Here is a 144179-nt window from a genome sequence, read left to right on the forward strand (position 1 = left end):
TAAGAAAGTTTATTGTCTTGTCTTGTGGTAGTAAGAATTTCAGCAGTCTATCTAAAAGGAACAGATCCAGCAATTACAAAACTCACTAAGTAAATGAGGCTGCACTTACATTGCAGAATGCTTACCATCAGTTCTGATAACGCAAGTGGCAAAAAAAAAAAGCTTGATGGGGCTGAAAAGTGTGGTTTTAAAAGTATGTTTGCAAAGCTATCATAAAAAATAGGCAAGGAAATGTATTTTATTAGCTGACCTCAAAAATATTTGTGTAACTCTGTTTGCATCACTGTATATGTCTACATATTTCTGGTTTTTTCAGAATGATCTCAAGGTCATTCAGAGCTCCTGGGAACTTAAGCTATATTTTTCTAGTAAGTTATTTCAGTCTTCCAAGTCCAATTTAAGTATAAACACAGTTTCCATGCACAGCAGGTTTACAGTATCTCTGTTTGCTTATGTTAAAAGTTACCGGCTACCCAGGTCGGTTCAGCCAGTGAGATTGCCCTCTTCAATAAACATTCTGACACCACTCTCAGGTTTTGAGTGTGTGTGTGTTTTGGGGAACGTGTTACCCTGTGTGATGGATTGCTTATTCCATTCCTAGGCTGAGGTGGGAAGCTTTTGGGGTTGTGATGTGTCACAGACCTGATCTCGTTAATGTACCTGGAGCAGTTGAGCACAGTGTCACAGGAAAATGCATTTTGGGATGCTCTGGTGCTGCAGTTGCAATGGAAAGCTGTGAATTCCTTTGCTGGAAAATCTTTGTGAGTATGCCAGCTGAATTGAGGATTTAACAGGCTGAGATTGAGGAGTTGCCTTAATGTTCCTGTTTTACAGGTGAAATCTGAGCAAGAAAAATAAATAGGAAAAATATGTTCTGATAGAGGGACTAATCATTCAGCACCTGGACCTGAATTTCATTACAGTTCTTTATTAAGGCTTAGATACCCTCTGCAGCAAGTGGTTTTGCATTTGCTAGTCCAGGAACAATCCCAAGAAGGAAATTTCTCTCAGCTACCATTTATTCAAAGGGATAATAACAAAGGGGAACAACTTGCTTTTGTATGGGTAAGACACAGTCCTGCTTTCCTGTTCCCTTTCACTGCTTTTCTGCCAGACAGGCACAGTGACACCAGCCTGGCTAAAGGTGCACTGGGTTCACAGCAAGGATTAGGAGATGATACAATGCAGAGAGGCTGCTCAGCCCCTCAGCTCAGGGGCCAGGAGAGCTCCTTTCCCACCTGGCTTCCAAAGGACGTGGCGAGTTTGCTCAATAGACTGCCCCAACTACTTTGTTGTGTGTTCCTTGACATCCCTGTGTGTTTGATCCTTTTTAAAGCAGAAATACTAGCAGTGGTATGTGTCCAGAAACTTGGGAAAACAGACATCCATAATTCCAAAGTGTTTAAGGACTGTGTTCATGTCTATTACCCTCAATGAGATATTTTCAATACTTAGTTTAACTGCTTGCAGAGTCTTTTGGGTTTGATTAGCATTATTCTAGTATCATTTACATTTCTACAGTCCTGTCCCTGGTACATAACTTCCCAAACTTCTTACACCCTGGATTACTTTTGGCTGTCACAGTTTCTTAGCAGGGCACTGTCCAAATTAATCATTGCACTTGTAATCAAAACAGCTTCCTCTGATGTCCTTCCACAAACCAAGTGCCTTATGCCATCACATCTTCCTTGCCAAGTATGACTATTAACTTGACTTCCAGAAAACCAAGAATGTGTCAGAATGACAGGTTGCCTTTCACTACATTAAAAACATTCCTTTTTCTCCCTTTTCTGGATTGTTTTCTTTTTATTAAAAAAAACTCACAATAAACCAGAAAACCCAGATACAAAGTTGTGAATACTGTCATGGGTAGTTTGCTTACGGGTTCTTCAGCCTCCTGGAGCTGCTGGTCTCCTGCTGTAAAATACTAAAATGTAGATGTTTGTCCCTAGGCTGTAATAGCTGAGAATGGTTTGTGTAAAAGTGTGATAAGCAGCCCAATGAAGAAAAGCAGAAAGTGTGAATAAAAATGTGTGTCTTTCCTGGAAAGGAGAGTATATCAGCTGGCAGAGAGGAAAAGAAGAGAAGTGTCCTGTCTGGTGTAAAGAGTCTTAAGGGAAGATTCACTGGCATTTCTTACAAAAAGTGAAATGTCAACATTAGTGTTAAAAAGGAATTCTTTCTGCAGAGTAAACTTCTTTGTTTAACAGACTTCTCTTTCCTTCAAAGCAGTGTTTGCTCTGGGTTACTTCGTGAGTAACTTTTATTACCAGCAAAGTACCAAAACTTTTTTTTTTTTTGGCTGCTCTTTTAAAAAATCCCCTTGAGCTTGGAGTTTCTGCCGGCAGAGTCCTTCCCTTCCCCTTGCAGCCCCGCGGTCCTTGGGCAGGCACTCTGCAGAGAGTCAGGTTGCATCCTCATTAGCAGTTTGTTTTATGGCTGTTTGCTTTGGGACACAAGCGGGAACGTTTCCGTCTGCTCGCCGTGGCCCCCGGAGCCAAGCACACCTCTCACCTCAGCCCAGGCTTACAGAGAGTGGACAGCCAGGAATATCCCTTGCAGTACTTCCCTCTTCCCACTGGAGCCTAGCAAGGTGCCTGAGCTGTTGGCTTCACTCATGCAGAGTCAGGCAGCACATTTTCCATAGTGATTTTTGTGTGTGTACGTGTCTGCGTGCACTTTTAATCTCTGTCAATCCCTGTCAGGCTCACTTTGTTCTTTGACATGCTATGGCTCATGAGCAAAAAATCATCAGGTCCTGAGCCTTTCATCTGCAGGGGACTCCTTAATATATTGCAGAGTATCATTACTTTTGATATTTGTGAGTACAGCTGTTACTAAGATACTACAAGTATGAAAGCCTCAACAACTAGAGGTGTGCTGACTTTCAGTTCTCAAATTCCATTTTTAAAAAATATTTCTAACCCTCATGGTTGCAGGGAAAAATGGGAAATGTAAGTGATGGAAATGTAAATGATGGAAATGTAAGTGATGGAAATGTAAATGATGGAAATGTAAGTGATGGAAATGTAAGTGATGGAAATGTAAATGATGGCAAACTTAATGCAGAGTAAACTTCTTTGTTTAACAGACTTCTCTTCAAAGCAGTGTTTGCTCTGGGTTACTTCATGAGTAACTTTTATTACCAGCAAAGTACCAAAACATTTTTTTTTTTTAAATGAGCTATTAAGTGGAGGTGATGCCACATGTTTGCTGGAAGGGCTTTGCTGTTGGGGTGACAAATAACCCGGATCCCCAGCTCTGGGCAGAAGAATGCCAGCCGGGGCTGCTGAAGCCAAGAGGCACTGGATCCAGCTGTGTGCCCACATCAGCCCCATCCAGCTGTGATGCCATCCAAGCCATTTTCTTCTGCCTAGAAACTGTTCCCAGAACTTCTTCCTCTGCCTCAGCTCCCTGGGCCACATGCAGTTTTTGCTAAGGTCACATAGGGGTACTAGGAGAGTTGAACACCTTTGCTGTACTGGCTTAGTGAGAAGGATGGATGAAAGTGTCCCAAATGAAGTCTGTTTTGTAAATTCATGTTGGGAATCCTTATGGTTGACAGCATGAAATTGTATCCTCTTCATGTGGGCCATCCTTGCATGGCCACAGAGATGTTAGTTTTGAGTGCCTTTCTGGGGATCAGATGCATGTTCTTTCTGTAATGAAGTGGCTGCTGTGAAGTTTGCCTTCTAAAGCTTACCCCTTAGGCTCCTGGGGAAAAGCAAGCCTGAAGCTGCCAATATCTAACTTTTAATTATTATTCAGTTCTGGGGCATAACCACCTGGTTACATTCATGAAAGTCAGGAATTGTGCTTATGCAATTCTTTTGGCATTGTAAATAGAGCCCTAGAGAAATTTGTTTTGATTTTAGTCGTAACTTTCCTGAGAGACAACTTTTTGTTTTAATAAATTATTTACATTTCAATTACAAAATACAAAATTAGAGATGCATGCTGCAGTACAAAATATTATGTTCCAACAATTTTGTTCACCATCAATTGGTTCAGTGCTGCTTTAATGCATGAATAGCCTCAGTCTGAAGAACTTGGAGCAATTATTCCTGAATTTGGTTTGTAAGGACTAACAGCATGATCAAGACAGGCATGGTGTGTGGTATTGCTGATGCGCACCACAGCGAGTTAGAGGAGTATGTCAGTTTGTTTCCCTTAGATGTTTTGATTAGCTCCACCTTGTTTTCAGAAAAAGTGTATCTCTTTTAATAAGAACAACCATGTTGGTCTTTACTTTGCAAAGTCAAGAACTGTCTCCTGGCTGTAGTAGGAAACTCACCTGGGTCTAGTTAGAATAGTGTCATTCTCCAGAAGAAGCTAAAATTTATCCATCTGCCTTGTGAAATGAAGGTCTGATAAGTTGCTTTTTTTGTTTTCTGCCTTTCATCAGTAAAAGCCGTGAACTAAATATGGCAAAAAAAAAAAATTAAACATATTCAGTATAAATATAGATATGGATATCATGACATGTAAAATTGGTCTCTAAAAATAGTGAAGGAAAAAAGCTCTGCAACATAAATGTGTAACTAATATGTCAAATAGGTCTTAAGTTATTCACAATATAATATGACAAGTTGCAATATGGTATAAAGTAGAGGAGGGGAGGTGAGAACATGGGAAGCAAATTCTCATTCTTAGCTTTTCAGCTGGGGAAAGAACAAACATGCAGTCTGTGAAAAAAAAGAAACAATATGCATGCAAAATTTAGATACTTTTATATTATTAATTACTATCCAACAAATGTTGCCTACAGCTAACAGAGTGAAAATGATTAGAGAGAGTGCTTTGATTTTTCAATAAACTTCTCTCTAAGGAGGGAATAAAGAAAATGATAACACCGTGTTGTTTGTGTTATATAACTATGTACAACCAATATCTGGATCTCATTATGCTGGGAACTGTTCAAATGCAGGTAGAAAAATGGTGTCTTTCACAAAAAAAGCAGCAAAATAATTTGCACAAAAGAACAAACAAAATGAATGTACGGTAATAAGGAACAGCTGAAGGAGAGCAAAAGATCATGAAGGATCTTCTTTTGTTTGCCACATATGTATGCAATAGAGCTGGAAGGAGAAAAGTATTTTGATTTGAACATCAGGGAACCTTGATGTTCCAACAGTTTGAAATTGCCTGTAAAGAAGGACTGGAGCTGGAGCTGTTGGATACTGGAGTGCTGGCCATGGCTGTAGCCATGAGCTGATATCTCTGGGCTCCCCAGTCACCACAGCACTGTGCTGTCCCTGGTGCTCTGCCCTGGGCTGGGGGCATTACAAGCCCAAGGGTCCTTAATCTTCAGGCAATTTGTCTAGCAAGATTTCTTGAAAAACTGTGGGAGCTGGAAGCCCTGGTCCTCAGGAGACTACCAGCTGGGCTGCTCACAAGCTGGGGCTGGCATGGCTCCAGTGGAAGCTTGCGTGTTTTTCAAAGGAATTTAATTGAATACTTGTCTGGATGAAATGTTTCTGTTTGGTAAATTGAGACATTCCAAAATAAAAATATAGTCAGAGAGGCTTTTTTCACCAGATGTAGGGAGCAGGTACATGTTTTCTAAATCAACATATTTAAATATAAATATATGTATATGTGTTTTCTGTGATAGAAAGGGAGAGAGACACAGCTGACCATTTTTCTGCCTCCTCTTCACTAGACATATTATATAATTTTCCTGTTTATTTCTATTGCACCAGTGATTAGGAACCCAGAGCTTTATTGTGATCATTGGTATCGAATCACAGAACAAAAAAGCCTAAATGCTCTCGTGAGATTCTTGTGGTTGGAAGTGAGTTGGAGAAGAGCTGAGAGGAAGGACAGGGTAAGCACTCCACAACTTAGTTCAAGGAGTTGTAACTTTTCTTCAAAAAACATGTGGTTGAAGGACAGCACAGACCATGGTTCTGGGAGTGCAGTGGCAGTGTGGGATGCGGGCTGGAGATACAGAGCAGCAGGATTTCATTATCAGAGACTTGATGTCAGGAAGCAATACAAGGGTTGGACTGAGTCAGTTGAAATGATTTAGCAAGTAATCTGCAGGTAGTTGAGCTGATTTTTTGTTGAGGGCTCGCTGGAATGTTAGAATATGAGTCTTTAAAAGATTGGATCTGGAAGAGATTGGATCTCCATAAAAGTCAAAGTTCTGAAAAACAAAATCCTAGGCATTTTATACTGGACTCTCAAAACTGTTGGCACTGACCTTTCCTAACTTGGGAAAGTGCCTGACTTTGAAACCTTGACTTCTTTTTTTTTTTTTAATAAATGTTTTGCATATTTTTCAATTCTTTAGTTGTAGTCCAGAAAAAAAAAAATTAACCACAAAAACCAACCCATCCTCCTCTTTCCTATTTGTGATCTATCTTGCTGGAATTATTATTTTGCTCTGTGTTCTTGGAGGCTGCAGAGAAGTTTTCCAGAGCATTTCAATTGGAGATGTGGGCATTAGTATGCCCACAGTAAAACTGAGCCCGAGGATATCCAGCCCTAATCTCTGTCGATCTCCTGGAGCAGCCTGTTTTCATTTTACTTTTGCAGTGCTCCCTCTCTTAATGCCTCTTCCTTGCCTGCAGCCACTTCATTAGAAAGGCTGTGGAGCAGGAGAGGCGGATGTGTTTAATGCTGACAGGTGTCAAAACCAAAGGAAAGGCAAAGGAAAACTCTTTGTTTGGCTCCCTGCTCCTGTGTGAGGAGTTTGCAGCTCAGCTGAACACTCTGAGCAAGGCATGGGGTGTTGGGGTATGAAGTTGGCTTGTGCTGGGCAGGGGATATCAGTGCTTTTAAGCTGGTGGGGATCTATTCACTGCATTGCCTTTTTGCTGAGATTAGATTTGAGATTCTAACCTGTAGGAAGAAATTGCCCTCCTCCACCAAGATCAGGAATTAGATATTGTTTTAACCACAGTGCTCTCCAAGAACGACTACAGTTTTCTGCTTGTATTTTAAAGATATACAGTCCATGTATGCTAATATATATGCATGAGAAATTGTGAGGACTTAGAGGCAGTCTTTGGCAGAGACAATAGAACAGGCTCACAAACAGGTGGTTTTCATCACTGGGTGCATAATGCTGTGAGTATGCTTTAGCCCCTTGCCTGATGCCCTGATGCTGCAGAGGAGGCAGTTCTCTCTGGGTGTAAATTGGGATGCATTTGCTGCAGAGGGTATCAAAGTGCTTCCTTCACTGAGGCATCCTGCCTGGTACATGTACAAAGACCTCTAGGCAAGCAGGTAAACAAACAGCACATAATCTGTCATGGCTAAGGACAGCATTGCTGCTCTGTGTACACAAGGAAGGAAAATATGTTTAGAATGAATGTGGATATTCTGTTCTTCATTCATGTGTGACTGAATTCTAATCTCTTTTAGTGTGCTGTAAATCCAAAATAACATACTGAAGTCAGTGCAGTTCCTGGGGATTTTTGCTACTGTAAATGAGAACAGAATAAAGAATTTTTTTCTCCTTCTCTCTTGTAATGGTGAGAAGAAAAGCTGAATTGTCAGCCTGGCTATGCTTCTTTGCTTTGCTGACTTTGTCATAAAATGGACATCATTTAAACATTCTTTATTTTTTTATATTTGGAATATAGCAGAAGAAGAACCTTGATGGTTTTTTATTTTACAGAAATATAAACATTAAAGTTATTTTTCTTTTACACGTGACTTAGAAAGCATAATTTACATGAAAGGACCCTATTATATACTCTGTCCTGTATTTGTTTATCTAATTGAATAGAAGAGCATTTACTGCAGTTTCAAAGTTAAGCCAATAAACATTTGTCTTTGTATTGCAGCAGTGATGTTTGACAATTGGGTTGGGTAACACCCGTTTTAACTTGGGTTTATTTTATAGTATTGACGAAGCAAAACTCCAAGTACATTTTCACCCCCTTGCTTGCACTGTTGCCATAAGGTAGATATTTGGCAAAAGATCCTGAAAGCTTTTCTTACAAGCTGCCTGTGTTATTTACATCATCCTTATTCCCTTCACCATATAGATCATCTCACAACTTTACATTTTATTTCACATATTCCTGGATGTCCTGGATGCCTGGTGTGTGAAACAAGATGTAGAGATACGAGCAGAGGGATTTTAAATGGACCTACCTTTATATATTTACAGTTAAAATCAAGAGGAAAGCAGCAAAAACAAAACTGAACCTATTTCTCTTATGTGCCATGCTCACACCAAAACATCTGTCCATCCACTCTACCTGCTTCAAATCCAGGAACACCATGGTTATAGGGGTGTTAAATGCTTATTTTCACTGTCAGTTAGAAGATGCCGTTGGGGTACTTAGACATAAAAATACCTAAAGACTGCTGTATTGTTTTATTTTTGCTCCATAAATGGCATTCTGGATTGTGCTGCCTGTATCAAATAGCCCCTAGAACATCCCTCCTAATCAGTTCCTTTTGGGAGCAGGATGGTCGGGCTCGTTCTGAAGCCGTGCCAGTGCCAGCAGTGCATGGGGACTACAGATGAGAGCTTTGTTACAGAAGCATGAGATCAATTCACCATTCCAGGCCATGTAGTAAATGCATTCCTGACTGGATGTTACATCGTTTTTATGTTCCTGGGACAGCATTGTACTGTGTCTCCTCACTGAAAGAGCCATGTTCATTAGATACAGGAAGCCCTGCTAATCATCCATAACGCAACATTAACAGCTGCTGGTAGATCTTTGTGTGCCCACTGATCAGGGGAGAGCTCGCAGGAGATTTGGTGCTTCTTTGCTGTGATTGTTTTCCTCAGCATGCTTCAGAATCTGAAGTTCTGTGGAGAGGAAAAAAAAATTAAAAAAAAAAAAGGGCAGTTAATCCTTAAGGTTGTACGGAAAACTTTTAAAACATGCACCAGATGGAAATCAATGCAGTAGTGTCTGCAGGCAGACACATGCACTGAGAAGCAATCTGAAGACTGGCACTATTTGGATTAAAGGCAGAAGAGCTGCAAAGCAATCACACAACTTAGATATCATCAATACAGTACAGGGGCTCTGCAATTCTGCACTGGGCCCTGTCTTGTTTCACATGGTTGATAGCTTTGTTTTTGCCAGTGGCTCAAGATAAACCCAATTTTCTCTCCCGTTGATTTGTGCTCCCTGTCTTTTGTATAGACAACTTCCATTACTTCCTTTAGCAGTGTACACAGATAGCTGACTCAGAAATGGAGCTGACCGGAAAAAAATGTATTTCCAGTCTATGGACAATAAATTTTTATTTCTCCACTTGTTTTCTGCCATTTTCTCACAACAAGAAAAAAAATAAAAAGAGAGAAAAGAGCATAACTGATAAATGGTGAGATGTTTGTTTTGAACTGTTTTGATCACCTTTATGCTGGAGCTGATTAGCCTAGTGGCTGTTTTGTGTATAGTGAAGTCTTCAGGAATCTCTGCAGGGTGCCAACAGTTATTCCTTAGCCCCAGCTTGGGATCTCTGACACCTCTTTGTGGGTGAGATATAGCAGGATTTCTACAGATTATTCTCCAGAACAATCCATTGTTCATGCAGGAGTCCTGCGTGTCTGGCTCCCATCCAGTTTATGGGACAGGCTCTCTGCTGACAGTGTTGCTGATATTGGTAGAAAAAATATTAATCCAACATCCTCCTGGTAATACTAAAATAAATTATAAAATAAATTCCAAAGTGGTTTACAGTGTCTGGAAGGAAAATTACATAGCAAATCCCATCTTGTACCCTGGAAGCCAAGTGGTTCCTCAATGTCAGCAGCAAACAGGGCATGTGGCTTCAGAGAGCTGGATATTCCATGTGACACAGAGGGGATATGGGCCAAAAGCACATGGAAGCCCCTTCATTCCTGATCCTTCCAACACAGGAAAATGCCCATAAACCATAAGAACCTGCTCAGGAGTGAAAGCTCTGCCAAATGAATAGTTCAGAGCTGGTAGCAGCTGCTGGCTGAGACAGGAAGACAGCTGGTGTCTGTGGATAGTGCCCATGGGGAGAACTGCCCTAGGAGGTGGCAAAGGTAAAGCAGAGCAATAATCAAAGAAATGCCCATCCTCTGGGTGGAGGTGTTTGCATGCAGCACCTTGCTGCACACCTAAGTGCCTGGCAGCTCGAGGTTGTTGATACTCTGCAAGACCATACATGGTACCATTTGCTTTAATAGTAGCAATTAGTGGGCCAGTAGAATAAACAATGATTTTATGAAAATGAGGACTGATCCATTCATGGATGGATCTGGGACAAAGATTGAATCCCATGCTTGTCATCAGTCAGTGCTTCCCTCAAGGTGTTCATTGTTCAGCCGGATTTCACTGCAAGATCCATAGAACAGACCATGCATTTTTGTATTTTTTGCTGCATTGCACAGAACCCTGGGGCTCCAAAGCAGCTCTTTGGTGTCAGTAATGCCTGCTGTATGCCCTAGTGCAGGCAGGCAGAAGAGCAGGGCCCAGAATCTGTTCACAAAATTAAAAAAACCAAAAAACCAATATCATGGAGTGCCTCGGTTTTGCCCAATTCACCCTTGCAGGGACATGCTCTATGGCATTGCAATAGCCAGAATTTGCAGTAAGAAGCTGCAGTAAGGCAAGTTTAAGTGAAAATTAAGAAGTGTGTTTCCAACAATGGGCATCACTCACCAAGGGAGCACAAGCTCCAAGAGAAACCAGCTCATGGCTGATAATTACTAAATTACCAAAAAATGGTATTTTTTGGTAATTTATAGACAAGCTGATAGATTGCACCAAGTTTCATCTGTTACAGACTGTGAGCAAAGCAAGTAGGGATTTATCTGGGGAGAAGTGCCTGGCAGAAAACACATTGGTTCCAGTCCTCCACCACCTCCTGCGTCCTCTTTCTTGGTGTCCCACCTGTGTCCCCAGCAGGGAGCCTCAGGGGGTCAAACTGCAGCGTGGCACCTTTTGTACCTGCAGCTCAGTGACAACAGAGCTGCTCCCTTGGTATTCAAGGTGATGAAGGTGAAAGAGGACTTAGGTTTCATGTTTCTGCATCTTCACCCTTCCTTTTGTCCCTCCCTCCCTTGAATTTAGGAGTTCAGCACTGCTGGGAGAAAAGGCTGGGAGATCTGGCTTTGAAGGAGATAAATTCTAGAACAGAACAGGAGTCTTCAGGCTGCAGTTATTTCTAGCTGGTCACAGAAAATAAGTTTCTGCTGTTACTGGATGATACATGCAGGCAGGACAAGATGCTTGAAGCCTTCAAATGTTATCTGCTGTCAGCCAACACCATAAAAAATGTAGCACTTGAGTTCCAAATCCTGGGAATTGGCCATGAGGATTCACAATAATAAGCATTTCAATTTCCCTGCACTAGGAGTCTTTAATGATTTTGTGTTTTTCTCCACAAATGTGGAGGCTTGAAATGAATTATTTAGGTGAAAGATGGCTCTTTCTTATGATTATGATTTCTTGTCTTTGTCTACTTAGACAGCCAGTACTGTAGGTTAAAGAAACACATCAGATTTGCTTTGATATCCTTAAACCTGGAAACAATGGATTCATACCAGAGGATGAGACTGTTGTGAAACTGAAGTCTTGGCTTTAGCTGCAGAAGTAATTTTAACAGGCATTCACATGTGTTTAATAAAGTCAGATTTCCACCTTTCCAACTGGAGCTTTAGTCACAGCAGCATATTTTGCAGTTCCCACTCAAGCCAAGCAGTATGTGATAGTAAGGACACTGTTGTTGGAGCAGGGAAAGTGGAATCAAACAGCATGGAATCCATCTCACACTTCCCAGCCAACAAACTGAGCAGGAAAGTGTTAAATCTCCTCCAGCAATGCTGTATGGGAGCCTGCCAGTCATCTTTGCCTTTATTTGCAACTCAAGCAAAGAAGTAGATCCTCCAAATTAGGTCATCTGTTTGCTTCATTCTGAAAGTTTTTTATTAAAATTAAAAGTGTTTTCTGTTTCTTCTCCCAGAGAGAAAAGAAACATTGGCATCTAAAGTGTGGAAGACAAACACTTGGTGCTGGGCAACTTGATTAAAGTGTATTCCTTGTAATGAGCGGTGCCTCCCTTATCCTGCCATTGTGTTCAGACAAGAAAAAAAAAGGAGGGCCTGCCCTTTCCCATTGTACAGTCACATTTTCCAAGTGCAGTGAAAATGGGTTTTATAAAAAGCTCTAAAAAGTAAAAAAAAAAAAAAGAAAAAAAAAAAAAAGAAAAAAAAAAAAAAGAAAGAAAGATGAACTCTGTCTTTTAGTAAACCAGCGAAGCAACTCTTCAATGAAGGCAACCTTGTGCACCTTGTGTGTAGGAAAACTGTTGGAGTTGGTGCTCTATCTAACCTACCAGAGAAGGAAGATAACAGTGATTAAAATGGTCTAGGATAAATGTTATCTGAGCTTTGCCTAAAAGTTTGCTACTAGAATCAAAGCTGATTTTCACTTGGGAAAGGTAATAAAGGAAAGAGTGATTTGCAGCAGAAGACTGTGTTTATACTGTTATATTTTTATCACTGCCATCACCAATACCAACATCAGCATTTATCTACCAGTGTACATTAACCAGCAGTCCACTAATACATTAACAGGCATTATTAGCTGTAATAGCCCAGTTCAGTCAGATGTAGTGAGAGAATCACAGAGTCTCTGCACCATGTTTGCCTTTATCCAAAGAGAATTGCTTGTGGGCATTCACCTGTGTGCAAACTGGGCAGAAAAAATGAAAACTGTGCATTGTATGCTTACATTTTGGAAACATTAAAAAGAAGCTGCAGTCAGTAGAAATACACACCTATCCTCAAAAATAAAAACCCCAACAAAGAAAATTTGAGACTCAGGCTAAGCCATGTCCTCAACTCTGTATTGTGGCACTTCTATTTGTTTTAAAGATTCAGCATGGATTTTCCTTGGTATCTCTGTGTGCTGAGTTTTACTGTACTGGTTCCACCACCAGCAGACTCAGTAAACAAGGATGTGCCCAGGGAAAAACAGACATGGTTAAAAAGATCTGTGTTGCCAGCCAAAATCTGATGAGGTTAGTTTGGGCTTCTAGCAGCCAAAATAAAACAGTTGTGCAGGGCCAAGAATTTTGAGATAGTGAGGGCTAGAGGAATTCTAAATATGCTACAGAAGTGGAAGCAACAGGACTTGGCAAAATCCTTGGTTGAGATAGAGAAACAACATTTCTCTCTAGCCAAACAACAGGGTGGTGTTGAAAGAGAGAGTGAGATGGCAAAGCTCTTGGGCAGAGAGAGGATATCCAGGAAGGAGTGTTTGAAACTTGGGCCCAGATGGAGATTAAAGGTTAGCTCTAATGAAACACCCATTTGCTCAGATATTTGGTTCACTGTAAATATAAATTCTTGACCTAAAATTCTTCTTTAGTATGATCAAGGGATCTGAGCTGACCAAATGGTTCTGAGATCCAACAAAAACACAGCACTCTTGAAGTATATATAGATAAATATAATATATATACCTCCATCCATACTTACAAATATGTGTGTTAAATGGACATGGTTTTGACATAATAGTTGAAATAATAGAGAGAAATATTTCATACTAGAATAGTATTAAACAATTACAGTAAAGAATCTAATTTCCTTGTGCTTTAGTTCTGTATCGACACATTTGCTTTTAGGTTTTCTTCTTTTCCTTCCTAATTTTAGGGATAATTACATTCCCTGTAGCTGCTTCACTAATAGAAAGAAATTTACCTATGGAGCCTGCATCAGAGAAACTTAAGATATAAATACCTGTACCTGTTTGGCAAGAGAATTAACAAAGTGATGCTAATTGACACTGAACACCTTGAGGGGGGATATTTTTATAGTCACCAATTACACAATAATGTGTATTGATTGAGAGGCAAGGAGTGCATACATCAATTCCTCAGCACAAAAAAAAAATGCACTCAGCCAGCAGAGCATTTTTGCTGTGTGATTTTCTTTGTTTTTAGCACCAAGTCCAATATAAAAGGCAGGTACTTGCAGTTAATTAAAATTACACATTTTATCCAGGAACACATCAATAGATAGGCGTGTAAAAGGTAGAGATGTTATCTCACTCAAAGGGAACATGGGTTTGGTTCACTCTTACTCTTTGAATTTGTGTTTGTGGCTTATTACCATTGTAATCAACAAAATATAAATCTCCTTCCAAGCGCCTGCTTGAGCCTGACAGCTCCAAGGGAGCATTTTACAGCAGGACCCTTCCATCCAGACCCCTGGACTGCACAGGGTCTCTTTTAATTCTTGTTCTGGAGCTGTCAGGGCTCACAGATGCAGTGTTGTGGTTAGTCAGCAAAAACCAGCCCCGTGCTGCTGTGCTGGGCTGCAGGAGCAGGAGGGATGCACGTGCCCCACAGGGCCTGGAGCCCACCGAGGGCGGAGACGCAGCTCCTGCCAAAATATGCAAGGAATTGAAATGAAGGCTCTCCTAACCCTGTACAACATGCATTTTCAAAAAAATGCCTAGATCTCTCATCAAAGTAAAATGTAATTAGGGATATTATTGCATGCCTTCTTAATTGGAACAGCTTGTGACAGAGAAGTGTTTGGGAGAATAACAAAGTGCAGACGTTGTGTGTGCATGGCTCTGGTGGAAACTCAGCCCAGCACATCCATGTGCAGAGCAGAGGAATGGTGAGGGTCACTGGGACTGCCAAAGTGGTTCATGTGCTGAAAGGTTGGCTCAGAGTTTATGCTGTAATCACAGTAAGACTCTGTTAAGGTTCCTCTGGTCTAAGCAGGAATATGTCACTCCCCTGTGAGCAGTAGGGAGTACTTTAACAAGTCATGTGCAACTGTAAGTGCCACCTTTTCTCCAGAGTATGAAGGAATTATCAACCTTCCTTCTGCCCTGTCTGGAAGTTAATGTCCCAAATACAAAACTGGCCATGTCAACGAAAGGACAAACAACTGTGCAGCCAGTTCAGAAAACTATTCCTGTGAGACCCAGCCATGAGAGTGAGACAGCAGCAAATGGATGGGAAGAATTCCCACAGACAGGGTAGTGGAGAGAGACCAGAGATGGGATTTGGGCACAGTTAGGGAGGGGTTGACACTGGGAGGTGAAAGATGCCTTCATTCTTCTCATGTGGTTGGCTCTGCACTGCCATAGCCAGAGGAATAATACCCCAGGGGACTGCTCTCCCAGACAGTCTGGCCACGGGCCAGGTATTAATTTCTCTGGGTTCCTGTGTGGAAGCAGGGAAAGTGAAGAAAAGTGTTAGAAATGAAAATAAGATGAGAATATTAATGATGTTTGCCATGAGCTTCTTCTTAGGCAGTGTGCTGCTTGCACACCCCCAGAGTAAATGTAGAAACAAGTTTGTTATTTTCATGTGACTAATAACATAATTTTTTTGTTTAATACATTTCTTGGTGGAAGGGAAGTGTAGCTGGAAAGATTTATTTTAATGTGGTGCATTGAGAAGAGCTGTTGCCTGATATTCAATAGTTAAGTTGAAGTATCGGACACTGGAGTAATAAAAACCTACTTGCTTTGATCTTGTAGTTAAAAAATGATTAAAGTATAGAATTGCATGTGCTGACATTAGACCTCCACCCACAGAGAGATTTAAAACTGTCAGGGGAAAAAGGAAAGTTGAAAGACAGCTTAAATATAATAATTCAGAAATTGAGCTGCTTTGTTATTTCAAAGATGGTCAGAGTAAAGGGGATTTTTCATACCCTATTTGTTACACTAGATTTAAGAACCTTATCCCAGGACATTTCCTCTTGCATACAACCAAAAAGATGAAAATTGCTAAGAAGAGGTAGCATAGGAGAGACCTGCATTTCCATACTTTGTGCTGAACTGAACTCAGTGAATTTACAGCCTTGGGGATTCCCTTTTCCTCTCCTGGTACCTCCACCCTGTGCAGGGTGACCTCTGCCCTCCCTTCTGCATGCTGCAAATAGAAAAGATTGCAGAATTCAGTAATACAGTTTGCAGGGATGAAAAGCTTTCTTCTTTTAATTGTATGCATATTGTCATCTCCCAGGCACATGAAATTACCTTGTGGAATTGCAATTATGAACTTATTACTGGTTTATCTAATTGTTAAAGAATACAGAGTTGCATTTCTGGCCTCTGACATCTAAACTGCTCCAACAAAGGCACACCCTACACCCACACACAACCCTGATTTAAGTCAGTAGGAAGCCTCTGGTTTTGCATAAGCATTTTGCAGCCAGTATAGAGACTTACAAAAATGTATTGGCTGCTGCTTGCATGATTACATCTGCCCAGCAAGGTTTTTTAATTCTTTTGTAGCAACAGCTTTGCTTATGCAAAGTCAATATTTGATCTTGAAGTGTCCTTGATTATACAGATAATTTTGATTCTCTGGCAAATTACAGACCCTTAGCGTTTTGTCAAACATTCTTCAATAAAAGGACTTCTGTGATTAAAAAAAACCACGGTAGCACTCATTGCAAATGACCCTGGAGATCAGACAGAACATTAGATCACTGAGTTGGGTTTCACTAAGACTGCTTCATACCTATTAACATGATGATCCTGATCAGAAATTGCAGAGTGTCTGAGGTTAATGCTGCTGTTCTCTGAGAATAAAGACCCAGAAATCTCACCATGTCATCTCTGAGACATGAGATATGCTAGCACAAGGAGATTCCAGGACAGCTTTCTGGAATCAGCCTCATTTACACAGGGATGCAACATTTTTGCTTTTGAATTGCCTGCCATATTGGCAATGCCCTGCTGTTCTTCTGCTGTATTCTTTACCAGATGTTCATTGCTGAAGCACACACTTCAGCAAATGTGTTGGTTTTTGGGATCAGTAGGATTCTTGCAACTCAGTGGTTTGATATCAGAATTTAAATACTGTGTGTCCAGCTGCTGGGGTGGACAAGAAGTTCATTTTGTTCTTCCAACCAGCAGGGATCCAATTGCCACTTGAAGAGGTCCAGGACTCCTGCAGGACAGATTCCTGAGGCACAAGAGTTCTCTTTTCAGAAAGCCATTCTCATCCTGCATGTGGACAAGGGAACCTTCCAAGCATGTAGAATTTCCTCTATGTTGTTCGCTGAAAGGATCATTCCTTTCCTGATCATCTGCAAAGCACACTGAAATCCACAATGAGAGCTGTCTTCAGGTGAGAAAAATAGTGTTGAACTCTCAGATTCTTCTGTCTGAAGTCTGTTTCCTGTTTTGATTTTAAATTTTCATTGCTTCATGAGATGGAAGGACAACAACCTGGCATGATGAGGCAGGGTTTGCCTCTTGGAAGTGCAGGTGTGTTCTCCAGCATCTCAGTTCCTTGAGGGCATTGAGAAACTGGTTTAGGATCTTACTTATCCTTCAGTTAGTCTTAACAACCATTGGAAGTCGAATTTTAAGATCATGATGTAATAGGGGATGTAGTAGCAGTACATAGCACATGGATTAGGTATAAATGGGGAAAAATAAGAAAGTTCCACAGAAAATCATAGCAAAGAACATCTCCATGTTTGGCCAACTTCATCTGCACTGACTCTGGCTATAAGGGAATATCCACTGGGAAATGGGCTCTCTGAGGCAGAGCTGTCAAAGAGAGGTACCCAGTCAGACTTGCAGAGAACTGAACATCATGTGCCTTTGAGCTCCTCTGAAAATTGAGAGAATGAGGTGTTTACAGATCATTTCAGACAACAAAGGTTTGTCTTGGGGTTCTACTACAGCAAGGCAGAAATGGACATATTTTAAATGTTCATATCCTCCATGCAAAAAAAAAAATAACGCTTTCAAGTTAAAATAGCAAAGAACATCTTGAAGCTTATATCTGTGGAAATAAACCTTCCAAACTAATAGTAAATGACTATTTATAATTGCCTGTTGGGATGCCTGACATCAGATGGTTGTACTACTAACATGAGAACGGTATCTGACAGGTTGGGAAAAACACATGGCAGAAGATGGGAATATTGATTCGTAGGCAAAATTTGGAGGGAGGGGGAGGGAGACAACAGCCAAGAATGTGCTTTACTTTTTAAGAAAGTGACATTCCTACCACCAAAACAAAAACCTGAGAAAGAAAGCACATTCCAAAATGATATCATCACATTCCTTCTATACGGACAAACACGCGGCACTGTAGCTGCTGTTTCCTGCGTTTGTGATTTCCCTCAAAGAGTGTTTCAGTGAGAGAGGTTTTCAAATAGGAAAAGAAATTCAGTTTCAATGTCCTTAAGAGCCTCTTAGCAAAGTCAGACTGTCTCTCTGAGGCCGAGACTGGCTTAAACAACAACATCTGGGTTGGCTAATACATCAACTTGTAAATTGGTATTGGAGGTAGGAAGCAGGTTTTCCAGTCTTCAGTGACACTTTTTAGAGAGCATCCAAATATTCTGGTAGATGTTTTAGGCTGAATAATAGACCCAACATGAGATTTTAATTTGTATTGTACTGAAACAGAATCTGCAAATTGTCTTGATTTCCAGGTTTGCAAGTAGATAGGAGGCCTGTGAGGCTTGAGAGGATTTGTGTTAAATTGACTCACTGAGTGTAGCAAACCACAACAACACCTGACCAGGGATGTGGTGATTCTCCATCATCAGGAGACTGGACCAAGCCATATTTTCTTAAACCACCAGCAACCACAAATTGAGACCACAGGGTTGAGCAGAAGCTTCTGCATGAATTTCTTCACCTTGTGTTGCTCCAGAGGTCAGACTGAATGATCATGAGATCATGAGCTGTGAGTGCATGGGCTGCCACAGCCTGAGATCAGCATGGGGCTTTGCCTGTGCTGTCCCATTCAAGGTGGGGAGAAAGGGATGAGGAGATTCAGGCTCCCATAATTTACAGGCTGTCAAATGTCTTGGAGCAGCAAAGGAGGCAGAGTCTCACTGCAATTGCCTGGCAGGGGACTTGCTGTTGGTCTGCTGTCTCCTGAGTTCCACTCTGGTGTAACTCAATGGCTTCCCACAAAGTAAACCCAGATGAAGGGAGAACAAATTCATGATCAATGGAGAAGATGAAGGTCTGAGATTCCTCTGCTTTTTGGACTACAGGCTGCAAAACCATGGCTCTATGTATGTTATTGTTCAGTGTGGAATTCTGAATTCTGTTACTGTGAGCAACACAGAGTGTTATTCAGAAACCCGTGAACAACCATGAACACCTGGGGGATTTCTGTAACTGTTTTCCCATAGTCCTACCTTCAATCATTAGCATCCTAAAATCAGCATTCAGGCACAGACACTGTCCTCTTGTGTGATTTATGACAACCTAGTCCTTCCCTTTCCATTTCTGTTATCTTTGCTATACAACATGTCTCTCACTGATTTCAAATGCAGGTTTTGAAGGGCAGAGTCTGCCTTTGTAAGTGTGAAGGGGTCTTGTTCTCACTCAAGGTTGCAGTACAAACCTGCAAAATTATTATAAATATTATTATAAGAAATAATATTTCTTTTTGAAAGGAAAAACATTTACCCAATCCTTGACTGAGGTCAGTAGCTCAATCCTTATACCAAATAGGTGCATTTTGCAGAAGTGGTGCCAAATTACCATGTCTCCACAAACACCAGGGTCATTGTAAAATCTCTCTTGGTTTCAAGATTACTTTTTGGGTGATGAACATCACAGCAGAAGCCTGATGGTCCAGCAAAGAGAATTGCCATGACAAAATTGTGCCCCTCACAGCCTTTTCCAAACCATTCCCCTGCTGATTGCAGTTTCTCTCCAAATGCTATTCTGCTTTTATAGAGTGTGTGAACCTCCTCCATCCTGCTGCCCCCAGACTGGCAGCTGCTCCTTCTGTCCTTGAAGCACTGAGGGAAGCTGTGACTGGCATGTAGCTCTTCCTCCCCTCCAAGAAAATGACAAGGTTGTATGGCAGATCCATGTTTCCTTTGTTATCTTCTTGTTTGAAGAAACAGGGGTTTAGCCTGAGCAGGTCTGCAGAGGCATTCAATTAAACAAAGACTTTTATTTTAGCCTCTGTTTAATGAAGAGGAAACCAATAGACAATCTTCTCTTCCTCTGGATGAGGAAGGCATTGACAAGTGCTATATTTAGTTGTGAACTAGTGCAACCTGCAAAAGGATTTTATCCAACTTACCAGGAAATGAATCCCCCTTCATTTCTAACAACTTGAACTTCAGGGAATGTGAGCAGCTCACACTACACTGGAAACTCATGCTCCAAAATGCACTTGAGTTTTAAAACAAAACAATGAAAAATCCAAACCAAAAGTAGGTGAAAAAAGCAGCATTTTAATGCGTGCAATTCTTCTATCTCAGCCATAATTTGGGATACACTTTCTGGCACTGGAAGGCAAGGTTAATTTTTGTTCTTGTTCCTCTCAGTGCTGATAGCCATGGGGAAAGGATGGCTGAACTGGACTGGGCTGGATGAGGAGCTGTGGGCATGGCCTGGGCACTGGAGCTCCATCTCCAGGGATAAGCACTGGCCTCGGTCATGCCAGACAACAGTCCTGAGCTACAGGACTTTGATGTATTTATTGCTGCTGATGATGATTCATAAGACACTTGAGAAGACAACTAGTTCCTCATATCCCAAAACAAGTTTCCAAGTCTGGGTAGTGTAGCTGTAAGCTGAGCTAATTAAAGATAATTTCTTGTATATGACAGGAAAATGCTGATAACATCAAACCCTAATGGAGGGAGATGGGAGAATTTCCCTGAGCTACGTGATTGCTGCTGAGAAAGTAGAGCTTGGCAGATGGAGGAAGATGGAACTGATTTCCAATTTAGCCTTCTATTAATGTTTTATGAATTTAAATTTAGCATAGTAATTCACTCTTCTGTAATCTTTGCAGGTCTCCTATTTCCTTTCCATGAACTGCTAAAATGAATTCTGTAAAAATATCTGTGTATACACATATCAGAAGTCTCTCCTGTCCAAAGGAGGAACAAGAGAATCTCAGTACAAATTCCACAGCAATTGCCCTTCCTACCTTATGAGGCTCAACATCCTCATTCTGTCAAAACTTCCTCTGAGCACTGTGGCTTAGATCCAGGTTTGTCTGGGTCCAGCTTCTCGGGTATAGATGGGTAACAGTGAGCAGAGGACACGCATTGTTTTTATTCTCTTAATCTCTCTGAGCAATTAGGCTTTGGCAGAGGAAGGGTGAGAGATGCAGTGAGAGTCCTTTCCTCCCCACTCTGCGTGGGCTTGAGCTACAGGCGCTGTGATTTTATCCAGTGCATTCCTATGGCACTTGGGGAGTGCTCTGGCAGCAGGCCATCAAGGCATACTGATGGCATCCCAGGAAATCTCTTCAGAGAAATGCAGGAAAGTGAAATACATATCCACCCACCCTAGGCACTGGGGACTGTCTGAGAGATGGATGCTGATTCATTCTGCCAAAAAAAAAAGAAACCCCAGTAGATGGAATGCCCAGCATGAATTACCTTCTGCCTCTCTTTTCATTGATTATAATTTAATCATGTAGTGAGCTGGCTTGGACTCAGAAACCTGAGATTTAGGCAGATGAACTTGGACAAAAAGCACTCAGCTCCAAGATGTAAACACAAAGTTATTTCTCTCAGGGCATGTTTCATCCCCTGATTGATAAATGGGTCAGTGTCCCAGGCTGCATCCCTGGGAGCATCCCCATGGCTTCCACACTGCCAGGCCCTATACAGGCTGAGGGGCCAGTGGGTGAAGGATCAGCACATGCTGGCAAGTTAATTGGGATTTTGGTCATACTGGCATGAATCTAGAGCAGCTCTCCCAAAGCCAACAGCAGCTGCTCTCTGTCTGTGCCACTGACACTTGGAAACCAGAGAGAAAAACACTGAATTTGGGAGACTCAATTAGCAGTTCCAAAAATGATGGAATCCTATGAGGTAGTGCATCAGCTGAGAGCAAGCGGAAGGATTCCCAAAATATAAGCATGATTCTGTAGAAAATCAGTAAGAAAACCAGACTGGGGAGGGAATTTTGCCCAGCAGGGTGTCCCCAGCAGGAAGAGAATCTTTATTTGGAGAAACATGACTTTATTGTGTCGATTGTAGCACTTTTTCTTATCATGTGCTGTTGCACAAAGAGAAAAGAGGTGTCTGCAAGAATGCCTAATATGCTGATGCTGATCTAGGGGTGACTGGGTGTAAAAACACAGTTATTTCAGAGCTGGGGTAGCTGCTGCTGGCAATTTAGCACTGCATATCTCAGGGTCTGTCTGCTCCGACCGGCTTCCTGCCGCTATCCACCATTATGTATCAGCAGGAAATTACACTTTTATGAGTGATTTACCTTTAAACAAACACTACTACACAAACAATATGGTATTGAATTTGGTGGTTTGCCTTTTAAGTATTACAGTGAAAGACTGTGACAGCTGTCTAAGCTGATAACTACTAGCTAGGGTAAGAATAATGTTGACTGAGTTATTGGTCAATTGTTTAACTAAATCTAGCTGCATCTCTCTCTTTTAACTGTGTGGCATTTACAGTTTCTTTAAACAATATAGTCCCTTGAAACATGTAACCGATTCCTTGAGTGGGAACTTTATGGATAAAGAATTGTTTTGGAAGACAGATCATATTTTTAATTTAAATTTTTGTATTTCTCTGTTTCTTCCTTTATTTTCCATAGCCAATGCCTGGAGGGAGCAGTCTCCTAGAAGTGAATTTCCATGTGGCTTGCTAAATTTAGCAGATGAGTTAAAACCACAGCTTGTGGCTAAAGGTGACTAGACTGCACAGCTGGATGAATTTTGGCAGAGCTGGATTGAGACAATGTGATGAAACCACTGCACATCTCCTGCAGTGGCTTTTGTGGAAGGTTTACCCTAAGATGGGGGGGTCATTTTGCAAAGTGCTGAATGCCTGCAGCCTTCAAGAACACTCTCAAGCCATTGCAAAATAGGACACAGCATGTGTGGAGGAGGTTGACCTAACAAAATTCTTATTCCCTTTTTGAACAATCAGGGTTAACTTCAAGCCCAGTTGAGACTTCCAGACTTTGAGGCTCCACAGTTTGGACCAGATCCAAGGTCCAGTTAAGTCACCTGGAGATTTTCCACTGACTTCACTATGCTTTGGACTAGGCACTTTGAAAGGCTATTCCCGTGAATTCAAATGCCTAAAGTCAAACATGGCTTTATACAATTGAAAATCACCTGCTTTGTATGTTTTCAAAGGCAGCTCCACCACTCAGCAGTAACAATGTAGAATTGGGTTGAAAGGGTGAAAAATAGAGGTGGATGTGAAGTGACTCTTCAAAAAGTCTGTGGCAATGGTCCAGCTCTGCCACACTGAAAATGAGAAGTTTTAATGCAGACTTTTTATGGTCATTCCTGAACCTGATTTAAAGGGGAAAAAATCTTGTTGCTATTGCAGAACAAGCACTCTCCTCGTGTTTTATAGATTTGAACAATCCTCTCTGCATTCTTTGAAAAGAGAAACACTTCAATGCTTCAAGGCATTCCTTTTGTTGTATCACTTCTACTACCATTTTAAAGCCAATTTTTTGATATGAGCTCTGGTGATACTCTGGAGTTGGTCTCTACCAACAGCCCATTTTCATCAAATCACACCTGGAGTCGTTTGCCCATTGCAGGAAGGATCAGTGCTGTGCCTCAGAGACAAACTGTTCCCTGCAGCTTTGCACCTGGCAACAGCCTAGTTCCAAAGAGCCAGCTCACCCCTGAATTCATGTACAATCCACAAATAAAGGCAATCTCATGTCTTTTGTCCCACCATTAATTTTTCGAAAGTACAGCTCCCCTTTGCCTATAACTGCTTTTTGTAACAAAAATCCTGAATTTTTAAGTCGAGCTTATCTCACTGTCTCTATGGTTTTCTTCTTTCAAACAAGGTCAGTTTTGAAAATTCTTGTACATGTGTGCAAATTCTTGTACAATTATGTGGGTTCTGATGTAAGTGCCCAAAAGTTTAGAGGACTAGAGGACTAGACTCTTTGTCTTATTGCATGGATGAAAAGGAAGAAAGGAAAGGTGACAGAGGATTTATAAAGCCTCATGATCTACTTGTATAGCTTATTTTCTGCCCATGTCTAAGTTTCTAAAGGGTCTTTTCTTCATTAGAGGGCTAATTATTTTGTCTAGCGAGCCAAAGCATAGATGAATATTGGATTAACAGTGCCCACTAACTCTCCCTCAGCAGGTGGAAGGTTTGATTCTGATCTGCTTGGTGCTGGTGTAAAGGAAGAGTCATGACCTGGAACCAAATGAATATGGAAGGGCACAAAGGAGGATGAGATCAGAAGGAGTTTCTACTACTGTCTGGGCAGCTCCCTGCTGATGTAGCCATCCTGGAAAGAATAATAAACTCTTACAGTTGACTTTTCAGGTCCTCGTGTACTTTGGGGCACAAGAGCTATTGGTCACAGAGAAAATAAATTATCTATTTTCAAGCTATTTCCTCTTTTTTGTTGTTGTTTTGCTTGGTTTTGTGTCCATACCAAACTGGGAAGAACTGCAGGTGATGATGAGTATGAGGCTCTGAAATGCACAAAAATGGCAGAACAGCCTCATACACAAATAAAAAGGAGCACTTCTTTGTAATACAAGTTGTCAAAAGCACTGCCTCTTAATGCAGAACAAAAAAATAATCTTTTCAAACAGTTTAATGGCCAGGATGAATGAAAGAATCTGTGTATGCTTTACAAATGACCTGATTACTGCCAGCTCACATGCTTGCTCTGCAGTTGTAGTACATTAGAATTTGAAGTAGGATGTTGTTAGCAACTCTTTGCGTGGGGTGGAATTTGAATCAAAAGCTATAAATGACCTGTGACAGCAAAAATGAAAGTGCAATTGCTTTCTCACATGACCTGTTTCTTTTAGTGTCATTAAACTCAATCAATGATTAACCTTTGGTTTAACAGTGCTTGTCATTTCGTAGCAAATCAAGTAGAAAAAATGTTGTCTACCTGAATAATTCCCTAGAAAATGTCTCTGAGGCACATTAATAGTTTGAGAGGTGAGAGGCTGGCCTAAATTTGAAGTGCAAAATCACTGAGTGCAATTGAGGGAATGAGAAACATCTGACTATCCAAATCCTGCAGGCAAACCCAGACCATAGGAAGACCTGGTGTCTCCTTGCACCAACAGGACAGTGTTTGACTCACAAATAACACATAAGAAATAGCACTGAATGATTTCACAGAGCCTTCATCTCACTAAGATTGTTTTTTGCATAATAACTTTCTGTAGTAAATATATACAAACAGTGTGCTGTAATCCAAGATTCTCTGGATATGGTTGTGTTTTTTTGATCTTCACTGAGATCAAATGAGTTATGTTACTTTACACTGAGTTAAGTTCTAGCTGGAATGAATTTCCTTTTGGCAACCAATTAGGATGTTTAAAGAATTTACTTTTATTTCTTGATCTCAAAAGTATTTGTGGACAGTTCACATGGACAATATATTTACTGTGCCTAACTGCCTGTATAATTATGTCATTTGCATATGCTAACAAGGTACATTATAGGTATGGTGTTTTCACATGCCTTTTATCCAATTAGCTCATTGTACCCAGCAGTCTTGTGTTCTGTCCCTCTGTCACCAAATTATTAAGAGTTGTGAATTGAAAATGGTTCCATTCATATGGTGTGTCTGTGCAGACAGACCTTGCTCAGAAGAAATGTGGTTTCTGCTGTTTGCAATCCTGATTTATTCATTACACATGAGGGGAGGGTGTGCAGGGCCCCCAGATAAGCTGAGGAGCTTGATGTGGGAGATGAGAATTGATTGAGAATTTCACAATAAGTTGTGCTCTAAAAAATACAGAATTCCCAGGATGACTTCTTGTGCTCATCAAGCACCTTTCAACTGAAGGCACATGAAATAATTAACCTTTGCTTGCTTTCATTCATTTTGCTCTCAAAAGGAAAAGTTGCACACAGTGGGATCTCTTTCCTCTTTTTACCTATATCCAAGTATTCCAATGCACTTTGTGTAGCATTTTTAGTTCAGTCCCATTGAAGTGAGATTCATTCAGGTGATTCAGCCACGCTCATGTGCCTTCATGTGCAGAATCATACCCAGCAGTGTTTCTTTTAAAAGAGGATTTGCATGTAGATTTGCACCAGGGGGGATAAAAATTTTCAGTAGATTTCCTTCCAAAAATTTTGGCACAAAATATGTATGATCCTGCACAAGGATCCTGGTGAAATCATCAGCCTGTTAATAGTGTTGCAACACGATAATACTGTCATCATGGTCAGTGAAGTCAGAGCAGTGTTGGGAAAGTATAAGGGACAAGAAGGTTAAGTTTATTATCTCCAGTGCTCTTTTCTATCTTATCCTTTTTTAAATTGTGAATATTCCCAAAGAAAACTCTAGAGTCAGTTTAGGAACATCTCTTATTTTACTGTCATGTGAGTAAAACCTCATTGATTCAATGACAGCCTAATTAAACTGGAAAAATGAAAAGGAGAGCAAAAATGAAAAGGAGAAAAAACAATTTACAATCAGTATGCAGACAAGAAGGAAATGGGTTAAAAGAAGTGGGGAGAACATGGGTTTTAGTTACTCTGTTTTCTCCTTTTCCCTTCTTTCTATCCCATCCGTGCCACTCCTCGAAAAGCAGCTGGCATCTGTGGCCTGTTGTGCAGATGGGTTGAGAGGAGCACATATTCCACAATGTGTCTGGCACACTTCAAAAGTGGCTGGTGACTGATTGTGTATTTGCCAGCAGCCAGTGATTAGGGAGCCTTGCTGTAGCCATGGATGTCTGGCAGCACAGGGAGTCCAAGAGACTGAGGGCATAAGGAAACATCACATTAATGTCTCTCAAAACCCTGGCCACATATGCAGCCACTTGGTAGACGCAGCCTGCAGGGTGAGCATGTCCCTTATCCAGACTTTCAGTTTCACAGGAGTCCCAAGTTTTTGTTTTTATTCCTAGATGTATGGAATATGCCCTGGAATATGTTGTTGTGTGTGTACACCTTGTGAGAAATGATGCTTGGCCTGAACAGCTTGCAGCTTAAATAGGCAGGAGCAGCAAAGGGCTGGAGACAGAAGATTTCCCCATTCCAAGGGGAAAGAACTGAAGCACAGAAAGATAACATTGCTGGGTGACACATGGGCATTGTGACAGTGATGAGAGCTAAATTATTGCAAGCCTTTGTTGAGGGCTTTAGCTTCAAAATGATTTTTTGCCTGTATGTACAAGGCACACCTATGACTTGATGCCACTTGACTCTTTCCTCCAGCCAGGCAGGGCTCTGCTCACCTTGAGCACAGGTCAGATGCCAGGGTTCTGTGCCTCTCCTCAGTTTCCACTGTGGCCTTGCTGTCATCACCACTCTGCAGCACTGCTGGGACACAGTTCTTGCTTTTTGGAGGAGGCACAGGAGCCACTAATCCCTTTCACTGTCTCCTCCCTGCCCACCCAGCCTGGTGTAGGACCAGGAGAGAAAACAGGGCACAGGCAGGCAGATGGCAAATGACACTGAGAGGATGCTGACATGGCTGGAGCAACATTCCTGCAAAGAGCCAGCTGCTGGCAGGCAGCTTTGCCACGGACTTTGCCATGCAGGCAGGACATGGCATTGCTCAGGAACTCTCTGGAGCCTCTCCCTTGTTTTTCTGGAATGGTACCAGCACAAAGCTGCAGCAACACGCTGGTGATTGAGGCCCAGCATGAATGGTGGGGCTGGACTGGTAATTTTGCTGCATGCCAAGAGGGACTCTGCCAGAAAATTCACCGCCAGCAGCATACTTGCACCACATTCAGCTTTACAGACACCTTTCCAAAACAAATATATCTGCTCAGGATGAAATTCAGCTCTTTGTGAAGTGGCGTCAGGCTCGGCTGATTGGGGGTGTTTATGGAAAGTCACCAGCTCTCCAGTGGTGAGTTCTGCAGCATCAAACCCAGTCTCTGCATTCCTCATTGCAAAATTAAGAGCCCTCTTCCAACCTACACTCAGGACTCAAACTTGTGATGATCTTCAGGAGAGGCCAAGGCAGGATATCTTCCTCCTTTTCCTCCATCATTGGGTGATCTTTCTTATTATGGCTTCTGCGCTTCCAGTGCTGTGCCCCTGGTGAGCTGGTCTGGTCATTGGCCACTAACCCACCTCCAGCCTCAGTTTCCCATCAGATAATCCCAGTGGCACCTCCTTCCCAACCATTTGGCTGTGATGGACCACCCATGGGCTCTAGCAGGACCTCAGCCAGCATCCAGTCAATCCAGTCACTGAAAACCAAAACAAAAAAAACCAAACCAGAAAAAACCCTTTATTCTGACTCTCACAGCTCTTCTGCATTGATGTTCTTCCAGATGGTCCAGAAACTGAAGGAGGACTGGGACACCACTGACAAATATGGTGGCTCCAGAACTGTCCAGGTGGCAAGGAATGGCTCTCTGCCTCTGCCCTGGGCACAGACAAGGACACTGCGGTGGCTGCACCTGAGCAAGACTCAGGACCAACCTCTTTTGCCAAAGGCTGGATGAACAGAATACTTGCATGAACAGAAATAAAACAGGTGACAGAGAATTGGGAGGATCAGGATTGGAGATCAGTGTTGACCACTTTTCTCTGCAGTGGGAACACCTGTGCATCAGACATGGAACCTCAGTCTTTGGTCAGTCTTTATACATTATTCATGGTTATAAATTGCTATTGTATACCCTGATATGGTAACTTGTTGGCTGACACTGCCATGCCCAGTGATTTTCTCAGGTATAATGGCTACCACCAGCCTGAGCCCTAGCGCAGAAGCCTAGGAAAACCTGGATATTCATCAGGTGCTTTTAGGAGAGAAAGCTTCCCACAGACAAAGCTTGAGTTAGTGTATGAGGAAAGAAGAGGAAATGCAAAGCTGGCACAGCCTCAGCTCGGAAAAACTGACAGTCAGACAGCAGTCCCCAGGGAAAATATCCTAATTTGGGAGAGCAGGAGGAATGGCTGTGGCTTGTTTGGTGCAGGGTTGGGAATGCAGCCAGGCCAGTGCCAGGGCTATGGTGGGAGCAGCTGGGGAAGGACAGGCACTGCAGGGCAGGGGCTCCACGTGGACATGGGATGTGGCCTGTGGGGCTTGGCATCCTGGAGGAGCCTCTCTGGCTGATCCAAGCAGTAACACAGAGGGAAGCAGTGTGGGGGCTTTGCCTCACACTTGCTTTCTCCCTTGCAGGGGTAAACTATTCAACCCTCTGCACTCCAGCCCCTGCGGGGACTTGCCACCCAGCTCGAGAGCAGGCGCATTCATAAACCAACAATATCTGCGTCTGCATCTAGATCTAATCTGAGCTGCTCAGGGAGATTTGCTGCTTCCCACCCCCAGAAGCATCTTGTCAGTAGTTCTGGAGCTCAGTTCTCCACCTGCAGTTTGAACATCCCATAGAGTGGTGTTAATTTAGAGCCCATTCCTCCACTGTTCTGTGGATCAGTTTTAGGGAAGCCTGGGTGATGTCCATCCCTTCAGGAAAGTGTGTCCATCCCTTCAGGAAAGTGATGCCTTTCCTGCTTCAGTGGTTAGATTCTGGCTTGCTGGATAGACAAGCCCTCACTGGATTTTGTCACCTGAGGGGCAGCACTTACCTGCTTCACTTCCATTTATTTGGCATCAGTGTTTCCTCCTGAGGTTGCTGTCAAGGTTTTTGTCATGGTCTCACAGTCTGATCTCTGTGGAATCCTCCAGAAAGATCTTGATGGCACACAGGGCCAAGCAGAGTCTCTGCTTCCCCAAGTTGCCTTCCTGCCACCTCCCTTCCTCTGCTTCATCTGAGCTGCAGCTTCACACAGCAGTGTTTAGTACCTTCAAATTCATTATTTAGCTACATTTTGGGCAAAACACTCTAAATATTAATGCAAACAAGGCCTGTTTCTTTTAACTGTTTCCCTCTGCTTGCTGATAGAAACAAGAGGAGAGCTAATCCCTGGGGACAGCCTGCCCATCTGGAGTATTCAGGCTTTTAGGGGCTGCTTTTCATCTTCTTCCCTGGCACTTGCTTCTTGCAGGGCTGGGCTGCACATTCACAGGTATATGACATTACTGCTAATACTGCAACAAGCTGGCATTCATCAAGCATCTGGGATGAAAGCTGTCTTTAAAAAGGCAGGTAGGGGTCTGTGCCATGGGAAAAATGACCAGGTTTTCTAATCACTCATATGGAGTTATCTGGACACATGGCTACCTTTCATCACTTAGGCTGACGCCAAAAAAAAGGGATTATAAAGCCAACATGCCTGTTGAAATGTCTGTGTGTACTAGCTGTCATGGACTTGTTTTGGGTCAAAATAACACGTGTACTTGATTTCTTTGTTTTTAATTTTTCCTTTTTTTTTTTTTACTGTCCTAATTTTCTTGTAAGAATGTGAATAAGAAGACAAAATTTATCCACAGAAAATATAAGTAATAGTGCCATTAACCAGCATTATTTTTTGAAAGCCATGCATAACCCAAAGCATTATGTAATGGTAGAAGTAAATACAAATATCCAATTAATTTTTCTCTTAAAAACAAAACACTTCAGTACATGGGTTTGAGCAAGCTGGTCTAGTGGGAGGTGTCCCTGCCCATGGCAGGGTGACTGGAATGAGATGATTCTTAAGGTCCTTTCCAACCCAAGACCATTCTCTGATTCCATGAGCTACAGCTTCCTTGTCACCAGTGTCTGTACACAAACATAAAACCAGGAGAGCAGCTGTATCAGGTCACATCAAGGTCTATCTTGCCTGGCATCCAGCTTTGGACTGAAATCATAAATAGATGTCTTAGGAAGAGGAAGGAAGCAGAAAACCTGTAAGAAACATTCCCCTTCCAGCATCAGCTGTTCTCAGGTCAGGGACTCCCTGAGCAAGGTGTGGTTTGTCTGTTCTGTAACCTCAGTGCATTTCTCTGCTGTGAACTTGTCCAGTCACTGGTTGAACCCTTATAAACTTTTATCATCCACAACATCCTTTGGCAAGCAATTCCACAGATCTACTATCTACTGCATGCAAAACTACCACTTCTTGTTTGGAAGAAGTTCATGCCCAACAAAAAACAACTGACAGTCCATCCCTATCCAACTTTTCTGTGATAATGTTAAGCAGCCATGCAAATTAACAGCAATGGCATTATTCAGACTTGGCTTTACATCATCCATGAAGTTATGCTGACATATTGCAGACTAGCAAATGCTCATCTTCTGCAGAACCTGCTTGGAAAGGGCACAAACCCCCTGATAGCTAATAAAAGAATGCATTCAAAAGATTCTCTGGCCTATACAAATAACTGAACAATTTGAACAATCTGTGGGGCTTGATTTTCCATTGCATGGCAGTAATGGTGTAATACTTGGAGAAACTGTGTATAAAGCTCTCTGGGTTGGAAAGGAAGTAATTTCCATTAAAATCCCATGAAGAAAAAGAGGTGCAGCACTGGACAATGTGGTGCTCAAAAATATGCTGCAAGAGACAGAAAAAAAAGAATATATTAATTTTAAAAATGTCATTGTTCAAAGGTATAACGTTAATCCTTCCAGGTTTTCCTGATGGCAGTGAGTGATAGAGCTCTGCTTTGCTCCCCAGTGAGTCAGTGGTGTGCACCACCCCAGGACATTAATGGCTTTTCATTTATCATTGTGCAGCATTTTGTCCCCATTCTTGTGTGTTTTCCTCTGCTTCTGCCATTTGTGTCATTCCAATGAGGCAATTTTAACTGGGATGCCAGTAAGCAGCATCAAAGCAGTGAGGCCCTCTGAGGAGGGAGCCAGCAGCTCCAGTGTCTCCAAGGAGAGATCTGCAAAGAATGGCAAGGAGGATGCCAAACCAGAGAGTGACTCCAAGCCAGAGCTGGTAGAGTCACTGTGGCAAGGGAGGAACAAGAAAGGGAGGAGAAGAGGAGGGAGCTTGCCACCTTTCCCTGCAGGACTCATGCAAAGTACTGATAATGTGTGTTTTATTCATTCCTTGCCTTTGTTCTCTAACCATCTCTTGAGAGACATTTCAAAGAAAGGGAGGTGAGGAATAGACTAAAAGTCGCCTTTTAGATTGAGGAATGCAGGCTCCACCCTTGCTCCCAGCTCCATCCTTTTTGTGCTGCTGCAGCTGGGGAGTCTCCCTTGAGGCTCTAACATAAACCTGGGCTTGGTCCTAAGCCAAATGGTCCAAGGATCAGGGGAACCATTTTCTTCTCCAAGCTCAGGGCTGGCCTTTCATTACAGTGCTGGGAGGTCAAGAATCCCTTGGGAAAGGACTCCATGCCTTGCACCACGGGGGAGCTGGAAAGATGTAGGGGTGACAGTGAGCAACCAGGTGAATGTCATCCCCTTGTGTGATGCTGCTGTGCAGAATGTCCTGGACATGCCCAGGAGGAGCCACGACCTGGATTTATTTCTGTGCACAGCACCACGGGGCAGCCATGGGAACGCTCTGCCCCATTTTCAAGCCCACACTTCAAAGGAGATGTTGGCAGGTTGGAAAGGCATCAGGGAAAGGTACATGAGCAGCCTGAGATCTGGAAAGCTTTATGGTAGGAGACTGAGAACTCAGTGGAATTCTTCTGTTTGAGGGAAGGCTGAGGGGTGACTTGCTTGTGGTCTACAAGTATGAGCATGGGGAAAATACAGCAGATGTTCCAAGCAGAAAATAAACCCATAATAAAATCTAGTGGTTGGTTGTTGATGCTAGATACATCCAGAACAGAAGGCAAGTAAAAAACTGACTGTAATTAGCCACTACTTACTAGAGTAAAGTTGGATTCTCAGTTTTTCTTTTAAATCTAGAGTGGATGACTTCCTGAAATCTCTTCTGCAACATCTAAAGATGGAGAAGAGCTCATGGGAGACGATTTTGTACCAGGGTTATACAGCAGTTCAGATGACCATCATGAAGGCTCCAATGGCAAAACTGAATGTACAGCAGAGTTGATGTTGCAGGCCAAGTGCCTTTAGTCCTTACTCTGACAACCCTTGTGTGACCCTGGGTGCACTGGGAAGTCCACATGGTCCATAGTCACGGTGTGTTTATGTACCCCAGAGAGATGAATGGGAGAAATGTTTCCATACTGGGTAATCAGGATTAAATCTCACTGAGATTACAGCATTCAATGTCAGCACCTCTGAAACTGAGATAAAGAACAAGAATAAGTAAAAAAAAAATAGCCCCCTTTTATTTTCACACAATAGATCTGCTATCAACAGCATCCGACCTGCTTTCAACAGCAGCCAATCTGCTAGCAGTGATATTAAAATGTATTGCTATGTTCAGAAAATGTACCATTTTGGGGTATAGTGGGTGCCCTCACCTAAAACCAGTGTGATCTGGCCAGGTGGGAGAAGTGAGTGTTGGAAAAATGTTGTGTATGGTCACTTGAGCTCAGGGAGATCCTCTGGGCTACCTGGAGGCTTTGGCACTGTTTGGATTCCGATCTCCACAAGACTCACTTTTGTTTTTTTTAAAATACCTGATGTGTGTGGATTATCATGTGCATGCCTGGGAATAGAGAATCTCGTTTTTATGTGTTTGGCTGGAAATGTGTCCCGGGTGAGCGTTCACACTCCCATTCTGCAGTGACCTCTGCTGGCAAGGGCAGCACAGGAGGGATCTCCCTCCCTCCCTCCCTCCCACTCGGCCGCGTTCGGGGCATCTGCAAACAGGGGTTTTTTTATTAGCATCTTTATCAGGAGGTGTTCAATTACCCTCCGTGTCAGTGCGGGGCAACACGGGTAAGGTAATGGAGCTGTCATACAAAAGCAAAAAAATGCCATGGGGCCTATGAAGGTGGTAGTTAAACAGAGATAGTAAAATCTGATTAACAGCAATGATAGAGGAGTGTCAACATATGCCAGTCTCGATGATTAAAAGAGAAAGTAGCTGGAAATTAGCAATTGTTATAGGTAGCTTAAGGATATTGTTATTTTTTTCACCTTTTGAAACTTCCCTTGGGGCATGTGTCTGCCAGTGAAATCACTGAGATGTTTTTCCAGGGCGTCAGGAGCTGCTGTCATGCAGCGACTCATCAGAGATGCCCCTTGCTCTTCTGGAGGGATCTGTGCTTTTAGTGGCAGAGTCTCTGTGGCTGTAAATCACATTAGTGCAATTTACTTCATTGCTTTCTTACCCTGACAGAGAATCTGGCTTCAAATCTTTACATTACAGTTGTCCAAGAGCACCTACGAACACAGGGTTAGTTCTTGGCCCTTGGACAAGTCCCCAGGGTTCATTGTTGCAACTTGCCTTCTTATAGCTGACTTTTTTTTTTTTTTTCTATGTAACTTGTTTTTCTTTCTGTGATCACCATTTGTTTGCCACTTCAGGCCCATTGTGTTTGCACCCCTGTGATCAATAAAGCCCTATTTCCATGCAGATTGCAGAGAGGAGCAGTGTTTCTAGGTGATATTCTCAACTCAGTGCAGGTGGAAATGTTGAAGCCCCGGCTGCCTGCCTGTCCTGACCGTCACTGTCTAAATATGCAGGGCCAGTTCTGACTGTGAGCAGCAGCTCAGAGCCAGAGCACGAACAGAGCCAAGAGGGCAAAATTAGCTTACAAATTAACATGCAATGTGTAACCTGAGTTTTGGCTGTGTGCTGGTGCTCTCAGAGAGCAGCCAGGGGCTGGTGTCTGAGGAAGAGGATAACAGCAGGGCAGCACAGAGCAGATAGCCCCAGCCTGCTCTGCCAGCCACCAGGGACTGATCTGACCCAGGTGCTGGTAATCTATAAGGGGTTGATGAAAAATTACCCATTTCCCATCACCTGTGTCTATAATGCAAGAAGCTCCAGCTCTTGGGGACATCCTGGTCCAGGAGCAGGAGGCTACAAGAGTTTGTAGCCCCAAACCCCTTCAGAGGGCTTGGGGTTGCAGTGGCAAATGGAGCTGGGATGTATTCCCTCCTCTGCAGAGGAAGAGGCTCATGAATAATTGTGTTCCCTGAGGAAACTGCCCAGGGCCAGCTGCTGGAAGGCAAAGGAAAAGGAGAGGGAAGCTTTATGACTCCAGCATGGCCAGAATGGTTCTAAGCACCAGCAGACAACTAAGTTCATGTCTGCTGAAATTCTTCTCATGGTGAAACCCTTCAGGCAAACTCAGTTTTACACATCCATGGCAGAACACCCTGCCACCTCCAAAGTGCTCCATGAGAAGAAGTGGCACATCAAAGCCTGAGCACCACGATTTCTTCTGCCAGGAAGAGGTGGCACATCAAAGCCTGAGCACCACAATTTCTTCATGTTCCCCCTGTTAGACAATTCCCTGGACATCCTGGTCAGGGCCAAACCACCACACCCCCTGTACTGGGAACAGACCACCAGCCCAAGCAGCCTTGCTTCCTTCTGCCCCTCCCAGCTGACCTCCAGTATTGTATCTGGATCACTGACAGTCCTGGTTAGATAATGTGGCTCTCCAGGGCCTTGCAGAAGACTCACAGCTCATCAGGTCTCTTCCTGTGAACTCCTGGGATTTGATGAACTTTGTTGCAGCCAAGGTGCAGGGGAATCTCATAAATCTTCTCCTTCCCTTTTGTATGCTGTTTAGTGCATCTTATCACATTCGACATCTCTAGTTATAGTAATCACTTTTAAAAATGTACTTCTGCCATGTCAGTAATTAATCAAATGCCTTTGTTTCATTAGCCATAATAATACCTTTGGTTTCATGTTCTTAGGTGTTCCTCTTTATAAACCCCTCCTGACAAGTCTCTCCTCCTTAGCACCCCGTCACTCCAGATGCTTTAACATTGCTGATAAGGTGTTTAATGGGAAGACTATGAAAATTTCTTTTCTCGTATCAGACTGGGATCTAAAAGGGTTGGGATCAGCATCAGGTCTGCTTTGCAGCTGCAAATGCTGGCTCTGCCCTTTGATCCCTGTAGCTCCTGACTGACTCCAGAGAACTTCCCCTGCAGCTCCCAGCCCAGCCCCTGGCCCTGGCCCACCCCTCCTGCAAGGTCCTGTGTTGGCTTGAAAAGAATAGAATCAGTCCCTAGGGGTAAGGTAAACTCCTGGCAGTCTGTAGAGGAAAAGGTTATGAGTGAGCAGACCATGTGGATTTTGGTAGAAGTGGAAGAAAATGAAAAGGATGTCCAAACCCAGCACTGTATCTGTACTGATAAGAGAGCAACAAAGGTGAAGTCATTGCATGTGTCCCCCTCTGAGAGCTGGTGTGTGACAGGGGATGAGAGCTGGTGTGTGACAGGGGACCTCACCTGTCACAGCAAAGTGCACACTGAGTTGACTGGTGAAGCCTGGTTATTCAGTATCTCTAACTCTGAAATTTGTGCCTCTGCTGTACACTTCAGAGTCGTGCTGTACAACAAGAACTCCTCTTCTCTTCTCTTCTCTTCTCTTCTCTTCTCTTCTCTTCTCTTCTCTTCTCTTCTCTTCTCTTCTCTTCTCTTCTCCTCTTCTCTTCTCCTCTTCTCTTCCCATTCCTTTTTTTTCTCTTTTACTTTTTAAATCAAGGAAAAAAAATAATTCTGGCATACTTCTGGGAGTAAAATAATTGTATAAAGTCACTGGCAAACAATCTTTGCCCAAACACGCATGCAGAAGGTGAGTTCTCACAATTATGGTTAATGCAAAATGAAGTCAGATTATAGAGGCCTCCAGCATGATTTCTAGCATGATAATGATGAGAAGAGAAGATTAGGCTTATCACAGACAAAGCCTGTGTGCTGAGATTTTTAGTAATTCAAAAACAGCCGCCCTGTTTCAATGCACTTACACTGCTCAGCTGCTGCACGGTGTTCACAAACGCTGTAGCTTTGCAAAGTGAGGCAAAGGAGGGATTTTCTGCACTATTTTTCACCCCAAAACTGCAATAGTGCAGGCATCACCTCCATCTGCAGCACGTGGAGCAGCTCTGTGGGCTCAGCTGGGAAGCGCCGTGTGCCTTGAGGTGCACAGGTGCTGCTCATTACCTGGCTGCTCAAGCAGTTTGGTTTTTTGGTGGGTTTTTGTGTTTTGGCTTTTTGGTTTGTTTTTTTTTTTTTAAATTTTGGAGCGAGGCCTTATCTGAACCTCCTACAGCTCTGTGCATCTGCCATGGGAAGGCTGGGAAGTCTTGGAGAGCCTGGTGAGAGCCTGGAGCAAGGCTCGCCCCCTCTTTTGTTTAGTGAGGAACTCCAGAGCAAAACCCAGAGCAAAACCCAGAGCTGTTATACCCTGGTGGAACGTGAAGTCGGCAGAAACTGCCTAAGTGCTGGGCATGGCATGGATCCAAAATTCCTTACACGTCCATATTCCCATTCCATATGGCACTGGTTTGTGATGGGGACTGTCTCAGAAGAAATGAGTCTGAGTGTGGTTTCCTGCCTCCTGACGGGTCCTGCCAGAGTGCTGGTCAGGTCATGGCAGCTCTGTTTTAGCTCTTTGTCATTGCTTTTCTTTTGCAGCTCCATCAGGACCCTTGACCTCATAGTACCAAGTTTCTCAGCTCTGATCCTTGTGTCTGAAAACTTGTGTCCCTTTGCCTTGATCCCAGTGAGGGTCTGTCTTGGCTGGCAGAGAAAACCCTGTGTTCTGGATAACCCAAATTACACAAGACAGCAGGACATGAAGAAATGCAGCCTCTGAGCAGCCATCATGTGAATGAGCCCAGCTGGAAGGGAGCCAGGCTGCAGGAAGGGCAGTGCTGAGTCAGGCCGAGGGGTCACCTAGGCTGCATCCTGTCTCTGACCAGCCTGCAGCCAGTGCTCAGCAAAAGAGCACAGGAGCAGGACAAGTACTGAGATATTTCCTCCATTTCATCCTTCCAGCTTCTGGCAGTCTGGAGTTTAGGGACTTCCTGATCCAGAGCTGTGTCTTCATCTCTACAGTCTAGGGGCCTTTTCTCTCAAGAATTTTCTAATTGTATTTGGAGCCCGTTTATACCTTTGGCCTCCACGACATCCTGTGGCAATGGGTGTCACAAAGTGCTTATGTGTTGGGTGTGTTTGCTTTAAACCTGGCACTTCATCATGCAAAGTCTCCCCAGTCCTCACATGATGGGAGACACATTTTTATCCCATTCTCCAGGCCATTCCTGATTTCACACACCTCTCTCATCTGCTGTCCCAGTGGTCTCTTCACCAGCTGAGCAGTCCCAGCCCATGTGTTGCTTTTTTATTTTGAAGACTTTCCACAGCTTTGATCATCCCTGTTGATCTCCTGTGAACATTTCTGGCCCTGCTCTGTTTTTCCTGGGCACAGTGATCAGCCCTGCCTGCAGGGATACACACCATCAATGTACACAGCAGCACAGGGATGAGAACAGCTCTCTTTTTTTCTTCTTTGTTTCTTTCCTAGTAGTTCCTGATGCTCAGTTTTGCTTTCTGAGTGCTGCTAGACCCTGAATTATGTACTTACAAAGCATTATCCACACTGATTGCAGTGTCTTCCCTGAGAGGAAATAACTAATGTAAGGTCCATTACGGTACAGACATTATTAGGCTGTGGTTTTTGCCCTGTAAGAGTCAGTTTGCATTTGTTATCAAGAAACTTTTATTTGCTATTTCATCTTTTGCTAATGTTAGATCACAGTCACTGGTAGAGCAGGATTTTCTGTGACTCTCCACAACCAGCATTAGCTGTTTCACTTTTCAAAATCAGCCTTCAATTTTTAGCAACGGGGCAAGATTAGTACAGGGATAATACTTAGGGTCTCATCCTTAAGGGAAGTACTGGATAAAACCCACCAAACTCTGAGGTTTGTGCCTACAGGAAGCTCTTCACAGGACCAAAGGTGTGTTGGACATCTCAGAAGTAGAGACGACACCAACACCTCATTTCTTGAATTACAAACACCAATCCATGCCTCATCCTGCTCCAGGGATACAGGGTTGAGATGCCTGATTAGTGAGCTGGGTGTAATGCAGATGCTCTGGGGTTACTCCAGGCACTGGAATGAGTCCAGGCTGTGGGGTACAGCAATGGGCCCCAAGCTGTGCAGGTTGCAGATTGGATTCCATTTTAAGATTAGGTTTTTTGGTTGTTTTTTTTGTTGTTGTTGTTTGTTTGTTTTGGGGTGGTTTTTTTTGTGTGTGGGGTTTTTTTTTAAGTTATTTTTATTGATTAAGTTATTTTTATTGATTTTCTTTATGAAGCGTTAAATATCCCAGAATGCTTATGTTTCAAAGGCATGACTCTTGTGAGTCTGGTCTTTGACAGTGCCAAAAAATGTGTATTTGTGACCTTGAATCTCTCAGGTCATTTGTTGGTTGTCTCATTCCATGAACTGGGATCTTCTTCCCTCTGTACAATTTGACTCCGTGAATCCTAGGGGTGCTGTGGAGGAGCCATCGATCTATTGCCTTGGGAAGCAGGGAAAGAGTGGAGCTGGGGATGATTTTTGAGGCTTACATTTGATCATAGTTGGCTGTTGCAGGGTGGGAAGAAGAAGCTGGCTTTCCCTGTGACAGATGCTGGGGAGGCAGAGCCAGGATAGGTCGTTTCCGATGGGAGCTCACGGTTTGAAATAAATAAGGGGAAAGTGAGAGTGAAAGACACATTGTATAAGATGGGCAACTGGCAAGGTGCCAGCATAAATATTCATTGAGTATGTTAATTAGCAACTATTGCTGTTACTCATTAACTAATTTATTCAACAAATAGCATTCAGGCCACTCTAGAACACTGCATACTGTTACTGCTAAAAGGGGTATCAGTTTCCCTGGCTGTCACCTGGAGACATTGATACCCCCCCATCTTTGCAAGTACTTTGATGTGTGGAGATAAAAACTGCTGCAGGGCGCCAGTGGAGCACAGTGTGTCACTTATGGAGCAGGAGAAGTCCAGTCTCATTCCCAGCAACCTGCTAAGAGATTTAAGTCATTAATTCAACCTCAACTGGAGAACGGCAAGTCCATGACAAGATTTCTGTTTGGACAACAGCAATAGTGTGTAGGTAGGAGAGAGTCTGCAAAGAAATGGATGGGCTCCTCTGTGAATTGATTATTTTTTTAAAGAGAGGAATTAAAGGTGTCATAAAGAGTCAGCTTTGGTTGTTTCCACCAAATACTGTTAAGTCCTGCCTGTCAAAACTACTGCTGGCAGCAAAGAATTGCAGAAGAGGTTGATATTGCTGAGTGGCTGGATGATAAAACAGAAATGGAATTTAGTGTTGGAAAGTGCAAAGTAATGCACTGCAGAGAAAAACAATCTGAATATTACATAGGTAATGAGGGCTTCTAATATACCAATTACCAATGAGGAAAGGGAAACTGGGGTCACTGGGGACAGTACTATGAGATTATCACACCACCAGTGAGTGCTCAGTAGTGATCAGAAAGGCAAATGGGATGTTGGTAATTACAGGAAAGAGAATACAGGAAAAAAAAAAGATATTATTAAGCCATTACTCCAATCCAAGTACATTCAAATAGCCTGGTCCCCCCATCTCAAAAGCTCAGAGCAGAACTATATTACATCTGTAACTGTGACAGAATATGGTGTGGTATTTATGGAGAAATAACTTCCATGCAAAGACTGAACAAGTAGAAAGGAATCTACCTTATGGGGAAGAAAGTGATGATGAAAGGCAACATCTGAGAAAAAATGTTTTCCATCCCAAATGGCACAGAAAAGGTAAATAAAGACAGCTGTTCTTACAATAGAAGAACTGAGACACATGCAAAGAAATGATCAAGCAGCAAACTCAAATAAGAAGAAATACTGCTTCATACCACATCTAATGGGTTGGTGGAACTCCTTGCCCAGGGTGCTATGGGGGCCAAGAATATAACTGGTTCCAGAAAAGGAGCAGAAACAATCATGATGAAAAATTCCTTTAGAGTCTTCTAAAGCAGAAGTTGAGGGAGTTGTTGGTTGCCACAAGCTGTGAGGAGGCCATGCCCACAGGAGGATTTCTGCATCGTGCCCTGCTTTGGACTCTGCAAACCTGCTCAGGTCACTGTCAGAGAGAAGGTCCTGGGCTACCTGGACTCATGGGTGGCCTTGTGTAAGGGTTTATATGTCAATGCTCTGCACTGAGGACTGAGGTCCCTTTGAGCTCTCTTCCACATCATCTTCTCTAATTGGACTTTGGAGAAGAGGCAGAGGAAGAAGAATGCTGATCTATCAGTCTATCTAGCTATCTGCTAGCTACCTCTGCACCCAGATAAAACATGTCACTTAGCAATGGCTTAAGCTTCATGGTGTATTTTACATCACCTAAGACAAATGCACCTTCACAAGCATTTGAGACACCAGTGGTGTGCTGCAATACCCTGCAGACGTGGATTGCACCGCAAAACTACCACTCACTCAGATAAAGTGGTGAGCTGCTCCTTGTGGGCTGCTCCTACAGCAAGGGCTTTGCAGCAAGAGACTCAGGCAGCAGCGCTTGTAAATTCAGGTGTGGCAGTAGCAGCCCCAAGTACTGGGCTGGGCCTGTACTAGCAGAATTTTAGAGCATCCCAAGATGAATTTCATAGAATCCTAGAACCCTAGAGTGTTTTGGGTTGGGAGGGATCTTAAAGATCATCTCATTCCAAGCCCTTTGCCATGGGCAGGGATACTTTCCACAGACCAGGTTGTTCAAAACCCCATCCAGCCTGGCCTTGAACACTCCCAGGAATGGGGCATCCACAACTTCTCAGGGCATTTGCCCATTCTAACTCTGTTCTCAGGCACAGCACTTAGACCAGTCCAGGGTCCATTTCCAGTAAGTGGTTGCCATGTGAACAGCTTCAACCAGGCAGGAAAAGGCAAGGCACTGCCTTTTCCAACTGGCTGCAGTGCCCAGGAGTGCTACTGCCCATGTTTAATTTAGTGTACATGTAGCTTCCGTGCCTGGATCCAATTACAGGATTAGGTCCACAAGGACAGGAGAGATGAATTTGTGAATCAAAGCAGTGCAAATTCATTTCCTATGAAGGGGAACATTTTCATGTGAGGCCAAAGGTAGAGCAGCTCCTCAAAGAAAACCCCAGTGATTCTTATCTCAGCTGTAAGGAATGTGTGCATTTTGGAACTACACCATGAATGATAGTAGGATGCTGAGCTGGAAAGTAAAGAAGCTGGAACAGAGGTTTGAGGACTCTGAACCTCAAGAAGGAATGGCCTGGAGGAAAATCCTAACCAAAACTAAAAAAAAAAGAAAGGAAATAAAGGAGCAAATGAAAACATAGCTGACATTTATGCAGTACCTGAGACAATGACCTCCTAGTAGAACTTCTTAGAACTGGTGTATTTTAAATGAAATGTAAAGTGAAGTAGCAATTAACTAAAAAGCCAATCCAAGTCCAGCCCCTACAACAAGTTGCAATACGTAGAGAAATATGTATGAAATTCTTTGATGGGGGTTTAAAGTGTGAGATAAAAGTGCTGTTGAGAAAACAGTATTCTCTTTCTCCTATCTGGTCCATCACCACCAGTGACTGTAGGTCGGTCGTGGTAACTGCACAGCATTTGGTACTGCTGCTTTTTAGGGTGGTTGAGACTGAAGGAAAAAAATGTAGATGCACACTGTTCCCAAAGTGTTGGATGCATTTTATTAAAGCACAAGAAATATCAGTGAGCTTGACATTACTCATGCTCAAGCTGACAAAAAGCACTGCAAAAAAAGTTAATAAAAAGCTGTCCCTCTCCCTTCAGTAGCAGCTTGTGATGACACAGACTTTGTGAGGAGTGTGGAGCTGTTCTTCCTAATCTGTGCTATGCTCTGACTTTGGAGCAGGGTAAATCCACACCAAGATTTATGCACAGAACCACCACGTTCCCTGGTGTGGGAGCAATGGGATGGATCTGGCACACCAGTTCACGTGGCAAAGGAGTCCCAGTGTGATGGGGAAGAGCCAGGAGATGTAGGAGGACTCTACAGCATGGGAGTAGGAGTGGAGGGGCAGGAGCTGGGCCAGCAATGCTCAGGCTTTGCCCTAAGAGATTCTTGTGGATCCACTTCAGGAAAACTCTCCCTTGCTTTCCTATTTTAATATGCTCAGAGTGTTTTCTCACATCATACAGGCTCTTTATTTTTATTATTATTATTGCCAATATTTTCCACGTTTATTTTTAATTTGGTGCAATGGCTCATACCCAGAAGGGCTCTTTTTAATAAAATGAGGAATTTTTTCTTTTTGGATAAAGTCTTCATGGAAAAAGAAGGTTTTAAAGTAGTCCAGGGAGGGAGGGAAAAAAAAAAGGCAATTGTTTTGTTTTGAGGAAAAGCAACATGTATCTACAAATCAAAAAGATTTCTGCAGCCTACACTTAAAAACCCTGGAGAGTCCCTTGCAGGGAGGATATCACCTCAGGGAGAGTCCATCCTCTCTCCTTCCAACTCCCCCATGTGCTGGCTTTGGGTGCAAATGAAGTTTACCCTTGGGTTGGAATAGCTGCAAGCCCTGGCTCCAAACCCAGCCAACCTCTCTCCCCTCCCTTGGGAAGCTGGACAGAGCAGTGCACACAGGCTGGACACCACATGCCTCCTTCTGCTCCCCACCAGACATGGAGATGTGCTGGGGCTCCAGTCTGTTCTAGATCAGCTCTGGGAGCCTGTCTGGGGGCAGATCCCCGTGGCCCATCCAGCCTGACATCCCTCAGGAGCACCAACTGCAGGCAGTGTCTTAAGTCCAGAAGGAAAAAACTGAGCAGTGTGGGATCACAGTTACTGCTCCTCCCTTGGGAATTCAAGGCATTATTTTGGATGAACCCAGGCCAAAAAATTCCATAGCTGTGTTTGCAGCAGAGGTGAGGGAAGTGAACAGTCCTGAGGGAAATGTATTTCAAATACTGGCAAATACTGTCATTTCTAGGTGATGTCTAACTCTATTGCAAATCCTTCCTTTGTCTAGTCACTAAAATAAAGAGTATTCTTTAGGAGCTGGTTATAGAAAGCAGACCAAAAAAAAGCCGATTTTTCATTTGGAGCAAAGACAGTGCTTGTGGGTGTTTTGTCTAGTGCCATGCATAAAGATGTTTTAATGTCCCCCAAGGAACATCTCTTTAAAGCAGCCTGTCAGCTTTACACTTTAATCCATTAAGCTACAAAATACAGATAAATGAACAGAAAAATACCTATCTTTAAGCTACTGTTGCTTAATCTGCTTCAGTATTTACATATTTAGCAGCAGACAAATAATGGGCTTGCTCATTAGCAAGAATTTGTTTTGTGCCACTTTTATTTTCTTTGCAGCTTTGTTGGAACCTGATCACCCACCCAACAATGCACTGGGGGAGCTAATGTCATTTCATATGATTTAGCTGCAAGGCACATCTTGGATTTCCAAATGCTTGCATGCATTGTTCCATTCACAGTATATGTTGTCCCACTCCCTTTTGAATAAGGACAAATATTTTTACATATGCAGGTCATCAGCCAGCTCAGGCCCATTCTGTTTTGACTGGGTGCTGAAGGACTGCACTCAGAAACCAGTCACATGGATTCCCGCTCCTGCCTCATTGTCCACACTTCCCGACAATCAGTCAGTTGTCCTGCTTGGCTTTTTTTGCCTGGAGCAGCTGAGTAAAGCCACATGCTCTCTGGATAATCAAACAGCTGATCCTCGGGGCGTGCGTTGCCAATCATGACTCAGTAGATATGGAGACAGTCGCTAGCTGCCCTTATGATTTGCTCCTCGTGGCTCCTGAATAGGCAGTAGCACAAAGGGATGAGGACAGACATTCAGGTCACATGCACAACCAAAACCATGGCATGGCAAAGCTTATCTTTGTTTGTAAACCTCCAGTCAGGCCTTCATTTACTGCACCTGGATGTCACATCCTTGAATAGAGTAGCTCTGCACCTACCCATTGCACCCACAGACCCAGCTCTTCCCCATCCTCCCTTTCAAATGCTCATCTTTTGCAGAGGAAACTTGCTGGGGATCCATTGCCCAGTCTAAGGACAGAACACATGCACAGAGACCCCATTCTTCCCTTTAATGAGATGCCATCTCCATTTAACTACTTTCTGGCAGAATTTTCAAGCGTTGCAGATCTCACATTCCAATTACATCAGTCGGTATTTTGCTCCTTGGCATAGGCCACTGCCTTCAGCAGCTTGCTGCATTCACCACCAGTAGCAGTGATTACCTCCAAAACAGGGCCACAGGCCTAAATAAGCAAGTTACACGCAAGGAGCCAGATCCTTGGCCCAGCTGGGGCTGCTTTGCCCAGCTCCAGCAGCACAAAGCTGTCACCAAGCCAGCCCAAACAGCTGTTGGAGGATTCCCTTGGCGCAAAAGAATTCCTGAATGGCAAAGAGCCACTAAAGCAACTCCTACACAATCTCACTCACTGGTCCCCAGAAATCCCTGACAGCTGGGACGGCACAATGGGGCCAGAAGCACCTGTTACCATTCAGAGCGGCCCAAAGGCTGCTCTATAGGGCAATGAATGGCAAAAGGAGCACCCAGGATCTTTGGGAGCCCTTTTGGGAGAGCACAGAGACAGGCCTTCATCACCTCACTGCCACAGCCGGAGGTGCAGCGTGGGAATGTTTGTTGGAGGCACTGGCAGAGTCAGGAACTCAAGGCACTCCGTGTGTGGCTGTGCTTTCTGACCTTTGTGTGTGTGGAGATGGGGAGAGAGGGAAGAAGGGAGCCTGGAGGCCTGCAGGGGGAAGGATCCTGGAAGCAGAGCCAGGTTTCTCAGCCCTCTCAGTGTGGGCCCACTGGACCCACCTCAGGTGTCAGCCTCCTTCTGGAAATTTGTAGCCATCTATTATTAAAGCAAATATTGCAGCTTGGCACCTTCTTTAATTTGGCATTTCAGGTCATTTCATTTCAGAGTTTTCTCTCAACCAAGAATACCAGAATCTTTTCCTTCATCCTGCCTGGTCTCACAGTCAGTTCACCCTTGTTAATTCCTGCTGTCACTGGCCCCCAGGTGTCATGGTGCCCCCAGCTCATCTCTTGGACAAATATAACCCTCTTTTATTTAGTGTTTATCTGCCACAATGTTTCTCCTGATCACAGATTCGTGGAATGGTTTGAGTTGGAAGATCATCTAGTGCCAGCCCCACTGCCATGGGCAGGGATGTTGTTTACTAGATTGTTACTCACTAGATCACTGATGCTCTTAGATATTCTGTTCTACTCGAGTTTTGGGTCTGATGTCTGAACTTCTACTCAATTTTTAGGTCTGATGTCTGAACTCATCCTTTGGCACATGGGAACTGATGAGTCCCTTAGAGCTATTCCAGGAGAGGATGCTTCTTTCTGCAAATGACCATAAAATTCTGTGTTGTGTGTCCTGTGTTTCTAGAGAAGTTGTAAAGTAGAATGAAGCCTCAGATTATGCTCAGGTTCAGGGGCTAATGTTTAGGCCAATTTTTCTTTTTTTTTACCCAGGATTGTGTCTGAATTTCTAAAATCTATGTGGATGGTGAATAGCGAAAAACAAAAAAAGCAGTTGTTATTTTCATTTTATTATACACACACACACACACACACACACCAAATTCTAAATAAATAAATAAAATATATCCATCTCTGTTAATAATATTTTCCTAGTGCTTATCCTGGGATCCTGGGATTCTTTCCAGTCTTAGACAGATTTCACTCAAGTGACAGTATCAGCATCAAGATTTCATGCAGCATCTGAATGGAGCATTGTCTTTGTGCTGTGCTCTTAACATGCTCTTGCTCTTATTAATTGGGTACTTAATAAGAATTTGTGAGGAATCCACCTTTCATATACTGCCAATGTGAAAGGGATTAATATAGAAGAGATCTAACAAAGGAAACAAAGACAAGCCCTGACCCAGAGACCTCCTAATCAAGGATTTAGACAGTACACAACAGGTGAATACCCTGGTAGGATAAATGGAGACAGGAAGGAGGAATGGAAGACAAGTGCATTTGCCTAAGCTAATAATCACAGTGATCTCAAGAGTCACAGGTGGTCACTAGCTGAACCCATGACTCAACAGCCAAAAAAGTTTAGTCCAAAAGCTCACAAGATGAATGTGCTCTATGTGAGCACAGCTCAAAGCATTTAAAAGCCACTGGAAAGACTCCCATTAATGAGGCCTGAGGAGCTGAAATATTCACCTCCTGGCTTTAATCATTATTGGATGCAAAATTTGTGGATGCAATAAAGACAGTGGTTTTATGGCATGTTCTAATCCCTCAATAACTATTCTCAGCAGATACCTCTGTGTTCCTGAGGTGATAAATTACCTGTCTCTTTCCCTCTGAACCACACAGGCTAATGCTCTTCGGGACTCCACTTTTAGTAGCAGTCCCTCCTGACACCAGCAAGCCACAAGCACCAGCTACCTTTCATCTCAAGTGATATCTCTTCCTGCTCTATTAACAGATTTCAAAGCAACACTTTTCAACCTCTACCTGTTTTTGAAGATTGGAACTTTCTGACATTCAGTGGTGTCCTTAAAAACTTGCCTAACCCTTCCAAGCACAGTAGGTGGTCTAAGAAAAGCTATTCCTACTCCTGATAAATTTTGACATTCCTAGCTATTCACTGGAAAAGTGTAGATTTTTGCCTTTTCTGGAAAACTTGTTCCAAATGCAAAGCAAGCTTAACATTTTAGTTCATCAAGTCAATGATTTTCCATTGCAGCTCAGAATAATGCAGGTGAGATCAGGTAAGCATGCAATGAGTGAGAGATTAAAATTGCTCTAAGTTGATGATGAAAGACCACTCATTTAGACAAGGATACCTCACCAAGAATCTTTGTTTTGGACAGGTTATATATGCTCCCTCAATATATGCCAGAAGAGCATTTCTGCCACGGAATAAAACTCTGAGAACAAAGTCCTCAGCAGTTTTGTGCAAGACTGCACTAGATATGGCAAAAGTAACCCACAGAAACAGCCAAATTCAAAGCCAGTGGACACAGACTCCAGCTTGTCTGTGCTGCAGTAGCCACATCAGGCAGTGCATAGAGACACCCCTTCCTCAGGAAGGTTTTTACAAACAAAACCCCTTGCTTTACTGTTCTGGGATAACACATGTGCTCCTGGGCTGGGGGTGAAGGTGAAACAAGTCACACTGCCAAAAGCACAGTTCCCCTGATAGGAGCTACATTCACAGTAAGGCATTTTGCTGGTGGAGAATACTGTTCAAGCTGTACTGGCAGAGTAGAGAGATGTGGACCTGATCCGAGAGAAGCTGGCAAGTTTGCATACTGTGTATTATTCCTTTCCAACCTTCTCTTCTGAATAAAAAATGGTGTGGAGTCTAATTTCCTCTCTGAATAAAACATGAATATAGATAAGACAAAGTAAGGACCCAAAGACCACAGCAGCATACTTTCTTGTTCTCCTTACTATTCAACATCATGGCAGCTCACATATAGAGCAGCTCTAGAAACCATCTGTCATTGAGCAGTTCTTTATTCAAATGAAATCAACTGTGAAGTAATCATGGTTCTCATTTTTATTATCTCTCCTTACAGTGAACTTGATTAAAATCCAGCGCACGGTATGCAAACAGGCTGTTGTAAATTTGTACTCTGACAAAAGGGGAAAGTAAGTGATCTGCCCACATGCCTAGAACTTTGTCATTATACATGGGGACAAAAAAAGGAAGGGGCATACTGGGTTGCATAAACAAGTTTGTCCGGACACAAACTGTCCTAGCCCTATACAAAGGCCACGTCTGCTGCATGACACCATCAGAGGGGCCGAGGAGAAGCTACTTTTACTAGCACATTTAAAAGGCTGGGGCATGTTCTGAATAAACCAGATAGCCTGGCTTCAGCAGCACGTGCTTTAAAGTCTTTTGCCCAGGAGGATGCTCTGAGCTTCTGAGGAATGAACTCAAAACAGACGTGATTCTCCTTTCACTTCTGGCGGTGTAAATGGGGAGTGATTCCATTGTATGGCTGGTATGAATGAGACTGGGAAAGAGTCCCAATCAGTCAATCATTCCCTGCTTTGTCTATTCATTAAACCCCTCTTCTCCTCTGCACAGATGGCCAATGTACTATTGTACTCTAAGAACTGGCCAAGTTAAAAAAAAACAACACAAAGGAATATGCCTGACAAGTCAGCAATAAATGTTTGTTTTTCAAAAAAAATAAAAGGGGGCATATTAGCCTGTTGTACAGATAAGGCTTAACCTGTGCATGTACACATATGTGTAAGTTGATACAGATCCATATATATGTAGATATGCAGAACCTCTATAACACACTGTGAGTGCATGAGTATATATACCTCGCCCCAACGCCCACAGATTTCCCAGCACAAGGCAAAAGGTGTGATTTTTTAAAATCACAGTAGCTGCTGTTGTGTTAACAAACCTTTCTTTGTGCTTTGGAAGCAGCACGGCCAGAGAATGAGACTGCAAGAGACAGTAATTCAGTACAGCAGCCTTTTGCAGCCCTGCAAAACAGGAGCATGTCCAGGAGTGCAGCCACGAAGCTGAGGCTGTGCCCCAGCTCCTGAGACTGCCAGCTGAGGCAGCAACACTGGGCTGGGAAGGCAGAGGATGGAGGAGAAGGATGAGGGCAAGGGCAGACAGGGGATGCCATGTCATCCCTGCCAGACTCCTGGGGGATAACCAGAGAAGAGATGGTGCCATTCAGCAGACCCCAGCACATCTTTAGAATCACTGAGTCAAGATTGGACATTTAGGTCAGCTCTCCTTAGCCCTACAGTGCTAAAGTATGAAATCTTTGTACCTTCTTCTAGCAAAATCCTGTAGAATGACTACCTGGGATTAATACTGACATGGGTCTCAGCTCCCCACAGGGTCTAAGGAATTATAGGAAGGATGCCTTTCCCACATACCCTTAAAAGATACTACAAAATTAAATCCCTACTAGAATCTTAAAGCTCTGGTTAGTCACAGGGACCCACAACAAATTTGGTGGCTGTAACATTCACACAGTGCACAGTTGTACTTGCCAGCATTTTATGGGGTTTCCAACATAGCACACTGCTGAAAGGGTGATCCAAGTCATCCTGAGTGCTGTGGGCTGAGCAAATGCACCCATCACCTGCACCCAAGTGGCTTCTCATTAGCTGGCATGCAGAGATTAATCAGCAAACTTCTTGGACAGCTTGAGTCATGCCAATGGTGGCCACAAACCTGTGTGGGGATGGACTATACTGGCTGTGCAGGAGGCACTGGCTGTGCAGGAGGCACTGGCCACACTGCTTTAAAAAATCAGATGGATCTGTTTTTTTTTTTTTTTTAAGCACTGTCTGGGACACAACTTGCTTGTGATAAGAAATACCAAGGTTTGTTGCTCAAGTAAATCTCTCCCGTCGATGGTTGTGTTGAACCTTATTCAAGTCAGCTTTGGCACCACCCAGGAACAGATTCTCTGTCTGTAATGCCCTCAACTCATTTAATTTGCCATTGCCAGGACTGAGGGTGTCTGTGTCTAGGACATGAACGATCTTCCTAGCCTGAGTATTCCTTGCCTTGGCACCCAAGGACTGATAGTGACAAGCTAGGCACAAATCACATGGCAGTTGAGATGCTGCTTCTCATCCCATACCGAAGAGACCATGTTCCTAAAGATTTGGAGTCTGTGGAGGGGTTAAAAAGGTGTTCTCCATCAGCTGTTTCTTTGCAGGAAATGTGCTGAAGCTGGTGCATCACTGGAACATGTAGTAGATGTACACAGGGAACAGGGTGGTTTGTGCTGCTGACTCTGCTCTCCTCAGGCAGGACACCTGGCACTGGTTTCACTGCCTAAATTGTGAGTTGAGAGTTATAGGGAACTGTCTTCCCTCCCTACAGGGCCTTTGATACCCTGCAGACATAATTCACTGAGAATGGATTTCATAGCCTTATACTCAGAGAAATGTCAGGCCTGATAAGACAGGACAGCTTTGTGTAAACTAATGAGTTTTCAAGCCATTTTGGTCTGAAAATTGGAAGTATTCTTAGTGAAAGAATAAGCTTAGGGAGCATTGCATACATATAACAGGATGTTCAGGGTAGCCCTGGTATATGTCATTGTTTCCTGTGCAAAAAGTATGTTGCTATAGTTCTTCAGTGAAAGAAATTATGGCAATAAAGAGAAAAGAAGGGAAAATCTGAGAGAGCACAGGGCACTTCTGAGTATGCAGAGAGCAGCTGCAAGAACAAAATGCCTGTTTTGTCTGTGATAGGTAGGAACTCAAATATGCAGCACCCAAGAAATAAAGGGTTTTACCCAGGCTATAAACAGAAGATGATTACTTTGGAGCTGCACATAAACGCTGAAATTCCTTGGCAATTATTTCATACCTTTTCCTAAGGCACACTCTGCTGGTACGTAAAACTGTATCTTCCCATGTCCCACAGGGATTTATGTTTTTGTTACTCACTCGAGGTGGGACTGTGGGCAGGGTCAAGCAATCCACCTAGAGGTGAAAATGCAGGAGCAGCCCTCCCTCCAGCTTCTTCTCTGGGGGTTTCATTTGCTGCGTTTTTAATAACGAAAACCAAACCAAAACAAGAACGCAGCATCTGATGTGTTTAGAAAACACAGGGCCCCGCTGAGATGAAAGCAAACTGTGCTCCCTCATCAGGTGTATGGAAGTCTGCACCCTCCTGTATTTATCTGCTCCCTGCTAACCTCAATTCACCTTCATGGCATCCAGGGAATCTTTGCTACAGGGCTCAGGTATCAAAGCCTTCAGTTTCTGAGTGTCTCATGCTTCATCAGATTAGGGCATTGCACATCCTTCCATTGATCCGCTGGGCTTTGGATGTGGGTCCTTTGTGCCTTCTCCAACCAGCACATCCCAACTTCTCTCAGAATGCCTGCCTTATTTTGGACATAGGTAGCCCACCCCTCATATAACCTTGGATTCTTTAAAAATACCAGCACTTGGAAACAAGGCTCAAAAGGCCCCCCAGGAACCTGTTGGGATAACCTCACCCTCAGCTGATCCACACAGAATGAGAGCAGCAAAAGAGAGGTGCTGAGCTGCATAGAACAAGAGGAAAGAAAGCTTTGGGGTTCTCCTCAAACTCTAAACAAATAATTTATTCTGCTGCTGAATGGCAGGGACTTTTTCACAAATAATCTAGAGGGTAATCTAAGGGCAAAACTATGGGAGGTTTGGATCTGTCTGAACTGCAAACCTGCCCTGACTGGGTCAGACAGCCCTCTGAATTCAGGATACACACAGCTGCCACACAGCACTGGGGAGATGTCTTCATGTTGAACAACTGAGGAAATAAGACCTCTTTAACAAAACAAGATTTAAAGCCTGTCTTCTTTCATTAAGTATATATAATCTGGGTACTTTTATTACTTTTGTAAAAGAGTGACTCACAGGGCTGACATGAGGCAAGTGCATCTCTCGGGAGCTCTTTGAGGGCCATCATTGATAGCAAAGATGTTCTTAGTTCTGACTTGAAATGTCCTCTGCTGTCCCAGACAAGAGATTCTCTTCCCCAGACACCACCATTTCCAGTGAATTGAACTGCAGTTTTGTAGTCTGTGCAAACTGGAGTCTCCCAGGGAAATGAAAATTAAAAATACTTTTGAAAGTTAATTAAAAATTCAACTTGCAGAATTTCCCTTTACATTGTATTTTATTTCAAAACAAACTCAAATTTCCTTTTTTTGTCAGTCTGTACATCTCCTTAATGCAATTTTAAAGCCTAATCTCACATTCTTCATTTTCTGAAGCAATTATATGCATGGAGTCCCCATCTCTCCATAGTTTAGCACTAAAATAATTATGATTATTTACAAGATCAACCGAAGATGACCTGACATGAAAAAAAGCAGACCTGAAAAAGTCTTACATTCCCCCAACCTTATCTTTGTTTTCCCACCGTTATCAGCTGGATTAATAAAGAGATGCTATCTCACCTTCCAAACAACTGCCTTGTTTATGTCATTAGATCTTCATTACTTTAGCAACTCTCACATCTTGTCTTCACCCTTGGAAAGAGAGACATTGCTCGTGCTGCTGGCTACGGGTTCTGTGCTAAAGCATTGTCACTGCCTGGCTTCGTGTCACTCCGGCTGCACAGGGAGCTAATTTGAGCAGCTTCAGAGAGAATCACAGAACATCTTAGAGTGGCAGGGACCTCTCAGTGTCACCTGGTCACACGCCCACTCACAGCACAGCCAACTTCAAAGCCAAATGCAACTTCAAAGGCAGATCAGGTTGCTCAGGGTCATCCCTGGCTGAGACTGGAGTGCCTCCAAGGATGGAGACTCCACAACAGTCGCTCTCTGAAGCACTCGCTGCTCTCTTGATGCTGCGGGGTACCTGAGTGCATCCCTCCATGCAGCTATTCAGCACTGACCTAGTAGGAGTTTGTGTGCTGGGCAACACAGGGCTAGTCCTTGGTCCTTCAGAGGATTTGCATTCCTTCTTGTTCCTCATGAAAAAAACAGTTACCCTCAGTGCTGGAGTGACTAGTTAGGACAATGTGAATTGCTGCTACTTTCATCTTCATCTTTGTTCCTCTTGGTTTCAGAAAATATTTCCTGCCAGTTTGTCTGAGCATTTATACTATTTTGATATTCTTTTTAGCCAGGAAAAAGAAAAAAGAACCCCCCAAATTCCAATAAAACCTCAAACACTGGAGCTATAATTAAAAAAATAAAAACTTATAAACGTCAAAATGAACCTGAGGCAAAATCATAGAGCAAAAAACCCGTGTGCTTAATCCAAAATCTGTTTGCCTGCCTTTGCTTGCCTCCAATTTTACCTGATCTTCATTGACCTAAAAAAAGTTTTCAGTTATTTTGCTGCCTTGCTGCACAGTTGAATTTAGAGCATTATCTGTGGTCTTGTGTACTCAGCTTTTTGGACTCATCCACAGTGGCTTGGTTTTGGTTTGAGACATCACTGGGACATTCATAACCTCTGGACACTGTGGAATCAACAGAGTGGATGAGAAGCAGAAATAGTGGAAATGATCAGGAGACATTCTGCAGTCAGTTTTGGCCAGAAGGAGTTTAGGCATGATTTACAGGGGGAAAAGTGAGCAGGGTGTGTCCTGTTTTAGAAGACTATTAAAGCAAATCCGTATTTGTAAATGGAAGTAATCAGATACATATAAAAGAGCACAGTTTGCTCTTTCTAACATTAATGCCACTAATAGTAAAATGAAAGCATATGTGTTGTTGGTGCTTGCCAGTATTTCAGGGTATTGATTTAGGACTGTACAATATATTTCAGTGATAAGAAATCCAAAAAGTCTACATTGAGTCAGGTTAAGAAATCTTCTAACATTTCTGATAGATTGTTGATTTCACCTAAATTAATTTGTACTTTGCTGCAACAATTTATCTGCTAAAACCTTCCAGGTTTTAAGACAGCAGCCCATATTTTCAAATGAAGCACTGACATTTTCCACTGAACAACTGAACATTGTGTTAAAAGCATTTTCTTTTCCACTTTTGTCAAGCATCTCCAGCAATATATTGCCAGTTTTCTGCTGACTTTGCGAGAACCAAAGGCCATTTGAAGGGATTTGGATAAAAGTTTAATACACTTGCAATTGCTTTACTCCCTCTCAGCTGTCCTAATTCCTGTAGTCCAGATTTCTGGCCCTTCCTGATGAGTTGAATGTAACATGACTCATCTCCTTCTTGACCTACCCAGCTGTTCTTATTTCATTTCCTTTTGCTAGGTCAGAGACAATCAGATCATTTATGTCAACCTTTCCATGATGAAGGGAAAACAACATTTCAAAAGGACAACCTATGATGACCAACAACCCAATTTCATAGTCTCATTCACGTATTTGTTACCCTGGATTTTGAGTAGGACTTGGTTATTTGATGTTGATTGATAATATTTGTAGGTATTTGGATACCAGAATATCAGAGTAAACATGACATATCTTGCTGATTTGTAAGGTCAAGGAAAAATTCCTCTTTATAGCAATACACCAGAGCTCAGTGTAATACAGGGACTTTTCATCTTCCTTTGAAAGACTAATTAGCAGCCACATCTGAAAACAGGTAACTGGCCCTAGTGAGCCAAAGGTCTAGGTTTTTACTGCAGTCTCTGTATATATCACTACAGAAATATCAATATAGCTTAAGGCCAGCCATTCAGGTTTCTATCTGCCTGCAGATTCTTGTCATGTTCTCTTTTGCCAGGTCTCAGAGGAATTTGTTATGGTAGGATCAGCCTTGTCTTGGGTGAAACACCACGAAGAGAAGATAACAGGATGGGAGAGTTAAGCTGGGCAGGAAAGAAGGATTAATGAGGGGAATGGAAACAAACTGGAAAGAGATTATTTCTTTCAATAGGTTGGCCAAGGCAGGCAACATTTTTTTTCTGTTTTTCTGTGGCTCGATGTCAAAAACTCCATTATCTATGAGCAAACAGGAGAAGAAACAATTTGCAAAACATGAACACCTCATCTTTATGTGTCATAGACCTTCCTGATTTTTTTCCCCCATCTATGTTATTTTCCTCTACAATTATGAAAAAACAACCTAATGAAAGAGAAGACCAGGACAGCAAGATCAGTGTGTTGCATCCACCAGTCCTTCCTTTCAAAGTAGAAACTTCTGCTTACTTCTGGCACTCAAGAAAAACCTATAAAAAAGAAAAGACAGACCTTGCTCATATGTGAGGTCAAGTAGGAGGCCAGCTCTTGCTTGCCTTACTCTCATGAACGAGCTAGCTGAACTTGCATATTTGGTGTGAACTTAAAGTGAGTGAAGCTCTGGAATGTACTCCTGATTTGCAAAGGAAAGTCAATCCCCAAAAGGAACTTCACTTGGATCCAGGTGCCCCTCGTGTGTAAATACAGATGCAAAGTGGTGGTAAGCAAGTCTCTTCTATTGTGTAAATTAGAGTTCTAAGGTGGGGATTTAAGGGGAACTTTGTCCTGCAATGGATAAAAGTGAGGGAGCTCTTCAGTACAGAAAAGGAGCCAAGGGAAGAATGTGCAGCTAATCCAGACGAAAGACCTACAGGCAGTCTTTAAAAACATGTCAGTACAACTGCCTGGGAGGTTTCCAAATGGGTGCCACATCTTGAACATCTTTCACAGCTTTATATCTGCCTTCAGTATGGAAATGAGAGAAGGGAAATACTGATAGGAGGGCTGAGAGGAATAAGTGAGGTTATTTGAAATGCAGTTGTTGTTCTCTGGTGTTCATTCCCTCCTCCCCTTAAGCCCCCCACAACAGTTTCTCATTTTTACAGAGAGGAATCTGCCCTGCCAATTGTCTGGCCCCGAAGGGCTGGGCTGGGGACGGGTTTGCAGCCCCAGATCTCTTTTGAGACGCGAGTTCTCAGCATCAAGGTCAAAAGCAGGGGTCATGATCCCTCGCCTGCCTGTCTTTCACACTGCTCCTGGCTACATGTACTTCTTTTTAGACATGGCAGATGGTGAAATACTAAAAGTACAAAGGATTACCCAAACCTATTCAATAGCTGAACTATTTGTGTATTATTGTTATTTTGGAGCGGGGGCGGCCTCGGGACACCCTCACTGTGTCTTTCACTTTAAGCTGCCCTTAGACATGTGAGTTTGGAAGTTTAATGGGAAAAATAGTGTTCTTTGCACTGTTTCAAAAGACTGCAAAGCACTGCCCAAATGCCTTTTCTGCAAATTTTCACATAAAATCTATGACTGTTATCACAGTGGCAATATTACTGCTCATTTGAAATGAGCTGTGGCTGTCCAGATCATTGCTAATAATTTAGCAACCTGTGTTTTCTTTAGGCCAAAACTCTGAAATCTGAATGAGGCCCTAAAACTTCACTTGAGAGTAAAATTTTAGTGGAGTTCTTCACAAACTAGAATTGTTCAGAATATTCTGTGCAGCTTTGGTGTTGTGCATCATGTGTGAGCAGAGGAGATTAGAAAGTGGAAAGAGAAGGCTGCCTGCCTCGTTCTGTTAGAATGCTGATAATTTTTTTCTATATTTTAACATTTCTCAGTGATAGCCAAACATAGAATTTCTTGCTGAATTGTGACTCTGAGAACACAAGAGTTTTTTTAATCAAACCAGAAAATGCTTTTACTAATTTAATGCATTTTCTAGAAGCCTATAACAATTACTGCAGGGGACAGACTGAGCTGCTGCTGTGTTGATATCAGTTGTGATGGAGAATGGTTCTGGGACTTCTAAATCTTTCCAAACCACTCACAAGTGTCAGCATACTCTCCATTTCCTTCAGAATTGCCAAAGCTGGGATGGAATTGTGTGCATGAGGACATGGCAGGAGAAGGCCACATTCATTCTATCATTAAAAGAAAAGGAAAAGATTTGGGGAAAGGATTTGGACTAAGATTTTATGGTGTTTCAGCCATGCTGCTCATAGGCTGTCATGCCTTCAGGAGCCAAAGGACATGCTCTGGTGTCACTGTCACCAGAAAATAGAGAGCAGTGTCTCAGCAGCCACACGAGGAGAAAGCCACTGCTCACAGGTGTCTGGTGGAGGTCTCTGCCAGCATTGCTGGAGCTCAGCACACAGTTCTGTTGTCTGGCTGACAAAGACACACAGTTGGCAGCTGATGTAAAGGGAGGGAGCACTTGGAAAACCCAGAGCCAAACCTGTTTCTCACAGACATCAGGGCAGATCTGACATGGTTCCACTGCTGAGTGAAAGTTTGACAGTGTTGATAGCTCTTTGGGCCCTGTTAGCAATCACACAGAGCAAGAATGTACCTTGAGCAATATCCAGCACCTAAACACAAGCAAATCTGAGAGAATTGTGTTTCTGTTTTTCTGCCACACGAACAGAAAGCTTCTGACTAGCATGAAATGACAGTAACACCAGCAAAGTGAAAGGAAGTAATTTTGGGGGCAATGGAAGTGTCACTAGCAGTATATTGTTTTGTGGATAATTATTCCATGGTACAGACCACACAAAAGGCTCTGGGTACCTTCAGCTGTCAAATTATGTTTGCTGTTAGCAGAAAGCCACAGCAAATCTAAGACCATAATTTTGTGCTCATGTGGCATTGTGAAAGCTCTCACCTGAGCAATCAAAAATTTCCTCCTGAATACCCACAGCATTATGCAATGCAGGCAACTTTTAGCATGCAAAGCCAGGCATATTCAGCTGAATGCTGTGGTGTTCCACCTCAGGGGCATAAACAGGGCTTGTTCTGTCAATCTCAACAGAAGATACTGAACATACTCGTCCCATCCTACAACCTCTTGAGATTTTTGCCTCCATCATACAGAACATGACAGAACTGAATCCCCTTAGACCAGTGTTTTTCAAACCACAGTCTTATCCATGTGCACAGTCTAAGCTGCATTTACTGAATGCAAGTCATGTATCCACACACAATTTCTAGAACCACAATCAGGCCCAATGTATTTAAATAACCCTGGCTTTAACTTAAAGGTCAAAGGAAAAATGAGTAATGAACTAATTCTTAAACAATGCAAAATTGAGAAATGTTTCTGGTGTGCAATGTATGTGGCTGTTATCCTCCTTGTGCCACTAGAGTTCATAAATACAATGTAAAGGAAATGTCCTTTCATCTAATATTAACAATCAGAATCTGAAAAAAAGACCATTGACCTTAACATGAACAGAATTCAAATGAGTAATAATTTCCTCCAATTTTAAAAAAGCTTTCAATAAATTTATTGTTTTTAGTTTTCATAGGGCTTGGCTGGTGTGCTGGGAACACTGCTATTTGCTTATCAAGCTTCTGCCCATATATATTCCAAATTAATGAAAAGCTCTGTAGCCTGGTGCTGGCTGTGATAGGGCTGTGATCATACATGCTCTGTTAAAGGGTAGGTGGAATATTCTGTATTTTCTCATGCACTATATTTCATTGTGGATTTTTTCTGTGTGGGTGAGGGGGGAAGTGGGTTACAAAATTAGGACTTTATTTTAGTTGCAGAGTAATTGCTTCAGCCTCCTTTAGATGTTTTGAATAACTTGAGAAGTAACAATGCACAAAAGCACAGGAAGCAATATGAGAAGCAAGCCTTTACCCAGCCCAGTTAAAACACTCTGGCCACAGTTTAGAGTTGGGTACACAACATTAAGCACCAAGACTTGCACTTGGTTCCCAAGAGATGCTCCCTCCACACCCACAGGCCCCACTGCCTTGGTTCTGGCATCAGATTCTTTCGGCATGGCCGAAACACCATAAAATCTTAGCCCAAATCCTTTCCCCCCATCTTTTCCTTTTCTTTTAATGATAGGATGAATGTGGCCTTCTCTTGCCACGTCCTCATGCACACACTTCCATCCCAGGTTTGGCAATTCTGAAGGAAATGGAGAGTATGTTGACACTTGTGAGTGGTTTGGGAAGATTTAGAAGAGCACTGAACTCATAGAAAGAAGTGTTCCAGGGGGTTGGTTTCTGCCACACCTGTCTGGCACGTGCTCATGGACTGATGTGTCTGGGTCTGGCCACTGCTGCTGCCCAGGTGTCCCCTGGCAACACCTACACTCTGGACTGGTCCTACAGGTGAGCAGGAGATGCCCACATAAACAATTCCAACCTAGCTCCTGGCCTGCCTCAGGCAAAACATCAGAGCTTCCCCCATCGGGAGAGGGAAGCAGGACCTCTAATTTATCCTTTTCCTTCAAGGAAATGATTTCAAGGGCAGAAATTGTATATCCGTGGGCACAAAACAAATCTCCCTCTTGTTCTTTCCGGGCCTGTGGGCAAGTCACTGCCTATCCCAGGGACAGGGTTTTGTTCTGGTTTAACCTCACTAATTGGTGTGCTGTGGAAAGGCTCTGCATAACTGATGAATTTGGGTTATTTTAATGAAATTGCTGCATTACTGAATATTATGTTTGAGCTTGTTGCAGCCTGGAAGTACCCTTTAGATATTTCCACTCTTCCCATCCATATCATGGCAAAATGCTCTGCAGCAAGGGAAAGAGGCTCTGCTTGAATGCCAGAGATTCAGAGAGTGAATCTGGCCTGGGATCTGAAACTCTGCAGTCTGAAGAGAAAGGAATACTCAGATGGGGAAAAAAAGAAACCAGGATGTTCTCACTTTAAGAAATTGTAAAGGGGGAAACGAAACTGGGGCAGAAGAGAGAAACAGGAGGGTAAGCTTTTATAGCAAAGGAGCTGTTCCCACGGCAGAGGATCAGAGAAACTGGCTGCAAAGGATGGAGAAACTGATCCATGATCCATGGGAAAAGCCAGCAGCTGCAGTGAGGGCCATCTTGGGACACTGACCAAAACCTACAGAAGTCTCAAGAGTGGTGAACTTCAGCTTGGGGCTCCATCCTGCTCTTCTACCACTTCACCTCAATCTTCATAGCTCTTGCACTGGTGAGGATGAAGGATCACTGCTTTTAGCACACTTTGTAAAATCTGGAGCAATTTTGTCAGTAATTTTTCCTTCCCTGAAGGAATGAGTTGAAACCCACAGCACCTGCAAGGATGGAGGTAGGGAAGTGTTTGATCAAGCCCCACATCTGGGAGGCTGCCCACACAAGGGACAGGACAGCTGAACTGCACTGCCCCATTTCTAGGATGGAGTTAATTACCAAAAAAACATGGGCTAAAGGAATAGCTTGGAAATGATCAGGTCACTTGAACAGTTTGTGGAATAAATACAAATAAAAACAAAAAAACCCCTCCTAATCCAGCAGCCTCTTTCACAGGGAGCCGCGAGAGTTTTATGACTCTTGCTCGGTGTAATTGTGATGGACTCGGTGCTTTTTTTTCTGGTGATTCTGACATGCAGGGCAGCCTGAGCAAGGGCTGGGCTCCACCCGTGAGAACGCCAGGCTGAGCCCTGCTGTGTTTATTTGGGCTGTAGCGGCACCTAAAGGCAGCCGAGGGCCTGAGCCAGCCCTGTGGCAGGCACCAGCATCTGCCCGAAGATAAAATCCCTTGCCTCCAGATGAAGTAGATGAAGGATAAAATGCTGTTGTGGGGATAAGTGGTGGCTGAGCTGAGCAAGCTGGCCCCTGGAAGTGGAAATGTATGTTTATTTACTTACTTCAGTAATTAGGGATTTTCCTGCCTTGCACCTTTTGCACTCGTACTCTTTCCAAAGCTGGCCATGGGTACCAGGCTCCTTTGGTTTGTTTTGCACACTATGAACCAGATACTACTTGGGAACTGACACGGAAAATAATAATTTTCCTGTGGTGAAATGATTAATTGGGTGACCCAACCTTCCAGAGGATGCACAAGACCAGCATCTCCTCTGGGTGATTCAAAAATGCCAAAAACCCAACAGATATGCCAAAAAACAGATACTGCATAGATTGCAATGAGTTTGGAAACTGAGCTCATTTCTGACCTATGAGAAACACCCAGCTGGACAATAAAATGTTTCCCCAGCACTTTTTGTTGCTGTCGCCCGTTCTTTCCACGAGACACATGTGAGCTGGGACTAGTTCTGATCTACTCACTGCAGTTCCCCAAAGCCCAAAGAATGGCTCTGATTAGCACCAGCCAAATATCTGGGCCACAGACTTTCAGGGGAGCCTTCTTGTCTCAGAGCTATTGTTAATGCTTCCTGTTTATTGCAGTTCAGCACAAAGCCTTGCAGCCTGTCCACAGAGCAAAACAGCCAGAGGAGCTGAAACACTCTTTAGTAAAGGTCTCCTGCCAGTTTTTGAATGTTTCTCATATCAAAGACAAGAACTGAAGCCTCTGCATTGTGCCCAGTGCCAGTGTCCCCTTCTTCCAGGTATTTAAGTATTGGTTTGAGTGCTTCACAGAGGGATTTTGGAGTAACCATATCTCTCTGGACAGGCTTTTTCACCATGCAGAAGATGAGATGTGGGGACTTTAAAATTTCACTTGCTAAAGGCAGATCTAGGATAATGAGTTGGTAATTTTTCAATACATTATACAAAGAAATCCAGAGGGCCTGAGGTTTCCCAAAGGACAGAACCACAGCCAGGAGCAGAGTCAGGCACAAACCTGGAGAAGAGAAGGAACAGGTAAAGCTGGAGGAGTGAGAAGGACAGAGTGCAGGGCTCTGATGGACAGGCAGACTTAATCATACCTGAATTAGTGATGTGTCAGGCCCCACAGGGAGCACTTCCTTCCTCCCCCATGCTGCTATTAGTGAGACATTTCCAAAGGTACAAAGTGCCAGGTGTCCATGATTACTCACCAGGAACTACCATTAAAATTGCTTTTTAATGGCACCAAATGTCATTTTGGCCTGACCACAAACACAGTCTAAGACCTGGCTCCAGTTTGTGGTGAGAATTGGTCTTGTGGTGAGAATTGCTCTTGCTCATGGGCCGAAATCAAACTGAATTGGTGCTCAAGGCAGAAAATGGAGAGGAAAAAGCCATTATTGGGGCAAAACAGTGCAGTGGTGCTGGCAGCAATGGGTTTATAGGCCATGTCATGAACTGCACCACAGTTCCCCTCGGTCTCTTGGCACAGCTGATTTTTGATTTTTGATATCCTGATTTTTGAGCTGTAGGAATTGAGCAAGGTGCACAGAGATGTGAATTACCTGGCCAGGGTGTATCTCCAGCCCTAATACTGTGATGTGGACATGGGCAGAAAGTACACAGACTGAACAAAATGCAACACAAATCTCTTAGATGGGGAACTACACAAAGAAGGGGAGCAGACCCTGCCTGTTCAGTCTTCTAATCCAGAAGCTAGGCATGTCTTATGAAGATGGCAGGGAAAGTCTCTGAACAAATGAAAAGGGGCACACTACAGATGGTGTAGATGAGCTGTAGAACTTCTTGGTGTGGAGTGTTGTTGATGGCAAAGCCTTAAAAGGAGGCAAGAGGAAGCTGCACAAGGCCATGCAAGAAAAATCTGTTGAAGGTTACTGAATAGAAAAGGACTACTCCAATTTAGAATATCCCTGGAGCAGGAATGGCTGAGGGCCGCAATTACTCAGGGTATCTCATAGTTCCTTGACATGTTCCTATAGTCCTCCTTAGGCATTCACTGTTGGTTGCTGTTGGAAATGGTATGTTGGACAATATGGGTAATTAATCTAATCCAGTATGGCCATTCTTACAGTTAAGTGCAATTAAAAATGAAACTGTGCAACAAAGATCAGTGTCTCTAGTGTGATACTAAAAAGTTGTGACCTCTCTGAGCACCTCCAAACTCCAGGCAGCATCAGCAAGGACAAACTGAGGGGAGATGGAGGTAATTAATTTTGTCATTCTGATGAATTAATACTCAGGCGTGTCACAGATCTTTCTCTTAGCATTTGACTGAAAAGTACCTGGGATATATGGGAATTGTCATGTTTTGACATATTTGATTTGCTTTGGTTTTGAGCTCTATTCTTTGGACATTTTACCTACAGTGGATGCATGCAGAGGAGAGCTGGATTTGGATATGAACCCACTTTGCAAAAAGAAAGAAGCAGGACTAAAAGATCATGCCACACAGAGACACACAGACCCAAAACCTGCTGCAATGGCTTGAAACAGAGCCATCTACTGACTCACACTGATACTGCCTGTCTCTGCTCCTGGGAAGGGTCCTCAGGACCAGGCTGCATCCTGCCTGTGCTCAATGGGGATAATGATTCACTGGAGAGAGCAGGCTTTTCATAGCAAAGTGCCTGAGAGTAACACAGCCATGGGAATGGAAGCAGAGATGATTCCTTGGCCTGGAACAGCAGGCTGCCTGTCGTGGAGACCAGATAGTGTGATAGCTCTGAACTCTAGCTGAAGAGCACAGCCATGAGAATGGTGTTATTTGATGAGAGCTTGGAGCAGATGGGCAGTGTGGTTAATTAAAGGGCTAGGGATAATGTTTCCTAATTAAAAAAAAAAAAAAAAAAAAAAGTAAGTAGTTGGAAAGCATTTTGAGAAACCACAGTCTGCATGCACAGAATGTCTCAGAAGGGAAAAATTGAGATAGTGGAAATCTATAAAAGAAAATTTTTAAATTATTGGAATATTCTCACAAATGAGATAAGTGCTCTTAAAACAGATTGTGTTGGTGATTGGACAGCAAGGTTAGCAGCAATGGCAGGGGAGTGGAATAAGTAACCCGGGAGGTTTGATTATTCCTACGTGCCTAATCTCCATTAACGTGAAGAAAGCTGATCCACACAACACCACTACAGATCTGGTCTGGGGAATTTGCTATCTGAGAGATCTGAAGAGAGTATTGAAGATCTATGCAGACTCTGAAAAGGGCAAGAGAGCACATCTGATCTGGAATTTTTGCTGCTGAGCATTCACACTGCGGTGGTCCCCGGGGGTTGTGGTGCTTCAGAGGTGCTCAGGGTTGTATTATCAGCTCTCCTGCTTGTTCCTGCTGCTGCAGCTTAATTTGCTCCCCAGTCAGATAAAGGTGCAAGCAGAGGTGGGGAGAATGTTTGTTAATGGAGCTTCTTTGATGCCATATTTTTATAGGTATAACTTATGATTCAGATAACCCATATCTATCCTTTTCAAAGTGCCATATCTTAAAGCTTCATTTTCCCTCAGATACTTCTAGGCTGACTCACTCTCCCCTTCATGGGCTGGTTGCATAGCCCACTAATTGCCCAGGCCATGGTGGAAACTACCTGCTGAGGGAGTCTGGGGTGGGGAGCAGGTCAGGCATGGGTAATGCTGGGATAACAGGAGAGAAATTCATGTGAAAAGCGGAGGCTGGTGGGATGTCAGGGAAGAAATCTCTAGGTTAAATTTCCTCTTGTAGTATTCACTACTTAACCCTCACTGGTCCTGAAATAATTGTGGTTTTGGAAGCTAAACTCCAGATTGTACGTGTGACAACATTGAGGATGAAAGCAAAGCAAAGCAGACAAAAAGAAATACCAGAGATTTAGATTTTCAATGTGTAAGATGAAGATAATATCTATCCAACTATGAAAAGAGCTAAAAATTAATATTGTCCACAGACTTTTCAGTAGTAGTTAGGGTAAACTGAATTATACTGATGTAAGGCTGCCTTTGAACAAAAGCATTGCAAAGAGTGTTTAAGAGATCTTAAGACTAACAATAGATTAATAGAGTTGCTAGAAGAAGTGGAGAAGAAATTAAAGTATGAGTAATGCAAACAAATTTCTATGAAATGACCATTCCTATTGCTCCCTTTGGCAGTTAACATGGCAATTATGCTTTCTATGTGGACAGCCAAAATTCTTTTAAATTAGTATAGAAGGTATTTTATAAGCAAAATTTCATTTGATCAGAAGTTTTAGGCTGGTAAAAATAGCTTTCATGTACTGTAGGTTTGGCCTGTGGTCCTTACTGTACCAGACGTCCTTGAATCAGGAACTTGGCACAATTAGGGCAATTAGTCATGTTTGAGTAAAAGAGCAGCCCAGGTTATATAAGGCACTTAGACTGGACCATAAATAAATGAAAAAAGTTGTGGTTAAAATGAGAGTTTTGTATAAGGATCAACATGTCAGAGGTTTTAACTGGAATTTTGGCTCTGTTGACAGTGATTGGGGTTTTGCATTTCACTCGTGGCCCATGTGCCTAATTAGACTCCATCCAAGGCCTCCTATTGGCCTAAAATTTGAGAGTTAAAACTGTGCACATGGCATTATTTATGTGATCTTTTAAATTTTCATTTTAACAGGTCTTGGAAGAATAATCTGTGATAATTTCTGAACTATAATGATGGTTAATTTAAAATTTGATAAGTCTGACTTTGCCCATTGGGAAGTGCTTTATACCTTTCTAATTCATGGGAATGATATGACATTTCTCTGTCTCATTAAACCACAAATTTAATTGTACTTTGTTGAGCTCTTGGAGAAAAATTAACTTATGTACCCCAGAAGAAATCACTTCTTACTATGCCAGCTGCAGCTGCAGTAGATATCAAAGGATATAAATATCTTGCATTCTTCCTTAGTCTTTAGGGCAAACACAAAGAAATGGTGTAGCTATGGAGAAAAACTAAATTGCAAAGAGGGTAAAGAGCCTTTCCAGCAGAAACAGAAGTCAGGAGATCCCAAAAAGCTTCTGCAATGAACTCTGTCACACAAAGTGAATACACAACATATTAAAATCTGGGTTTATGTATTTTTTTGTTTTCCCTGAAATGAGAAAATAGGAAAGTAAAAGAGAAGATGTTTAGTTTTAAGCACAAAGACCAATTGGGAAAGGAGATTTTTAGTAACTCTTTATTCTCATGTGTTGTGAGTTTACCAGCTTCTACAAGTTTATAAAACTTTGTTTGGAGCAACTGGCTTCTCATCCCATAACCCAGTGCAAGAAACTTGAATGAAGTCATAGGAGATCTATCACTGCTTGACTCCTCCTGATATAAACATGAAACAAATATCAGATTCCCCAGCAGTCCTTATTTTGGCTGCTGCCCAGAAGGTGTTGTTCTTTCTGGAATTTATGAAAGATGATAGGCTGACCCATGGAGGCAAATCCTACACTCTGTAGTAAAATCATGAAGTGTACTTTGTGTGCAGAAGTGGAGATGGGTCAAGTGGTCTCCTGTAATGTGAGCATTGGCAATCTCAGCCTGGGGCAAGAATGGGAATAATGTGTCTTACAGCACTTCACGTCATTCATTTCAGCAGGGAGATCAAGTGTGCAGCCAACAGAGGCTTCTCCCTGCTCAAAATACTTATCTGCATAAACACACACCAGCTGCAGCTGTGTGAACACTGGCACCTATATTAATGCATAAAAAATCCTCATTTTACAAGGACCAGTTCAGCATATTCTTACAGCTCAAGAAGGGGGCTTACTGAATTATAGGAGTGACAGAACACTATGAAAAGCACCCATGAAGACTTCTCCCAGGCTTGAGACCCATTTAACTAAAAGAAACATGGTACTGCAAACATTAAAAAAAAAAAAAAGGTAATCCCTAAAGACTCCTGTCACTATCAGCCAAAGCAGCCTCAGTGGCAGCAACTATGAACAGTAACTGAGCATTAACTAGGGTTCTAATTCATACAGCATCCTTTGCAAGGATGAAGAAGAGAAAAACATCTCAAAACATTCTTCCCCATGGAACTGCATAATCACCTCTCTTTCTTTGCTTCTGGCTCAGTGAAAGCCACATCCAACAAGGCACACAAATATTTGTTTATCTTGAAGTGAGTAAGTGCTACAAATGAAGTGAATGGGATTACTCACATGCTGAGAGATAAATATGTGCTTTGCTGGATGAGAGCCACAGATCTCAGCAACTTGGGCTGAGCTCTAAACATGGGCTGCAGAAAGATCCCAATTCTTTGACCAGATATTGCACTACTGGATTCCTTCTGTAGTAAATGTGTCTGGCTGCCAATTTCTGCATATTTCACCTTGCAATTCACAGAATCACAGAATCACAGAATAATGAGGTTGGAAGAGACCTCTAAGATCATCGAGTCCAACCTATAATTGAAAATTTTGCTGTGTTATCTGTGGCAGGTAAGACACAACTATCTCCTAATGTGCGTAACATTACACACCCTTAGAAAAATAATAATAAAAATCCTTTTAAAGAGTATTTCTCTCTATTTTAGCCTCTTTGCCTGCTCTCTCACAGCCTTGGCAAATAAGTGACTGTCCCTGGCAGTGAGTCCTATCACAAAGAAGCCACTTCTGGCTCAGGGACTTCCTGAGCCATCACAAACAAGAGGGGGTAGGAGAGTGTCCAGGGGAGGATTTCTGTTTGCTGTCATTCAGATCAGCCAGGAGTATTGTAAAGAATGGTTGTTCTAGCTTAGGCAGAGAAACTAAACTTGAGGAAATTACCTGTGAAACATCTTCAGCTTCCTGTTTCCTGACCCATTCTGAACATAATTCAAGGTTCACACACTGTGTTCATGGCTGTCATGACCTGAAGTGTCATGAAGGAAGAGGAGAGGGAACAGACAGCAGATTTACAGGCAAAGAAGAGCTGGAAGACAGGATGGGGCTGCTGTGAAGGGATCAACAGGAATGCCTGGTAGAGTGGAGGGGATGGTTAGGTGTAAAAGGTGAGTAACAGATGGAGAAAAAGATTTAAGGTGTGTGGATCATCTGAATTTGTCTCATTTCTGGTTTTGCTGGGGTGTATAAACCCTCTTATGTGGGACTCATGTGGGTTGGTGTGTGGTTTCTTATACCTTCAACACTATGAACAAATGAGTGGAGCACTTTCCCCATGGTCTTGGCACACATGCTGGGAAGGGGTGGCCTTCACCCTCCACCCCCACCAAAGGTGGTTCTGTTTGAATGCTTTGGAGAAAGCTCTGTGACTGAAAATATCTCACTCCAACACTGGTGGCTCCAGCCAGAGGCCTGCTGGCAAATCCTTGCCTTCTTTCCAGGGCTGATGTCCCAGCAGGAGCCCAGGGCCCCCATGGGAGATGATTTGACACCATCAGTCCCCACATGCCCCAGCAGCCCTGGGGAAAGAGGAGGGTGTGCAGAGTGGGGCCTGTCAGGGTGCACTGCCATGGTGCCCCTCAGCACCCAACCAGGGCTGCATCCCCTGACAGAAATGAGGCCCTTGGAGCTAACAAAGGCACTGGAGTCATTACTGCTCCTTTGCATAAGCATGTGAAATTAAGGGCAATTATCTGTGGCACACAGCACAGGAGGCAGTGTTTAATTAATGTCTAAGGGAGGCACGTGCTGCTTCTGGAGACAAGCAGCCCTCCCTCCTGTCAGGTCACCAGGGCTCTTCTCCTGGAGACATCCAGGCCTTCCTCCCCTCAGTCACCAGGGCTGTTCATCTGGGGACATCCAGCCCTTCCTCCCCTCAGTCACCAGGGCTGTTCATCTGGGGACATCCATGCCTTCCTCCCCTCAGTCACCAGGGCTGTTCATCTGGGGACATCCAGGCCTTCCTCCCCTCAGGTCACCAGGGCTGTTCATCTGGAGACATCCAGCCCTTCCTCCCCTCAGTCACCAGGGCTGTTCATCTGGAGACATCCAGGCCTACCTCCTGTCAGGTCACTAGAGCTGTTCATCTGGGGACATCCAGGCCTTCCTCCCCTCAGGGCTGTTCTCCCTCACCTATCCGTGCAGAGATGGGCCTGGTGCCATGGGATGGTCCTGCAGAGATGGGGGTTTGGTATCAAGAATGCCAGGCTAAGGTGACACACTGAATGATCTGGGTGTCCTCTCACACTCAGGGAGTTTAGTGCTGTCAGCAGGAGGTGGCCACTTCATGGGGTCTTTGGTTTTGTGGTTTGTTTGTTTTTTTTCAAATGGCTCTTTTGACATGAGGACCAGCACTCTGTCCAAGAGCCTGTGCAGTGTTTGTCCCACAGGGCAGAGGGGCTGCAGAGGTCAGGAGAAGCAGCATCAGGGATGGTGGGCAGGCAGGAGTGGAGGCCCTGGCCATGCTCAGAGGGAGACAGAAGCTCCCAACACCACTCCTGGCCATGAGTGCAGAGCAAAAGCTGAGAAATGCTTTCCCTCCTCTCCTGCAGACTTGCTGGACAGCACTTCTGCTCTGAAGAACAGCACTGGCTCACCAGCTGCACTGAGGGCTGGGCACTCAAGGTCTCAAAAGCATCCTGCCATGGCTCCTGCCAGCTGACTGCTCACTACAGGACAGCCTTACACATCAGTCTTTTTTGCTTGGTCCTGCATGCTGTTGTGAGCTTTTTTTGCATTCCAGGCTTCCAATGAATTTTGTGAGGAGGGACATATTCATTCCCTCACTCCCCCACCTCATCCTTTCCAGGGCTGTCAGTGCTGCATGCAGCTGACAGGTCCTGGGCTCTCAGGGGTTTGATTTCCTTGCCTGACAAACCCCAGAAAGCTCTTCCTGGGATGGGCACTCCTGTCACACCAACTCAGTCACAGTGCTAAGATCTATCACATACAGGTTTGCTTTCAGAAATGTGGTACTGAGGGACAGTTCTCTTTATTCTTAATGCTTTTCTTCACCAAATGGTTGATGGATGTTTAACAGAGGAATAGCAGGGCACTTTAAAAGAAGAATATATTGTAAATATATGCAAAGGATGTTGAAAATGGATGCTTTGATAGCAGAGATTTTTAGGCTCTGGTGTAATATGACAATGTTGAGCAATTGGCAATTGGCCTGTTAATAAGCTGCTGGCAGCATTGCTGCAGATGCTGGCAGGCCCTAACATCAACCTACATTGAAAAACATTTGCAAATGCAAAACAGAGATAGCTGGTTTCAAGTTGTGTTACAGCTACACTTAGCAGCTAAAAAATGGACTTTCCATCCTCTCCTGAGGTGTGTGGTTAGGGGGAGATGTATCAGCACTGCAACCTTGGCAGCTCCTCTCAATTTGGAACAATTAACATGGAAAAAAACATGACAGAAAATCAATACTGTTGAGGATTAATGAGCCAAAGCATGTACTTGAAGTGAAAATGTTTGCAGTTTTTCTTTAACACAGAGTCCTGTGTAAGATAACAACCAAAGGGATGAGTGGCAGGAAGACACTTGTTCTGTGATGTCCCCACTATCAGAGCAAAAGGTGGCACAGTCTGGTGTGTGAGGGTCTGCTGCAAATCAGTGAGCTCAGACACTGCATGATGAAGTTGATCTTAGAGATAGGAACTGAGTTGGGCTTATTCACTGCATCCTTTCCTTTCCTTTCCTTTCCTTTCCTTTCCTTTCCTTTCCTTTCCTTTCCTTTCCTTTCCTTTCCTTTCCTTTCCTTTCCTTTCCTTTCCTTTCCTTTCCTTTCCTTTCCTTTCCTTTCCTTTCCTTTCCTTTCCTTTCCTTTCCTTTCCTTTCCTTTCCTTTCCTTTCCTTTCCTTTCCTTTCCTTTCCTTTCCTTTTCTTTCCTTTTTTCCTTCCCCCTTTTCCTTCCCCCTTTTCCTTCCCCCCTTTTCCTTCCCCCTTTTCCTTCCCCCCTTTTCCTTCCCCCTTTTCTTCCTTTCCCCCTTTTTTTCCTTTCCCCCTTTTTTTCCTTTCCCCCTTTTCCTTTTGCCTTTTCCTTTCACCTTTCCCCTTTCCTTTCCCCCTTCCTTTTCTTTTTTCCTTGCAGAAGTTGTGAGTATTTTGCCATTATTTCTCTCTGCTGATTTCATCCAGACCATGGTGCAGATTCTTCCAGCTGTTAGCAGAGGCCAGTTGGAAGAGTCCCTCTTGCGTTGTCCTTCTTGCGTTGTTCCTCTGTCCCCTCTGCGCGTCCTCCTGGCACAGCTGCACATCCAGCTGCGCTCCCAGGTGAGAGTGAGGACCTGCAGCCCTGCTCGGGTCCAAAACACAGCACACACGGATTCTTTCCTGACGAGATCGCTGCGATGCTCTGAAGGGACAGAGGATGGCACTGCAGCATCGCCTGTCCCCTCCTGCTGCATCTGCGGCGCCGCTCCTTCCCAGAGCTCTGACCCCTGACTTCAGCTTCACTTTACTGCGGGTTTTGCACCCGCTCCCTCTTGGAACAGCACTGGGAGAGGACATAAATAGATCCTGTCCGTCGCTAGCACGGGTTATGTACAGATAGAGCCGCGCTCCCGTCATTGCACCTGGCTGTGCGAGGGAAATGCTGGAGCCTCCCCTTGGAGCGCACTTTCCTCCCCCGCGATCGCTGCCTCTTTCCCAGCGCGGTTCATCTGTCTTCATCAGGGTCTGTCGCATACCACGGGGGTGACGTTTTACTGTCAGTTTGTACAACAGGCAGTGCCTCTCCTGACACCGCTTAAGACCACGTTTTCTTTTTACACAGCTACATCACATTGGCAGCATGTAATCATCCCATAATAACCTCATATGCACAGGTCTTTATCTGCTTCACTCAATTCTAGCAGATGAGTTCACAGCTTATAGAAAAGGTTTTGTCATCATCTCCTCATTGCAAGACCCTGAACACTGTGCTGTGAATTATGTACTGTGAATTTCATAGTATTTTTATTCATACTCCAGTTCCTTAAACTCACTCAGTTTTTCTCATATTACATCCCTAATTCTTTTTTCTCCATGGATGATGGCTCATACCTTTCTGTCATCAAAAGATGCCATTAATAATGCCCATAATATTTATTTCAGCTCACTAATGCAAATATTACTCATTATCACTCTGATGATCTCCACTAACAGCTGTTCTCTGATATATTTCTTACCTTAACATCAGCCACTGCCACATCCCCTTAGCCAACTCCTCCTCCACCATACCCTTTCCATAACAGTACTTAGAGTTTCTCCTGGCTTGCTCCCAAGTGAAATTAAACCCAAACAGAGGTGACTTTTCACCCTGCTTTTGAACAGGGCAATGTCAGGTGAATTGGGCACAACACAGCAAATCCAGCTTTCATGTCTGTTCGTTATCCATTTTGTTGCACAGAGCAGAACTCTGAAGGCTTTGCCAGGGAAGTGGTGGTGGAGTGATCAGCCCTTCCTTGCAGCTCCCTCCTGCTCTCCAGAGAGCCAGGGAATGCTGCAACCAGTAACTCCTGTGTGCTGGCTCCTGTGCTGCCCTTGCTGGCAGAGAAACCTCTTTGCTCTTAGAGCAGCCAGCTCACAGACAGAGCCCTAGGAGTGATCATGGAACTGTGCTCAACCAACAGCCTGCAAACCCTGCTTTGGCCACAGGGAAGGGCAAAGCAAGGTGGGGTGACTTGCTTGAGGTCACTGAGCAAAGCTGAAGCCAATGCTCCCCACAGGAAGGGTGGGAATGGCACACTTCCTTCTTCTTCACCTTCCCACTGCAACATGAGGCCACCCAAGGGCTGCTGCTGGCTGCTGCCTGGGCTGGTTGCAGCTGAGAGCAGGGCTCTGATGCACCCAGACATCCTCATGGGTTGCAGACACACACAGAAAGGGCTTGGCTTACATTTTAAACTGTTGCTGCTATTTTAGACCAGTGTGCTTGAATCAAACTGGCAGGCTCCACTGAGAGCTTTTCCAGACAGTAGGGAGCACACTTCCTTTATTTTTCAGCAGCTCAGCTGGAGTCACCCAAAAAAATCCTCTGCATTTCAAAAGAGGCTATAAATGAAATGCTTATGATGTGGCTGCACCAGCTAGACAGGGAGCTCACTATGTGAAAGAAACTTTATAGCTGCACTGCTGATGGGGACTGGCTTGTGTGGGTTTGTGGCAAACCCTGCTCCATGGCCCACGGACATGATTCTGCTCTGCTCACTCTGGGGCCACCACTTAATTAAATATTGCACAGCTTAAAATCTTTATAGGATTTCATTTTTAGAATATGTAGAAATTTCTAGCCTAATGTACTTATGATTCAAATATATGCAGTTAATTGATGTTTCCTGTGGCTTCCAGATGGTCTAAAAGGAACATTTTATATTGCCCTGATTACTAGCACAAGAAAGAGATTTTAGGAAGGAAATGGAGCACTTCAACCTGAGACAAGTATTTGCAGTACAGCAGAGAGGGAGGTCACAGAGAAAAGGAAAGGACTCTCTGGATGTTCTCCTCTGTCATCAGGATGTCATTCTTACTTTGGTCTCATTCTTGAATGATTTTCAGTATGAGGAAATACAACTAATTTTATGTGTTCTTACCTGATAGAAGAGGAAAACAATTGCTGCAATGACTGAACTGCCTACATGAAAATTATGGGCAACTTGGGCATCCATTTCTCCATGAAGAGGAGGAATGTGGTGGGTGTGGCATTGTTCCTGCTGGTGTCTCTCCCAGAGACAAGTCTGGTCCATGCATCTTGAATACAGTGTGATCAGGAGGAAGTGCAGAACCTTCCTTCTTGCTACTGTTCTCTGGAAGTACCTGCTGTATTAAAACCAAGCACTGTTGGGTTTGACACTAAGACTTCAGAGGTGCTTTAAGCTCATTCTTATGGCATACTCAGAGGTACCTCAGCCTTAACAAGACTGATCAGATTGCTGTCTATCCCTTACCTGGGCCTTCTGCTTTTAAACTGAAGTCATAACAGTTAAAGTTCACTGTTACATCGACTTAGTGATCAAATAATCACTGGCTTTTTAAGCAATGAAATGACTGAGTTTAGCTCTGAGTGAATGCAGCAGATTTGGTGCAAGCTCTGCCTGTCAGAGAAGAAGTACAGTCAACCCAGTTTGAAATAACTTCTGAAGACACAACAAAGGGAAACATTTTCATATTCTCAGAAAATTATTTGAGAATTCATTCACATGAATGAATGCTCTAGATGTTGCCCAGAGAAGCTGTGGCTGCTCCATCCCTAGGAGTGTTCAAAGCCAGGCTGGATGGGGCTTTGAGCAAAGTGGTCTCATGGAAGGTGTCCCTGCCCATGGCAGGGGGTGCAATGAGATGACCTTAAAGGCCCCTTCCGACTCAAACCATTCTATGGTTCCATTAGTCCATGTACTTCATGTCCTAGAAGTACTTGACTGCACAGCTGAGGAACAGAAATAGCTCTACCTGACCTATCTTCCCTTTTGAGCACTTCAGTTTAAAGGTTGGGGTGTTAGGCAGTGTCACTGTACACACTCTTCTAAAAGGTAAAAATGTGTTTGGGAAACAGGGTCATGAAGCATAATTCAACCCTGGGAAATGCCATCTAGATCAGAGGCTTTCTGTCTTAGCTGCCCTAAGACAGAAAAAGGCCCAGTTCTCCCCCAGCCAAACAGTTTGCTGTGATTATTTCACACTGAGCTGTGTACAATGAATCACACAGCTCCTACACTCATCTGCACCCTGGGTCACTCAGTGGGAATTCCTCTGCTGCTGCCATTCAAGGCAAGACACTATAATAAACCTTACTAATAATACTGCAACTTTGTCTGCAAGCACTGTGCAGAGTACAAGGAAGCCATTTGTCTGGAAAAGGGTGAAAAAAGTTTGGACAAGACAGTTTCCTCAGCTCTTGCTTGCCTTTGCTTGCTATCAAACCACCTTAAGCTGTTTAGTGTTTGTTTGTTCTTTTGGTTTTGTTTTTGTTGTGTGTTTTGTTTGGTTTTTATTTTTTAATATTAAGGCCTAATTATATCTTTTGGGAAACACACAAGAATATATTCAAAAGGCAAAAATAACCCATTTCTCCAAGGCATCCTCATATTGACTGGAGTATTTCTATAGGGCTTTAAACAGGGAAAAGCATACACTCTCCAAAGCTGGCAAACATGTATGTATTTCTCTGCTGATGCACACAGGGGCAGGAGAAGTTAGCATCTAAAAGCAGGAGTGTTTTTGCTGCTTTATCCATCAGGACTCTGATCACCTCCTGATATTCCAATTAGTTCTGTTATTAAGGACAGAGTAGAATTTGGGTTAGAAGGGTGCCAGGTCAGAGCAAAGGCTTGCCATCTCTCCAGATGAGTTATTAAACCTGACCTCTTTTTTTTTTTTGTATTTATTTCTTGCTTTTGCTTGGACGTCTCAGAGGACCAGGGTGAAGACCCTGGACTTGTAATGTGGCAGCAAGTCCTGCATGTCCTGTAGTCCAGCCTGGCTGAGTGGGAGCTATGAAATGACTCTCCATTAAGTGTTTCTGATTGAATTGGTCTGTAAGAGGAAGGGAACTCCTTTGCTGAAGTCTTTGCCTCAGTCCCATTTGCTCCTTGCCCTCCATTCCCCAGCTCCCTGATCTGGAAAAGAGAGGCAGAGCACAGGGTCAAGAGCTGCCCACACAGTCCCTGCCCTGCTGCCCTGCACTCCCCCATCCCTGCAGCTCCTGACAGACACAGCCTCCTTCTCCTCCAGCTCACAGCTCCAGAGAGGGGGATGCTGGCAGAGCAGCTAAAGAGGACAAGAGAGGGGGCTGTTTTCTCCAGTGATGGTCACACATTGCTCAACTTGCTGCATCAGCCCAGCTGGGCAGATCTGTGGGGAGCCAAGGGCTTTGCCCCCAAATTACTGGATCTTGCTTGGCATGGGATTTCTTTTCATAGAGATGCTCAGATTAAATTGTCTTGTGGAGCACCTTGTAGTGCTTCCCCTTTGTTTTTTACCCAGAACATCTCATGCCAGTATGAATCTGGAGCCAGTTCATTGGCTTCAAAGGAACAACAGGTTTGCCTGAGAGCAGAACCAGGCCTCACCACAGACCATGAAAAATTTGGGATGTGTGAGGTTCCTGCACATTTAAAAGTTGCATCACACAGGCTGGGCCAGATTATCTGTCCTTTCCTTCCAGCTCCAGAGGAAATAGGGAACAGCTTGATCCTTTAGGGCTGACAAACCCCCTCAGCATAAGGCTGACCACAGAGACTGAGGAGTGGGTAAAGCCAACTATTATGGTAGGCCCCAAAATAACATCTGAGAGGACATGTGGCCAGGCACTGCTGAGCACTGCCTGGGCTGGGCGGGGCTGGGCTGGGAGGGCAGCAGCTTCTTGCTTTGGCCCAGAATAGAGCAAACACTCTGGGGCTGCTTGGGAAGGAGAAATGCTTTTCTTCCTTCCCTTACCAGAGAAAGGGGCACACTGTGGGAACAGCTTTGTGTTTACAGAAAGGATCACAAAGCTCAGAGTGTCCAACAGAGATTAACCAGCCAAAAGCTGTAAAACTGGACACAACAGGGTCCCCTCCTATTGGAAAGGAAGCTGTATTGTTTTCATTGTTATAATGAAGCATTAATTTCACTAGGTACCAGCCTGTCATCCCTCCCAGCACCAAACTGGGAACTTTACTGAGCAGCTGGAAGCCACATGGCTGGCCCTGTGTGGTTTTTTTAGCAAAACACTTTAATATCTTACCTCTGGATCCTTCCTAGGCAGGTGGTATCAATGATGAGGGGTGAGTCAGCTGCACCATGCCTCATTTGCCTCCTTCAATGAATAGCACTTTCCTTCCTCTTCAGTGGGTTTTGGTTTTGTCCCTAAACTACTTGCTCCAGGAAACAGCACACCCTGTGTTTTCTTAAAGAAGCCTATCAGCCCTTCCCCTGGCTCTGCCCTGTCTTTGTACTTAGCCCTTTTTCAAGTAAGGTAACTTTGTCTGTGAGGCTGCATTTGTGCTTAGACTAATGCAATATTATTGTTATCACACTAATTTTTCTTCCTTTGTAACAGTGCAGTGTGGTGTGGTGCAGATCTCTGATCTTCTCTGCACACCCCATTTTTAAAATCAAATTAGAATGGCCTTCCCCAGCAGCACATGTACCACTGAGGTGAACTGCTTCAACAAACAATCCTGGTGCTGGGCAGCTTTTCCAGAGAAGTTCTGTCTGGCTTGAAACAGATGTGCAGTTGAACTTGGTCCAATCAAGGCAGTCACAGCCCTGTGGGTTCAGCTGCCTTCTCCTGCTTGACTTGTACAAGCAGATCCCAGCTGGAATTTGGGTCCTTGCATAACACAGCAGCAGCTGCTGCTGGTCTGCAGCACCTCATCCCACTGCTTGCCATGGAGGCTGTGTTCCCATGGCAAACCTTCTGCACAAGGTCAGGCATGGTCTCTCTGCTGGGTTGTTGGGACAGGGAAGAGCAGGGATTGTTATTGCCTTGTCTCTGGGCTCTGGAACTGGGAGCTGCTGGTACATGGTGAGACAAAGGTCTGGAGAGAAAACACAAGAATGGTTTGGGATGAAATCCATCTCTTTCTGTGAACTGGATGGGATTCTCACTCCTGTTACTGAGTATCAGCAAATGGCATTCATTTCTTCAGCAATATATGCTAATTGGAGCTTTTAAGTCATTAGCAGCTCAGTTTTATTACAGCTAGACATGGTGGGCACCGAACTGACTGTCTGACTCTGCAAGTCAGTCCCAGCCATGACAAGTCTGCATATCAAGCATTAAAACATGGCTGCAGCTGAAAGCTCTTTGGTGGTTTTACTTTTTTTCTTTTATTTTATTTTTTTTCAGTCCGTTTAAATGAGTTAGGGCTGAGGCAACAGCATTTTTATTTAGTTGTGGTTATTAGACTCTAAAGTTTTCTTTAATTAAAGCCAGATCCTGATGCTGTTACTTCTGTTGAATCCACCCAAGCTCAGAGGGGTGACACAGGGAGTTAAGAGTGACACAGCTTGAATCTGGCCTGTGGAGATTATGAATTCCTTGGATGTTGAGATTCTCATATCATTTGCCTGTGAAGTGCCGTGGAGCTGCGTAAACAATAAATAAATAAATATAATTTTTTTATCATCCCTTTTAATGTTTATTGTCTTACAGACTTGGATAAAGCAGCATTTCCCTGTGTTGTAAGAGCAGCAATGTCCTGGACTCTCAAGGAGTTACACAGGCAATATTATGCACCTGACTTAGTTAATTAACAAAGGAGAAGCCACATTGTGAATGCTGCGTTTGCTTCCCACTGGCTTCTTCCATGCTGTGCCTATCAAAAGAGAACAGCAAACATGTGTAGAGAAATGAAAGAAGCCTCTTTGATTGTGTGGACTTCCTAATAAGTGGCACTTTGCATTTTGTAGATCAAGGTCTGGAAATAACACTGGCAGTAATTATGCACATGTGGCATGTCACCTTGATGCACTGGTGTGGAATTGAAGGGGAGAACAAATTTACATAACTAATCACTGACAAACAAGATAAAGTGATTGCTATTAGCAAGTTAACTTTTCTCTACAATTACCACCCTGTGCTATGTGAGATACCCCACCTAGTTATCTCTGTGAAGAACAAGGAGGGCCTGCTGTGCTTCAGATATCAGCACACTGCCTTTTTTGTGGCAAATCATAGAATATCCTGTTAATTTACTTTTCATCCTTGGCTGTGAAACTTAGAATCATCCCCTGGGAAGAAGCAGAGAGAACAAGGCTCTTTCCCTCTGGCATATATAAATAAATTGAGATTATGTATAAATATAAGTTGCAAAACCCGTTGATGGTCTTTAAAACTGGGCTCATTCAGAACACAACATATGGGGGCCCCCATACAATAGGTTTTACATGGGGTTTGAAACTGGATTATTTAATTATTTTCAGGTTTTGAGAGGACACATTTCCATGCTTCTATTTTCAGCTACAAAGGCTGGAAACACTGTCTTTAGCTGTGAGATTTTTCAGTCAGTGACTGGGATCCCAGATGTTGAGGTGTTGGCATTAAATCCTTTGGATCTCATAATTAAAACAGGGACTCCTTGAAGGATGTGCTTCTCTTTGTCACCTATATGATTCCTGTCTCTGGCAAACACACATTTCTCTTTGCAAAGAAGGTGACATATGTTTCTGTGTCTGCATGTGGATGTGTGCAGCTCCTTAGATCATGGATAGGATTGCTGAGATGTTGTTCTGTCAACACTGACCTTCCTTTCCCCTTCCAGATGCTTCTTTGTGTCCCTGACTTTTCAGTTACACTGTGAAGGGAAATGCTTTCCACCTGCCAACCAGCCTCTCCACTTAATGCATCCTGCTTATCCCATCCTGTTGTTCCCCTCCCTGGTTTTGCATGTAGGACCCAGATGTGGACATTCAGCAGACCAAGAGCTTGGAGAAGTTTATTTTCAGGTCAGTGGCACCCTCATCTTTGGGTCACTGAATGATCAATGATGTTGTTTGTGGAGTGAATGGAGCTGGAATGAGTGCAAGGTGCTGCCCAAGTGGCTTGGCTCAATGGAGAGGTGCCTCTAATTCAGGGCTCATAAGGGTTAGAGGAGAAGTGGGTGTAAAGATATGCTAAAGATCTTCATGGAGTCTTGGAACATCATGAAGTCTTTCTGAGTCGTTTTTATTGTTCTTGTTTTTCTGGTTTTATTTTTAGCTCTGCTTAGAGAAATAGAACTTTCAGTCCCATTCTTTGAGAATAAAGAGAGTCGGGCCAAAAATATTTCATTAACTACACCATCATCTTTCTTCCTTCTATCTGGAATGGCCCTCAAAGAAAGGGAAACCAAACCAACCAATTAGCACAGACTATGCCAGATAATTGAAAAAAAAAATGGAGCAAAAGAATAAATAACAGAGATGAAGAAAAGGAACTTCTTGCTCCATAAGGAACAAAGAAAAACCAGAGGATAAGGCTAAGATAGCACATGGTAACCTTGTAGTTCCTTTTTTTCTGCTGATTTCAGAGATGGGAGAGCTCTGGAGAGTTAAGGAAAGATCATTAACTTTTGATGAGTTTTGATGATCATTGCTGTGGGAAAAGCTTTATTTGTCTGTGGTAAGAAAAGAATGACTTGGGTTTATATCAAGTTTATGTCAGGAGACATTTTGTCTTTATTGCACATGGAGGAAAAGAAATGGGGTCTACATGGAGGACATACACTGGCAGTGATTTAAGTGATTGTCTCTGGAAATCACCCCACCCCCAGACTCTTGAACGAGCCACTTCCCAAAGCAGAAAAGAAGGCAGCAAAGAGATAAGAGAATAGAAAGTCAGTGTGACATCTGTCTTGCGTGCATGCTTATGTTTCACTTGCTGATCTGTGAGTTTTTCAGGCACAAAATGACTAAATTTCAACAAGTTCAAATCATGCCTCAGATCATCCTATACAACGAGTTGTTTACCCACTCTACTACAGGCAAGTAATTTCAATATTGACAGATTGGCTAAAGCCCAAATTTGATATGCTGCTATTAGCATATTTTTACTGTTTCTGTGCTTACAAAGGAACCAGAATGTTCCCTGGCAGTCAAGGCTAATAAGTATGCAAATCATGATCTGTGCTTATAGGCACGCTCTTTTTTTGGTACTGAATCATTATGCCAATTTGGCACTCCCCTTTCTGATCAGAGATAAACAGAGCTGCAGGGATTAGGGTGACAGATAATTTCTCCCAAAAACCGTCTGGGTTTTAAAAGATGCAGAACTGTGTTTAATCCTACTCGCTCTGCACAGTGGATTTGCTTGAGGAGAAGCTACTGACTGAAGGGCCAGGACATGGGTCTCTGTGCCAGGATCTGTGAACCCATGAGGCTTTCTACTTTGTTCTGGTCACTTTGGAGTTTATATCTTCGACAGCTAAGAAGCAGCTTTATGTCTAACGATTTTAGGGTCTGAAAGGAGGTTTGCAGTAATAAGGGATCTGTATGAACCAAGAGCATGTGAAACATGATCTTAACCATGTGTAGCATGCATATATTTCTCAAGTTTGCATATTCCATATGTGTGCTCTCCATTCATCACCCTCTCACTGTGGTGATCAGACTTTCTTGGTAAATCCTACCTCCTGAGTACCCCTACAAACCACTCTTCCTTTTATTGCCAGGCTCCGTCACACGAACCTGTATGACTTGAGCATCTCCGTGTCTTCTAAGGGAAATGGCATCACCTTTCCTGTTTATTTCCAGTGCTGCTTTTTAACTGTGGGGCTCCTCCTCCCCTCCTTCAAAGCAGCACTTTGAGAGTGGACCTCTGAAAACCAGCCAGCCTTGCAGACATTGCAGCAGTGGAAGTCGCTGGAGTACATAAACAGACAAAATTATACTGAAGGTTACTAAGGAAGATCAGAAGGAAAACTTAAGTCTCTTTTCATGTCGCAGGTATTTCTTTCTCTCAGCCTCAACCAGTCCATCCTCTCTTCAGCCCTTTGTTATCTGCCTCGGGCTGCTCTCTACTTATAGTAATAGCTGCTGTTTAAGTCCCACAGTAGAACTCTTTTATCTCAACTAACACTCCTTTGAGAGCATCAGCAGAAGGGCTGCTAAGTGTCATCCCTGTTGAATCTAAATGGGAGTCTCTCCTGTGTTTGAATATCAATGTCTTTGATCTGGAGTCAGACCACGTAGCTGATGGTTTGGGAGCTTCTCAGTGTGTGCTGTTGCTGATAATTCCTTTTATAATTCTAGTCATTGTCTTCTCACTTGGAGAGCTTGAACATGCACTTTGCTTTTCTGTTGCCTATTTTTGCATAAAGAAATAAAATGGCCTTATTTCATTATTTTGATTTTTTTTCCCCTGGTATAAAATGGCTTCATTTTATTCTTTTTGGGCCAGATGCAAGCCTTTTTTGCCAGCTTTGGAAGCCCTGTGAACTCATGGTGTAAAGCAACCTGGACTGCAATACATGAAGAAAGGCAAAAATAACCAGGAAGCCCTGAAATGCCTGCACCCGTGGGGAATGCCAGCTCAGAAAATGCATCTTTAAAACCCCAAGATATGTCTCCAGCTGCAAGGTTCTTGCCTTTGCCATGCCAGGACTATGTGGGACCTTAATTGTCTGGTGTGGTTTGTTCAAGTGGTGAGGGCTTAGTCTTGGATTTAGAAGCCCTGATCTCATTTTTCTGCTGTGTGACAGATGTACTAATAATTTAATCTCTGTGGGCTCCATTTCTCTTCTTCAAAAGGGGTGAATTTTGTACTTGCTGTGAGAATAGGTAAAGAAATTAAAGCACTCAGAGATTACTTAAGGCAAAAAAAGGCACTTTATGCTGGAAAATGTTTAAGCAAAAAATTGAAACCTGGGAGAAATGGGAAATTTGAGTTGTTAGAGAAGATACAGAAGAGCTCATTGAGATAAATAAGGAAAAAAATGAAGAGTTTTTGGAAGAGCAAAATATGTAAAAGACTCCCCACTCTCCAGGGAAAAAAAAAAAAAAAGGAAGAATGGATTCCATACTTCCTGAAGATTCCTAACTTACAAAACAGAGAGCACTCATGAGGCCATTGGTTTTCCAAGTGATAATTAAAATCCTGAGGTAAGTGCCAAGGCTTCTGATGAAAAATTGTATTTGATACTTAGGGTGTTAAGCACATGGTGAGTACCTTTTTGTCAAAATGGAGCTTCTATTTCTGCCAAAGATCCACCTGTACAGAACAACACATGAGCTCCATACCCATAACAAAGTGACCCCTCTCAAGCTGAAGGCTGAATGAGAAGACCACACTCTATTGTCCTGGTTTTACATAGTGTTTGAAATGTCAGCAGCAAACATCTGAGACTCCTGTGCAGAAAACCACAGTGTAATGGAGATGCTTTCAATTTTCCTGTGGGATCTTGCAGAATCTTCCCAAGGAGAGCAGCTAATGGAGTAGGAGGCATTATTTTATGTCACACATGGAGAGGGAGCAGAGCTGATCATAAGAAGGCATTTTTTTTATAAAGATGTGCCTGCCACAGCAGTGCAGCTAAGATACTCTCATTTCATGGGGATGTGGTAAGGTCACTAAGCTTTGAACAAAACCCACCCTAGATCTTCCACTTGCCCACATTCCTGATGGAGAAAACATGAGAGCTGCATTTTTTTGTAGCCATTTTGATGTTTTAAGTTGACCACCTTCCCAAGAGAGGTGAAAGAACCAATCTCACAATCCCTCTCTTGGAAGTTCATCACTGTTATTTGTGTTACATGTTTGAAAGACATGCACTTTAGCCTTCAATACATGAATGCATGAAGATCTATGATATCCCTAGATATGTTATTTAAGCAGTTAATTAGCCTTGTGTCTTATTAGAAGAGTGACCTGGTCCAGCTTAATTTTCTAAGAACTGGCTACCAACATGATCTCCCAAAGGCTGTCTGACACTTCCCCGGGCAGATCTTTGCAAAGGATGATCAAGAAAACTTTTAACTTCAGACAGAGGTTAATTAAATATATCTTGAGGCTCTTGGATGAGTGAGATGTATTATACTGAGAGATAGTTCTAAATTTTAAGTAATCCTGAAGATCTTTTCTGCCCCTTTTAAATTTTTCAACTTTGTGAAATGTAGAAAAGAGGATGGACTTAACCGTTCCAAAAAGGTCCTTGTGAGACCCATTTGCAGAACTGAAGCTGTCTCCTTCCTCTTCTAGCATGTGCTATTGCTTATCCCTACCACAGATCTACTTAAATGGCTGCAGCATTGCACTTGGAGCCCCTTAAGTGTTTGCCACTGCTCCTAAATTGGTGCAAGGCAACCTACATATGACCTGCAGCCAGCAGAATGAGTTGGAAGGCAGGCAGAGATATCACACCAGCTTGATGGCAGTAGTTCCTATTTTCATGTTATTACCAGGTAGCACATGTTGCTTTGTAGGTGGTTGTTGTTTGTAAAGATGTTATTTTATTTTATTGGACAAACAAATGGCACAATCCTTTTCAACCCTTGTCAAGGGAAAGGTTCTTCTCCCTTGAACTGAATCTTTCTGAGAATCACCATTCACTCCATTTTTGCTTTGATCTCAACCCTCATAAGGATTTTTTTGGTTGCTCTGCACTCTTAGTCTGGACAAGACTGACATCCTCAGCATCACAAGCTTTGTTTTCAGCCATTCTAGGAACTAGGAAGGACTGGTAAGCTATCATTGCAATTCAGCTTCCATGCTGACTTTTGTCATGGCAACTTATAGTTGTGAGAAATGTAGGAACTACATTAAAGAAGGAGCTTTTTGCCCCAAAATAAAAGGTCAGCTTTTTGCAGTTTTCCCATAGGAGCATCCAGGAGTGTTCCCCACCCAAGCCTTCTGTCTGTACAGAGACTGTGCTATATTACTGTGCAAATAATTCCTCATTCAGCAAAATGTTCCTACATGCTCAACTTCACACATGTTTGAGGAAGTATTTGCTGTAGCAACAGAAAAATATTTGTTAATTGAAGAAACTGTTAGCAAAGTCAGGATAAAAGAGGACAAGATGTGTGAAAAGACAAAGCAAAATCAAGTAAAAATAAACATTGCTTTGCTTGAATGGCAGCAGGCTTCTGTGGATGATGTATAGATACTGGATTGGGCACCTGCTCCAGAGGATCCAAGTGATGAGAAGCAATAAGTAACAGATCTGAGACCTTTTGTGACAAACTCCTAAATTTACATACAGAAAATGCCTGTTAGTAGCAGCATATGGTCCCCTGAGGCTCTATTGCTCCTCACAGTTGCAGCTAGTGCTGGTTGAACAGCACTAGGCAAAGAAAGGGAAAACATTCCTTAGAAATGTCACTTCCAAGTGGCTATTGCTTTTTAGAGGTGTTTCTGTTAGTCCTACTGAAAGCATGCTTCAGAAAAGCTTTTAGAAGGCATTTTTGCAAACCAAAGAATATCTCTGTAAAAGCATGTAGTGCAAATTTAAATCTCAGCCAAGGCTGGCAACAATGCAGAAATATACACAACATATTAAAAATGCAGGGAAAATAGATCTTTTGGTAACGTTCTTCTCTAGTTTTCCGGAAAAAGGATCTTCTTCCTTGTCTGTGATATGAGCAGCTGCTATCATTTCATCTTAAGGCTTCTCAAATCCTCAGTCCTGGAACGTATTTTGTCATACATCCTTAATGACCCACAGCTTAGACAGAAATAAACAGAGCTGCCTCCAGCCCACTGGCCATGAAATCATTCTGTAGTGATTCCAATCTCTTATGGCCTTGTTAAATTGCCCAGGCCAAATAATTTGTCAGAGTTACCCAGGAATAAAATCATTTTATGCTCTTGTCAAGTGTCACCCAATTCTGATAATGACATTTAGTGATCTGTTTTTCTCCAAACCCAAATTGGAAAACAAAGCCACCATCACCTTTAAAGATGGGAAATTACTGCAGTGAATTTTACAAGGGCTAAAATTCACACGGCTCATTGGTTCAGTTTAGTGTTTCCTTTCAGTGTGCTCTGGATCCAGATGTCCAGATCAAGAATATTTCATGTATTTTGAATAGGGCTCCACTGCAGAAGTTGGACTTTACCTTTTCCTATTTACATCTGCATTTTACTGTAAAAGATTTGAGGCTGTGCCACTGCTATTTCTTTTTTTCTTTATTTCCTCCTCTTTCCCACTTGGAAAGAGTGTAAATAAATGGGAAAACAACCTACATGCCAGAGCACATTTCCTCCCTAGTTAAAGCACTGAAAATCAGCATGAGCTTTAGGCATGAGAGCAGTTGGATTTGAGGTAGAGAACCCCTGCCTTAAATGGTGTCAGTGCTTGTTGAGCAATGAAGCTGCTCTGCTGCCACTGCTCCTCCAGAAGCAGCCTCCAGTTGCTCATACCAGACCCAGCAATGATCAGGGAACACAGACCCAGATAATTTCACATCTAATATTTCATCTGGAAGCCTGTTTCCCATTAAGTGGTTAAGGGGAACCTTCAGAGATTATCTTTAAACAAGGCTCATCTAATGAAAAGGTAAAGTGGATAAAGTGAAATGTCCATGTTCCTTCCCAAGATGAAATTACAGCCTTGCCACAGTCAGTCTCCCACTGACTCTGATGAACTTGGAATAGCAGCTGGGAGTGTTCAGCCACAGGTTTCAAAATCAGGTATTTGCTTTCTCCAAAGACCTTTTGCCTGTAAAAGAGTCAATGGTAGAAGTAAAACCCAAATATCAGTGCAACCACACACATCTGCAGCACATCTGTATTACCCAGCAGCCAGGGCAGGTGCATGACAGCCTCTCTCCATATGCCACGTTCCAAAACCACTGCAATTTTCATTTACAGCTCTCTAAAAAAAGAACAAGAAGCACCCATGAGCTGAACACAAACAAGCTGAAAGCACCACTCTTTGCCTGCTGTTGTCACATGTTCCTGCCTTCACATAGTTCTGCCCTGTATTTAGGAAGTGTCTCATAACTGGTTATCTTCCATCAACTTGAAAACACTCATGAATTCAGGACTGTAAAACTCTCTTGGTGCAGTTAAGTATAATTACTTCTTTGCTGTCTTTTTCTCTTTCTTCTCCAACTAGAGAAACAAAGGAGACAAATTAATCACCAAGTTCTGCCACCTTTATTTAAGCTGAACAGCTCTTTTGTCCCTGAATAGTCATCTTGATTCCTCCTGGCTGAAAATACTGCTTAATTTGAGAAGAGGAACAGATGCAGGTGTGAAATGCTTTGTATCAAGACTTGATAAAGGAAACAGAAACAAAACCTTCTTGCCCTCAATTTGCTAGTCTGAAATTGTTAAGAGTATGTAATTCATCCAATAGGATTTTTCCACCGGGCATTGTCAGTGGTAAGATGTGTTTTAAATTATCTTTCACAAATCCACCATGCCAATCCAATGCAGAGCAAATTTGGCCTTTTTGCTGTTTTTTTTTTTTTGACAGGTTTGTATCTCCTTTCTAAACTCATGATGATGAAAATAAGTTTAATATAGCTTAAGGAAAGGAAAGAACTGGAACTGTTGAATTCTCTGTAGTTTATCACCATTTCCAAAGCAGGGGCTGGCTTTCTCCCAGTGCCATCTCCACCTTCCTAATCACTGCTGAAAATAGTGCAAAGGAAAGCCAGGCTTCTCCCTGTAGCATTGGCATAGAAGCTGATGGCAGTTTTGGTGGTTTACATGGATTTTGTTGTCCTCAAATCTGGAAGAACTTTTTAACATTTCCACAACAATTACCTAACCTACAGGTAACATTTTTCTACTAAAAGTGTACCTCTGGAAGAACTATGCCTTCCCACAGATTTCCATGGGTTACGCATTCACCTTGATCAACTTCCCTGTTCCTCCCTCAAAATGCATTACGAAAAAAAAGGGAAAAAAAAAATGTTCCCAGATAATTTGTAGGAGCGCATTATGCTTGCTCAGTGCTGCCTAACAATTAGTGTCACTTGGCATGTTACTGTCTTTTTCCTTCTAGAAGCAAATTCAATAGCTGTTTCAACAGAACGGGGGTGGTTTTGGCAGCTCTGTGACCCAGATACAAGCCTCAGTTTGAATGTATTTTCAGCCTTGCTATCTTGGCTTATCTCAAGTTGGGAATCTGAAGCTCTCTGTGAGCATCCAGCTGCAGTGGAGTCAGGCAGCTGGAGTCCTGGCTGCTTGCTTAGGGCAAAACGTTAAGGGCCAAGCTGCATTGCAAATGCCCTTGGCAGCTGCTCAAGGGAGGGAGGGGAGGAGAGGAGGCAGCAGTACTTGGTTAAACAGATCCTGGAAATGAGGAAGAAAAGAAGGCTTTGCTGCACCTGAGATGGGGAGATGTTTGTTTTTATGCAGGCAGGGTCATCTAAATAAAAGGTTTTGGGTTTGGTTTGCTTTGAGGTCCCTCTTAGCTCAGCAGAGTGCAGGGTGAACAGGCACAACACAAATCTGCAAAACCTCGAATGGATCCAGGGGGCTGTAAACAGGGGGATTCACACCATCCTGCTTTCATCACCTGTTAGTCTGGGCAACAGCAGTGTCCTGTCAGAAAGTGATTTAGAGCTGCCCTGGATGTCTGCACTCTGCTGTGTCCACAAAGGGCTCCACAGGGACACCAGCCAGCAAGTCAAGTGCCTCTAATGGGACAATGTATTCATTTTCCTGCCTCCAACTGCTGCTGCTGCTGCCAAGGATGTGCCAGCGTGCCACACAGCCAGCCTCATCCTCTCCCTGGCTCGCTCATTATACTGAATTTTATAGGCTGGAAGAAAGGTGCCTGTGCCAGCTTGTTGTCACCTAAGAAAGCTCCTGTTGTTATGGGGAGTTTCTGACAGCTTCATTTGGGCAGCTTTGTTTGTTCTCTGTGCCTTATTAGCAGCACAAATGGGTGGAAACCAGACCAGCTATCCAACCTCCAGCATATGATCTGGGATAAGCCAGTTCTGGTAACATTTCCCCTGCATTTTGTGACCACCTCAGGAGGTGGGGGTTGGCATGGCTCAGCATCACCTGCTTGCTCCTCACTGTGCTGTGGATGGGGTCCAGCAAAGCTGGGGAGGAAGCTTAGCAGGTAACAACAATGCAAACAGATTGAGGGGATGACTGTGGAGCTGGAAAACATGCCAGTTATCCAAATCCAAATGTCTGCCCCCAGACATAGCAGTCACAATAAATGGACCAAGAAAGCCCATGGAGGTTCTCAAACCAGGTGGAGCTGGGTCCAACCTGTTAAAACTTTCTTCACCTTGATTATTGCAGTGCAGAGAGGTGAGGAATTAGCCAGTTAAAAGAACTGCATATCATGCAAACCATAAACAACATTTGTGCCTAGTCATATCTCCTACCTGATGTCTTCAAATGACAGAATGAATAAATGGAGTTTCCAAAACCTTTAAGCAGAAATTTTCTGTGCTTATCTTCCTCTTGTTTAAGCAAATGGGGAGAAATAAACCAATGAAGTGTCCAGTTCTGATGCACAGAATTGTTTCATCCCAGAAATGGAGGCTGTTGTAAAGAGAAAATGGTCCAGTCAGTTTAAACAAAATACTAATTATGCATATGGTTGATACAGATAAAACCTATGCATATATATGCATACCTTTCCAGCTACAGGTTGCTATCACAAGCAACCTAAGCCTGTGACACCAACTACCATGCCCTCCCTTTTTCTGACTGTGTCAAGCACATGACTGGATTCATTCATTTAAAGTGAAGAAGGATTAAGATGCTCAAAGTGAAGCATGTCCTTCAGGGGTTTGCTGGACAAAGGCCAGAGATGTGAAATGTTCCTCCTGTCTTATCACATACATGAGACATCCACTAATAAACAAATGAAACAAGCTCTGTCATGTGCTAATGGCATTCCTCCCCCCCCAGTTTGCCAACCTACATATTATCCAGTGCAGATCTTTTTTGGATGCCAATGAGGAGAAAACTTCATTAAAGGGGTCAACATTTTGGTATTCATTTCATTTCAAAATTACAACTTTAAGAATGATTTTCCCTTGAATCTTGGTTTTGTGTGTGTCTTGGCACTTACAATGGCACCATTTGTAGAGCCCTGAGAGGAGCAGAAGTGCTGACACACAGAGCTTCACTCCAGCTATGGGAAAGTGCCATTATAATTAACTCCAGGGATTCTCTTCATTGCTGGTAAAATTATGTGTTTTCCCCACAATCTGAAAAATAACTCTGGGGTTGAATTTTTGCTCCAACCCTTACTTTTCACTTCACATGAAGTAAAAAAAAATGTTTAAAAATATATTTTTAACTGTGATCCTCTGCAAAACTTGTACAAACAGCAGTTAACAAAATAATATGTTTCTCCTAATTTATGCAAAGAATGGAAAAGCACTTGCACTAACACTACAGATGGCTGTGCCCTGTCTGTAGCAGCCATGTAAACACTTTGGTGGAGATGTGAAGCTTCTGTGGTCTTAAACACAGCTACAGCATCTACCAGCTCTAATGGTCTGAAAACAATGGCCCTGCCACTGGGAGGGAGCCTGATGGACAAACTATTCCTGTTATGTTGTTACTGTTATGTTTCTGTTATATTTTCCAGAGCACTTGAGAAATCAATGATGCATGAGCCTGGCTAATGCTGAGAAAAGCTGCTGAAAAATCTATATGGGTTTTGTGTTGAACAGCCCTCTTTTGCCAGCATGTAAGGCACATCCTGCACCACAAAATATCACTAATATTAGCTGCTACCTCTGGTTAAAAAATAATCAGCTGTGAAGATGGACAAGAGGTTGTGTCCGCATTGAGTGTGAGGGAAGGCACTGTGATCAACAAACAGGGATCTTTCCCCTGGGTCAACAAGCTTTGGATAAAACTTTCAGCTCTCAGGAGCTGCCTGTGTCCATCAGTCCCACCCCCAAAGGCTGTCCTGGTGGAGAGCACAGTGGACCAGAAAACCAGGGTTGAACAGGGTTGCAGGTAACATGAGAGCCAAAATACAGAAGTAATCCAAAACACATGGGGCTGACCAGGTTAGCCTCTGTGAAATGGCTCTTCATGATATTTATTCCTTTTAGGTGACAACTCAAATAGCTTTCTTCTGGTGCTTAAACAGAAATGTAAGAAAAAGATCCACTGAAAATAATCACCACAGTCCCAAAGAGCTGAAAAGACCCCATTATCCTGCAGTATTTGAACAAACACCTTCCCACCTCTAAAACCTTTGGTTGCATTGAGCGTCACAGCATCTTGGGTGTGTGCATGTATCTCTGGCAGGCTCAGCATCTAAGCAGTGTCCCTAGTGAGCAGATACCTTCTGCTCACTTGAACATATTTCACTGGATAGGAAAGATCAGTGTCATATAAAACATCTGCAGAGTGGGTGAGTCACTGGTGAACCTTCTTTCAGCCCCCTCCTCCTGCTGTTTGGAGCATACACTGCATATTCTGTAAATAAGGAGCCTAGTTATGCACAGAGAAGAAGGCAAAGTGGTATAAATTGTAGAAAGGTAACCCTTGAAGCTGCACTGGAATCTTTTCTCCTGTAAATAATGTGGCTTTTAACCTGAGGATGAACATCCAAGTCTTGTGCTGAAGCATGTCACAGTGAACTCCTTGCTGTGTTACCTTGGTGGACTTCTCACAGCAGAGGCAATCCAGGGTGTGCAATGGCTGGAAATGCTGAACTGAAACACTGAAGAGTTCCCCTCTGTTGAAAATTGCTCTTCAGAAAAGAGCCAAAAAATCTTGGACTAAAACAGAGACCCTGTGGTACTTTCTGCCCTGGGCCAGCTGTTTGTCTGAGTTTGTGACAACAGCCTGGGTGCATGAACTGTCCAGATCTCACGCCCTCCCAAGCCCTTTCCCCCACTGTTTATTAATCTTTTTTGTGAGAATCCTCCCAGTTACAAGCTCCAGCTCTGGCTTCCCATTAATTCCACTTAAGAACTGGACTGGTGCTTTGGACAATTAATAGCCCAGTAAGTGAAGGAGCCTTTCACCTCTGGGTTGGAAGTTCAGACCCAAGGCACAGCAATAGTCTGGGGAAGTCATTAGCAGCAGATGGCTCATCTGCAGCCAGCTGACATGTGCTGGGTACCCCCTCACTCCCCTTCTTGCTGCACAAGGCATCCAGCTCCCACACCCTCTGAGCTCCCATGGTTACAGGGATAGACTGATCCAGGCAGGGGAAAGGCTCCTCACCCCTCCCAGGGTCCATAGCACAGTGTCCCAGTGCTGGGGGTGACACCAGCTTGTTTCAGTCCTGTGCTTGAGACAAACCCTGTGAGTTCAGTGAGAATCTGCAGGCCAGACAGACTGACCAGGGCTCATGTCCAGCAGACTCTGCTCGAGGTGGATGGACAGTCAAGATATCAGCTTGCCCAGCCCACCTTGGACAAATTATTCTCACTCATATTCAGACTGAAGCCTTATTTCTTATGTAGCTTAAGTTACATTTAACCCTGGAATTATTTATTCTCAGTGACCCAAATTAATGTCTGTCTGTCTTAGCTATGTCAGGCTGAATGCAGAGAGAATTCAGTGCTGCAGGAAGTTGTTGGATTCACAGTACTGGAAAAAGAAGACCCCCTGCCCCACACACAGCTGCCTGAAGGACCATGCAGAGTGATGCACCCCCTGTGGGCCCCTAGCCAGGGTTGGGGACCCTGCTCATGCCACCCTCATGAGCCTGTTCATGTATGCCCTGTCTGCAGATGCTGCTAACAACATCTTGCCTACAATGCTGCACACATGGGGATGCAATAAAAATTCAATCATCATCTCAAAGTCCAATTCACATTCAAAATGCATTTCCATTCTGTCCTCTGCCCTCCACACAGATGACTCCAGGTGGATGCAGGAAGCTTACACCTGTATTTCATGGGGACTTGCTCCCCTCAGTACTCTGCAGACTGCAGAGATCCAAAAAAAACCGCCCAGAAAGCTCCTGGTAAATCCCACTTTTTTGTTTTTATTGGCTACTCTGTGCAGGTGGGAGGCAAACCCACATAATCCCAAGTGCCCTCTGCACCCCATGCCTGAGTCAGAGACCTTGCAGCAGAAACAATTCAGGTTTTCCTCAACTGGCAGAGCAGCTCTTTAGAGCAAAGCTGTCATCACCAGTGTCCTGAGCTGATAGTGGGGATGGTGACAAGCATGGGGAGGTTAAGATGAGGACATCCATTTCATTCTATTTCTGGTACAAGGACAATAACCACTGGTCAAAGGGGAGGGCAGGCATGGTGGCATCTCTAAATGCTGCAGCTAAATCTGACTGGGCTCATGAGTCAGATGTCCTTCTAGCATGGCATCAGACAAATATCTGAACTGCAGCCTACAAAGAGTCCTTTCTTTCTATTTTAAGAGCTGTGTGAACAGAACTAGAATACTGCAGCTATTTTCCATTATGATTTATCTCTCTTAGACACTTAGAGTCCCTTCTGACCATGCAGCAAAATCCCAGGCTTGGACAGATCCTCTTCACATGATCAGTGACTTCTGGTGAGAAATCCCATAGCAGGGAAAAGAATGAAAAGAGGACAGAATTTGGTGGTGAGGACAGAGAGGAAGGAAAAGGGAAGGTAGAGAAATAAATGCAGGAGATGATATGTCCAAACTCATCATTGTAAAGGAAAGAAGGTATCAAAGTGCAATCACAGATGTGAAAAGAAAGCCAGAGGCTATTTGAGCCATCTGAAAGCATATAGTGTGTCATACAGCTCTGTAAATGAGATTTTGGAAACAAATGACAATGTGACTTCCAAAAAAGCTCATGGTGCTCTTTAGATCAGCTGGATGTGACAAATCCAGCCTCAACAGCAGGGTGCCTCTGGCCACTAAGACAAAGAAGCTTCAGGTCAGACCCAAAAGTCTCTTTGGTGAAACCTTCCTTCTGGGGCAGTGCCTCTGCTCCCCTCAGTGTTAAATCTCTCCTGGCTCTACCAGAAATTGCCCCAGCCTGCAAGGAAGGTCTCCTCCAACCTCAGTCTTACTCCAGAACTTTTTTGATTCTGTTACAGAAAGAAGCTTTTTAACCTCAAGCCAGGCTGAAAACCAACAGGTCTTTCTTTTCCTAACCTCCAAGTTTTATGAAGTCACTTAAGAAGTTCAGAGTCTCTAATGCTGTTTCCTGAGGCAGGGTATTTAATTCTGCAGTACAATAGTCTTTTGAAGAAGATACTGTCTGCTGAAAAATGACCCATTCTGCTTTAAAAGCAGGAAATAAAGCTTCAGGTGTCAAATCATGGTACTTTCATTCATTGAAACAAGACAGCACATTTCAAAAGATTCACAATAAAGCCCAGCAAATGACTTTTTCTCAGAATTTGCCCATAATTGACTGAATTCTAGCAGAGAACAGAGATAATGAGAGGCTGCTCATCTCTTGACCCAGGCTAGCAGCACTGCTGTAGGGCTGTATCTAGAGAGCAAATTGCACCAGCCCTGTCCCTCCAGAGCAGGGTTTTAAGTTTTAAACCCTTGCAGCTGTCCCACTGCTGGAGCATGGGGCCCATGAGGTCTTGCTCCAAATTTTTCAGCCTGCCACTTGCCCCTGAGAGAACATTTCTTGTTTATGTTTCCAATAAAAGTTACCTTTTTTTCCCCCTCTCCCAATGAATTCACCAACACAAACATCCTCAGTGCAGGATTTCTAACACTGACAGTACTGCACATCTTTCTCTCTCTGGGGTATTGTTCTCTTCTTTGCAATAAACCAGGTCTGCCACAGTGGGAAAATTCTTAGCCTCACCTTATACACAGCAGCTCTCATTTTGCTTGAGAAGCAATAGAGAAATGCACTGGAAACTGTTCCCATTCTCTGTACTTATTTTATTATTCAGACAAATGTGAATCACTAATCAGCATCTAGCTTAAATCACCACAAACTTCCTGACTAGCCTGCTTTGTCTTTTCTCTAGGCAGCCAGCCCAGCTGGTTCCCATAGGTACTAGCAAAATAAAACCCTGAGAGACAGAGATCTAACATTTGATTTTTGCAAGCAGAAGCTTCTGGTATTGCAGCCCAATAAAGCATCAATCAGCACCCAGCAATGTTTCTTTCTTCTGCTGCATCAGCCCAACCCCTCCCTGACCTGCAATCCCACCAGAGGGTAAGAACCTCATCGAAATATTGACCAAAATAAAACCCATTCCCATCAATACACACTGTTACTGTGAGTTGTAATTTGCTTCATTCATTATTATGCACAGTGACAGCCAAAGCCCAGTGTGAATAAAGGGCTGTGGTGGCAGTCTTCAAGGCTATCCCTTCTCTCTTATCCCCATCTCTTTGTGCTCAGGCAGCAGGGAAAGAGAGGACCACATCAGCTGGGAGAGCTCCACTGGCAGTAATGGCACTCCCTCAAGCTCCTCATTCCTTGTGCTCCAAGAGATGTTGTTGGCATCTGTATTGCACATTTAGGGCTTTCTTTGCTTCTTTTTTAGGTCGCATTTTGAGAAAATGTTGGTTCCTAATCCAGAAATGGTGCACAAGTCTCTGAAATGCATTCACCTGGCTTGCCCCAGGGATGCAGCATTGCTCTAAGGGGCAGAATGTGACTGGTGTCATGGAGCCCATCACCATCACCTCAGTTTGTATGTGACAGAGAATAAATCTGGCCTGGGATGGTACTTTCTGGTAGAACCAGGTATTTAAGGTATTATTTGTTGATCTCAGGGACCAAACCACCTCTGAGAGAGGAGACTGACCATGGCCCAGATTACAACCATCTCTTCCTGCTTGTCCCAATTTTCCTACCAAGCCAGCCTGAATGCAATGCCCAAAAAGTGATGGCTACCAAGCCTGGATGGGAACCAGAAAAAAAGGGATCCAGAATAGCCTGCTGCCACATGTGACATGCAGACAGTGCAGCTATGCCTTAGTGAAACAGCAACCCTTCAGCTGTGTCCCTTGACAAGAGATGAGTATCCAGAAATACAAGCACAAGCAGCAGCCTCCAGGGCTTTTGCATGCAGCCTGACAAGCTGCATAGTGCCACTTTGGGTCTCCTTTTGGCCTTTGCCAGACAGGAGGAACTAAGCATGTTTAGACACCAAAGAAAGGCTCAATGTGGTACAAGCTGTTGTTGGAGCTTGACTGGACCTGGATCCAGGAGAGGAGGTTGCAGTGGAGAGGTGAGTTGCTCCAGGACTGCTGTGGGCTTTCTTTATCTGAGCAAAATTGCCAGGAAGCTGCAGACTGAGTCACCCTGTGCATAGCAAATCTATAAAATAAAGTTGGAGATTATTGCTACTGGGAATCTTCTGTATAAACACCACAGAGGAAAGAAAGTATGAGCAGGGATACAACTCTGTGTGCAGCAAACACAGACAAGCAGAGCTGAATGATCCAGAGGGGCCCTGCAGGCTCCTGCACTATAGCTGAAGCTCCACAGGACCAGGAAACCAGAACAATACAGATCAGGTGGTGTGATAAAAGATGCTGATGCCTGCTGGGAGAGATTTGCAATGCTGGCAGGAGTGGCCTCCTGGCAGGTTTAGCTGACCACAGAGACACATTGCTCTACTGTGGCTCCAACCTGTGCAAAAGTTCCACCTTCAAACCAAGAACAAGTGAGAAACCTGACCCATCTGGCTCCCATCCTACTTTCTTATACTTCTGTGTTGACAACATTAATGTCCTGAATGTTCTGGATGTGTTCCACAGCCTTTGTTTGGCCAGACTGTTCCATTAGTTACCTTTGCTGCCATCTTAATGAAATGGGTTCTTGCCATTCATTTTAAAGTGTTAAGGACAAATGCAGGGAGAAAGAAATACAAATGGAAGAAATAAAAGGGCAATCATATGCTTATGAATAGGAGTTCTGATGTTCTTTTTAAAAAGAGACATGTATAATGCAATTTATTTCACTGAATACAAATAGCTATGCTTTTGGGTACAAAACAAAGCCAGGCTTTGGATGGAGCACTGGGCTGGCAGTCAGACTTGTCTTTCCCCTGCAGGGTGCTGCTGACTTTCTGCATGAGCTCAGGCATGTCTCTCACAGCCCAGGGCTGCAGCAGAGCTTGAGCATCGCTGTGCTGAGCCCTGCAATGCCAAAATGTTACCATGTTCTTGCAGAGCAGTCCTGATGGCTTCAGCAGGGGCAGATCCCCTCACCCTCAGCATCTGCCTCCCTCCTCTGCCAGGGCTCTGTGTCTCAGGCAGGGGTGATGGAGACTGTACTGCTGATGCAGCCCCAAACAGAGGATCCACAGCCCAGCCTAACAGAGGATCCACAGCCCAACCTCCCACCCAGCTTTGGGCCAGCTTAGCCAGCAGCTGGGGGAAGCAAGTGGCAGAAGCTGGCAATAACTCAGGTGGCTGCAACTTCATTTGCTAAAGCTCATCTTTAAAAAACATAAGCAGGGACATCAAAAGTGGCAGAGCCAAGACTTCATCCCTCAGCAGGGATCCTGCAGGGTGCAGGCCCTTGAGGACCAGGGTTTGAAGAACATTTAAGACTCTTAGAAATTAATGGAGTGACTTCCAAAGTGTATTTCACAAAAAGGTCCCAAAACCAGATGAAGCTGTAAATTATATAAAATTTAAGCATCATGAGGTGTTGCAACACCACAACAGCTTTCAAAAGGTGACATCTGTTCATTCACCTTTGCTGTGTGTGCTCTCAGAATCAGTGATGTGATGCCACAAGCACAGCCCACCCTGAGGGTATCCCGGTCCTGTTTGTGCAGTGCTGTAATAGCAAGTTCTATAGAACTGCCTTGGGAGTCCAGGTTTCCACCTTCCCAGCCCTTCTCCCATCCCCAAAATCTTATCAAAAACTTTTATCAAGGAGCACACAGGGGTCTTTTGGTGCAGGATACTGGGAAAACTCTAAGTCTTTTCAAGATGCACCACAAACAAATATTTTTGCTCTCATAGTGATCAAGCCATTTGAGAAAACACTTTGCCACTCACCTTCTGGAATGCAGATGTCTGATCATCTGTTTAATTTACAAGCCTATTTATCATAAACTTACAAAAGATTTTTTCAACAAGCAAAGGAGCAAAATCATTAGATGTTTCAATAATCACTTCATGAGAGAAAAAACAAGTGTGGCACAAAGGCTTTCTCTGTGATTGAAGAAGAAAGATGCAAAAAAAATGTGTTAGTAGTTCTTGAAGAGTTGAGGCAATCTCTGGGAGTCTAATTAGCTGAAAATAAGCCCTTTCTTTGACTTCTAAGTCAGAAGAAATGCAAAAGGAAGAGCTATCTATTCAAGATCACAAATGGGACAGAAGTAATGCTGTGTATCTATTCCTTGGAGCATTCTGGATTATGCACAGTTCTTCAAGACCTAACCAAATCTGCATTTTTTTGGCCTTTAGCAAGATAAATTATGAGATGGTGAATACTGTACATTCTATCCTGAAGGAAAATATCTCTGTGTCTTAAGAGTGTCTTATTTTCACAGCTAAAATGAAGATTCAGGTCCAATCAGCACAGATAGATTTTTCAGCTGGAGCCAGTGCTAAAAGAATGTTTACATTCTTCATCTGCTTGTAGAAAACACCTAGAAAAGCTGCTCTTTGGTAACAGTGTCAGGTTTCAGCACAAACCATGACACAGCAATAAAAATCCCTCTTCATTAGTCCTTATTTTTTTTTCTGCCAGACAGCACACAATGAGCACTTTATAACCCCAAGCTGTGCAGAATTAACATGACACTAAAAGCTCTATTTGTTCAAGGAAGAGGCACAGGACCGAGGGCCCAGAATTGGCAAATTTGACTTCCGTGGTTAATTGTTTTTCCACTGTGTGTTATCCCAGCGATTGAAAGCACTGGCTAATTGGTTCCTACAATGGGGCTGTTACCCTGATAAACACAGCCTTCCCCACCATCAGCTTCAGCACCCAGGCTGCACACCTGTGCCTGGCTGCTTCCATCCAAGCTCTGACTGCCTCTGAAAGAGCAGTTCCCCATCCATCCCTGCTCCCAGCTGTTCTCCCGGGTGGTTGTGAAGGTCGGTGCAGCTGCTCAGTGGGCGCTGAGCCAGGGAAGCCTCTGCTCCCCATCCCTGCGCTCCTCCCTGCGGCTCCTGAGAGAGGGGCCAGGATACCCCCAAACCTGTGTGAGCCCACAGCAAACCTTGCAAGGGTTTGCTCCCAAGGTCAGGGGAGACTTCAGGCTCTGGAAGGAGCCCAGGAGCAGGCTTGGCATGGGCACTGGGGGTTTTGTGCCTCCTGAGCTCCCTGGTAGCCCGCAGAGCGCGCACCGCGCAGCTCCCAGCAGCGGGCAGTGCTGGCTTCAGCAGGCGCGGGAACAAAACGGAAATTACTCTGGGATAAATTATTCAAACAATTGTTCTATTTAAAGGGATTTTATGGACTTCTCAGTTAAATAAAATATGAAAGTGGCATGATGAAACATGTAAGCCCCCTCACCCAAGCTGGGTGGGAGCAGGGGAGCAGGGCTCAGTTTAACATCCTCCCTTTGCTGACAGTTATGGGCCAGACACCAAAATCTGAAGTCTTGCTCCAGGCAAAATGCTATGTTTTATCTTTTTTTCCTTTATAAAGGCAGCATAATGAGGATCTGTTGAGGAATATCAGGAGCCTCCTGCTGGCTGTTGATTTGGGGTTTAGTCTGTTGTAAGATGTCTCAAATACTGATAAAGGGACTGTGTGCACCAGGATGACAATGACGGGGTTCTTCAAACAACATGTTCTCACTTGGTTCCTGGCATGGTCCAGCCTGCCCCAGAGAGCTTCTCCCAGCCTTGCCCAGCCACAATTTGGGTTTCCAAACTAAGAGACATCCCATAGAATCACAGAAAATCCTGAGCTGGAAAGGACCCACAAGGATCAACGAAGTCGAGCTCCTGGCCTTGCACAGGACACCCAAAGAATCACACCATGTGTCTGAGAACATTGTCCAAACACGCCCTGAGCTCTGTCAGGGTTCATGCTGTGCTAACTGGAACTATATTTTGGAGAGAAAAGTAATTAAAAGCATAGGCCTGAGCTGTATTATTTTCTAAAATCCAGAGAAGAGGCTTCAACCTATTTAAAGAAACAGCCATCACCTCTTCACCCATTGACTCTTCACACGTAAAAGGGAAATAAGAATGTATTTCCTTCCCATCTGCACTTGTAAGTAGGAAGGCCACCTTATCTGATGTCTTACCGTGTGAAGATCCAGCATCTTGTACACCACCCAGTCTCTCTTGCAGCTGGTAGACATTTCTGCAGTTTTATCAGCACTATGTCTAATTCCACATGGCCCAGTTTTCACAAATGTGTCTGGCTTGGCTCTGGTTCATTCTTTGTACACAAGCATTAGCTGAACTGCTGGTGGTTTTCTTTCAAATCCTATTTATACTTCCCTCTCACTAACTCTCTAAGCAGAATGGCTTTTTTTTGGTTGTGGCTTTTTTTTTTAATAGGGCAATTTATATCAACACCCCACCCTCCCATAAATATTGTTGTTATCTGTGATTAAGAGCATATGTCTCAGTCTGGTACATCCACTGCTATTGCAGAGTTATTTCCTAATTGTTCTTTTGCAGCAGAGCGGAGAATTGGATTTTAAATACGAGCTTTGTTTTGTAGGTCATGGGGTGAAATTGGTTAGCAAACCTCAGTAAACAAAATCAGTTGGTTTTTGTTATTGTGTTGGATTAGACAGATTTATTTCTTTATCTCTTATTGGGCAAATCTTTTATCTCCCAGCATGGCTACTTGGTTCAAGTTGTAGATCACCTCTTTCACATACCTAAAGCTGTACCCTTGTTCCTCTGACAACCTAAAAATTGCAAATATTCTGATGTGGCCTTGTGTTGCAGCTTTATGTTCCTCAACCCTTCCCCATTCGAGCATTTATAAAAGCTGAAGGTTAGGTCTCAATATTACTGCTAAAAATTGAAACTGACAATTTTCTAATAAAAATGCAGTGGATGTTAAATCTCTTCCTTGCAGATAAGGTACAAAATCAGAGTCTGTGGCATCAGGAATTCATAGAGAAAGAGCTGCAAAGGTTTGAGAGCCATCCCCTGACTTAGTTAGGACAGCCAGGGAGCAGGATAGCATCTCCTGGGGTCAGAGACCTGTCCCTGCCTATGAGTATAGCAATTTCTGTCGCATTTTCCATTCAGGGGCACTCTATGAGACATTTCTAAAGGATCCACAAATTCCAAAAACCAAATTTTTTGGCTGTACCCTAATTAACATCTCCTTAGCCATCAAATTCCTTCATCTGTAATTGGCTGTGCTCCTCTTGGGTAATGAATTTGCCCTACAACCAAATTTACCCACTGCTGTGGACTGTTTTGTGTTGTCTCACCCACTGGCTTTGTGCAGAAAGGGCAGAACCAACCCTAGATGTGAAACTACAGTGTTTGCTCCCCTTTTTGGATGCTTCTCCTCTGCTCTTGGCACAAATTTGAATTTTAATTCAGAGTGCCTCAGTCTGGAGGCCTAAATCCCTACATCCACTTGATGGAGATGGGCATTTTTTGCTGGAAGTTGTGCCAGGGCCCCAACAATTGCTCTAAGCTGTGCATGTCTCCCACAAGTCTGCTGCACATCTCAGCTCTCCAAATGGAGACAGCAGCCAGGAGCAGAGCTGTATTCCTGAACAACTAAAGGCTCTAAGACCATTGTAAAAAGTCTCATGTTTTCTGCAGCAACAGGGTCAAAGCACTTCCTAGGAGCCAGAGGGATTCAGCTGAGTGCAAGCCTGGAAGGAGGGATGCAGTGGGCAGACAGAGAGATGGGGCTATAAATCCTTTTTATTTCTGCTCTGCCTTGCTGAGTGTCTGTGCCATTTCTCTATTTCAGAAACCAAGCATTTAGCTAACATTCAGTAAAGCCTGGCTCTCCAGGGCTGAAAGGCCTGATCCTGATCCCCCACAGGAAGGGAAGGCCTGGGCCTGTTTGCCATGAGGCCCTGGCCACCCCAGCATTCACTCTGCACGATCCATGGTGGCTTTGGGGTCTGAAAAGTTCATCTGAAGCCAGATGAGCATCACCTGAAAAGTTCCTGGAGGCAGACAGTCACACTGGCAGCTGGCATGTCCCTCCCAAGGAAAAACACAGGGAGAACTGGCAGCTGCCATGAGAAGTGTGCAGGAAGACAAGCAGGAGCTGCAAGCTCTCCAGCCACACTGAGGGGTAGAGCCACCCTCCCTCTCCTCACAGGTAGCTGAAATACAATTGGAGAAATCTACTCTTTAAGAAAATCCAGGGAGAGGGGAGAAATACCCCAGCTGTGCTGTGTCTGAAGGCAGCAGTAGAGCTGCTTGTGCTCTTCATGATGTAAGGGAGAGGGACAATGGAGGGAAGGAACATGGCAATATCTTCCATGATTTATCTCTCATGTGTGACTTATTGGCTAGAATATATGTTCAGGTGACAAGGAAAAGGAATAATGTAATTACTCCTGCCTCAGCTGCAAGCACAATGAATCTACCTGTTGTTCTCACTGGGGACATCTAATTAAGCAAGGCAAGGACTGGGGAAGGAAGGAAGGAAGAAGGTAGCATGAAATATACACATCCAAAACCTGCATATAATGTTGAGGAGTTTATCACATGGGTTATTAAACTCTTACCTCTCTACTCCTTCCCAAAGTCCATGTGGATCCCTGTCCCCACAGCAACAATCACCCCAGGCTCTCCAAGTGTCTCAGGTTGAAAGATGTTAGTGGGGGTGAGTATTCTATTTGCCTTCTGTTAGAGGTGGGGCATTATCTTCTCTTAATTGGGCAGTTTTCTTTATCTCTTCCACAACCAATCCTCCCTCCTGGAAATATCTGCTGTTAATGGGCCAGTGAGTGTCACTGTCACTGATAAAATTCCATCATCCCACTGGGAGATGCTCTGCCCCGGGGAGGAGCCAAGCATTCCTACCTGGATAGAATCTGACATTTGGAATACCACTTTTCCCACTTTTCAGCAGCCTTTTCCCAGTACATTCCCAGAGGAGCAGCTTTCTTCTCCACTGGATTCCCAGAGGCATACCAGGCCCATCTATACCCACCCTGGACCTTCAGAGGAAAACTCCATCCTTCTACAGGATCACTGCTCCAACAGAACCACACCTGGCACTGTAGGAGGCTGCAGCCACCATTTAATGGGACTGCTCCCACCACCCTGACCCACAGGGTGTCAGGTTGTATTCTGACTCTGGTTTTCTGTTATTGCATTTTTATTTTAATTTTCCTACTAAAGAACTGTTATTCCTGTTCCCATATCCTTGCCTGAGAGCCCCTTAATTTCAAAATTATGATAATTTGGAGAGAGTGGGTTTATATTTTCCATTTCAAGGAAGGCTCCTGCCTTCCTTAACAGACACCTGTCTTTTCAAACCAAGACACCAAGGAAATGGGTGAGCACCACTTGATTGCAGCCTGGTGCTGGTTCAGCCCACTCTGCCCCAACCACACCCTGCAGAAAGAGGCTGTGTCAAATCAGAGAGGGAAAAGCAAGCCAAGGTGCTGCAAATGGATTTGGCAGCATCCATCAGCTCCAATTTGAAGTGCTTGTTTCCTTCTCTCTTCTGTTCAAAGCCCTTCTGAAGGCTGCCAGCTGTGCCTCCTGCAAGCAGTGTTTTACTGTTAACCAGGGCCATGCATGCTATGAACAAAGGGCTTTGCATCAGGAGCTTCAAAAACTACAGAAATCCCCAAAACTCACAGACTAAGGGTTGCAGCACCTGGCCTTGGGAAAAAAAACTTCACCCCATTGTCTCTGAGCTGTTGTCACTGCAAAGGGTTATACATGTCTGTCTTAATTTATTTTCAGGCACTCATAACTCAGTAGTGGGAGCTTATTTTTATTGCCCAAGTAGGGTGTCAAGCTTGTTTCATTGCATTTTTGAGAACCAGAATGTGTAAATAAATGAAAAGAAAAAAAATGCCACTGGGCTATTTGGCCTTTTGGGTTTTAAATGAATGTTAGAGTTTTCTGCTGAGAACATCCAGCATTATTTTCACCAGGACCCCTAAGAGTTCTTGCTCTATCCAGTTTTTTCAGGCAGGGAGGGTTTACCAGATATATTCCAGAAAACCTGAATGAGAAAAAAGAGAGAAAAGAAGGGAAATCCACAATGGCTACTCTGGATAATTTTCCTCTTGTTTCTTGTCAGCAAATTACAGAATTTTTACCAGCTCATTTAATGTATTAAAAAGGCCTTTTGAAACTTTAAAGTAGCCAAGATACTGTAATAATACTAGAAAACCTCACACAATAGTGGACAGAAAAATGGATAAGAGCTTTTATTATGGAATCATAGGAAGCCAATGGACTGTGCACAAAAAGGCATTTCAGCATGAAGGCACTCTGTCCATCACTGGGGCATCAGCCCTCTGGCTATTTGCTCTGATAACAGCTCCAGTGAAACTGGGGCTTTCTGGGAGTGTGTGATTTTTGTCATTGACTCAAGCAGAGCCATGATTTGGCTGCTGAAGGTCTGAGGCAAATGGGACTGAGAGGTGAGCAGGGAGAGTGGGAAGGTGTCAGTCAGCTGGGTAAATTAAAGCAGCCAGGAGGAGGAGGGCAAAGCATCTCTCTGCCAGCACTGAACAATATGGGGTGGCAGAAGCAGAGGATTGTCTGGGTGGGGCAGGGTGTGGGACTGACTCGCGCCAAGAGAGCCAAGATAAAAGGAGAAGCAGAGAGCTGGTTTTGGCTCTGACCCAGCATCTGTCCTGCAGGAGGAAGGAACAGGCTTCGTTTCCTGCCCTACTAATTAATAGGGTCCAGCCCATTTTGGGCAAGTCCATCCCAAACTAGATGGCATCCAAATGCTCTGCCAACACACAACAATGAACTTAAACTTGCATGATAATTCCTCAGGTGTGGCTGTTCCCACCTGCCTCATTCTGCAGGGACTTCTGCATCTTTAGTGGGATTAAACATAAGCAGAAATTCTTTGCCTGAAGATACATGGCTTTACTAGCAGTGTGAGGTTTGTGTGGAGATTTGAAAAGACCAGAATGTCCCCTTGCAGGTTCAGGCATGGCTCAATTTTATTCATCCCATATTATCCTTTATGTCACATGAGCAGCTTGTTCTCATTTGAGCTCTATGAACTCATCACAGGCAAGCATATGGCTGGAAAAGAAGGATTTTGGGTTGAGTGACAAAAAATGGTGAGTTCACAGGAGGTTTTTGGTCATAAGGTGCATTTAGTCAATCAAAAGCTGGACTTTGAAAGGCTTGTGGGAAAGAAATGTTGATAAAAATGGGAAGGAGGCAGTGGTAGTGCAAGAGGGGAGGAAAGAAATGATTTATGATGAAGCCAATGCAGCTGATCTGAAAGAGATAATTATTCTTCTATAACTGGCCAGGGAATGGGGGAGCCATTATGTGGATGAATGAAGACAGCAGAAGCAATTTGTCAGCCTGACCTGTTTGAGTGAGTAACTTCAATTTCTCCTTGTCTTCTTCTAAGTGATTTTTCTTTCATTGTCACATAGGAATGTGTTTTACATTTCAAGCTTTCCTGATGCTTGCCTGAGTGAGGGAAGAGAAAAAGGAGGACTTTTGCATGAATACCAGCCATGTTTTTTTGCAGCAGTGCCCACTGACACTACAGAAACTACATGCACATTGTGCCAGTTGTTCCCAGTTTTGGGGGGTTTCAGCCTTGGCTGTAAAAGATGCCTTCCCAAAGAAAATTTGGAATTCAAAAGGCAGAATATTTCTGTCCAGAAGTCCAGAGGCAGGATATTTCATTGTTCTTCTACAGTGGATGTAATTTATTTTCTTTTTTGATTGAACAAAAGCTGTTTCTAAAGCTTTCACTTTACAAACCTAAAACCACATGGCATGTGAATATTGAGCATTACACTCCAAAATGGTTGGGTTTATTTCTTCTTATTTATTTGTGGCAACAGCTCCTACATATGTTACAGTGCTAAATTCTTCCTCTTTCTTTAAGGAGTGAGTCACCTCCAGGATTGGGAGTGAAAGCCAGACATAGGGGTGGAGATAAAGCACAGAAAGAACTCCTGTGGCTCTGCACCCAAACATGTCTGGCTCCCTGCAGTACCCCTGCTGGCAGCCCACCCCAGAGGTGTCCCTCTTGTAGAATTTAAACTGGCTAAATGCCATGAAAAGGGTCCTTCAGGAAAGATGTTGACAGAGCTCATCACCATGGTGTCTCTTGCATGCCAAAGGCCCATGTGGATTCAAACCCATTTTTTGCCTCAGACCCCCTCAGGGCAGGGGAACACTTGCTGGGCAGACCTGGCACACGTGGCCATCCTGAGCTCCCAATGTTGTCTGCTCCCTTCCTGGTGTAGGCCAGTGGTTAATCCACTCTCTAGGTGAGGGATCTCCACTTAATTCCTCCTTCTGCCCAAGCAGGTACACACCAACATCCCTGACTTACAAAAGAGTGTCTCAGCTGACAGCCAGCACTTCCTCACATCCAGGTTCTGGGTTTTTGTGAAGTGGAAAAGAGGGGCTTGGTTCACCTCAGGTAAAAAGCAGAATTTTTCCTGATTCTCCTGCTTTGGAGGTCCATCCTTTTAGACTATTAGATAAAAGTCTAGACAGAGATTAAAGGAAAAAGCATTTTTCTTGGTTGTGTTTTATAGGAAAAGAGTGAAATCTGTGCTTTGAATGGAGGAAGCCCTCAGGTGGACACCTGATTTTTCACTGATTTGGTCTTTAAGAGACCCTAGGGATTAGTGAGAATTTTAAGAGCACCCAAAGTTATGACAGCTTTTGGAAAGTGCTCCCTCTGGCATAAGCCTGGCTTTAACCACAGGGAGAGCCTGTCCTGCTCCAGGGACTGCACACTATCATTTTGCAGCTTTCCAGTGACCCCAAAGGGGAACTGTAAATGCACCCTTCCAACTACTTTCTGTGCCTACTCCTTGTTACCTGCTACACTAAACTTTGACTTCAGTGGTTACTCAAAGAGTAATTATTGCGTACCCTCATCAGCCTTGGCAAGGAAATTCAAGATTTGGTGTCCTTTTGGTTTCCTTTTGAGGCTCTGGCCAAGCTCACAAGCAGCATCTTCTGCCCCCAGATGCACTTGCCTGTCCCCTTTAGAGATCTCCTCCTCACTCTCCTGTAGTGTGGCCACAGCTCCCTGGAGGAAAGAGACACTCCCAGGGACAGAGCTTCAGCTGGCCTGTTCTGGGCACCTTCCTTTCAATGAGATAAACTGTGTGCCAAAAATGCCACTTGCTCTCCACTGGCTGTAAAAGGTGAGAATCTGAGATGTAACCAGGTTAACTGGGCACACCTGATGTAACTTCCCTTTGAGATCTTTGTTGCAGCAGTTTGGGAAGAAATAGCAGAAAATGTGATGCAAGAATGTAATCTTCTTTCTCTTAAGTACAGTACCAAGGAGGCAGGGAAAAGGAACAGCAAAGGAGCAGTAATGGGGGTTGTGTGATTTACTTGATCCCTTGGCTGCTTTTGGTGTTTAGATAAGTCACGTTTCTTATATCTTTTGCCTGGATGAGCTCATAAGTGCAAATATGTGCAGCTTCAAATGTGTCCATTCATTATTGAACAGGAAAGGGTAGTGGAGCACTTCTGTCAGAGGCTGGAAATCATAAAAGACATAAGTGATGGTAGTAAAAACCAAGCTGTTATCAGAGGAAGAAGGGAGGTGGGAGGGAGGAAGGCAACCCTTCTGCATTTATTCCTCTGAGACACAATTAAAACCCTGAACGAAGGTTTTCAGAAAGGACCATGTTATTGCCTCTGCTTCATGTGCCACACTTAAAATGAATTATGAATTTGCAACAGAAGGAAAGTCTTTCATCCCAGCTTTAGCTATTTGACTCAAAGTTTAAAACTAAGGAACCCGTGGGGCCCTGTTCTGCACTGGTGTTGGAATGGTGCAAAGCCTGGGTGAGGGGAGGGAGAGCATCACCTCAGTGAGGGGCATAGATGTGCAAATTCAGACTTGAGGTGGTTCAGAGTGAGACCAACCACCTGGGATTAGTTCAGAGTTGTTGCTACACAGCCAGAGGGAATGCCCTCTCTTTCCAAGGCAGCTAATTAATTTTTCATGATGGTTTGGACTTGGCCTTCTTCTTCTCCCCACCCTTGAAACTCTCAAATTTGTGATGGAACACAGCTATTAGAGGTGATGCATGATTTATAAATAATAAGCATCTGTCTCAGGTTGGAATATGAAATAGGATATTTGGAAATTAAAAGTCAGCTTTACATAGCAGATATTTTCCATTCCTCTCCCTCAAAAGTAAAAAGTAAAAATGTAGGCCCAAAGTTTGTAAAGATTCAGATTACCCATGAAAAATGGACAGTGCCTTTCTTCAGCTGAAAGAGTTACCTTCTGTCAACCTAAATGCACTTTTATTTAATGTATTTAACCAGATCTGCACCCTGGGCAGCTTACAAATTAAACACCAACCACAGAGCTTATGCCTGGAAGCCCTAAGACATCTTTCTCTCTGTTTGATATGACTGACACATCCCATCCTTGGCATAATATAATCATCATTATGTTTCTAAACAGTCAAGTATTGTAGAATTTAAAATTCCCTGGCTAGAGATGAAGTTTTGTGTTCATTGTAGGAGTTAATGCTTTTTTATTAGGGAAGTTAATGTAATATTGATTTTGTGCAGGGGAAAAATATGTTGCCATGTTGTGATAGATGCAAAAGGTGAAAGGGCTTCACAAAAAGAGATTAATATTTTTTTTATTCATTTAAAAAACATTCCCAGCAAATGTGCAATTGCCCAACATGTGAAGATTTTTCTATGAGGTTAAACATTTTACCCTGTTCTTGCAGCTACAACTCTTTTTTTCCCTTTCCAAAGACACACATAAGAGAAATGTTATTCCTCGCTATGAAGTGTTAAAGTTAGGTAGCAGCTGTGATGGTATCAGCCAATATGTTGCTTTTAATGATCTCACTCATACATTATGAATGAGGAAATTGCAAGGCAGGAAAACATAGTGAACATAATCTTTAACTGTTCAGCCACTAAAGAGCTTTCTACCTGAAAGTTACAGTCCCTCTGACTTTCCTGTTTGCAACAACAGCTTGACATCATGCTTGGCTTTACACCAGCATAAACCAGGGATGTGGTCAAACCACAAGCCATGTTAATAGGTTTTCATGAGTTAAAAAAACTCATGAAAAATCCAGCCTTTAGATGCAGTCCACTTTGAAATTAGTGGATTCATTTTATTGGGGTGTAACAAAGCAGCATGTTTGCCCACCAGACCTCAGCCTGGCAGGAGATGTGCCATGAGTTTTGATGCCTGCATTTATCAAATCTTGGTTCTTTAGGTTGAGCTGTTTAGTTTGCCTCTCCTGTTTGATGTGGCACCAGTAAAGAGTGTGCAGAGGGCTCTTCTGTCAGCCACTATAGCTCCTCCTTACTCAGGGCTGGCCAAGGATGTTGAAACAGCCAGTCTGAGCAGCAGTGCCAGCCAGGCAGCAGTGGATGGGCCCCATTCCCACCATGACAGGCTCACAGGGGCTCCCTGGCCCCACATCCCTGCTCAGCTGGGTGCCACTTGCCTTGACAGGCACTGCCTCTTCTCTGCTCAGGGTTTTGCCTTCACTCTTTTTCCTCTCCACTTCTTTCCTCTCCCTGGAGAACCAGGAGCTAGCTGTAAAGGCATCCCATAAAACACTCCAGACAATTGAATCATTTGTTCTTTCTTCTGATATTTTAGCCCTGAACTCCCAGAGATGAGAATCAGCTGCAGAATCCTCTAAGGCTGCAGGAAACTGCTGTGCCTTACGCCCTGTCCTTCCTGCCTTATCACTGCAGGATGTGAGGAACAGATTATTGCCTCCTGCCTCAAAACAGCCTTTTGGGTCCCTGAAAACTCTGACATCCACACCCCTCCAGCCAGGTTTCTGGCCCTTGGGCTCCTGGAATGGCTGCTACTGGCTGGCCAATGCCATGACCCACTGCCCCATCCCTGGCAATGTTCAAAGCCAGGTTGGATAAGGCCTTGAGCAGCCTGGTTTAGGGAGAGGTGTCCCTGCCCATGGCAGGGGGGTTTTGGATTAGATGCACTTCAAGGTCAGTTCCAAGCCTCAACATTCTTTGATTCTGTGTCCCACCACAGCTGCACCTGTGCAGGAGCCCACCATGAGCCCTGAGAGCTGTCAGTAAATCACAGCCCCCTGACTCCTTTTCCTGCTTCCAGGCTGTTTTGCTACAGCATAAAGGACATTCTCAATTCTCTTTATAGAAATTAGTCTCTTTCCATCCTTCCAATTTAATAGTTTGCTAAATACATTGGGAATAGTTTTCTAAATACATGGATCCCCTTTCCTTCACATAGGATTGCAACACTCTCCTTGCTCAAGAAAGGGTTTGGAAGAGTTTTGCTTATTTGTATTAATTGCACAACAAAGGCATTTCCATGTCCTCCAGTTTGGGGGCTGTTGGGGTCAGAGAACAGGGAACACAGAGCCTCTTCCTGTGCTTCTCTCCTGCTTTTCAGCCAAGAGCAGTGGAGGAGAACACAGCAGAGGAAGAAGAAAGGGATAAAAACACTCCACCAAGCAAGTAAATGCTTGGAAGAAACTTCTGCAACCTTCAGGCCTGAATTTTCTTTGTGTGAAATCATAAAGCAGGAATCACAGTGAGAAATGCTGCAGCTACTGCTTTGCAGGAAATTAAATTAGATCATAATTTCTCTTACTAATTTTAGGAAACCATGGCTCTAGATGCCTTTCTGGATTATATTTATATGCAAATATTTTAATATGGATGATGTACTGGAAGACTGGTATTCATTGCCCTACTGAAAAAAAAAAAAAAAAAGAACATTTACTTCTGCTTCAGGAGACAATTTGTGTATGGAGGGTAGCCAGAAGGAGAATGTCAGAAATGTTGATTTTATCCCTTGTAGGCAGGTATGCTGAACCACTCCTCTCTTCACAGCACGGCACACACTCAAGAAGAAAGAGAAAAACGTAATGCAATCACCTCCCAGCAGGGTTCCCTTGTTTCTGACATAAGGATTAGTGAAGACAAGATGGGAAACACAACGTGCAAAGGAAGAAGATGGGCAGAAAAGCAGCTCACTGTTCCTTCTGGAGCTGCACATGCCTGCAGAACATCCTCATACACCATGTGAGCACCAAATAATACCATGGCATGGCTGGATGCATGCAAACATCTGGGGCAGCCACCAAATCCACTCCTGTGTCCTCTCAGACATGGTCCCTGCTGAGAACACCTTGTGTCAGACCACGTCCTCCCTCCCCACTGCCCATGCAGGCAGGCAGAGACCCTGCAGGGATGTCCTCTGCAGGGCTTTATCCCTTGGGACACCCCACCTGCCCAGCCAGGATCAGGTGAGCACAGTGGTCCTGAGCTCCTGCAGGAGCCCAGGGGAGCTCAGAGAGGGGCACCTGAGCTGGGCTGGATCAGAGGAGGAGCTCCAGGTGGTGCTGGGCCCCCAGCATGGGCAGGCTCTGGGAGCTCGGGGAGGTCCCTGCCTCAGGAGGGTTCAGTCCTTCCTTGAGGCTGAAGGGCAAATGGAAATTGTGACAGGGGGAGCATCTGCCATCCAAACTTTGTGTTGAGGTCACCTCTGAAAGTCAGAAGATGCAAGTTTAGGATTATGCCTTAAAGAAATCCACTCTTGGCCACAACAGCCGCTCCCTCCTGCTGCTGCTTCCTTGCAGACCCGTTGCCTCACAGCCAGTGGCACTGATCCAAGGCTGGATGTGATAAAGTGTGACCTTCCTTCCTATTCCTCGTCACTCTTCCTTTTTTCATTAAATCCCTCTGCCTCCCACTTGCCACTTGGAGTGAGACAATGACTCATTTGTTTATAAATTCATCTACTTAGACTTTGCTTTCCCATTTTCTGCTTCTGTATATTTTATGTCTCTACAACTTCCATAACTAAAATCATCTTTAATTAAGAGGCTTTTTCTAATGTGGACTTTTGACACCTTAATCTGCTTTTTTTTTTCACCCTTCATTGTTATAGTTAGATGCCTTCAAGAAGAGATAGTTGCCTGCTTTTAGTCACTATGCTAATATTTACAGATTGGAAAAGTGAGTGTTTAATTAGTGTAATTGGAGAAATAGTGTTTAATTTCTCTTGAGGAAAAAAATAGTGAAAGATCTTTAAATAAAAGACAGAGGATCTGTAAAGAGGACTTTGTGTACCACTCCACACCTGTGATGGATGCACAGCCCTTAACCAGCTTTGGTACAGTCTCCAGGGGGGGATAAAGGCCTGAGCCACAGATGGGTCAAGAACTCCTCCAGGAAACATGCAAAGGAATAGAGTGACCCCTGAGCATCAATGCATATTCCCAATGAGCTGGGAACACCAATCATGCAATTAACAGATTAATACAGGGTGGTTTTTCCAAGACTCATCTATCAAGGAACAAAGAAATTTGTGGGTACAAGGAGTTTCATGCATACTTTTCACATTGTATGCAATCTGACTGCAGGCCAAGCACTTTATTCCATGAATATGACAGCCTAAGTGAGCCTTCTCCTTGCCAGGCAGTGTGGCTGCATGGTGGGGATCTGCCTGGAGCTGGGACACCTCTCAAGGTTGCTCCTTGAGGCAGTGACCTTCTACTAATAACAGATCTTGGCACTAATCCAATCCAAGCTCTTTCTAAATGGCAGCAGCACTGCAGGCCAGGTGAGTCTCCCCTTGAGCAGGGTTTGATGTTCCTGTCCTGAGACTGAGATCCTTCCTGGCTGTGACCCCTAACTCACAACAGGTCCTTGGGGAGTGACTGACAGCAAGCTGAATTCGCACCAGAGAAATCCATAGAGCCAATTCCATTAGAAATAAACCATGCCCAAGCCTGAGAATGAGATGGGCTCAAGATGTACCTAAGCTCTGTCAGGAGTTCAAAAAGCACGAGACTTCTCTCTGAACCTTGTGACTCAACAGGAAAGTCTCACCCTTTTGTGTCTTCAGCTTCTGTTTAATAATAATTCTAGCTTGATTCTAACTTTTCCTGTGTGTGTTATTTCCATGTAGTAAATAATAACGTGAATCTTGCCATTGAACTTTGTTAGTTGTGCTTTCACAAATTCATAATAAACCACTTTTGTTAATAATACCTTTGGTGGTAATCCCTGAAAGGATTTAAATCATTCATCCATGACAATACCATCCTAACTATTGCCCTCTGTGCAGTGCAGACCTCTTGGCCCTGCTGTGGAAAGTCCTTGTACTGTAATGACATAGTAACTCAAGCAAGGAAAACAAAAATTAGAAAAAAAAAATTAAAATCTACCTAAGGTTTCTCATCACCAATCTTTGGAGTCTTTTCGTGGCTGCAGCACATTGCAGTTCTGCATTCTCTCTGCTACTTGCTCACGTTTGGGTCTCCTTCGCAGGAAAAATAAAATATTTTCTCAGGCTGACAGACAAGGATTCATGTTCTGCTCTTTCAGTAATTTGGAAAATGAAAATATACTGCTCACAGCTTTTTGTTATTTTTAACAGAACTATATTTTATCCTTTCATGTCAGAAGCAAGACAGATTAATGGCTTCTGGAATTTATTTCCAAGGCTGATTTTATTTCCAAAGTTTTGAGAGCAATGAGACAGATCTGCAGTCCTCTCTCCAGTGGGAAAGGGAGGTGGCATCTGTTCCTGCTTTGTCCTCAGAGTTGCCAGCAAGAGTGTCTGGACCAACCATCCATTCTCCGCCAGGGCATGCAGTCAGCCAGAGGGCTCTTTTCTGCTGATGTAAATGAGAATTGGCCTGAAAGTGCTCTAATGTGTGATAAGGAGCCAATAACCCCTCAGCTTTCTGAGAGACAACAAGAGAGTTTTAAATCATCTTTACTTTGCATGTCCTTTAAAACTTGTGCTAAGCAAAGCTTAGCTGGACTTAAAGCCCTTGGCTGAGTGCTCTGGCCAAACCCTGGTTCTGTTGTGCTGGCCACTCACATGTAGAGATTCTCAGCAGGAATGCTCAGCTTGTGGCTCTCTGTCCTAAGGGGATTGCTGTGCTGAGCTTGACACGTGGCCATTCTTCCTTACCAGTGAGCTGCTGCCTCTGCCTGGTCCTGCTGCCAAATCCATGCCATGATTGCTCAATCCTTGTACCAACATTTTGGTCAGACATGGGTCTCTGGATGGCCTTTTACAGGGCTTTTGGGAGACTGCCAGTCCAGAACCATGATTTTCCAGACAGCAAAAAACCAAAGGCAGCCAGTGATATCAAGGGTATGTCCAGGTAGCTTTCCCAGTGCCCACAGCCAGGAGAGACCAGAGCACAAGTCTGCACAGAGGGATGAGGGCAGGAGCAAAGGCTGGTGCTGCCTGGATTGGAGATGTTGTTTCCCTCTCATCTCCCTGCTCATTACAATTTGCCACAGAAGTCAGATCAGATCACAGATCACAGAGTGTTTGCTCCTATGCTGTTTTCTGTGTGAACTGGAGCAGGAAGAAGAGAATACCTGAGCTCCAGCAGAAACTGTTTTCACTGATTTTCTGACAGATACCAAAGCCACCTTCACTCCTACAGCAATTTCTGCATTTCCAAAGTTTTTAGCTGAGCTGGAGCATATTTTGCAATCCAGACTTGATTTAGGTTCTTTAGGTGATGGTGAATTCACAACCTCATGAACTAAATTGTTCTAATAATCTCAATGGTCAAAAATTTCTGCCTTATCCTTTACCTGAATTTATCTGTCTTCAGCATCCAGCTACAAAATCTCATTATGCTATTGTCAGTGAGATTAAGGTGTTCCCTCCACACAGGTACACAGGGCAGCATTAATCTGCCCAGGTTTAGACATCTGCAGTGCACACCTACATATGCATCAGTCATCAGTGATGCTTATATGGTCAGAGGAGAGAAATGAAGACTAGCATGATGTGAATCACCTCCCTTAAAATAGATGTCTGGCACCCATCAGATGAACTACCCTGCAGCAGTGCCTCTTTCTTTCAGACTGGATGGCCAGCTCAATCAAAACTTAAGGGAAGTGCATCTTCACAGATGAGGAGTAGCTACCACTTAACCTAGCAAAGTTATTTGGAGCAAGTTATAGTCTAACCTATAGAAGAAAAAAAAAGTCCACTGTGAGAGACTGATAGAGATGCTGGCCATCAAGTGTACTTCCTAGGATGATTCAAGCCTGTTCTTCACTCTGTATCTGCAAATGGTGGTTGATGGCTGGAAATTACTTTCATCTCACTGCAGAGAGTCAGTGCCATGTCCATTTGTCACTTTGGTCCCAGATGAGCCTTCAGGTTTAAGCATCTGCAAATTATTCCTGTTTCCAGCTCCTGGTGTTGCAGGGTCTCCTGGAATTTATCTTGGTTCACCTCAAGTAGATTAAATAGAAGAAAAGTTGTTGAGTTTTAAAACTGAGGAAACTAATAGGCTAATATTTCCTTTATTTTATCTGATCAGATTTAGAAATTGCTTCTACCTCAGCTGTGGAATAAAGTATCGGGGTTATATCCAAAGAGACTTCAAAGTCTGGTTTATCACTGTATGGAGAAATGGGTAAAAATCAATAAGATTCAACTTTAATTGATTTCCTATAGGGAAGAGCCTGCTCTATAATATCTGAAAGCCATTAGTCAATGTGTCTTTGAAGTATTAAATTTATTATGAAAACCCTGAAGATATTCTATTTTAAATACATGGAACCTTATGTGTTTACTGGATTATAGGCATGTATCAAATACAACACTCACCCTCCAATGGAGCACAGCACTGTTTTCACACTATCATTATTCTGAATCTCATCTTGCTCCAGCAAGTTCACAGAAAAGGTACCTATAAAATGCCTATCTGGCATTGTGCCCACTTAATTATCATCTCAGGGATTATTATAATGGGCACATGGGAATCTCCTTTGAGAGTGCAAGACCCATAAAATAGCATCTTTTTTATGCTTTGATGTTTAGGACCTTTTTTCAAATGCCTCAGGTGTCTGGAAAAGGGTCCTGGGCTTGGGGTGGTATTAGTGGGTGGTTTTGCACTTGTCTGTGTTTGTGTCTAGTTTATATTTACTGTGCCTCACACAACCAATCTTTTGGCAGCTCATTTTCTCAGAGATGAAGTTACTTTCTAAGGAAAAAAATTCACTCACTACACCCAGACCTTTACAGGTCCAGCAGTGCTTGGACTTTGTCATACCCTGCCCCACGTTGAAGCTGCTAGAAAAACACAAGCGAGCCCAAAGTGTGATTCAGTGAATGTCCCTCACCTGGGCTCAGATATTACCTCATTTCATTATGTCTTCAGGCAGGGTTTCTCCTGAAAGTAGAAACTTTTATAGTAAATTAAACCACTGCACTTCAAAAACTCCTATGGGGTAAATTCACAAATATTTCTTCTACTGATGATGAAACATGCCCAGGTCCATTAACAGAGAAAACAATTTATTCCCAAGAAATAAAACTACTGAATGATGACATATTAATTTAAATCACATGCATTATGTCAAATAGATTGCTTTTCTGTTTATGAACTAGAAACAATGGGCTTTTCTATTTATCCTTTTAAAACTTCTTTAGCAGTGTTATGAATAGTTCAAGATGTAGCATTGACAGTTCTAATTCATGAGCTGGGGCGCTAGTTATTAATTCCTTTTCTTGCCTTAAAATCTTTAATAAATCAGAGATTTGTCTCCTTTCTTATTTATTTTCAGGGTGGGGAATGATGCTGTAGGGAATGTTCATGTCTAGACAACAGTCTCCATGTAGAATGAGCAGGGCACACTCATGCACACAAACAGGGAATTAATTTACTTTATTTCAAATTTCCTTGTCATTTTTGCCCTGTGATAATTTGAGCTGGAAGATTTTGCATCAAAGTGTTACAAATAAAAGGCTGATGCTACTCCCACACCTGGAAAGGCAATGGAGCTGGATTAAGAGCATAAATCTGAAGAGGGGTGTTTCCACAGGATAAGGCTAAAAACTTCGTTTCCCAGGACCAGCTATGGAAAAATAAATCCTGGTGAGGGGATGCACCATTTCACTGGTGTCCCAGAGAACCAAGCTGCTTGATATGGAAAAAATGTTCATAGCTGTTTCTCCCATCCCCAAGGACTCTTCAGATTGGTTTTGTTCATGTACCTCATATCTATTCTCAATGAACAGAGAGCTGAAATGGCTGTTCAGGAGCAAAACCTGCCCCCAAGAGAGCCCAAAAACACTGCACACTTCTGTAGAAACCATTTCAGGCATTTCTGAGCTCTCAACTGCAGTGTGGGAGAATACTGGTCCTGTGGGGGAAGAGGAGGGGAGGGATGAGAATGAATTTCACCCAGACAGGATGGGTTTGCTGTTCATTACTTGGTCTCATTTCAGACACTGCAGTTGTCCTAGCAGCACCCCTGAGAAGTGTCTGCAGCAATCACTTCCTGATGAAAAGTGCCTAAAAATTATAAAAGTAAAACTGTGAACTAGTTCTAAAGACACACATAAGATAATTTGATTGATACAAGAAATATTTTTAATGATACAATATCTGCCTGAAAAAAAATTCTCTAGTGCTTAAATAGAAGCTTTTAATAGCAAGCAGAATATAAGGCAATTCCCTACAGCCTAAATAATTTTACATATGGGTACAGACAGTGGTTGACTAGGGCAAGCAACTAATATTAACTTATTCTTTAATTCCTTGGGAAAGAGAAACATCTTAAGACTTTTGAAACAAGTCATATGTTGAACTTGACAGGTTTCATCCCATTATGTAGGGTGATTTGAAAAGTGATTTGACTAAGCAAATGTTTCTCCTTCTTTACAAACTGAACCAGAGTATTTTCCATAACTGTTTGGATTATGCAAAAGTTTCCCAAACATTATTAAGGTTTCTGACCTTACTGTTTGTGAAGGCTTTGATGGGAATGGAAAAGTCTGGGAATGACAAGACCTGGTGCTTGCAATGGAAGCAGAGGAATAGAGAAAAGAGGAGCGTGATGTTGCATTAAAGTCTCTTTCATGAGAAAAATCATCTTTCTCCTGCTTGGATGTCATGGCAAGAGGGCATATATGAATATAAGGCAAGAAAATAATGTATTGATTTTGCTGTTAGATATTATAATACATTCTTTGTTGTTCCAGGAAAGGTTAACCGTGTTGCCCAAAAGAGAAACAGGCTATTATGTTCTGAACTATTCCTGAAGGCAATGAAAGTACATTTAAAAGGCATTACCCTAAGCTACAACAGAGTGTAGGAGAGGCTAATGTTTAACTTAGCATACAACATGATGAGAAACAAACTTCAGTGCTTATTTGGAGAGCCAGACTTTCCCAAATGGGGTTTAAAAGAAAGTTTATTTGTTAATGTGCCAAAGGCACCAACCCCCTCACTTGTCATCTACCTCTAGTTTCCAGAATACCAATAAGTTTCCTTAATTTCTCCCCTTCCTCAGAGTGGTGGTAGCAGTTAATGTGACTGAAGCAGGGACTTCCAAGTAGTCAAGAAGAATGTTGCAGTTCATGTTGCCCTGGTGAGTCACTGCTGTTGAGTCAGATGTTGTCCCTCTGTGCACTCAGTTAGGTGCACCCCACGTCTGGCTGGTGCCACTGCCCTGTGGTCACCACTGCCCCAGGCATCGAGTCAGAGGAATCCCCTGCTTGCACCTGATGGAGGGAATCAGGCACTTGCAGGAAGGGATCTACCTCAGCTCAGATTCCTGGTTTAGGATGTGATGATTGACCCCCTAGCAAAACCTCCTCCTCTTCTCTGCAGTCTCAGGAGTTTCAGACAAGTAGCTCATTTTCAGACAGCTAAAAGTAGATGGTTTAGCTTGAGGTTAAAATACCTGTAAATGGAGGTGTTTACATAGGAACTACCTGCCTACAACAAGTTCCACAACAAGTGGGTCAATGCCATCAGCAGAGCCAAGGGAGATGAGCATGCACTGTGTCTACTAGGGCTGTGTTGGTTCCTTCTCCAAGCTTCTCTGACCATAAAGATTACAGTTGCAAGGAAAAACTCATCAATTCATGCATTTTAAACCAAAATTAAGATTTAGTTAAGCAGTAGTGTTTATTAGTTTGTTAAAAACCTATTTAACCAGCAATCCATGAACCATATATTCAGGGTTAGTATTAGCAATACAACAACAACAAAACAAAACAAAACAAAAAACCACAGTAGGAGATGTTTATACAAGGTTAATATAACACAATGGAATTCTAAATACTCCTCTATAATCAAGGCCCCAAATCCCAGTTTTTCAACCACACCCTCACTGAGTTATAAGCAGCCCCTAGGCCAGGTGGGAACAAACAGGAACCTTGGAAATGTGGGTTCCCCTGTTTCACACCTCTTCCCACGGGGGTGTAGGTGCTCCAGCTTCAGGTGTGTGTGTGCTGCAGGCTGCAGTCCCCTAACACACACACACACACCCTCATGAGAAAGCCACCACAAGCTCCTCTGAGGCCACTGAGGTGTCTAGAACCAGTTCACATGTTTTGAGCTACCTGAGACATACTGGGAAGGCTGGTGGGTATGATGTGGGACTTGTGTGACATTCTGGGACAGCAGCTGGAGGTCAGATAGGATAACCCAAAACATCTCAGGTGACACTGGACAACCTACATCTGGGTAACTGAGGACAAGCTCCATGTTCTTCTGTTCTCTTCACACATACCTCAGAGGCTGTGTTCACATGGTTTGTGATCATCCCTGGAGGCTGAATCCCATGATCCCATGAAAACACTCAGATTTTGTGTCTTGCTGCTTGTATCTGCAGGCTTTCTGCTCTTGAAATGTCTGATAGCTTTCTTCCCCCCAGCTGGAGTTCCTCCTTCAGTGGAATGCAAAAGGCAGCTCTGTAGGCTCCATGCTCCACTCCCTCCATCACCTTTGCCATTAAGCACAGTTTCCCCAAGAGCCAGGGAGGGAGTGATGGAGAGACAGGAGATACATCCAGTGCAGGATGCCTCTGAGTGCTGAGGCATGCCCTTTTTTGAGAAACTGTCAGTATGAGAATTGATTTCTATTTCAAGGAGATCAAAGCTGGCCAGCAATTAACCATTTCCAGGAATTACTGGCTGACCCCTGCAGTGTAATGTGTGGGGAAGACATTTTCAGTGCCAAGCCTGCTGTTTCATTCAGCATTTTGGGAATGATTAGCTGGACAGGGTCAGAGCATGGGATCAGTACAATCGTTCTTGCAGCACCTGCCTCTCTCTCTCGGGGTCCCTGTGTGAGGGAGAGCAGCCAGGTTATGCATTCTTCACATCTGGAGAAAATCTCCTCTTGCCTCCATCCCTATGGCTGTGCTTCCTCCCCTGCCTCATAACCACCCATTTGTCCTGTGCCTTTTCATCTGGGCTTCTTCAGGAACATTCACTGAGTTCCCTGGGGATCAGTGGCTGTCACTCACAGTGGGAACATGCTCCTTGCAGCTCCACACAGCTATGGCTGCCACAGCACCACCGCTGGCTTCTCCAGAGTAGAAGGGAAGGGGGAAGACTCATACTTCAATAGATATGACCCCAAACTGGGAATTTGACACTGAGCACTGTGTAATGGCTAAAGCAGCCTCTTTTTCCTATTCCTTTTCAGATTGGTTTTGTCTCTATAATGATCCTAGTCAAAATTACCATTTAAATATTTTTTCAACTAAAAGAAAAGACTTTTTCATGACATAGACATTTAGATAGAACTGTTTCCATTTTCATTCTTTCTAAAAAAAGAGCTTAAGCAAACTTTTTAAATTTGTGAAGAGAAATTTAAATACATGACAAAGAACAACATTTTCAATGACATTTTTCTTCCTTGTAATGTAAAAAAGATTTTATATATATATATATTCATATTTATATCTTCCCAAAGCTGCTCTCACAAAGAAATGCAGAAGAAGCTTTCAGAAACCTTACAACTGAATTTTCTTTTTCAAAGCTGGAATGGGAAGAGATAATGCTGATCCTTCTCTCTCAGGATCCCCCGCTAGGAGAGGAAGGATGGCTGAAAAATTTACTGCATTAATCTATGAGCTCCCTGTGGAACATGTCCTGTCACACAGGGCTGGGGTTTTGCAGAAATTCAGGTATTCTGGCATGCACTGCTAGTGAATGGAAGAGGGAAATTAAGAAGAGCTATTTTAAGAAAACCTAAATCCACAAGGCAGGTCAATGGCTGGGAGGGTGCAATGCCCAGCAGTGGTGCTCACAGCATCTGCAAATTTTCTGCTGGGAGCATTGCAGCAAAAACCAGGCTTTACCAAGAATTAGCCTGTCTGTCACTTCTTTCAGCTCCCAAATATCCCTCACTCCATACCTCTTCCTCCCCTCCTGCTCCCTCCATCTCTTCTCCTGAGCACCTCCCACATACAGCCTTGCCTTTCAAGGTGCAGTGCTCAGACACTTGGCTGATAATCACAGCTCAAGAATTGCAATGTCCTTCTCTGTGTTCTTTACAGATTTCTTTCTGGATTAGGTACTTCTATGCTGTTGTAAATTGTGGTTTTCTGGCCCTTCACTTTGAGATGGATGTCTCTCCACTTGACTAGCTCCATCTTCTCCACTGCTTTAAAACTTTCCCTTTTCTTCTGGTAAGGCTTCAAGTTTTTTCCTTGGTTTGGTCTGACCTTTATTTACTTGATCATTCTCCTTTACTTCCACATTATACTTTCACCTGAGAGCTTTTGGAGGTTTTTATGGAACTACCTTTTCCCATTAAAAGGAATAATGTGGTGCTGTCTGCACAGCCACCATATCACCCTCCTCTAAATGCCATCCCCTCTGACTGCCCACAGATGTTACAGACTCACAAACATTAAACCCAAGAGCAACCAGCAAATCCTGTTATCTGCCTTCCCATTAAGAGCTCAGGGCATTCCATTTTCATCTGTTCAGTTCACTAATGTAGTGGCCCATGTTTTTTCTCCAGTAGCATATCTACATACTACAATCAACTCTCAGGTTTCTATCTGATAATTCGAGGGATCCATCCCTCTAGAACTTGGATACACAGGCATTTTCAGGAGCCATCCCATCATTTCATGTGTTTTCTACAGTTCACTCAAGTTCTGAGAAGCTGTAACACCAAAAAGTGCATGCAGGTTGCAGCACTGCACTTTGCACTGGATTTCAGGGTCCTGCATAGAGAACAAATCTCCACTTCTTCTCACCACTGTCCTGGTTTTTCAGCTAAAGATTGGATTTGAAAATTTACAGACACTACATCTTTTGGAGTGCAGGATGTGATACACTTGAGCTGCCTCTTCTTTATGAATCTGACAACTTTGTCAGAATTATTGCTTTACAGCATATAATTTTGGCATGTTCCATATAAGTTTAATCTGCTTTCTGTGTTTTCAGATTTTGCACCTTTCTGTGATAAAACTCTATTTGTTAGAGTAACCCCAGAACAACAAGCAAACAAGATTGCTTTGATGACTGACTGATACTTTAATTTACTGTATTAACACTTTTGCATGATATAAATATTTCGGGGTAGTTTTGTGATATTTTAATTATTCATTTGATAATTTAATTGATTAGTTGTCTGGATACTGCTTAGCCTAGAACAGAAAAAAAACTGTCAAGTGTGTGAGACAAGAGTGCATTTTCCAGCTCCTCCTCATAACAGAACAACACTGCTCATGGTACATTTATGTCTGTTCTGGGCCACAAATACCCATCTCCAAACCTCCTTCTGGAAATTGGCCTGCCTCAGTTCTTGCTTTTCTCTTCTTCCTGGCAGCCCTTCTTTAAAAACTCTTCATAATGCTCTTAGGGATAGACTTCTCTCTGGTGCCTTTCTATACATTTATAATTTTTCTGCACCTCATTAACTTCTCATTTATATTGATTGCTAGCTACTTTCCTTTCTTTCCCTCCATTTATTATATATTGCTATTTTATTTCCAGTTGCTGCCTTCTTTCCCTGCTGAACTAGGGTGGCCTTTTGCCAAAGTTCTCAGCTTGACATCAGTCAGTGTGCCGAGATGCTGAGACTATCAGCCGCCATCCTGACCAATACTGTCTCCTTATTTCTTGCTTTCTCCCTTTCCTCCTAGTCAGGCTGTCTGTCTCCAGCTACTGACTCTTATTTAGACAAAAAGCTTTTTAGTCAGACATTTCTGTCTTTGCACAGCATCTGCCAGGGCTTGATCCACTGCAAGAACTCAATGGGCTGAAGCTTTAAGTGGATGTTCACAGGAGGAAAAGCAGTAGCTGCTCCAGAAGGTACCACCCTTCAGCTGCAGCACACCAAGTGACCATGCTGAGATCCCTTCAGCCTGAGGAAAGCAGAACAGCTGAAAGCCCTGCTCAGGGGCTTTCAGTAGCCCTGCTTCCCTTTGCACTGGAGTCAGGCTTCTCCCCTGCTCAGTTGACCTGCATCACTCAAGCAGGGGAATGGAGAACATTTCTACAGGCAATACATTCACAAAGCATCTTCAAATATTGTGTGAGCAAATGATTAGCTGTACATAATATTACAGAATCACAGAATAAGCTGAGTTGGAAGACACTCATAAGGATCATCAAGTCCAGCTCCTGGCCCTGAACAGAACCATCCCAAAACTCACACCATATGCCCCAAGAGTATTTCCCAAATGCTTCTATTGCTCCAACAAGGAATGAAGAACTGAACCTGGGGACAAGACACTGCTCCTTTTGGCCCTGGCTTTCTTTGATTGCTTTTCCCATGAAGGAAGTGGGACAAAAGAAGGTAAAAACACCTTCACACTCTAGTTAGCCACCCTGGTGATGTGAATACCTGTTTCCCTTTCTCTAAATAACACACTGCTGCATGTCGTGATCAGTGACTTTGACTAATGTAATTATTAAAGACTCAAAAGTTGTACTTGTGTTTGTCAAAACAGATCAAAGTTATGCTTTTATTAGTCTCCATGCAAGCAGTGTGGCTCTGTAATACATCAGTTACCACTTATTATTCAGTTGGTGTGAAGGGAATGAAAGAAGAAAAAGAGGGCTCGTGTGTGTGTAATGCTATTTTTCAATTCGTTTACTTGTGGGTTTGAGCATTAAATTGGATAAGTAAAAGATGGTGGATAGGACCCATCTGCAGGAAATTGCTTGCATGTGGCCTTCTGCTATTCTCCTGCATTTGAGCAGTGGTACAGAGTGTGTGGGTTGATTAATTCATTCAAGTCCCTCTGGGACACACAGCCTGCCCAAGAACATACATCCTAATAAATAAAAACTCAGTCACATCATCACAGAATGGTTGAGGGTGGAAGGCACCTCTGGAGGTTATCTAGTCCAATCTCCCGTAGGTAGGTTGCACAGGATGAGGCTGGAATATCTCCAGAGAAGGAGACTCCAGAAGCTCTCTGGGCAGCCTGTTCTGGTACTCTAGCACTCTCAAAGTAAAACTTTACCTTGTCCATGAAAAGCACTTCATGCAAATATTAATAAAGCCACATTTGTGTGGACTGAAGAAAAGAGAAAATTCCCTTCTCCCTCTCCCTTTGCTCCCCACATCAGCACAGCGAGGGTCCCACCTGACAGAAGTCCCACTCATGCTTCCCACAGGTATTGCAGACCTCAGTGGGATTGAGTATCTACATGCCACACAGAAAAAAAGACCAAATTCTTGGCAGTTTTAAGCTCAGTAGTGACATGGCACTATCACCCAGACCCAGCCCATCAGCTCATCTGTGTCACCGATATCCCTCCTTTCTTCAAGGGCCTTCAGGTTCAAAACTGCTTGTAGGGCACCTGCTGAATGAAAGAGTCCCAGCACTCCCTCAGGCCATATCAGTGGCACAGCTTAGATGGGTGAATCAGATCTTTTATTCTTTTTTTGTTGTTTACCATTTTCAAAAACTTGTACATTTCCCCTTCCAGACCTTATCCACATCTCCTGTATGTTTCCTTTGGTTCACTCTCAATCTCACCTCCCAAAGTCCTCTCCAGTTCATGCAGACCTTTCCATGTCCAGGAGAAGTCGATAATAAGGGCATTCCATTACCAGTCTACAGATCTTGTAGGGAGGCGGATATTTTGGGATTGCAGCTACTGTGAGCTCATGTGCTTCAGGCATCAGACAAAAAATATTAGCAGGTATTAAAATGCTCTACAGTGTTCCTCAATTCTCCAGTATTATCCTGGCACTTACAAGAGGACCAAGGTCAGACTTCTAAATCCTTTGGGTGAGCAGCTAGAGGACTGAATATACCACAATATTTACTCTCTAGAGTGCAGAGAATAAATATTTCCACTTGCCAAAGAACTGTTCTAAATAATCTTTCTCCTTTTGTGGCTGTTTGGGTAGCACATCACAGCTTGCTTCTCTAGACTCATCATTGCTTTCACAGCCCTGATGAGGCTTATGATTGCTTTAATACACCAGATCCTTGGGTAAGCCCAGTGGTACTATCTGAGGCTTTCATTAGGGATGATAAAGCTAAAAATAGCAGGCATGCTCAGAGTCCATGGTGATCAACTGAATCCCTTCTACACTGAATAATACTCTTCTTTCTCTCAAAACATGCTTTAAATGGGAAGGCTTTTTGCAGCATTTTGCTCTAATGGAAAATTCATAGCCTTTATCTTTCCTTTTGTCATGCTTAAACTTTGGGTAACAACAGAAGGACTGAGCAGCAGCAAGAGCTGAGCTAAGAACATCATCCTCTGCAAAGAAAAATCACAGATTAAGTTGCTTCTAGGGAGAACTATTTACAACTCAGTCTTCAAATAAAAAATACAAGGAATAGTATCCCTTAGCAACCCTGACAAAATCCTTGCTTTATCGCACGAAATAAATTGGTTTATTATATACAATCATGTTCAATCCTCAAATCAGAGATAATTCAAAGCTTGCATGGTCCAGAATGGTGTATTTGAGCCTTCCTTATGGCACTGTGGTTCAATTTAGCTATCTTTGCAGAATTAGCTTTCTCAAAACTTGTAAAATGTCAATCTGTGTCATTGAAGAAGAAGCAATATTAACCCAAGGTGACAGCAGTCCTCTGCAGCATCCCATCGTGCCCACCCCAGGTGCTTGCAGGAGTCACTTTTCTTCCCAAAGCAACTCACTTTTCAGCATGGGGAAACTGAAAATTCAAGCTTGGAAAATCACCAGGTTCCTGATCCTTTCTCCTGCAAACTCATTTCTGCTCCTGGGATAGTCTAACCTGACAAAAGTAACAGTAGAAAGAAAGGGCATGAATAGAAAATTACTATCCTTATACATTTGTTTTGGCTTTCTCTAACATCCAGGTGGGTGTTTCAAAAGTAGGTAATTGGCACTGCAGAAGGTAGAATGGGAGTCAGTGGAATCGCCCTGGAAATGTATTTTCCTTGGGATCATTGTGAAATTGCTTTCCAGCAGCACTTGCAAGACAACTTGGAAGGATAGAATGGAACAAATTAATTGGAGTTAATTTTAATATTTAATAGGAAATCCTCATGAGTGGAATCCCAGAGAAAAATGTCAAGGTTTAATTGCTTTCTGCATTTCTGCACACAGACACACACCTACACAGGAACAGCTGGCACAGATTTCCTTTGCTTCACTGAAACTTCAGGGTTTCAGTGCTCTTTCTGTTTTTGGAAGCCTTAGTTGGTGGCCTGTGGTCATCCAAACCCTTCAGCACAGCAAGCTCTCACACCAGCATTGCAGGCAGCTGAAGAAATACCCTGGTACCTTCTGGACACCCTAGAGCAGGGCTTTGTGTGGCTAAGCCAGAAGTTTACTTTATAGGCACAACTAAACACAGAGGTTTAGTTGTGCCTATAAGTGGTTTCTTCGTGCATGTGGCAGATACCATAACATTTGTTCTTAACAAAGTATATATTTATATAAATGAAAGTACAGTTGAAAAGATAAAATCCAAAGTAGACAGCATTTTTGCACATTTTCTAAAACCAGAAATAAAGAGAGTTTGAACAGCTCCACTCACTGCTCGTGCCCTGCTCACACCCAGCACAGAAGCTGCCAGACCACAGAGCTCTACATAGCCCTGGTGTGTCTGGAGACACTGATTGTCATATTAACTCCCTCCTCAATTAACATCCACCACCATCAGGGGTAACAGAAGACTTTCTGTACCAATGACCCAGTGGTTTTATGAGCGTTCAGCAGGCACCAGCCTCATGTCTATAATGCAGGACTGTTTGGTTCCAGCCCTGGCTGATACTGGTCCCCAAATGCCTGTTTATTACAGGATGTGAGAATGATGGGACATACAGACATCTGTGTTAACCTCGCTGTGTTCCCTGAGTCCTGCCCTAATTAAATTTGGGAGCCTGCTAATTTCTCCATGGACCAGTTTGCAGAACAGACAGAGAGTTCTCTGCTGAGATAATGAAACTGTTATAATCTGTAGGATATGTTTTCCTGGGCAGGGGAGCTTATGCTTCTGGTTAAAAAAAGAGCTGAAAAAGCTTGAAATTTTACCATTTTTCTAAGATGGTAGCCACTATTTTTGCATCTCTCTGGGAATTCCCATCACGCCATTGACAACATGGTGAATTGCATAGCTCTGCCATATCTCCCAAGCTCAAGTATGTTGAAATTTGCTGTAATTTGCAACATGCTGTACTGCAGAGCCCTTTAGAAGTCAACTTGATATATTTGTTATCAGTGGCCAGTGCTTTTGTTTTTCTCAGTGAGCAGAAGGAGAGGCCAGCAATCCCGCTGTGCTGTGGATGGAGCTGGAGAATAACACAGCTCAGCATCCAACCTCCCACCCGGCCTGCAGAGAGGGCTAATGCTGCTCTCAGCATTTGTCTGACGTTCACTGGGAGGTGCTCAGGGATTATTATCTTTATTTATTGAGGCCCCATCATGACTTGGATCACTCCTTAACAAGGTCACCATAATCACATTGCAATCAGGCTGCCCTTTCCCTTCCCAGTCCTGTAATTAGTGTTTGCCCTTGTAACTGGAAGATTAACCACATGACCTATTATTAACCTCTCTCCACCTATTATGATCTCTTTGCTGTTCCTTTTTAATGCAGATACTGTTGAAACAGGGGCTGTTTTAATTATATTGTATTAGCATGGGAGAGATTCTCAAACATGTGGGGAATAGGCTGATTATAGATTTAATGATAACTGCAAGTACCAGAAAGTGTAACTGTTGTATAATTAGAGAGATATTCCAGTGCAACAACATGCAGCTCTCACTTGGTACTCACTGCAAATCCACATGGCTCCACATGGATAAACTGGTGTAGATACGTTCTCTATCCCATGGAATCCCAATCCAGGCAGCCCTGTCCTGGTGCCAACACTCAAATACCAGAAAGAGACCCCCATATCTTCATCCTGTGTGGCTTTCAGCTCTCAGTGGGTGTGTGTTCACCCCTCTGTTGAAAGACCTTCACACACTGCCCCAGTGCTTGTTCTGCATCTCCACCAAGGCCTGGGGTTGCCCAGGGAGCTCTTGGTCTGGCCAAGGACAAATAAAACAGTAACAATGTAAGAGGAAGGATGCTGATGTCTGCAATTGCATTACAGTTATTACAACTTTTTAATGGCTCTGAACCAAGCTACCAACTCACAGCCTCCTGAGATTTATCCCATTAACCTAACTGAACAAATCCCAAGTAACTATTGCAAACAGAGCACTAGTGACCAATGGACTGCATCATTATTTTGGGACTAAGGGTTCTGAGCCAGCAGATCTTTCATACAACTGTGAGTAGTCCTTTGGTTTTGGGATTAAAAGGGCTTGAAAGAGAAATGACTGTATAAATGTTTTTGAGGTTAGTGCATCTCGAAAAACATCTGACATTTACTCACAGTTAAAGCAAGCAAAGTGAGTAGTATAAATGTTATTCTGAATTATTCATCCAGCTTGAAGTGTTCATTGGGAATGTGCTCTCATACCATTCTGTGAGCTCCTGAAATGCCATTTACCCTCTCAGTGCTAAGGTCATGCCTTGTGTGTGTGTCCATGTCCATCTCTCCCTGTACCACATTCATCAGATTTCCTTGTGCCAGGTCATCAGGTAAGAAGAGTTCTTCTCCTCAGAAACAACCTGTTCTCCTAGTTTCACTGAAAAGGTTGGATCAGCAGTGTGTGGATATGGAGGGCATACAGATGGACACAGAGTTCCAACAAGCTGTGGGGAGTGGAGGAGGAAGCTGGGAGCAGTACTTAATGGTTGGCTGCATTGTATGAAATATTTTCTCCTCATGGAAATATTTCCCCATCAGCAACCTGATGCTGTTGTTTCTTCTCTTCATTCATGGTGCCATAATTAAAAGTGTACATGGGACACTGAATGTCTAGTCCACAATTATGTCCAGACTGGCTGAATGAAAACTGCTCCTGGCTGGTGAGGGTGCCCTAAATGCATCTGTGCTTGCTCCCACCTGGGCCCCATCTACAGACCCACCTGCAAACTATGAGAAACCTGGGATCCAACACACCTGACTGACACTCTGTTCTAGTCCTGAGGGTGAAGAAGGCTGTACTATTTCAGCAGGTAAAATTTAATCAGACACAGCTGAACTATTGGAGATCCTCACTGTGCCTCTAATTCAGCAGTGGATGAAGTGACTCATGTACTTGTCAGGTCCCAGTCACTGGGTTTGTGTTTGCTCTGTGTCCATTTGCTGATCCACCCCAAGCCAGTCCAGAGCTTTATTCAAATCCTACCATTTCCAAGTCTCTCCTTTTGGACTGAGCCTGTGAGCACAGATGTTCAGGCTCATCCTCTGTGAACTCCCCATGAGCCCAGAGGATCTGAGCCTCCATCAACACCCAAGGGCTTCCAGTGCTGCTGGTGGTCTTGGACTTGGATATGCAGGATATATTGTAGGGGAAGCTGCAACAGGCATATGAATGGAGGCTGAATTTGGGGATATCCTGCCCCAAAAAGGCAAAATAATATAAGACAGTGACCAGCTCAGTGGGATGCCATCTTTTCACTTGTGTTAGCACAAAGAAGTAACAAGTTTAAGCAGTATTTTAATCTAACAGCTTTCATAACAAGTAAAAACCCCTAAATGACTTTGCATTTGTTGACAAAATTATCTCTATAAACTAATCTCATGAATCCAACACTCAAAAAAATACTTACAACACTTTATGTTTTATCTCTATTACAATTTGCTGTAATTACAACAGAAAAAATTAAAGCTGTCTAAAATTCACAAACAGGTGGGAAGGAAGATTTGTATGATTTATAGTGTAATCTCCTTTCCTCAGCTTTTTGTGATATCAAAAGTGATAGTTTAATCACACATCTATCTATGCCAGGAAATAAAGGAAAGACATATGTGAGATGAAGGGGGAGTTAAATCCAAGCAGCAGTTCTGTGTGGTCTGGTGATTGGAAGAAAATCATCCATGTTTGCAGCTAATTCAAATTCACTTACCATAGGATGCTTCTTAAAATATTTCATTTTCTACTTAATTTGGCCACAGTGAGTTCAACAAAATCAGTTGAACTGATTTTCATTTTTCATCTGCATACAAATGTTTGAATGCTGTCATTTTCTGATCTACAAGGTCAAGGAAAGACCTTCCAGAGGGACCTGACAGTGTTGCTGAGAGCTCTTTGCTGTTAGAGTTTTGCTCTCAGGTGAAGTTCTGGTGATGCTTTCCCAAATGTCTTAGAGGAAAAGTTGGAAGAACCATTCTGAGTTGTCAAGAAAAGTGGTGAAGTCAGGCATTTTCCATGTCCAAAATCATGTGCATAATGAGTTTCCCCAGTGTTGTTGAAGGAATAAAGTATCTGAGATTTGCAAGTCAACACTGGGAATGTTGGTGTACCCTTCCAATTTCTCAAGCTTGGCTGAGAAACCACAAGAGACCCAGCCAGATGTTCAATAGGCACAGATCTGAGGATAGAAATACCTGCTTGGGGGCTGAAATAAGTAGAATCATTAACATTCAGAATCCATTTGATGGGAGAAGCCACAATAAATTCCAACATTAGGAAACCATTGGGGGTATACGCCTTTTGAAGGGTAAAAAACACAGAATGTTTCTTAGGGTTTCTCTTAATCCTCTCTAAGGGCACAACCATCTAATCTGACAACTATTTCCCCATCACCTGTGGCAGGTGATTTTTTCCATGCTGCACCCATCTAGCAGGACAGTAGATGACACCTGGTGTACATGGGCAAAGTCTTCTGTTTTGCAGTGTGATGGCAGCAAGTACTGGACCTCCACTGGTTCTAGAACAGGGTGATTTTTTGCAGGCTTATTGTTGAGACTGCAGGCAATTAGCAACCTTCCTATAGTTCCAAGGGAATGTGTTTTATTAGTGTGGAAGGATGCCCTGGGCTTTAACTTTGCTCATCTCTGCCACAATGCAAAGAGAAAGGGAGTGGAGTATTTAGACAAGATTCCTCATGAAATATTGATGGTTTTAAGCCATTGGTCTATGCTGATGGGTAAATAGCCATAGCCCTCTGTCTCCCTAAAGTTAGCCATTCCTGGATTACAATGATAAAATTTTCCTCAAGCCCAGCTCTGCATTGTTCCTACACTGCCTCCCACCCTCCATGTCTCCACTGTTGCTCCTTGGCAGCCACTTGCCCTTGCTCCTGCTGAGCAATGAGACAAATGCTCATTCTTGCCCCTTGCTCACTCCACCACTGAGATTCCCTGCAGCTTCAGAGCACCAAACCTCCCTCCCACTGCCACTGATAAGAGCCAGGAGCTGTGCTGTCTTTTCAGCACCAAGAGGATGCCACTTGCTCTGCTCTCAGAGGATCAGATACCGAGTGTGTTACTGCTGCTGCCATGCTCTGAGGTGATTTTTCTAAACTTGTTCTGATTATTCACAAGCCACGTGCTCACATCTTTTGCATGCAGTGGTTTATTTCTTCTGCTTAATGGAAGCTGATGCTTTACATGGAGAAGGGCCCTTTTTTTTTTTTTTTTTGTGAATCATGCAGAGTGTTCAAGACACAATTTGCCTGTGAGAAACCCCAGAGTTAATGTGACCTGACAACAGAAAAGTTTGGTTCTTCATGCTTAGCTCCCAAAAATTTGCAAACGTGAAAGCTACTTTATGGCTAGTGTTGGTGCAATCCAGCCTTTGAGGAAAAAAAATCAATTTGTTGATTTACACAGAAAACTCTAATTTATGTATTATCAAAGATCTTCTGGAGCTGGAAAAAGTTTGGTACTGCACAGAGACAGCACTTTCCAGACCTATGGCACTATTTCAGTGACAAAGAAGGGAGTGACATGAGCAGGCTGTAATTTCCCCACAGAACTTGTGTGGGAGTTCAGCTGCGTGCGTGCGTCTGTGTGTGTGAGAAAGAGAAAGGGACAGGCAGAGAGAGGAAGAAACTTGCTGCATTATGCATTAATTTGAATCTATGTAGGCAGAGTACAAGCCAGAATTTTCTCTCTTGGAGGCTCTGAATTAGGTACTAATTTCATGTCAAGGTGCTTATGTAGCAATGGTTCAAATGAATTTCCAGTTTGCACAACTGCCCACTGCTTTAATTATGGTCATCCTAAAACCACAGCATCCACTTGCATGGTTTAGTCCTCTTCTGGCTCTGAATGCTTAGGATAGTAGAAGCTTGTATTTTAATCCTTCACCCCAAATTTGACCCAAGTCCTTTTTTTCTGACTCCTTCTTTTCACAGATACCAGAAAACCTGCTGCCCAGACAAGGACACAGACAAGCAAAACCCCAAACAATCTTCCACCCCTCAATAGATTAGAAGATATATTTGGTTTACCTCCTACCAGGCAAGAAGAGGAATCTTACAAGGGCATGAACTCCTTAACATGTCAAGCCTGGCTCTTTCCCCATGGGTGACAGGGAGGTTTAGACTCAGTCACCACCTTCTCTTGATAATGAAGCTGAGAAGTTCTGAGCACCATGCAGCAGTGTGCCAGAGAGGGAGCCTGCTGAGACCCTCTCTACTCATCCCTCCTGGGTATCAAAACTTGGGGCAGCAAAAGGAAACCCACAGAGGAATGAGACCCACTTTTGGCAGGTGGCAGTGGCTCCCATTGACTCCTGACAGGATTGTGTTCTGCACTCAGCCCCACAGGCTCCTAAAATCCCACTTGAAGGGGAGTTTGCAGAAGGGCTCTTCCATGCATTAAGGGAGCTGGCAAGGTTTCCAGAGCTGCCTGCCTTTAGTGGGATCTGGCTCTGAAGGTGGGGCCTCAGATATACAGGAATTAGAAATATTCAATTAGAAAGCCCAGGTGTTGCTCCAGAGGCTCAGGCTGTGGCTGTGGCTGTGGCTCTGCTGCCTCCAGCCCAGCTCCCCTGCTCTGGGCAGCTCCAGCTTGTGTCCCACAAACAGCAGCTCCTGCTCCAACTCTTCTCTGCCTCTCCAGCACATTGGGTGTTCCCAAACCCTCCTGCCAAGCCCCATTAAATTGTACAAGGGGTTTGACTTTTATGCAAATTGTCATAATTATATCCACAGCCTCTGAACTAAAAAAAACCAATCCCCATCCGAAGCTTTCAACCTGACAGCTTCTCTTGAAATGACAGATCCTCCATGTGCCATGTATGTAACACCCCAGCTGTATCTCTGTGCAGCTCTGTCACCTCCTCTCAGGCTCACAAGACCCAGAGCCTGGTACTTTCACGGTTATCATTTTGCCAACCCCCATCTCCAGTGCTATCTCTACCACAGGGCCATGCTGATTATTTCTTTGATTCTCTTCATGCTCAAAACCACTTGCTCTTTTCTCTCTTGCTGTTTCTGGTCTGGCTGCACCAGCTCTGAGGAGTGCTTAGATGCACACTTAATATGTATTATCCTGAAAGAAGATGATTTTCTGGGTCAAGATCCCCTTCATCAAGACTATTCTTAAATAGTCCAGTGTTTTTGAAGGAATTGGGCACTTAAATGTTCCACTTTCTAAATGCTTCTCCAGGGAAAATTAAGACAGCTTTGTGTCTCACACCTTGAAGATGACAACAGTCTGCTACAGTTTGGTAGCTTCACTCCTGATATTTTTGGAAAGGGAGAAACAAAATGGACTCAGAAAGGAAGTTTCTTATTCTCCAGAAGCAAAAGCACTTGCTGTCATAGCCTGCATCACGTACATCAAGTAGCCTTGGCCTATTCTGGTTCATCCCCTTCTGAACCATCCCAAAACACCGTGCCTACATATATCTGTACCTATTTGTGTGTTATCATACACACAGGAGAGATTTAAGCCCTGCAGCATCTCAATGCTAGTCTCCTCTACAGAGGAAAAAGTAGGGCAGAGTTATGTTATTTGTCATGATCATGAAGGGAATCCACAGACCTGAGACTGAAGGATTATCTCCAACGTGCTCCTTCAGAGCTACCCCACTTGTCTGTTTCTAGCAGCTTTTCCTAGGGATGGATGCTGAGTGTTTCATGATACCAACAAATAAAAATCTTCCATGGCACATTTTCTGCCATTATGGTGATTGTATATTTACCACCTCTTGCCAGTATTCTCTTTTTTCTCTATTTTCTTCACCAACATTACTTTTTAAAAGGGGCCAGATGTTTCTTCACCCTTAAAAGTCACCTCAAATGCAATCAAGCCATAGCCCCAGATGATTTAAAATTCTCAATTATTTTCCTGAAATCCCCATATAAGACAATGCTGGGAGGAAAGATGGAGTACTTCAGCTTCTTCAAGAACCAGTGTCAAAACAATTCTATCAGCCCATGGCGCTAAATGTGTTAATTACTGTTTCTTAATTTCAAGAGACAAAACTTCAATTGTAATAACAGAAACATCCATCAGAAAAGGCATCATTGCCACATGATTAGCAGCTGTCCTGACACAACTCTGAGTTTGACATATTTGCAGGACTATATTTTAAAAACATCGTCAGAGGGAGATGAGTGAAGACAGTGAGAGGAATATTTAGTGCTTTTCCTATTGCTGCAGGGCTGGTATGGAAATTAGGGACTCTTCTTGGCATGATAGCCCATCGTGTTTATGGGATTAGAGCAATGAATGTCTGGATTAGCCAGTATGATTCTTAGAATATTCTCAAAAATTCTGCCCCTATAACCGCCATTTCAGCCTCTGTAATTACAGAAGCAGGCTGTGCAGACACAGGTCAGCTATTCAACGATTGTCAGAGCTGAGTGTTAGAAGTGGTGACACAAAAGCAGAGCAAATTTTGTACTAGAAGAGTTTCAAAGATCTGTACACATAGAAACAGACATTTTTATCACTAGCATAATAAGACTATTTTTATTTCCCCCTGGAGAAGCTCTGTGCACAGTCGCACATCCCTCTGCTTCAAAATTAGCTCTGTGCAAAACTGTTCCAGGGGTTGAAGACAGATCCAGTCCCTACTACACTGATTTTTTTTCCCACTATGTGGAGATGCTTTGGCAAAATTCAGGCTTAGTTACTCTAGGAGCCATTGGCCAGGGTTTGGTTCAGCTCTTGGTAATTCTGCTCCCTGCTACAGCGAAGTCTTGTAGCTGCACTTCCCAGGCAGTCACCAACCTGAAATATCCTAAGACATTGCTGAAATATCCTAAGGCATCACTGTCAGAGAGGCCTAAGCACTTGCTAAGTGAGGCCCTGCAGGCATTTCAAGAGGGACCTTCTGAACCTCGGACACCTGACATGACTGACGACTTTGCAAGTTTAGACCACTGTGATCCCCACCCTTCTGCCCTGCCATAATGAAACTGTGTCACATTTTTGAGGTCAAATGATTTAATTCCCAGCATGAACACTGTCACATTTGGAAGGGAACATTCCCCTAGCATCTCCATTGAAACATCATTTTTTGAAACACATGCTCAGAGGGTGGTGAAAAAGATGCCACCAATGTGTAACAGGGTGAATAATCTGGAAATTAACACTGCAATCCCTCAGCTTCATGGCTGTGGTGAAATCTGTGCAGAAAGTACAGGGAAAAGAGCAAACTGGGTTGCTGGCCTGGGGCTGAAAATATCAGGATTCAGTTTTCTTCATTAAAATGAGGTTATTATACTGTTGTACCTCATTGACATTTACAGTAAACCCTTGTCATGGTTTGACATAGCTTGGTTTTTAGTTAGTGTTTTTAAGACATCCCTATACAACACTGAAGGGAATGTCTCAGGTCACTATCAAAACTTTGGGAATTAATGTAATTAATTCCAGTGCCAACCGGAGTAGGGAAATGAACGATTATTCAATCCTGTTGATAAATTTCCAAGTGAAAAAATTAGTAATCATCAGTTATGGGCACATATTTAAGACCTAAGTGTTTCAAGCGTTGCAGGAATTTGTAGTTAATATGCCCAGGCTGATTAAATGCGGCAAAGGCAGCCCTGGCTGAACTCTCTGCAGCCAGGGAAGGATGTGAAGGATGGGAGTTTGTAATAATATGAGCAAAATTCTAATCAAAGTCCTGTGTGAACAGAAACCTTTAATAATTTGCACAGTGCTCTAACACTAAACTGTTTAACACTGGAGAAGATTTCTGGGCCTCTGTTGCAAACCATTCTACCAGTGTAGCTAAATGTCAGAGATGATGGTCAAAAGGGCTTTCACCTACTCTTGGCTGTCATCTCCTTTTGGCCTGTGGGCCCTGTTTCACTCACACAACCTCTGCAAGTAGTTTTGGACCTCATAACTGAGCAATAATTTGTTGTTATTAAAGCAAAGCTTTAACAGTCATAAGATATTGTATTTGTGAGGTGCCCCATGGCAGGAAGGAATGATGAATCTGACTCCATGTTCCCAGAAGGCTAATTTATTATTTTATGATTCTATATTATATTAAGAATACTAAACTAAACTATACTAAAGTACAGAAAGGATACTTACAGAAGGCTAAAAAGATAATAATGAAAAATCATGAGTCCTTCCAGAGCCTCAACACAGCTTGACCCCGATTGGCCATTGAGTAAAAACAATTTACATGAAACCAATGAAACAACCACCTGTTGGTAAACAATGTCCAAACACATTCCAAAGCAGCAAAATACAGGAGAAGCAATGCAGATAATTATTGTTTTCCTTTTTCTCTGAGGCTTCTCAGCTTCCCAGGAGAAGAATGCTGGGCAAAGGGATTTTTCCAGAAAATATGACTGTGACAATAGGATCACAGGGGAGCAGGGCAGCAAGTCACCCTCGAGACACATTTGCTGTGTGAGACAGGGGACAGGATGTGTCTCCTGGAAAGGAGCCTGTTTAAAGGCTCTGGGCCATGAGATCCATCCCTTTCTCCTCAGCAGGGTATTGCCTTCCCCTGCAGGGGAGTGCAGCTCCCCAGTGCTGTGGCTTGAGATCCACAGAGGTGCTGCCCTGGTAAGACTTCACTTGATGCAGGGGAGAGCGAGGCACCAATGCTGTACAACACAGCACCATCCTCAGCACTCCTGAATCCCAGCTCAGACCTGGATGGAGGCAATCAATGAACTGCCCTCAGCCTGTGCCAGTGCTAGAGACCAAGCACAGCTCTACATTCCAAACACTTCGGGAAAGATCAGGAATAGAAACCATCAATGTAACCAATGTACCAGGAATATAAACCATCAATGTAACCAAACATCCTTGCTGAAGAGGGTCTGGGGCAGCTCCTTTTCTCTCTGTCATGTGGAAAGTTAGGGTGATTAGGAAGATCACTTCAGCCATTAAAAATTTGCAAAGCTTCAGCACACACCTGAACCCCAGGACCTCGCTTTCTCTCAGTAACTGACAGAGATAAGTGTGTGTTAATCATCTGAGCCTGTAAAAATCCTTTCTTTGCTGAAAGCCAGAAGCCTTCCCGCTCTCGCAGTTTCATTAAATTTTAGAAATCAAACAACCAACTTTGAACTGTCTGCTGGGACACACAGATTTGTGAGCTCCCAGAAACAGGGGGATGCCCTCTCTGCATCTCTGTTACCTGAGGATTAAATATCTCTTTTTTCTAAGAATGACAAGATTTTCAGTCTCTGCAGGCTGTGGTTTTGTAAGGATCCTCACACTGGCATTGCCTCTCCTGTCACACTGACAGACCAGGATCAGCTTCCCAGGAGAACAGTGGGTGATGGCCTTGAGAGATCCTAGCCTTGGGAACATTATCAGAGAGCTGGAAAAGTGAAACTAATGGAAGAGACTCCTAGCAGAGCACAAGCTTCCTGCTCCAGGCTCAGTCTCCCACCTGATGAAGTACATGGCAGTTCCTGCCTGAATCCAGAGGGAAGAGATGTTTTTCCCCAGTATCTGCAATGCTCAATGAGGAACTGGAGCAGAGTGCCTGCAGCTCTTGCTGAAGAAAGCAGACCAGGCATCACTGAACTGGACTACCAAGAACTGTTGGCTTTCATATGGGCTCAGCAAGGTCGTTCATCACCGCAGCAGACGCCGACTGCTTTCAGCAGCATGGAAAAGAAATTAAAAGTAGGTGAAAAAGACCTTCTTGTTTAGCTGGAGGATAAGCAATAGATCAAAATGTTTAAAATATTAACATAGCACTGCAGCTCAGACACACATGTGGGTTCCTGCAGCTTAACACATGGCAGAGCTGTCACCTGAGCTGTGGTGACTGTGTTGGTGAATGCTTGCCAAGAGAAAAGTGTGGTCTCAGAGTGAATTATTGTGAGTGATCTCTGGTAGCTCTGCCATTGCCCCAGTGTCAAGCTCTTGTCCAAGCTCCAGAGATGGCTGGGGAGAGTAGCTATCCTGAGAGGTGGAGCTGCTTTCCAGGACAGTCTTCTAGTAGATTTGAGGGGGTTTTAAGCTCACTATAGTAAATATTGCCTTGGAGAGGTGGATCTGCTTTCCAGGACAGTGGATTTGAGGGAGTTTTAAGCTCATTACAGTAAATATTGCCATTCATGGAATATTAAATTGTTTTTCAATATTGAGGCTATGCAGAGGACGCTTACAAATTGACAAGAACCACAACATTCTTATTGCTGCACAGGAAAAGGAGGGAGTAAGAAGCAGTCCCTGCCTACTCTGACCAATTTCTACCATTAGAATGGTGCTTAGCTTATTCCACTCATAAGGAAATCAAGCATTACATCAGGTCAACAACTGCAGAGATTAAGGTGAGTTCAGAGCAACCAAAGGAGACAAACCAATCACCATGTGTCTTCTCCAGCCAAGGTGCACCTGCCCACTCAGCAGCAAGCCCCTGGTGTCATGTATGGCAGTGTCAAGGCTGTTTGGAAAAGGAGCATTGCCCATGCCACAGTTCCAGTGAGATAAGTCCTTGCTGGTCTTGCACTGACCTTCTCTAACTCCTCTCAAAGAAGTGAGCAGAAGAGCCAGTTTCTCTTTCACATTTGTGTGCTGCTTTCTCAGTTTTTTGAATTAAAGGTATTAAAAGATGACCAGATCCATGCAGCTGGCTGGAGCCAATGGAAAAGGAAATGCTATCTGGACAGCTGCTTCTCTGTGGGCTGGTCTGTGTCCACATGGCATCCTCTGATGTGCACCAAAGGGAGGCCATCACAGTAGCTATTTTCCACACTGGAACAGGGATACAAATAAAAATGTCCTTGTTCATATGTAGCATTTCTGTAACTGATCCCAAGGCTGAACTTCCATTTAAAAGCCATTCAGGCAAAAGCTTTGCTATCAAAATTGTTACCAGTGTTTCCTCATCTGGCACATCATATCTCTGTGCATTTTTTTTTCTCTGTTTGTGGGTTTGTGCATAAAAAAACCCCCTCAAGACAACAGATAAACAGGATTTTCAAATATGTGTCCACCCTGTAAGTCTGTTTATTGCAAAGAGGAAAAGGAGGGGATCTCCAACTCCTCATGATACACCTGAGCTAAGTCCAATCCTCTGCTGTGGTCAGCACAGCTGAGCATGGGCTCAGGACTGATTTATTTCCCTGCTTTTGTGGGCAGCTGGTCACCATGCTCTCTTCTGCATGGACCCACTGCCAGCTGGGTTTGGGTGTGTACTCACCTGAGCTGAGCTTGTCTATGTTCACCTGAGCTGCAGTCACAGCAGTAACCACCCTGCAGAACCTCTCTTTCCTTAGCTGACTGCCAGCCTGCTAAATTCACCAAAATAAATAGTATTTGTACAGAGAATGCACATCTATGCATAAAACAGGTTGTCTGGGGAATGCAAGCTTTGAAGTTTATTGGTGAGTTGAGCTGTGACTCAGGGAGCACGTACAGACCTTGCAAAATTATGTATCCTGTAAATGCATCAAAGTGGCCAGAAAAGGGAAAAACAGCTGTGCATGGTTTTTTTCTCTCCTCCTCTCACTTTGGGACTAAGCCTATAAAATAATAATATGCCTTTCCAGTATTATCATTTGTCTTGATTTTCTGTAGAGAATTGCATAACAGCAATAGCCCTATTAGCATTCAGCCCTCAGTTCTTTGCTTTGTGCTTTCTCCCTTATTCCTTTTGCTTAATAAAATAATAAATTTTGCATTTTATTGATGCCTGACAGCTCAGGGGACTGGGTTGTCCTCTGTTTAGCCATTGAATAGGAAAACTTGGAACTCTCCTGCATGACAGTCCCTTTGCAATACGCCAGCTCTGTCCATACATTAGGGAGAATTCAGGAAAATTCAGATCACACTAAGCCAGTGATGCTGATGAGAACCTAATAGAGCAAGAGGGACTGAAAGCTATCACTGCCAGGGGCAATTAGTGACCAGATAGTCCCATTTGCAATTCCTAGGATGTGAATAGGTTGAAAAGTGCTGCATGCAAGGGCTGCATGTGCAGGCTCAGAGCATTGTATAAGGGAATTATACCTGGAGCTGTGCAACATATCTCTGTTATTAAAGCAAACAATACTCCCTCACCTGGATTTCTGATAATCTCTATTTTCTTCCCTGCAGGGGAAAACCCTCAGGGGTCTGGAAGGTACCTGTCCAGAAGGAAATGATGGGGCTCCCTCCCCAGAGTAGGGAAGGAGGAGCTGTGCGATGCCTCACTGCTCTGGAGCCATCAGCTAAGAGGGTAGAGCTGGGCAGCAGGAGCCACAGGAGCAAAACACAGCTCAGCCCTTGATTGCCCTCCCTGCCCCTAACTCACTGTGGTGAGGTGTAGCTCCAGTGGCCTGGCTGCACCCAGGCTGCAGCTCAGTGTGAGGGGGTGGTCAGCAGCAGGCACTGAGGAGCCCAGGCCAGCGTGGCCATCACACACAGCGATGGTGCTTGCAGTGCACAGCTCTGCTCAGGGGCCAAATCTGCCTTGGGCAGAACAGAAAGAGGCAACATTTCCCCTGCCATGAAGCAGCAGGGGATTTGGGTCCCAGGGATGTAGGTCTGTCTGTCCAGAGCAGCAGCTGCAGCAGAAACCAGCTTCATTTAATCTGGTGTTAAAGTCACAGATGGGTCAGAAACGCTGCTCCAAGAGCATGAAATCTGGTGAGGATTTGTGCCTCTCCCTCCCTCTTCAGGTAATGTTATGGCATAAAATATTTTTATTTGTAGAGCTGAGAGAGGGGAAAGGCAAACTGACATCTTTTCAAGGGAATGGTGGTGTTTATTGAACTTTCTGGCTCAGCCACTAGATGCCCCTGTTTTCTGATGACTGCTCCGGAGTGGGGCATCTGCCACGATGCAGCAGCCAGGGCCAGAACTGGGGGCTCACCCCACAGAGAAATCCTGACTGCTTCAGCCTCCTCTTCCCTGATGATCTTACAGTCAGCTGAGTCTGTTCTTCTCGGTGTGGAATTAAGGAAAGACAGTGCTGGTCACTAACAGGGGTGGTGTCATCCATCTGCCTTTTCTGCTCCTCTTTAGAGGTGCCTCTGGAGGAGGTGACACAAAGCTCAGCCACCAGTGGCTGTGAACCTGGCCACCTGTACCTGCAGGCCATTTCTGTGACTTTACAGCTCACTGCAGTGCCCAAGCCCTGGAGCAGCCCTCTTGGACCCCACTGCCTCTTTGGGGTGAATGAATCCAAAGCAGAAGAGTCAGTCTCCTGGCAAAGCCATTAACCCAAGCTAAAACATGTCCCAAATGAACCCTGAAGTGTTTCCTTGTGTACAGGTCCAGCAAGGAGATGGATTCAAATGGGTGTTTGTCACTTGGTCAGGACAAGGGAACTTTTGTGGCTGCTAAAATAGTTCTGCATCCAGAAAATTAATGCTTGTACCATGTCATTCCAGCCCCACAGGCACCCACAGTCAGCATAGAAAATCACATTTTCTCCATCTGTAGTGATCTCTCCCCCAAAATGAACTTGGCTTAAGTAAGGATTTACTTGAGAGTCTCTTAAATTAAGAGGAACAGATATTCCTTCTTCAGTTATTCCTTGACCAGGCTTTATGGGGCCTGCAGAGCCCATTCACCAAAGTCCATACTAGGCCATAATGTAACAGTGTGTGATAAATATTGCAGTCAGACACCCAACTCAGAACTCCTGTGGAACACAGCAGTGATTTATGGATTTGGAGTAAAAAGTCCCTGTTTGTGTCTGGGCATTCACTCTCAGGAACACAGGAAATGTTAAGACATCTTGCTTGAGCTTTTTTCTTAACAAGGTGAGCAAAGCAATGGGAAACCTTCAAAAGAGAAAAGAGATTGGGCTCTGAGGATGAGAGCACTTGTTAAGGGTTTCTGCTGCCTAATTCTTCCTGTTTCCAGGAGTAAGAGGCCTAATTAGCACTCCTGAGTGTGATGTGGGCTCAGAGCTCTGAGTCATCTGGGAAGAAGTACTTTTTCAGTTGTCACTGCTGGAGAAGGTGAGGAGCTCCAAGGAAGAAGCACTAGAAATTCCTAGTGACCTAGTACCACAAAAATTACTGGTGTCTAAAACACCTTTGCAGACTCTTAGAAACTACTATTTACTCCATCCATCACCTACTGAAACAAAAAGGTTCCTCCTGCTTCCCTTCAGGAGCTCTGGACTAGGATGTAAAACTCATCCTGCTGCCAGTACCTATTTAGTGAGGTTTGATCCACTAGGTTTTGGTTATGGGACATAAAAGCCTGGTAACCAGCCTTAGGATCAGGAAGGTTTACAGAGATGTACCCCACAGTGTGGAGCACAGGCAGCCCCAGGGCTGGTCTTCCCCAGGACTGACTCTGTGCAGGCCAAGCCACTTCTCTGGGAGCCACACATCATCTTCCATTTTTTCATAAATTTAAAAAAAAAGGTCTCAAACATACAATAGCAAATGAAGCCTGGATTAACTGATATCTCTCTTCTCTCAGTGATTTCCTTGTGTTTTCCCTTGGGCCTGTGCTGCTCTGTAGGATTATGGCATTCCAGAGTCATTGGCATAATGATAACTTGACTAAGAAATATGGAGACTCCCCTCTCCACATTAATCCGTGCCAAGAGAATACTGAAGGAAGAAGATAAAGGAGTCACTAACACTGAGTTACATTTTGCTTCTAAGAATTGCCTTCCAGAGGCTGTAGCCATTTTGCTACCTCTTTAATTTTCAGAGAAAATGCCTCCTGTGCCATAATTAAGAGTTTAATATGCCACAGGGTCCTGTTTATCATGATAACGTATTTTGCTAGAGAACAGACAGACTTTTTGTAGGTCCTTTGAATATCTTTCAGCCAGTCCATTAGATGGGGCTGTGATACTGGGGATTTTAATCACAGATATTCATTATTCAGTTATTATTCATTCATTTTAATAAGAAAGCTGCATATTTCCTTTGTTTCACAGGCAGCAAGATCTGGTGAGGGATTTCAAAGCCTGGAATAGTTTGGTTATCTTCAATATTGGCTAGTTACATCCACAAATTTGCAGGGAGAACATCAGGCCCACTTTTCTCCTCTTACAGAAGGCATGGGCATCCAAGGCAAAGACACCTGTAAATGAGGCAAGCATCAGAAGACATATGGAAAGCAGTCTATTTTCTCATGTGATGACTAATAGCATTTTTCCAGCTGGAACATAGTTTGAGAGCTCTATGCAGCTCTTCTGTAGGAAAAAAAAATCCGTGTAATTGTTTTAGCAATGGTGTGCAGAGGGCCCTGGAAGTGGAAGACAGCATCAGCACAACATGCCATAAAGAGAGGACATCAGATGTTATGGCAAAAAGTCAGATTGCTTTAGTGCCTACCTGATGCAGGAAGAAAGATGCAAAAGGCACAAGTAACTTCTCTGCAAACTGCTTTGCCTCAGGCAAGTGGAAATGCTGAATGTGGAGCAGAGATTATCACATACAGTATGTATGGGTGAACGTATTTTAATATGTAGTGATGGTTCCTTGGACAAAAACAGTACCTAAATCTAAACATTACCTAAATCATGGAGTGGTTAAGGTTGGAAATGACCTTTAAGATCACCAAGTCCAACCACCAGCCCAGTGCCATCGCCTTGGTCACTACTAACCAATGTCCTCAAGTACTACATCCAGGCACTTGAAGCATTTCTTAAACATTTCCAGGGATGGTGACTGCACCACATCCCTTGGACGCCTGTTCCTATGCTGGACAACACCTTCCAGGAAGAAACCTTTCCCAAATATCTCATCTAAACCACCCCCATGCAACTCGAGGCCATTTCCTCTTGTCCTGTAACATGTTACTGGGAGAAAGGGCCAACCCTTACCTTGCTACCACCTTTCAGGGAGTTGTTGAGAGCAATGAGGTTCCCCTAGACCCTCCTTTTCTCCAGGCTGCACACCCACAGCTCCTTCAGATTGGTGTTCCAGAGCCTTCCCCAGCTCTGCTGTGCATGGCTGTGCACAGGCAGCCTTTGGCACCCCTGTGCCAGCTGCCCCAGGATGCTGAACCCCACGGCAACAGGCTCCCTTCCTGCTCCTCCTGCAGGCCCGTGTCCAAAGACAGCATCCAAGATCACAGAATCCTGGAATGCTTGGGGAGGGAGGGACCTTAAAGTTCATGGGCAGGGACACCTTCCACCAGACCAGCTTGCTCAGAGCCCCATCCAGCCTGGCCTTGGCCTTGAACACTCCCAGGAATGGGGCAGCCACAGCTGCTCTGCGCAACCTGTGCCAGGGCCTCAGCAGCATCACAGTAAAAAGCTTCTTTCTAACATGCAATCTAAATCTCCTCTTTTAGTACAAAACTGTTCTGCCTTGTCCTACACGATTCTGACCGTATAAAACTCACTCTTTTGTTTTTTTACAAGATCCCTTCCAAGTACTGGAAGGCTTCAATGAGGTTTCTCTGGAGCCTTCTCTTCTCCAGCATGAATAGGGAGACTCACAGATGAAGTGTTTTCTCAAATATATTATTTATTGCCATCTTTGTACCCAGTAAAGCTCACAGGAGGAATGGACTCTCTCAAAAAGGGCATTTCTAGGAGCTGCTGGAGGGCAGCAACATTAAATGCCACTTGGCAGTGAGCACAGCTGTGGAGGGTGACCAATTATTCCTATTTCTCCAGTGCAGGAGCATGGACAGTGGAGAAGTGGTAGCCAGGGAATCAGAGAAACCAGAGCCCACCTCCTCAGGTCTCATACCAAATAATTGCCAACTCTGTGGTAGCTGAGCAGCCACATTCCATGCCAAAGTGATGCATGGATGCTCAGAGGTACAGTGTTCGTTCAAACACACAATTTGTTGTAAACTTTACATCAACTAAAGCTCCCATTAGATCAAAATATGGTCAGAATGATGTTGGAAGTATTTCCCTATAAACCTAATGTTTCTACTCTTCTACAGTACAACAATTCTATGATTCTGTGATTCTACAGTTGTCTCATTCAGAACCCAAAGTAGAAGTGATATTGCAGGTCATCAAACTTCTTCAATGCCTCA

At 43.5% G+C, this 144179-nt stretch overlaps 1 protein-coding gene and 1 long non-coding RNA gene across 3 annotated transcripts in view; both read right to left on the reverse strand.

The window, feature by feature from the left end:
• Positions 1–8675: 8675 nt before the first annotated feature.
• LOC143694249 (uncharacterized) lies at positions 8676–93615 on the reverse strand. Of its 2 annotated transcripts, none has more exons than XR_013182595.1 (3): positions 93504–93615; positions 88135–88294; positions 8676–8779 (listed from the first exon to the last, which is right to left on the reverse strand). It is a non-coding gene; the product is annotated as an uncharacterized LOC143694249 (long non-coding RNA). The 2 variants fall into 2 exon arrangements; XR_013182596.1 differs by lacking the exon at positions 8676–8779 and adding an exon at positions 85529–85649.
• A 50509-nt stretch (positions 93616–144124) lies between these two features.
• LOC129121876 (inositol 1,4,5-trisphosphate receptor-interacting protein-like 1) overlaps positions 144125–144179 on the reverse strand; it is a 1431-nt gene continuing 1376 nt past the window's right edge. Inside the window, exon 1 of the mRNA XM_054635386.2 lies at positions 144125–144179. This exon is cut by the window's right edge and continues 1376 nt beyond it. Coding sequence (XP_054491361.2) covers positions 144125–144179 — 55 coding nt within the window.

The sequence above is a fragment of the Agelaius phoeniceus genome, chromosome 6, assembly GCF_051311805.1.
Source record: "Agelaius phoeniceus isolate bAgePho1 chromosome 6, bAgePho1.hap1, whole genome shotgun sequence".
In the NCBI taxonomy this organism is placed as follows: Eukaryota; Metazoa; Chordata; class Aves; order Passeriformes; family Icteridae; genus Agelaius; species Agelaius phoeniceus.